Below are 144,179 nucleotides of genomic sequence, written 5' to 3'. Positions count from 1 at the left end.
GTGAAGCTATGGGTGCTGTGGGCTCAGCTGATAGCTTTCTGCAAAGCCTTGTGAAGTTCCCTTCTCTCAGTTGTACTTTCTGTCTCCTGTAGAAAGATGGCCCAATGTTTTGATTCAGACAACTAAAACAAATAGACAGTGACTAAGTTCCTTTGAGATTAATCAGCTGGAAACCTGGCAGCCTGCAGGGTTATTTATTATGTGCTAAATGCAAAATCTTCAGCCTACTTTGAAGCAAAGGCTGATGAGGCATACTACTAATTCCATGCATATTGCTAATTGCAGGAAAAAAATAAAGCAACTTTCCAGAGGATTTGGAAATGATGGAAAAATAATTCTTATAATCCACAAAGGGAAAAAAAATTAAAACCCTTCACAATTTATAGTGTTACTGATTTATTGATATACAGGGTATCCCCAAAGTCTTAGTACAGTTTTAAGCTACTAAAACTACTAAGACTGCAATAAAACTTTGGAGACACCCTGTATACATATGGATTGGTTGAGAGTGGAAGCTGGACAGAGGAATGGAAAATACAAACCTGTGATTTCCTCAGTGGGGAAATTCTGATTGTTGTATCAGATGTCGATGTTGATCAGCAACATATCTGTAATTTATATAGTCTTAGAGACTTACCTAAGGCACCAAAAGGTCAAATGAGCTTCCCACAGTCACACAGCTGATATATGTCAGAGGTAGGACTTAAATGCAGGTCTTTCTGACCTCAAAGCTAACCGCCATTCACTACACTAGGCACTGTGTGAGAGTGTGTGTGTGTGTGTATGGATATATATATTCATGCTATGAATGGGTTGTATGTGTAGATATATATATATAGATATATATATATATCTATATATATATATATCTACACATATATACATGTACATATATGTATTTATAATTTTAAATGAATTGAAAAGAATGAATGGTATAGTGTATACAGAGCTAGCCTCAGAGTCGTGAAGGTTTAAGTCCCATACCTTGCACAAAGTGGCTGTGTGACCCTGAGCAAATCATTTACTCTCCCCATTAAGTTGCAGAGTAGCTGCCAATCAGCATTAGTAGAAGGAATTTCCTTACTGGGAGTTTGTTATACCAGTAGAATCAGGTCTGGTTAACACACACACACACACACACACACACACACACACACACACACACACACACACTCTTACTTATATAATTCAAGAAAAAACTCTTATGTACAATTCAAGAATGACAATCTACCTAAGTAACTTTAGACCTCAGGAGAGAGATGTGGCCTAAATGTGTAGATTTGGGAATCCTCTACTTAGAAATAGTAGTTTAATCCATGGGATCTGATGAGATCAACAGTAGATATTTAGAATCTTTTCTTGATTTTTCTAACTTTAATGCTAGTATCATAAAATTACCTCCCATCTCCTTTTATATTTCTTACATCTTTCATTTATTTTTAACATCAATGGCTTATGGAAATGTTTCTTAATATGACTTCCATATAGAGGAATAATACAAGACTGAACATAAGCTTCAGTGATTCAATACATAAGAAACAAAGAGGTGGATATTTAGCATGTACTGTTATGAAGGCATGTCATCTTTCTAGGAATAAAACATTCAATTTGTCCTAATTTCATGGAGGGGCAGTATAGTGTAGTGGATAGAGTTGGATTTAACATCTGTAATTATCTCTTTTCTGCCATTCTTGGCTATGTGACCAAGTCAGAATGCCTCTGGGCATTTTAGTCTCCCTAAAACTCTCTAAGTTGCAGAGAAAGTGTTAACCTGCAGTCCCTTACCTGGCAGTCCCTAAAACAATGAAATCACAGTTCCAGTCCCTATCCCTTTCTAGCTTCATACTCTAGGATCTATGATTTTTATCAGTGGGGTGCATCCTTCATTGCCATCATGGTAGCTTCTCCATGACTTAGGAATTGCTTTCATGATTTGTTATGGCCAGAATAGACTTTACCTAGTGACAAATCTGGTGATTAGTCTCTCTCTGAGCTTGGCAAAACTGATAGTCCAGAGATTTAGTCCTTCAGACCTTTAGTCTCATGTGCAGTTTGCATCTAAAGCTTTTCCAGCTTGATGGGACCTGACAGAGCTCGTGGTCCCCTGGAATAGTCTTTGATAAATCAAGTTTACCTCCTTGCTATAATGAGCCATTGGAATAGAACTTTTATGAATGTCTTAGGTTCATAATTAAGTCAAAAGCTAGACTAGCTTCAGCATAAATAAACCAATTGTAATTCTTAATGACGTAACTTTTTACATGAGATATTTTATAAACAACTACCTAAGAATATAATTTCCATATTGCAGAAGCAAATAGGTGCAATGACTGAAAATAAAAGCAAGCAATGAAGATGATAATAACTTCAACAAGAATTTCATAAACAGTCGTTATGTGGTCAACACTGTGTTAGGTATGGTGAGGTCCCTAAAAGTAGAAAACATGTACCATGTCCTCAATAAGCTTACATTCTTATAATGGAAATAAGCCATACACATATAAAACATTTAGATCATAGTAAGTTCTCCACTCGAATCCTGCTCTGACTATTCTAGAGTGGGTACTCTGTGCCCCTCTAGGAACTTCTGGGGACTCAAAGGACATGGTGGTTCATTGCTTGGGATTTAGTACATGACAGACTTTCTGGATGCTTCCACCTATGGTGTGGCATAACACTGAAAGAACTTTATTTACATGACGTGGCAAGCCCCAAGTGGCCCCTCAGATTTTCCCTCAACCTATGATGGCAGCAGTGGAAAGGGGAGAACAGGGTGCTGCACCTATTAAAAGAAAGAGCAGCTGATGGCAACTAGATGGTGCGGTGAATAGTACACTGAGCCTGGAGTCAACAAGATCTGAGGTCAAATCTAGTTTCAGACTCCACCTGTGTGACCCTAACCAAGTCAATTCACAACTGTTTGTTTCAGTTGCCTCAACTGTAAAATAGAGATAATAATAGCACCTAACTACCAGAGTTGTTGTGAGGATCAAATGTACTAATATCACATTTGTAAATGTACTAAATAAATAACATAAGTTCTTAATACAGTGCCTACATGTAGTAGGTAATTAATGAGTGCTTATTCCCTTCCCTTCCTTCTTCTAGCTTAATTGTGCCATCCAAGTGGCAAAATAGGATTCCAGAAAAGGGATGGGAATGGAGAATGTCCTTCTCTACTTAAGTGTCATAGTATCCCACCCACATAGATGCTGAGATGGCAACTAGGAGAACTAAGGTGTTAGTCCCTCACAGCCTCTGCCTCTTCTGTGTGTCCTTAATAAATTACCATGTGAATATGAAAGTCTAAAAGTCCTAGAATGTCTGCAAGTGTGTCTCTGCAGTGGGAAAGTTTCTGCATCAGAGAGGATGGTCAATGACAAGAGAGTTGGCCCAAACCTGGCACATTTTACCAGAAAACAGTTGTGGTTGGACAGCATAGTTTTGTGATGAAGTGTGAAATGCTTAATTAGCAGTATTGCAAAGCTGCATTATGTGATGACAGGCTTAAATAGTAACCTCCCAACCAATTGTAGTTGTAGTATAAGTTATCGAATTCAATTCTCATCATTGTTACACTTAGCATTCCTTTTATGAGTAGGAATAAATTACCTGTCCCGTACCTAATTTATATTGAACACTGAATATCTTTCTTAGTCCTCCTTTTTGGGGACTAGTCACAGCTCAAACCATAAGCAATTCCTCCTGGGCATTGTAACAGGTATTCATTGTGGAGACTAATCCCCCTAAAAGAGGTCAGGAGTCTCCCAGGACTAAAAGCTGGGTACAGGACAGGGAGGGACAAGTGTCGTCAGCTCTGTGGGTCAGCCAAGAAGGCTCTTAATACCAGACAAGAGAAACACAGAATCTGGCAATATCTACCAATCTTGAATGGATTCAAGTGCAGGCTGTTCAGGAACATCCTTGCTAAATTTGGAGATGTTTGTCACCATAAAATTTGCCACCAAATGATGAGTTCTTTTCTTTTCTTTTCTCTTTTCTTTTCCTTTCTTTTCTTTTCTTTTCTTTTTCTTTCTTTCTTTCTTTCTTTCTTTCTTTCTTTCTTTTTTTCTTTCTTTCTTTCGTTCTTTCTTTTTTAAAGCTGTTAGAGCAACTCACTCTTCCCAAGGGAAACTCATTCTAATTTTTACCTTTTCTCCTAGGATTTTTGCAGGAACAGACTCTGATACAGACTTTGAGAATCTTGTATAAGCATAGATCATTGTTAATATAATTACTATCAAATTGAAAAAATAAATTATTGCTTTTTACCACATGGATGATCCTACAAAGTACCTGAATTCTTTACTCATGGCTTAGTTGTGTTTTTGCATAAATAACCATGTAATGACTTCTTTTTTTCCATTTGTGCCTGTAAATATGATCCAGTTTTATATCTGTAACCTAGCCATCCAGTTTTGTGAGAAAAATAAATGTAGTATTAGGAAAAAAAAGAAAGAGGAAAAATAAAAAGGTAAAGAAGAAGAGGGAAAGAGGAGAAGATTAGCCATGTATTGAGATCAAGAGATTCAGTCAAATTCCATACACATCATGCCAGGAACCAGTGATATAAAAACAGAAAAAAAAATTGACATTACATTGACGAGAAGATCCAATACAGAATTAAGCTACAGTGGAATTGCTACCTGTGTTCATAGAGGGAATGACTACAGAAATCATGACTCTCTGAAACATTGACACATAAAGATGATCTGATTGAAAATTAGCTGCTTCAGGAGTTCAGACAGGAGGACAATCAGGGAGGACTAGAAAAGTTAGAAAAGGTTTCTTGGAAGAGCTAGGCTATGAACTAGGCTTTGAAGGATAGTTAAGGACCAACAAGTAGAGAAGAGAAAAGGCATTTCAGGATGTGACTGTAATGCACGGCAAAGACAGAGAAGCAGAAATGATCATGTCTTTGGAAGCCAATGAAGAGATAAAACTGACTGGGTGAGAGCATCAATTTGGGAAGCAGTGATAGGGGTAATTAAAAAGATTATTTGGTGTTAGATTGTTAGGGGTTTGGGATGCAAACCTGATGCATGTAGACTATCCCATAACAGTGATTTTTCAGAGGGAGGGCTTTGGCACACTAGTGTGCTATGGAATTGTGGCTGTTATGCTTTTAAAGGCATAAGGACTGGACTAGTGATTTCAGTTTGTATGGGGCACTTCCAAGTGAAGGACACTCCTTCAACCAATGCAAATTAGCACCTGCTTTGCAACTTACAGGCCTAAAGAGTTCCTTAAAGCCCCTAGAAGTTAAGTGACTTGCCCAGGGTGACGGCTTGTAGGTGTCAGAGATTAGGCTTGAACCCAGGTCTTTTTGACTCTGAGGCCAGCTTTCTCTCCACTCCTCCATAATGTTTCTCACATTATTGCTGATAATAGGAAATTTAGAAATTATTTTGTTTAATGTAAAGTTTGTTTACCCAGCAAATATAGTAGGACAAATATAATATTTGCTAAATAAATATAGTAGATAAAACTTACCTATTACAAATACATAACAATATTAAACATGTCAGACTATGAACTCACAAAGAACACAACAAAAACGTCTCTTATTTTTGAAGGGAAACAGTCTTTTGACTGTCATGTAGTATTGTCAATTTAGAAGATCAGCAAGCCTTGATTCTTCATATGAAAGAATACTGTGTCATGATCAAAAACAGTTTGATAACCACTATCATATTATAGAGATTTGGGAGTGGAAAAATGAAGACCAAAGTGATATTTTAGAAAGAATTCTTCTAGCAACTTAAGGTAGGATATCCTGAGGGAGGAGAGACTGAGGGTAAAATTGAGGGTGGGATCATTATAGAGGCCAGTACAGTAATCCAGATATGAAAGGGCAAACACCTGCTTGGGGTAGTAGCAGTAGAAATAGGGAAAAGAGGAATGAGATGATAGAAGTATCTTAGGAATGATTAAATTCTGTTTCATGAGCCTGCAACATATTGAGTAGATCTAATATGGAGGGTTTATGGAAAGGCCTGGACAAGGATCACACAGGATGCATAGAAAAGATTTAATCTGTATCAATGAAAAGAGTTTCCAAACTGAAGAAATCATGGATCCATCAGTTTCCATTTTACTCAGATCACAGACATAGAACTAAAAGGAATATTAAAGGCTATCTATCAATCAAACATTTGTTAAGTGCCTACTATGTGCTGTCTAGTCCAGTGCTCTCATTTTACATATGGAGACTAGAAGTGAAATGGTTTTCCCAAGGTTACATAAATAGTAAATGGAAAGGCTGGACTTTGAACTTGGACCCTCTGACTCACAATCTCATGTTCTTTCCACTGTACCACACTGCCTTTCATGAGAGATGAAAGAGAATTGTAAAGGGATGCATGAACATTGAGTATGAAGGGCAGCTTTTGAGATCTCAGGCTGAACATTATTCTCTTTTGTGAGTTCACAGCATTCAGAGTTGAAGGAGAATTAATAACAGACAATTAGTGATTATGGTAACTTTTCATGCTGCTAGTGTTAGAAATAGCAGTTGAGGTGTTTTGGGGTTTTTTTTTGAGGGGGTAGACCCAGCTGTGTTAAAAATTAAGGATACAGTCTGGACTGTGTTATAAAAGCCTTGAAGAAAAATTTCTTTTAACGTAAGATTGACAGCTTTGAAAGTCAGTCCAGGAACACGAAGCTAAAATGTACTGGAAACCCCAAGATACTGCAGTCCAAGAGAATGGTTTTCATTTCTTTTAGCTAAATTACTTCAAAGACCATCTTTCTGGTGATTGTCTAATGAATCATGGAAGTCATTCATTTTTTAATGGTATGCTAATTTAAATTTCAAATGAATAGTTTACCCATTTGTTATTGTGAAATCAGTTTATGATTATTCAAAAACTCTATTCAAAATTATTTAAGAAGTTCTGCCTTGTATGACCTTACATTTGTAAATGGAAACTCTGTAAGAGAAATCAGTTTGTGAGTTCAAGTCTTTCTGGAAAGATATTAAGTAGAGTCAGTTGTTGGGTATTTAATATGTAACAACTATTCTTTGCATGTCCTATCAAATACCTGATGAAGGGGAATATAAGTAAGATCTACCAAAGAAATAAAAAGCAAATAAAATATAAACTCAGGTTATAGGGGTTCTCAACGATTTTTTCTGAAGCAAAACTCCAACATGACCTTTTTATGCTGCTGTAGCCTCATGGGGGAAAATAGGTCAGAGATCTTAGGGCACAAGAGTTCTTAAAAAAGAAAATTAACAGGTGTTTTCCAATTAATTAGGCCAGAGGATTCCTGTAGGATTGTTGATTCCAAATTCATATGAAGAAAAGTTTGTTCTGATTTTGGCTCCAGAGAGGTGTTTTGTTTGATCCCAAACATTTTGACACTGATGCAGAATAAAAGGAGTTAAACATTTTTCCCACCTTTATTTCAAGGGAAAAGAACAGGATTTCCTAAAATTAAAGAATATTGAGAAAGGTACTAGGTTATACTTAGTTATTTATTTTATAAAGCTTGTTCAATAGAATATTTGCTCAACTGTTTATTATTTATTATGTTTAGCTAAGTTAATAATACATTGTATTGAAAGATAGCATGGTACAATGAATAGAGTTGACCTTGCCATCAGGAAGACCTGGATTCAAGTCCTGTCTCTGGCATATATTGGCTGTGTGACCTTGGGCAAGTCATATAACCTCTAAGTAATTTAGGAAACTCTCAAAGACAATAACTGACAGAAAAGGTGCTTATCTGCCTTGGTAGGGGATGTTCCTCTCCAGGAATTCCTTATACTGATGAAATCACTGTTCTGGCTTTCTACATCTACATATGGATGCATGTATGCATACCTACAGATGAAATTATACATAACTATGTACATTGTGCATACATCCTAAAATCATGAATTTTATGCTAATGAAATATCCATATATTAGTAAAATAAAATCTATTATTTTAAAGTAGATTTAAGATATGCATAGTATGAGATGATGCCTTTTCCTGGGTAGCTCTTCCTATTAAAAACAGGTGGGGTCCCAAATATGAATCTGCTGAGTCTACTTTGGAGTCTGTTAGATCACAGAGCTTGATTCAGCTCTTTCCCTTTCCCAACTGCATCCTAATGCCTTCAGACACATTGACATCAGCATACTCTCCTTGGAACAAACAAGATGAGACCTGTCTTCCCTGGACCTATGTCCAAAGTGGTCACTGGGAAACATGTACAATTTTTCTGTCTCTCTGTCTGTCATTTTCTGTGTCTCTCTTGCTGTGTCTGTCTCTGCCTTGGTTTCTATCTTTCACTGTCTATCACTGCCTCTGTCTCCCTCTCTGGGTCTCTTTCTGTCTCTCTCTCTGTACTGTGAAAACAATGACAAAAAAATGAAACGGGAACTACCCTGCCTTCAAAGAATTGACATTCTATTTGAGTGGAAGGGGTTCAACATGTACCTAGATAAGTAAATATAAGATCTATGCACAGTAAATACAAAGTAATTTGGAGTTTTATTGCATATAGCAGGGAGAGGACCAGTAACTGTAAGAATCAGAGAAGGCCTCGTACAGGATGCTTGAGGTAAGCATTAAAGAGAACTGGGATCTGTGAAGAGTCACATTATTTCCCTTGCTTTCTCTTTTAAAAAAAAATTGCTATTATACCCTTTCTGCAATAGTTTCCAAACTGAGATTTTCATTAGACAGCAACTAGAGATTGTTTGAGGAACAAGATGATCCTAGTGTCAGGAAGTATTTCACACAATAACAAATGAGGCAATAAAAATGTGGTTTTGTTGGAGTTCACGTTGGGTACAGCCAGCACTTTGTCAGAGATGTGTTTTACCAGAGTGAGGTTTGGAGGGCTCTTTTTTCCATGTCCATGAAGGCAAAGGTAATTGAAGGTGGGAGGTGGTAAGGAGAACCTAGGCATTTCTGTTCACAGACCAGCAGGACCTCTGGTACTTCTGAGCATCTGTCATAATGTCCTTATCAAAACATGACCTAGCACAGACACAGAGAGATCAGTGACAAAACTATGGGTCACAGTTAAAGGAAGCACCATGGGCAGGGCAGGGGACTATATCATCAAAAAGATATATGATTATATTCTACAACCTGTTTAACTAATATAAAGTAGTCACCACAAAGAGGAGGCCAAAAAAGCCCAGAAACTCTATTAGCCAAAACATATTTGATCTGCTTTTAAAAGCAGAGCTATGGTAGTCAAGGGCAATAATCAATTTAAAATAGAAACTCATTTAAAAAATATCTTGGAGGTGAATGGTGAAGTGTTATGACTACTAATAACTCATGAAACATCAAAGAACAGTAGAAGGAAAAATGAATCTTAAGAAAGTTTGGCAAAAGACTCAAGTCAAATCGTTCCAAGAACATTTGAAGATAGCATTGGAAGAACATCCATCTCCAGAAAGAGAACTGATGAACTCTGAATGCAGATTGAAGCATATTTTTCCTACTTTACTTTCCTGTTTTTTTAATCTGTGTTTTCTTTTGCAAAGTAGCTAATATGGAAATATGTTTTGTATGATTTCAAATGTATAATCAATATAAAATTGCTTGCCTTCCCTAGTTGGGAGGAGGGGCAAGAAGGAGGAACAATTTGGAAATCAAAATTTTTTAAAGTAAATATTAAAATTTTTTACATTCATTTTAAAAAATGTGACGTGTGATTGGAAAACATTCATGTATGTGTGCATATGTATGTGCATTGAAAGCACAAAAGATAGAAAATGTAACAAGCTTGTCAGCATTTTAATAATAAATTACTTTCATTATAAGTAATAATAGAACCACCAAACTTGTTGTGTTTGCCCTTAGTACTCCAAGAGGACTATGATATCAAGGAGATGTTGACATGAATTTCAACTGACTTTGTTTTGAGTGAGGGAGAGCTGTGCAAGGCCACCAGCCTCACTTTCTATTCCAGAGCCATCTGGGTCCAGTGGCTCAGGATGCAGTGGGAGACCCTGGCCCTTGTAAACTAAGGTCTTTTCAGGTTCTTACTTTAAATGAGGCAACGCCCATTCAGTGAATAGGCCTCTTTAAGAAGGGAGCCAAGGGATGGCCCCTTTAGTCAAAAAAAAAAAAATCAAACTTGAAGGCAAGACCCTCCAGGTTGCTGGCCAAAAAAGAAACAGTTACTATTTACATTCACTCTGAGCCTGGAGGGCCCAAAAAATAATCATTAAGTGGTGCTTGGGCAGGGACCTATTGTTGTCGAATCTGTGGGCTCCCTAGTGAATTGAGTAAGGCTTGGTCTTTTAGAGAGAAATCTAGCACTTAAACCCCAAGTTAAGTAAACAGTTTACAGCCACCAAAATTTACCTTCCTTTGGACAGAACAAAATCAGGTAAGGGAAGAGGACAGGACAGGAGAAGGGGAGGGGAGGAGAGGAGAGGAGAGGAGCTGAGTCACCCAATTGGAAGTGGCCAGCTGGGTCCCCATTCAGGCAGCTAGGACTACTCACAGGTTGCGTTTGTCCTTCATTTTGGAAGAAGACCATGACATCAAGGAGATGATGACATGACTTGCAATTGACTTTTGTTTTGAGTGAGGGAGGGTTGTGCAAGGTCACTTTCTCCTCCAGAGCCATATGGGTCCATGTGCATTGGGACAACTGGAGATAGCTCAGGATGCAATGGGAGACCCTGGTCCTTTTAAGCTAAGGTCTTTTCAGGTTCTCACTTTAAACGAGGAAACACCCATTCAGTGAATAGGCCTCTTTAAGAAGGGAGCCAAGGGATGGCCCCTTTAGTCCAAAAAACAAAAAAATCAAACTGGGAGAGGAAGACCCTGAGGTCTACCAAACCATTACAACAACTAAATACCTGCTGTAATGTATTAAGTAGCAGACTCCCCAGTGTCTTCCACATGGAAAATTAAATTGTATTAGAGTCACTACATATGCTCATAAAGATAAGGCTCATTGGGCAGCCCCTTGTTGCATGTGGATAAGTCTTATAATGATTTTATAGAAATAAGAAAAATAGGCAGATGAATCATCAGTTATTGTTATTGTCTCGATCACCTTTCTTCAGTTACAGTGCCACAGCACTATTTTCCATTATTTTGGAGTCTTCTTCTCTTTCAGCTATTCTGAGAATCAATCCCTAAAGCTTTCAAAATTATATGCCTCCAACATGAAATTCTTCTTTGTACATTTGGTCTGGTCTATTCGCTTTTCATATTTTTGTCTTATTTTATTTAATTGCTCAGGGATGAACACATCTCTCTAAAACTATGAGCTTCAGAGAAAGTTCATCTGAGAGTTTCTTAAAATATTGAAATCGCAGATGCTATCCTCTTTCCTATCCATAGTATTAAATTTTTTTTAAATAATGAAGCATATTTAATCACACAGTGCTCACAAAACATCATTATTTAATAATATTTAGTGAAAGCAAAAGGATTTTCATACATTAATAAATATTTTTATAAAACATTTCACCTTTCTCATTCTTTTAAATTTCTATTTTATTTATATTTATAAAGTATATAATTATAGCTATACATGCATAATTTATAAATGAGTGAAAACACAAATTGGGGAGTATGCTCCAACACATTTTACTGGTAATTTAGAGACCTCTATTCTAAATTAGAATATGAAGACAGGTAAAGAGCCTATTGAATTAATCCATTAGTACAGATGTTTTGGACAGGTACTGAAAATGGGCTCAGAATGAGCCAAGCCCAGAAATGAATAGCAGAGAACAGATCAAATTTTACTTCAAAAATTGTGTTATACTTTCTAAAGTCTCTTTTTCCTGACCAAAAGTAAGAAGTCTCATAATTTTTAACATCAATATTCTTCCAATAATTCTTTATGACTTTATGACATTACAATCTCCAAAATGTCAAAATAGAAGGTGACCCAAAAGGAAATGGAATTGAATAATTGTGTCTGGAAAGGGCAGACCAAGTAATGATGAAAGACGTTTCACAAAACAGAAAAGAAAAAGAGAGGTCTTGCAGCTGCTATATAGGAAGAAACACTGACATTTGATTTGTTGTCACAAAATCCTTGTGAGTTAATAGTTGGCTTGGTTTGATGCATCCTGCTCAGATATGTCTGTCCTGATGAGCTTATCCAAATTGAGGTAATTGTTTCTTAACAGCCCTTTTAAGGGTGGTGGTAACTTACAAGAATTTGTAAATGCTATGGAAGAGAAGAGGATTCCCTATCAAATGAGATACTGTTTGTAAAACACTTATTATAGTGCCTGGCCAATAGTAGGCATTTAATAAATGTTTGTTTCCTCCCCTTGTTATTTGCCTTATTGCTAAGTAAGTGGTTATATTTAAGAGGTCTTTTTTTTTAAAAAAGTTTTGTTTAAGATATCATTCAAGAAATGTGTATTTGGAAAAGGAGGAGAGCTGTTCTTATAGCAAGAATAGGACAGCTAAATGGGGAGAGAAATAGAAAGGTGATATGTAATGTGTTGGGCCAGGGTAGGGTGAGAGCATAAGAGTAGGAGAGCCCTGATTAGATTTTAGAATAAAAAGACATCATTCTGAATATTGACTCTGATACTTGTTAGACATGTGATTGTCTTTTAGCCCAGTCATTTCATCACTCTGAGGCTCAGTTTCTTTTCTTTTTTTTTTAAATTATGTAATCCTTTTCTAATTTGTTATTTTTTTAACATTCTTTTTAAAAAAGAATTTTTTTTAGTTCTAAATTTCTTCCCTTCTTCTAGTCTCACCCATACCAACTGACAAGGCAAGCAGTGTAGCGATTATGCGTATGAAATTATACAAAGAATATTTCCATATTAATCATGTCACAAAAAAAGCAAGAAAAATAAAGAAAGTTTGAAAATTATACTTTAATTTGCACTCAGAGTCCATCAATTCTCTCTCTGGAGGTGAATAGCATTTCTTTCATCGTGAGTTTTATGAGGTTCTTTGGATCATTGTGTTGATCAGCTAAGTCTTTCACAGTTGATCATCGTTACAATATTGTGCACAATCATCTCCTTGTTCTACTAACTTCGCTTTGCATCAATTCATATAGATATTCCCAGGTTTTTCTGAAACTATCTCCCTGATCATTTCTTACAGTGGCTGTTTCTTAATCTAAAAATAAGAATGGTAAATCGTAAACCAACATAGGAATGTAGAGAAGATTATGATGGTGGTGATGATAATGATGTTAGAAATGGTGATGATTTTTAGGCCATTTCTTTCAGGCATGGGCTGAGTAACATTCCCAAAATCCTACTTTTCAAAGAAACTTCATAAGTGATCCTGCTTATAATTGTACTTCCAGTTCTTCTTTTGAAAAACTACTGGGGGCAGCTAGGTGGCGCAGTGAATAGAGCTCTGGCCATGGAGTCAGGAGGACCTGAGTTCAAATCCAGCCTCAGACACTTAACACTTACTAGCTGTGTGTGACCTTGGGCAAGTCACTTAACCCTGATTGCCTCACACACACCCCCACAAGAAAAAAGAAAAACAGTACTGATAAATAATTCTTTCTTACATGACTGTTCAAATCCAACCTGTCTATAGTGTATAATCTTTCTAATATATTGTTGTAGACTACTTGTTAATATTTATTGCAAAGTTTTACACCCATGTTCACTAGGGATAATGGTCTGTAGTTTTCTTTCCCTGCTTTGTGGCTCCCTGTTTTAAACCTAACGACTATATTTGTGTCATAGAAAATGAAGTAGTTTTGGGATTGTTTTCAGAATGTTCAACAAAATTCACTTGTAATCTATCTGGCCTAGAAGCTAATTTTATTTTTCACTTTGGGAGTTCATTTTATGGCTTGCTCAGTTTCTTCTTCTGCTATTGAAATTCTTTAAACACTCTGTTTCTTCTTTTGTTAATCTGGGTATTTTATATTTTTGTCAGTATTCAGTTGTTTCTTCTAAGTTGTCTGTTTTATTAGCATGTTATTGGACAGAATTATTTCTGATCATTTCCTTTTTTCCCTCTTAAATTGCTATGAATTTTTTCCCCCAGTTTTTGTATGATTTGGCTTTGCTTTCTCTTAAGAAAATCATATTAGCTGTTTATCTATCTTATTAGATTTAAAAAAAAACAGCTCTTAGTTTTACTTATAATTTTAGTGGGTTTTTTGCTTTCAATTTTGTTAATCTCTTTTTTTTAACTTTCATAATTTTTAATTGGTTATTTAGTTAGGGATTTTTTGTTTTCTATTCAAGTTTTTTTTTAATTGTATGCCTAAATCATAGACTTGTTCTTTCTCTTTTTGTTAATGAACATATTTAGATATATTAATTTCTCTTTTAGAACTTCTTTATTTATAAGATATAATATTGGGTATGTTATTTTATTATTGTTATTATGATGAAATTTTCTAGTATTTCCATAACTTATTCTTTTACTCATCAGTTCTTCAGAATTATGTTTAGTCTATAATAAATTTTAAATTAGTTAATCTTAATTATTATTAAATATATATATTTAATGTCACTAAGTAATAATTTGTCATTAAATTATCATTTTATTAAATATAATTTCATTGCATTATGATCAATAAATGATGCACTTATTTCTGTTTTTCTGCATTTTTGGTGAGATCTTTAGGCCCAATTCTTAATCAATTTTTTTTGCAAAGGAGCCATGTACAACTTAGAAGTATGTAAATTCCTTTCATTAATTGCTAGATATCTATCATCAATAATTTTTCCAAACTTCTAGACAGGTCCTTAACTTATTTCTTGATTACCTTTTGGTTAGATTTTTTTCTAGGTCTGAAGGATACTTTAAGTTCCCCCACTATTTTAGTTTTACAATCTATTTCTCTCTTTATTTTGAGTAACCTTTTCTTTAAGTATTTTGATGTCTTGCTAATAGGTATATAAGTATTAACTATTGATATTTATTTGTTATCTATCATGCCTTTAATTATAATATGTTTCCTTGCTTATCTCTTTTTATCTTGTTTATTTTTAATATAACTTTATCTGAAATCAGTATTTCTACTTGTGATTTTTTTAGATCAACTAAAATATAACAGATTTTGTTCTAGCCTCTCATTTTTTTTAAATTTTGACTGAATATTCGTGTTTCAAGTGTGTTCTTACTTTTTAAAAAGATTTATTGATGTTTTGGTTTTGAACATTATAAACATTTTGAACTTATCCTCATTCTAAGAGTTCTCTTATAGGGAATTAAAACAAGAAAAACTAAAAATTCAGTGACTTCATCTGAGATTACATGCAAAATTCTACATCTAGGACCACCCCCGGGTGTCCTTCCCTTTTGCTGCTATTACCACCCCAAGCTTCTCAAACTACTCAGGTAGGATTTTACTTACAGCTTTTTTTTCCAGAATGTCATCACTAGAGCAGTGGTGAATCACCTTCCCCACCTGTCCCAAAAACCTGAGGCTCCTTTCTCTGATTGGGTGCCTTTAACCACGGACTTCTTTAGAGAAGGTTGTCACTGGGCTCAGGTTGGGCTGGGTTCGACTGGACTCAGTCAGGGAGGGAATACCATGTTAGACCTATTTAGAATGCCCCAAAATTACTTTCCACAGCTGGATTCCTGCAGTCATGGCCTTGGAGAAGGCTCAAGCTGGCCTCAAGTACTGGCTTCTCCTGGCTCCCTCCAGGGACCTGCCCGCCGTATCTACTCTCAACCCACCATGGCTTGTCCATCTCGGGACCTCTGTAGGACTTCAGAGTCTCTATAGATTTCTGGGCTGGGTAGGGGAGTCTAGTGGCAATATTTTTAATCTCTCACAAGAATGAAATTTTTGTGGGGGATCTAGAATCCTCTGCATCTGAGCACACCACCATATTCCTCAACAATCTTTCACTGTACCATATTTCTTCTCAATGATAAAATCTTATATAGCATAAGATTAAGGTCAAATCTTTAGGGCACCTTATTGAAGACATTAACCCAAACTAATATCAATCTATTAATAACTACTTCTTGGTTCCAATCAGTCAAGTTTCAAATGCAGCTAAGTGAAACATCATCTAGTTCACAGTCCTCTATCTTGACCACAAGGAGAGGATAAAAGACATGCTAAGTACTGGTAGAAAGTGGAGAAAATGTATTAGGTATACAGAAAAGTTGCCAATATTGTTAAAGAGCTCAAAAATTAGGCATAATGTATAAAGAGCATGAGATGTAATTGGCTGGTCAGCCCAGTGAATTAGACCATCATCAATGCACATGCTTTGTATGAGAACTAAAAAAGAGCTAGGCTTAGAATTACATAGGAGATTAGACTTTTAAAAATTTTTACATTGAAGAAATTCTGCGGTACTTTCAGTGATCCCAAACTTCATGCTGCTACAAAAGCTCATATTTATAATACCATATTCTTCTAAGAAAAAATTATTGCTGCAAATCACAGAATATCTCAGAAGAATTAAAACTGCTTGTGCTCCAGAAGAAAGTTGCATGGAAGACACTGAGTGAATATAAGAAGCTTCCATTGTACCACCAGTGATGACTTCTGTTTGATAAGAGGCATGAAAGATGTGAGTAATATGTATGACTAGAAAAGAAGGTAGTGTAATAAGAGAGATAGATAGACTGCATGATATGCTAGTATCCATGAAATGTTAAATTAACCAGAGAACGGCTACTATTGCATAATCCTCTTTGAAGAAGCTATAGAAAGACATGGATGAGAATCACATGGGATGAAAAGTCATGGAGGGCTTATAGCCTCTACTAGTAGAGGAAGTACTCACATGGATGAGATCATGAATCCATCATTAACCATGGAAAGATTAATAGAATTAAAATTCTTCATCTTGGAGAAGATAAGACTGGGGAATGGTTTCATAATAGTTTTCAAGTACATCTTCTCTTTAAATACTTCCATTTTCCATTTTTGTTGAGTCTCTGGAAAGATTGGCCAGTGTGGCTGTGTTGAAGCTCTGGTATTAAGAAGCTTTTAGAATCACAGAGTTCTGGTACTTTAAAAGAACTTACATATCATTAGATCAAATCCAATCATTTTCTAGATAAGGAAACTGAGACCCTAAGAGATTTAGTGATTTGCCTGTGAAAGTACTAGAGCTAGGATGTGAGCTCAGGGTTTCTGACATCAAATAACAGACCAAGGTAGTGAAGTATGATGAGATTCAGTGGTAGACATTCTTAGTAATGAGACTGTCATGTGGCTTGTTTATGTGACATTACTGTGAGCACTTTGACTCAGAAATTCAATATAAAGAGCTAATTGTTTAATTTTTGCTGTTCAATCATTTTTTAGCTATGTCTAACTCTTCATGACCCCACTTGGAGTTTTCTTGGCAAAGATGTGTTTGCCGTTTCTTTCTCCAGCTCATTTTACAGATGAGAAACTGAGGCAAGCAGAGTTAAGTGACTTGCCCAGGGTCACACAGAGAATAAGTGTCTGAAGCCAGATTTGGACTTTGGAAGATGTCTTCCTAACTCAAGACCTAGCTCTCTATCCACTGAACCACTTAGAACTCAATGATAATGACTAAGGAAACAGGCCCAGTAGCAGATGAGGTGGGGGTGACCACTTTACCTAAGCTACCTGTCAGGAGTAGATCACCCTAAATCCCTGGTATATGTAAAACATTGTTATCCCCATTTTATTAAAGAAGAAACTAAAGCTCTCAGAGTACCGTGTACTCTGAGTACAAAGATTGTATGTACTCTGTACATAGATTGAGAAATGGAGAGATATGGAACCTTAGAGATCATCTAATCTAAACTCTGCTTTTCATATTACTAAACAAGCCAAGGTAAGTGATTTAACTCCTGGTTAGGTTAGTTAATTAGGTGTATGAGCACACTTAGAAGGTAAATTAGGTAACATCTGCATTGCTAAGACAAGACTTGAACTAAAAAGGGAAAGAAGATCCTGGTCCTTTAAATACAAGAGGGATGAAAAGTTAATATATATCTGAAAATATCCAATATATGGGGTAGCTAGGTTGCACAGTGCTTAGAATCATGAATCTGAAGTTAGGAAGACAATCTTCCTGAATTCAAATTCAGCCTCAGACACTTGCTAGTTGTGTGACCCTGGATGAGTCACTTAACCCTGTTTGCCTCAGTTCCTCATCTTTAAATGAGCTGGAGAAAGAAATGGCAAACCACCCCACATCTTTGCCAAGAAAACTCCAAGTGGGGTCATGAAGAGTTAGACATGAGTAAAAAATGATTGAACAGCAAAAATTAAACAATTTGCTCTTTATATTTAATTTGTTGGCAATATTGGCAACTTTTCTGTATACCCAATACATTTTCTCCACTTTCTACTAGTACTTAGCATGTCTTTTATCCTCTTCTTGTGGTCAAGATAGAGGACTGTGAACTAGATGATGTTTCACTTAGCTGCATTTGAACTTGACTGATTGGAACCAAGAAGTAGTTATTAATAGATTGATATTAGTTTGGGTTAATGTCTTCAATAAGGTGCCCCAAAGATCTGACCTTAATCTTATGCTATATAAGATTTTATCGTTGAGAAGAAATATGGTACAGTGAAAGATTGTTGAGGAATATGGTGGTGTGCTCAGAGAAGGAAATGGCAAACCACTCCAGTGTCTTTGCCAAGAAAACCCCAAATGGGGTCACAAAGAGTCAGACATGACTAAAAATGACTTACCAACAACTACAACAACAAATATATAGATAGAGTAGCTTCTCTCACTGGGCTTTGGCTTGGCCCATCAACATCTTCATATACTATTTAAATGGCCTTTTAATTAATGAGAATAAGAGAATAATTTACTAATTTCTTACTGTGTCTCATTGATCTTTGAAAACAAATGTCACTCTGCACATTTGCCTTATGCAGAGTGTTCTAAGAATTTCAGGGCAGTATTTTCTGGTGTATCATTTATAACAATAAATTAAATTAAAGAATATTTCATTGTTGGAAGAAACAAGAGCAAGATTTCTCTAGCTAGCAAGAAACAATGGTTTTTAGTGGTGGACCCGCAGAGAAAAAAAAATAAAAGATAAGCACAGGAAAATTATTTGTCTCTGTTTTCAAAATAATCCACATTTGCTTGCAAAATAATGGAGTGTTTCAATGGTATGGTTCTATTCCTTTTACTTGAATGCTAATCCTTCCAGTGTTTGTTTTTTTTTTAAACGTGAAATGGTTCAATTAAAGCACTATAGAAATATGGCCCATTATTCTGCATGCTTATGATCATTATTACTATCATAGATTTCCCCCCTAATTTGTTAGTTTATTAAAACCACCATAACATGTCATTTCCGCTTCATGTCTTTCTCCTCACACCTACACTAATAATGAAAAAAGATGTAATAAAAGCAAACAGCTATCACCCACATTCATATCAACCTCAGACTTTTCACAGAACTTGAGGGACTGTAAGGAAGCCGATTTCCTATAGCATTGCTTTCTTAAGTGTACTAAGGTAATTAGCCTCAACAGGAGATAATTTCGGTTCACAGGGGTTGCTGTTGTTTTAAGTCTTGCTGGGAAATTTGGATTTTCCATTGATAGCAGTTTTAACATGTCACACTGGAGCCAGGGTGAATTAAAGTGAAGAGCTGCACAGTCTAAACAAACAGTCCTCCCCATTATCAGAGGCCTGACAACATAATAGCATAAACTCTGCTCATGTGGCCATGTCTCACAAGCAATGCAGGAACAATTAAAAATCAAAGAAATGCTACATTTGCTAAACCCAGACTTGATGAGTTTGGGTGAGCTGACTCAAAATGATCACCTTTCTCCTTCTGGCCCCTCCTTCCCTCCCCATCTTGTGTACTATGTTTTAAGTCTTAAGAAGAGAAATAAATCAGTCCTGTGTCTTTGCATGGCCTCCCTGATTAAATCAATCTGCTCTGCTTTTATCCCATTCAACAAGCATTTGTTAAGCAATTCTTATATGCCAGGCACTGTGCTAGAAACTGAGAATACAAAAAGAGATAAAGATAAATAGGAATCCTACCCTCAAGGAGCTTACAGTCCACACTATTTTTGTAAACAACACAATGAAACCTTGATGCGATATTATTTGACACTCTCACTTGGGGAGTATAATAGTCAGATCCAATATTTCACCAAAAGTGGAACACTTCTTTCTGTTTTTTTCTTTTTTTTGTTTGTTTCTTTTTTTGCTAGGCAGTGGTGTTAAGTGACTTGCCCAGGGTCACACTGCTAGGAAGTGTTCAAGTTTCTGAAGCCACATTTGAACTCAGGTCCTCCTGACTTTAGGGCTAGTGCTCTATCCAACGTGCCACCTAGCTGCCTCTGGAACACTTCTTTCTAAAGAACAAAGAACTCCTTTTTAGATTCATTCATTCACTCATCATTCATCACATGAGAGAATATTTGTAAAATGTTTAACATAGTATTTGACACATAGTAGGTGCTATGTGCAATATAACACCTACTATGTGTCTATATACACATATATACATATATATTCCTTTGCCCCATTATTTATTTATTCATTCTATCTTTCCTTTTGTTCTTCCCTTTCTCCACTTCTGTCCATTATATACCCAACTGTTCTTGTGCTCTCAAATCTCTTCCTTCTTGAAGGAAGGCTCTTCTCTTAGTAAGTGTGGAACATCCCTGAGTTCTAGTAAATCCCACAAGTTCACTTTTTTCATGGGGAAGTTCAGAGAATACAGACTCATTGATACTGTCTTTTTTAACTATAACTAGGGTCATAGAGTTCCCATGCTGCTTCAGTTTAAATGAGCCTTATTTTATTTGCTATAAGTTTATTACCAATAATTTAAATTATTATTGAAAGAATAATACTTTTTACTTTTTTTTCTTCTCTACAAGAAATTCTGAGAAATAATGAGGTTTCATTTTATTAAGGCAGCTAGGTGATGCAATGGATAAAATACCAGGCATAGAGTCAGGAAGACGTGAATTCAAATCCAGCCTTAGATACTTGCTAACTGTGTGACCTCAGGCAAGTCATTTAACTTCTGTTTGCCTCAGTTTCCTCAACTGTAAAATGATTATAATAATAGCACCTATTTCCCAAGGTTGTTGTGAGGATCAAAGGGGATGATATTTGTAAAGCACTTTATAAAGCTTGGCATATGGTAGGCTCTATGTAAATTTTTTTTCCTTCCCTTTTCTTCCCTTTCCTTCGTGACTTTGAAATGTAAATACTTCATAAAGGAAGACCCAAGGAAGCCTGATAGCTTTTCTCCTGGTTTTTAGAGAAGCAGCATTCATAAAGTCTACACCAAGAATTACAAAAATCTATCAGATTACTTCTGAGTCCAAAAGCCTTCTATTTTGCCGTTAGCTGTAAAGACAGATATTTTTTAATTCCTTGGCCAAAAACCAGTATTGAGAAGGGTTATTTTCACTGATTTTTACATCAAGGATCTCCACAAATTCTGCTCATTGTCTTTTGAGGCCTTCTTGTGATGGCAGATGGTATTACCTGGGTGTGCTCTGGAGCATCGTCCAGAGGATTTATGACTTTGTGGTCCTCCTAGAGCAGCTCCTCCAAAGGGTAGCCTGGTAAACAATTCTTATTACCTTCTGCCTTATCTGGATTCTGTGTCTCCTCTCCACATCTGCTACACACATCTGATATAGGCAATCTGGGCCAAATTATGGATGGTAAGGAATAGAGAAATGGGGGAGGAGGAGTGGGGGGAATCCAGACATGCCAATGGAAAGGGCAAAAGGAATGAAATTTTATCTTGAAAATTGCCTTGAAAAGTGTAGACCACTCTGCCTATTTTAGCACATGAAAATTATAAGCCAAGTTTGAGATAATTAAATTTGAGAGGCAACATAGAGTAGTGGAATGAAGATGACCAAGAGTCAAAGGACTTGGGTTCAAGTCCCATTTTTGCCAATTACTAGCTGTGTGGCCTTGAGCAAATCATTTAACCTTCCTCAGAGCCTCAGTTTCCTTATCTGTAAAATACAAGCAATGATACTTATGCTATCTAGTTCATAGGGGGTTGTGAAGAAAACACTTTGGAAATTATAAATCTATATAAAAATGAATTATTATTCATTCTGATAACATTTGTGTACCCTCTTAACTACTTTATACATATGGTCACATCCTTTTGGAGATCACTCTTCAAGGGCTCCCTTCACCGGCAAAATTCAAAGCCTTCTTCCCTGACTAGTCCTAACCAGATGCAGTCACTTCATCCATTCCAATATTTGAGAACTTACTATGTAATTCTATACAGATGTGGATTTTCTTTTTGCAATGTGTTTATAGGGGTGCTTTGGTATGTGTTCTTCATGCCTTTTTCATGTGTTTACCTTGTTGCCTTTAGACTACGAAGTTTAGGGTTTTGTCTCTCCTTTTTCTTTGATATTTCTCCATATCAGTCAAGTCCAAGGCTTGGTCCCTGGCGTTGTTGAGGGAACAAGTGTCTGACAAAGTCCTTTGGAAACCTTAGCAAGGCACTCTTTACCACATGCTAACTGGATACTTAGCATCTTCTCTGATGCTAAGAATAAGCAGTTCGTTAATAAGCATTAATTAAGCACCTACTATGTCACAGAGACTGGATTGCCTTCTGCCTTATCTGGGTTCTGTGTCTCCTCTCCACGTCTGCAACACACATCTAATGGAAACCTCTCCTAGACTTCCCAGACTTCAGAGCTGCTGCAAATTGACTCCCAGACGTGGCTTTAGGACAGAGGGATCTTGAGGGCATGAGAACAGTTGGGTGTATAATGGACAGAGTGGGCATAATAATGAGGAAAAGGAGGGAAAGGGAAAGAAAGGTAAAAATGAATGAATGAATAAATGAATGAAAAACACTTTTAAGTGCTTAGTATGTTCCAGGTAAAAAGAATAAATATATGCAGAGAAGAATAAATGGCTGGATGAGATGAGTAATAATGTAGCCCTTTTTTCTCCCTCCCTGTAAGTGTCTATGCCTTTCTTTGTGGCCCTGGCTTTATTTTAGAATCCCAGCTTTTCCATTTTATTCATGTCATTTCCAAAAATCCATTTGTCTCTAAGTCAGATTGCACCCAAACTTCTCTTCATCTCAAACAATGATCTTTTCCTTCCAAGTGTAAGGCTTTATAATTGTTTAGAATATTTTACTTCAACTAAAATAACATTTAATTGTACAATTTCTAATAAAGTTAGGCAGGAAGCTCTCTATGGAAACATATGTCTGATGTATCTTTTGCACATTTAGTAGATCATAGGAAAAATAGCGATATTTCACAGCTTTAATGCCATTAGACAAATAGTTATAAAATGCCTTTGACAATGTCTCCAAGTTAAACTGGCTAGACTCGAGTATGGAAAAAGAGACTTTGGACTAGAAATCCTTATGAAAAAATAATAATTTGTTTCCTCCATGTATTTATCCACTCCTTTCTCTCCACCCTTTCTCCCGATAGGTAGCAGATGAAGGGGCCAGGAAGAACAGAGGGGAATTTTGGCAGTCATGACAAACGCAAAAACTTTTAAGTTCTTCCTGAAGAAAACTTTAGGACTGTGGCCTATACTAAAAGAATCCAGGTTTCAATCATACCATACTTCTAGTGTGCATGACCTCTGATTCAGAAAGAGTGATTCCAGTCCCTCTGCACAATTAAAAATCCGCCTGGAACAAGATATGGAAAAAAAATACTAAAGACGCAGTAGGGATTATGTCCTGGAAAAGATACCTTGCAACAAGAGGTGCCAGTGGAAAACTGGACATTAAGAATAGCATACAAAGTGTATTGGGTGTTGCAAGGCTTTAGCAAGGAGTATTTAGTTTCTAATAGCTGCTTCTGGAAAATGTAGCAACAAATTGACTAAGGATGCAACAGAACTGACTTTATCATAAATGGTACTTGAGATGTAGTGATTCCATCTTGTAGTGCAGAGTATAGAGGGCTAGACCTAGAGTCAGGAAGTCCTGAGTTCAAATCCAGCCTTAGACACTTAATAGCTGTGTCACTCAGGGTAGATCTCCCTTAGTTTCCTAATCTGTAAAATAGAGAGAATAATAACACCTCCCTCCCAGGGTTGTTGTGATAACCTCACATAAGCTATCAAATGAGATAATATTTATAAAGCCTGCTTATATAAATCTTAGCTATTATTACTATGTCTTCTTAAATGTAATATGTCTGAGAAGGACACTATTTAGTAATTTTGATTTAACAGAAGAATATCGATTGGTCCTAATTCACAGATTTGGTCATGCCATTCTTTTGACTATAAGCCTGTTGTGACTATTCAGTTGCTTATTATTCAGTTTTTATTGAATAAACTTGTATTTTCCCTCACTCAGTCATTCAAGGCCCTCTGCAATTTGGCTCCAACTTGCCATTCCATTCTTATCTCAAACTACTTTGTCTTGGACTCTATGTCCCAGCCAAATTGGACTACTCATTTTATTTCCTTAAACATCCTGTACTCTCTCATCCCATTACCTTTGTTTAACCTGCTCTTTCTCCTTGGAATACCCTCCTCCCCACATCTAGGCCTGTTGACACCATAGCCATTCCACAAAGTCCTCTTTAAATGCCAGCTCCTTCAGGAGAGGGGTTTACTTTTGTGCTCAGATAAATATAATACAAATTAGTAGAAAATAATGTGATGACAAAAGGCACATGGTACAGTTAGAGAAGCACCAGGCTGGAATCTGACCCAGATTCAAATTCAGTCTGTTGCTCTTTCACTTGTGTGACTTTGAGCAAATGAGCTGCTTCACTTCTTGGCTTCAGTTTCCTTATTAGTAAAATGAGGGTGATAGACCTGGTGACCACTGCATTCTCTTCCAGCTCTAAATCTATGGTCCTGTGAAGTGCATATGAGAAGTTAAAGTGCCAGGAAATCAGTTTAGGAAGTTTCGATTCTACCTGAAGAGTTATAAGAAGGTTTGATTATAAGCTTCTTCTTTTTTTGTTTTTTAAAGGCAATTGGGGTTAAGTGACTTGCCCGGGGTCACACAGCTAGTAGGTGTCCAGTGTTTGGTCTGAGGCTGGATTTGAACTCAGGTCCTCCTGACTTCAGGGCCAGTACTTTATCTACTGCACCACCTAGCTGCTCCTCGTTTATAAGCTTCTCAAAGGCAGGAATCATATCATCTGTTTTTACATTCTCCAGCATGTGGTATGCTTCATATTGTTAGTGTTCCTAAGTATTTGTTGAATTAGTAATAGTCCTTCACCTAATGTGACATAATTGAGAAGATCTCAGAGATCACGTATTCTAATCCATGTCTGACCAAGAATCTCCTCTAATATCCGCAATAGTAAAGTGAAAAGTTTCAATAAAATCCTGTACAATACAAAAAAAAAATCAGTCATGGCTTCTATAATCATTCAGCTTGTATTTATGCAATACCAACTAGGTCAGTAAGAAGGATAAAAATAGTCTCTGCCCTAAGGAGTTTATTCTTAAGTAGGGAGTCAAGACAGAGAGCCATTAAACAATTCTGAGCCATTAAGGTATTCTTGTAGTAAAATGGGCTGTCACCTTTCTAGTTTGGTCTGTTGGGTTTACTCCTTTGCTTCCTGCTTAATTAATTAAGCTTCCTGCTTAATCTGTTTGAGTCACTCTTCAGCAATAGGCAACAAAAATGACTGCACTGGCCTGTTCCTTGTGAGATAATCAGATTATTTTTAGATTTAAAGCTGAAAGGACACTAGGGGTCATCTAATTCAACACCCTTATTTTTTTACACCTCACACCTTGGACAGACACTGCGGATGCATTGATAACTTGAGCTCAGAATTGAAACAGGAGCAAGAAGAGTAGTTGAACTTCATTTGGGAAATTGTGCTATGCTTTTTAAGATCCCAAACTGTTCTCTGACACAAACCTCCATGTTTTAACAGTAATATTCTTCTGGTGGTGCTATTTGTCTGTACATCATGGAATACTATAATCTCTGAGGAATCCACATTGACCGAAGAGCAATGGAGAGGGGATGGATGTCAATAGGTGGTAGCACATTACTAACAATGACTAACAAACTAGAAGTGTGATAGAAGATATCGTTCAGGAAATATGTAAGCAGAAAAGGAGGTAGACTACTCATCTATCAGGTGACTAGTCTGTAAGTATTTATTCTGTACTTCCTATGAGCCTGGCTTTGTGCAATAATGAATACAAGGAATGAAACAACCCCTACCCTCAAGGAGTTTACATTCTTCCAGTAGAGATACCAAGTACATAGTGATGAGGATAAGAATGGAATTGTGAGTTCTGTAACACAAAGAAATGGACCAAGAAAACTCCCTCTATCAAAGCAGGTCCTCTGAAACTTATGGCTCTAGAGAGTCACCTCAAGCAATGACAGGTTCCCAGAAAATGTCTCAGTCAGGATTTGAAGCAGGGCTCTACCTAACTCCAAAGTCAGCTCTTACTCACCGTAGCATACTGCTTCTGGAATCACATATTAGAATAATAATAAAGAGAAAAAACACAAATAAATACAAGGGGGAAGTTCAATAGCAGTTGGAGGAATGAGGAAGGGCTTCATATAAACGCTAGCAATTGAGCTAAACCTTGAAGGAAACTAGTCTACGAAACAGATATATGAAGAAAGTGTTTTCAATGAATGGGGGACAGCCCTTGCAAAGACACAGAAACAGGAAATGAATGGAATACCATGTGTGAGGTAAAGAGAAAATGCCAGTTTGGCTGGATTATAGAGTGAGGAAAAGTAAGTAATGTGAATGAGACTGGAATGATTATGGTGTGGCCAGATTTTGTATCAGACATAAAAAGCTAAATAATGCAATTTATACTTTTTTACAAGAGGCAATAGGGAGCGACTAGAGTTTATTGAATACAGTGGAATAACCAGGTAGTCAGGATGTCATAATGGAAGGATAGCCCAAGTATCACAATTTACCTTTGTAATATTTTAAAACCTTACAGAAGATCTCTAGCACACTGGGTAGCTTCTCTATGGAAGAATTACAGGTCTTGCACAATGACAAAAAAAGGATTGCAATCCATACCTCTGAGTTGGGAATGACCATGTGGATGAAATTGCAGATTGATTGATGCATTCATCAAATATAAAGAAAGAGAGAATTTGAATGAAGAATGGATAGAAAAGAGAGAGGTATTATTATATTAAAAAAAACGCCTTGGTATGTAAAAAAAGTTTTTTTCGGTGTATGTAGAGTCAAGAGATTTTATTTCTAGTACTAAGCTGTTGGTAAACTTGGAAGAAAAGTATTTGATTCCTTTGTTCTTCAGTTTCCTCCATCTGTAAAGTATAAAGGAACCTGCTTCTCTCAACTTTACAGTGATGTAGGAATCTAAATGAGATGTTTAAAGCAGATGTCACACCTTAGGGGCATTGTGTATATTCTATCTTTCAGGTTAGCATTCATCTTCAATGAAGTGAGAAAAAGGCAAGGGACTTTAGAGCTAAACAATAATTTTTTAAAAATTACCCATGCTTGTTCTAAGCATCTAGCCAATGAGCAAAAGATTTTCAAATTGGGTTATCATTTTCAAATGTGCTGGCCAAAATGTTCATAGTAACACTCACTGCAGTGGCAAAAGAACTAAAAACAAAATGATCATCCATATGTCGGTGAATGGCAGAAATAGATATGGGATACAAATGTAATGGAAACTAGAAATGAAAACTCCAGTAGAAACAACAAATATGTGGAATTCGGAGATATGGAAAGACACATAAAGCAATGTAGAGTGAAGAAAGCAAAATGACTAGTAAATACATCTCAGAACTATAATAATGTAAATAACATTTAAAAAAAACAACTGAATTCTGATGAATTATCACGTACAATATCCATCATGAATAACAAGAAATACATTTTGCTCTCCTCAGTGGAGAGGTGGGAGTCATGAATGTGAAACGAGGCATATCCTATCAGTTGTAGTTGCTGTGTCTGTTGGCTACACTTAAATGCCTTTTTTTTTTAGCAGGGAAAGGTTCAATGGTATAGATGGAGTGGTACATATATAAACATGCTATATATATGCATATATGTATGTGTATACTCACACAAATTAAAAATTGGATTAGATTGTCAAAATAACAACTCACTAGACATAAAGGACATGACATTCTTCTCTAGGCTGTATTCCTGACTCATCTCTTCAAAATTTTCTCTACTATGCCATAGGAACCTCTAAGCCAGCAGAGTAAAACTCACAGAAACGAGAGCCACTGAACCATATAATAAGGATCCCTGCAGGCCACACACTGACTTAGAAAACCGTGTGTGTGTGTGTGTGTGTGTGTGTGTGTGTGTGTGTGTGTGTGTGTGTTAAATATAGTACTTTAAAATCAGATAGGATCTACATTTTAACACTCTAGAGTGTTGTGAGTATGTGGAGGGTGAAGGTTGCCGACACCTTTACTCTCCCCCTTTGAAGCTTACTCCACCCCTGAACTACTTCTCACATTGGAAGTACCCCCTGCCCCTGGCTTCTCCCTTTTGGCTGGTTCTTCAGAGAACCTCCATTTTAAGATGGAGTCCCAGGTCAACTACATCTTCATTCCTCTCCAGGATGCATTGCTGAGGCATCTCCACAACAGTGTTTCTCCCTTGCCCTGAACCCTGCCTCCTACCACTTTCCCACCCTACCTGCCCCATCTTTAGCTCCCTTTTATGTGTTTTTTTCCTCTATTATAATGTAAGTTGTATTAGGGCAAGGACTGTCTTTTTATGCTTTTCTGCATGTAGCACAGTGCCTAGGACATATTAAGCACTTAATAAATGCTTATTGACTTGACATAGTAGGTCTCTTCCCTGAGAGCCCAGTAAATGTTAAGCGATAATGAGTTTTGGCATTTCTAAAAGTGTGAAAAAACATTAAAAATAAATCCTTCTTTTCAGAGATGTATTCATCAATTCCACATAGGAAATACTTCATCAGAATCACCTCAGTATCATTTACTTTATATGGTCCTTTTCCTTTCCATATTATAGTTTCTAGGCCTAAAATTGTGGTGAATGTCCAAACTAAGCAGGTATAACAAAATGTTCACATAGTCAATCTGGAGTCAACACCTGGCATAGATTCTGAACTTCTTGAGGACTGGCATAAATTTTGAGCTTCAAGAGTTAAAATTGAGTTTAGCTAAGATATCTTTAGCCCCAGAAGGGTAGAAAGAGGAGCTGGCCTGAAACTGTAGCAGAGTTCTGTAAGGACTTCATGCAGTTTCTACAGCTGGCAGGTCAATGTGGAAGGGCAGATGTGGAAGATGATTCAGTCGGGGGAGGATTAAGATGAGCTGTTTGTCAAAGTGAGGTGATGGTATAGAAGGAAATTTCAAAGAGGAGAATAAGAGAAGAGAATGGGGAAAATGATGTCCCAGGATGGGAGAGGGAGAAAATAGGAATGTGGGATATGGAGAAAAGGAACACAGGGAACTACAAAATATGTAATGATGGCATTAGGCTTTGGATCAAATTTATTCTGAAATTTAAGGACTTTAATTACACTACTAAAAATCTCAATATTTTGCTTAAGAAAAAATGTGATTGGCAAGTTATCATCATTATTAATTGAATATGACTTTTCTCCAATTTAATATCTCTGTTGGGTTAGTTTCCCGGTAAAAGAATAAAATACAAGGAAACAATTACAAAAGCCTGTAGAAATTAAGTAAAAAATGGCTTCTTTATTTAAATTTTGATAAAATGCATGGGAAATTCCACATAGTCAAGTCTAATTACTCCAGCTTTCCTTCTTAAATTAGAAAGAAAAAAAGAACAAGAATTTCTCTACATGTTAATGATAGATGGCCCCATAAATAGGCTTTTTGTATGTAATTTATAAGAGTGATCAACTCAGGACAAAAACCAAGCCTCAAATAAAAAATGCCTGTGTTGGGAGTGATCAGGGCAGCAGCCCAGATTCTCCACTAAGCTAGATTCAGCAAACGACAATAGCCCTTTTTCCTAACTTGGCTCAATGCATGAGCCAAGTTAGGAAAACAGCACTGTTCTGACTTTAAAAATAAAATGAAAATTAGTTGCCCAAGAAATTTGGGCTCAAGCTTCTACTCAACTTTCTGGATCCCTATTCTTTTCCACTCAATACATAATAATAGAATCATATGTACATAGATCATCATTCAGAATCAAATCAGAATCTTTAATAGAGTCACTATCATTGGTAGCAGTTTATAAAATGTTCTTATTAGGCAAGAAAACAGACAAGGACCATGTTGGATTAGCAATTTCTCAAGCCAACAGTCACCATTAAGACAATGGAAAATATTCTATAAATACTCACTGTGAAGTAAGACTAGATGCTTTAAAAGAAATAGGACACATGGTCCCAAGCCCTCAAGGAGTTTACATGTGCCACTGTAAAGAAGTAGCTGAAATAAAATCTTGTCTCCCCTACTGGTTTTATGGATGAACCCAGGCATTCACAAATTCCCCTGTTTATCTGCAAAATCCTAGGCAGTCTTGAGGGTAATTGTAGTCCATTGCTCACACTAATTTGGCATGTAATAATCCAAGTAGAAACAAAACTGCTTTTGATTTCTTAGAAGTTTGGTTTTTTAATTTAAATCTTCTCTCAGAATTATTTTTATTTGGTTCATAAAGGTTTAAAGGTCAACCTTAGGTTCATTAAGTTTTATAGTGGTTGCCAAGATAAGTGTATTCAATGAAATTCCATTTGCTATATACATATAACAAATCCTTGGTTTTAAAGAGTCACTTCCTTAAATCGGAGCCGTGGTGGGACTAATTTTAAATTAGATGATAGAGGCAAATGTGCTTTGGAATTTAAAATTCTATGTAATATAAACTTATGGGGCTGCTTTAAGAGAAGGTGCCTGAATAAGCAAGCGTACTATTTGAACTTTGAATTTTTTTTAGAAACAATCACTAATCTGTGCCTATTTTTAAAAGATTAAGAACTTTCTTGTTCCTCATTCTCTTGAAAGAGTTTGAATGGTTTTGTGAATTCTATCCACAGTATTAGGGGGAAAAATATTAGTACTCCTGATGTTGAGCTTAACATCTCTTCATTTACAAAAGATGCTATGTTCTTGTGTGGTGTGCTGCAGAGCCATCGGATAGCTCTATCTCCCTCTGCTGGCTAAATAATAATTCCTATTGCCTTGTCTTGGGAACTTCATGGTTCCAGAAACTCAACGGTAAGCCAAACGGAGTCACATTGCTTAATGCCTTGTGGTTAATTTCATCTGCATCAGGCTGTCTCGGATAGGCTGGACCGAAACACTGGGGGCAAGAATTTTATTTTCATCTAAGTAATAAAGTATTTCCACAAAATAAAAATGTTTCATTTTATTATAGAAGAAAGTAAGATTTTTCTTAATTCAGGATGCTACATATTACCTGTAAAACCTGTGCTAGCTTGTTGAAAATTTCATTTATGATCACCCTCAGGATTAAAAATATAATGATAATTAAGTTATAAAAAAAATTTAAATCAACTTTTTTTTTAATTTTGGAGAATGAATGGATAAAAAATTCAAAAAAATCAAATGTTTATCTTATTGTTAAATAGCTCATTAGTGCACTACTACCCAGGAGTCAGTGACGTCAAAGCCCGATTTTTGGTATTTTAAATGTTGCCTTTAGGTTCATAGGGTTAAACAGGTAAATGCTTTCACATGTAGCTCCTTCCTAAAAATGAGGACAATAATGATGAGCTAGCCACTTTTCCAGAGGTGGAAAGAAACTAGTTAGAATACCTAATCTCTGGAGACATATCCCCTCCATTAAGTGGAACCTTCTGACTCTATCGAAGGCCCTGAAAGCCAGCAGCTGGATTCTGTCATCCCTGACTGGGGCGGGCTTGTTAGTGTAGTGTGACCTCTGGAACACTCACACAGATAATACTGGCACCTCTTTCTGCTCTAATCTACTACCAGTCTGAGCAATTCCGCAGGAGATAGGGGCATTAAGGCCAGAGTATTCCAAACAACATTTAGCCATGGTAGCAGAGGACTGTGACAGCCTAAGACTGATTCTACCAGGCAAATACTTTTCTTCCCAGGGGGAATAAAAGGGTTTTTTTTTTTCCTTTGGTACAGTGGAGACCCAATGTGCAACTTTCAAACCTTACCACAATGAAAAGCCCAACCCGCCCTCAGCTGAGCCTAAGAGAAATATCAGCTCTAGGTCAAGGATTCTTAAACAAATGTTTAATTTAATTTAATGAATTGTTTTCATGTACTCCTTTGGCAATCTGGTGAAATCTATGAACTCCTCAGAATATTATTTTTTAATTCAAAATTGAAAGGAAGGCTAAATTTCACTTAGATATTAGTGAAAATAAAGATGTAATTTTTCCCAGCCAAATTCACAGAGCACAGTTCATAACCAGTTCTTGAACTCCAGGTTAAGAGCCCCTCGTCTAGGTGAACCTTTGACAAAGCTCCTTAAGTTCTGACAAGCTACATTTAAACATCACACACACAAAGAAACCCAAAAACCAAAGATCTGATTCAAATATCTGGATAGTTTGATGACATCACACCAACTTCTGGATGTCAGGAAATATGCTGGTAACTGACTGCTTTCTCAGTGCATATGTAGATACCAATAGGATACAGACACAGCTACAATCAGGCTTCTGGAGATGGGAACACCTTATCGTAATTACACACTCCAGTTCATACTAGGACTGGATATAGTTTGTGACTCTCACATGAACTTAACTCATGCTTTTGGAAATCTCTGTGGGTTTAGCCAACACTGAGCATACAGCCATAAGGTAAGGCAAAAGAACTTTGATTTTTTATAGATATTTTTCTTAACTGTATCCTCTTTCGGGTCAGAGAACTTGGGTAAGTCACTTAATTTTCCTGAAATTCAGTTTCCTCCTCTGTCTACATGAGCACTAAGATGGTTGGACCACGTATGTGGCCTCTGAAATCTCTTTTTGCTTTAGAACTAGTGTCCCAAAGTAGATTTTTTTGTAAGTTGATATTTGTTTTTTTAGGTTTTGTGGGTGGCAAGAATTGTATAAGAATCACTTTCACACTTATATTGCTTGTTTGCTTAAGATTCATAAAAATAGGCTTTATCTAATAACTTGATTTAGATTTAAAGTTCTGCAAACAGGACTTCTTGGAAGAAAACTATCCATCCGGTAATCTACAACGTCTGGTACTCTAAAATAAAATCATACAATATTCAAAGGTCATTCTTTCCTGTGGAAAGGCATTTTGTTCTGGGAAAGACTGATTATCATTTTGGTTATGCTTGAACAAAAGCATGACTTAGTTTCTATTTTAAAATCATATTGGTGTTTAGGAGCAGAGTACTTATAAAGCAGAGCTGGTACACTCCAAAAACCTTTGAGATGCACAAAAAGTATTAATTGATTATAACTATTATGAAAATTGCTTTTGGAAATCATGCCCTTCATAGACACCATAAGATGGGTGTGGGGAGGGAGGAAGAAGCTGAGGAACAATGAATGCCATTTTTTTTTATAGCAGTGGTTTAAGCAACAGAAGACAAATTGTTTGCTAACAATAATAATAATGATGAATAAGTCATTCCTCCAACAGATCCAAAGGATCCAAACAAACAGCTCTCCAAAGAAGAATCGCAAAGTATTACCAGCCATGTGGAAGATTACTCTGTACCACTACTAATGAGAGAAGTAAAAATCAAAACAACAGTGTGGTTTCACCTTTCACTGTCATAGGTGAAAAAAAAAATATGGGAATAGTCAAGTGTTAGAGGCAGTGGAAAGACAAATACATTAATACACTGCAGTAGACTTTTACTCTGGAAAGCAATTTGGAATTATGCTTTTTAAAAAAGTGTCTAAAATGACCATATCCTTTGACTCAGCTATCCCACTGTAGACATCAATCTCCTCCTCCCCATTTTCCATCAGACACTGTGCTTGGTTTGGATTCCAGGAATATCATGCTTGACCCAGGATAGGGTGATCACTTGAAATCTCTTCACCATGCAAATTGACTCTGTTGTTAATACTCAGGACCTTCCTGCTCCCTCAGTTTTCTCTTCCATTTGACTGAAGAGTTGGAGAGTTGAGCAATAAACTCCTCCCAGAGACCTCCTTTATAGAGGGCTCAAAACTTTTTAGGTAACTCTGCATTTTCCTCCAAAGGCTTATGTCAAGTACCACCTGGTGGCCCTGACTCCTTGATTTTCAGCCTCCTTTTGCATGTGGTATATTTCCATATTAGACTGTAAGCTCATTGAGGGCAGGGACTATCTTTCTTTTTCCTATTGCATTCCCAGCACTCAACACAGTGCCTGACACATAGCAAGTGTTTAATAAATGTTTATTGAATTTGAATTGAATATACCCCTAATGAATTCAAAAACAGAAAGGTCCAATATACAGTAAAATATTTGAAATAGCTCTTTTTTCAGCAAGGAACTGGAAGAGGGGGCATTGGGAGTGAGAGGAAAGCAGTTATATATCAACTGGAAAATAACTCAAGATATTGCATTATGAAATTAATAGAATATTATTGTGACATAAGGTACAATGAATGTTAGGAATTCAGAAAAGCATAGGAAGATTTATATAAACTGGTATAGAGTGAATCAAATGACCAGAAAAACCATAGACACAACTCCATTCATGTACACAGCAAGAATTTTTTTAAAAAAGAGAGAGAGAGAGAAAAGGAACTCTGTATGATTATAATGACTAATCTTACCCTAAAGGAAAAAAAAAAGAAGATAATGTACCTCCTTTCTTGACAGAGAATGGAGTATAACATTGCATATGCTCTTAGACTCAGCTTCTGTATTGATTAGTTTTGATGTACTGCTTTTTTCTTCTTTTTAAAAAATTCTTTGTTGTGAGGGATGACTTTCTATGTAGAAGGAAGAAAGGATTTATTAGAAAATGAAGGTGATAAAAACCAAAAGATTTCAATATATATTATTAAAATAATAAAGATGATCAACAGTTCTTCTGGAGTGTGACATTAAATTGAATGTTTCTCTAGAGAAAATATATTTTCTACATCTCAATCAAAACACATTTTGTTTGTGACTTAGGAGAAAATTCCCTGTATTATTCCATCTAGCTTAGAAATTTGAAGATTCTGGGCTGTTATAATGGTGAGAAGGGGATAACAGCTGATAGCACTGTGTCAGAAAGATTTGGTTCATTCTGCCTCGAACTTTAGAACTAGAAATAATGGATAGAAGTTGCAAAGAGGCAGATTTCAACTTTATGTAAGGAAAAAACTTCCTTATAATTAGAGTTGTCTGTGGAAAGCTCATTAAATCCTTGGGACCCCTAGAGTCAAAAGTTATTATCTCACTGGAGCTGAGATAGTGATGGACTGGTAATCTGAGAGAACTGAGTTCGAATTCCACCTCTGATACTTAGTGTTTTTGTGACCCTGGACAAATGATAATCCTTCTGAGACTTCCTCATAGAATGCTGTATCAGCTTCTACTTTTACTAGTTAGTTTAACAAGAAGATAACTTTCCTTTAAAATTTTGGTCCAGAGAGGCTTGAATAAAACATGATATGAGCAGTTTAATTAACTGTTTGACAACTAGCCAATTTAGCTGTGCTCTTTCTATGTGTGATTTCATACTGTAAACAAAGGTTGTTATTTATGAACTCTCCTTCCCCACACATTTTGTGTCACCAGAGGGCTTAATGTAGGTGCTCAGTTATTTGTTGTTGTTTTTTCCCTTTAAAGTCAGGGGCAGTTGTTCTCAGAGGCTCTCTTTCATGCCTTTGCCTTGCTTTTTCATGGAGCTTGTTATGCTGAATATTCTTGGAATTCAGTAAGCTTAGAACACCCAGACTAGGCAAGAATTCTATCCCTTTCCCTAGTGACCTCGCCGCTAAGCAGAGAATGGCCTCTCTATAGATCTCTGAAAAAGCTCTGCTAACCACTGTTTCACCCTTCACTCCTCTACAGCAAATACTTACTCAGAACACAATAAAATTTAGCTTATCTCTTTAACTGGAGACAAAACCCATTATAAAAGTACTAACAGCAAATAAACAAGGTCTTAAAAGAGCAGGAAATTCTGAATGGGTAAGCCATGCCCATTCATCAGGCAGAAATGAAGCAGAGGGAAGAGGGTAGGAGTGGGTTAATAGAGAGAAGATAAATTCCTCGGGTCTCGGAAGAAACACAGGCCAAGCACATTCAGGTAAAGTTCTAACCAGGCAGATCACTCCTTAAGCAGATTAGCGACCCAGCAAGGCTCCAACTGCTTGCAATTATACTTAATCTAGTGCAGCAGTGTCTTTAACTTATGATCTGTTCCCATTACTGGGGTGCAACCTCTGTACCCCTCTCTTTGGAGTTCCTACATTCCCAGGCTCTTCTTCACAGCTCTCACTTTTCATGATACTTGTGTCTTTCTTTTCATCCTAGAAAACTATACCTCACAGAAGCTCCCACTCGTGATAAGGGGCAAATTTAATTTGTTGGCATCTCATTTTCACATTGAGGAGACCACAGTTCCATTGAAACACCAAAGTATTCATTATAAGTCAATTGGTAAAAACAACGAAGTAACAATACGGTTAAGATGTTGTGATATCAAACAGTACTAGCCCTCAGGAAAATTTCAAAGTAGATAAAAGTTTCTCAGGCTTGTTCTTGGTTAGAATTTTCTTTTCTTGAACAGAACTTTCACTTAGCAGAGATTAAGTGACTTGCCCAGGGTCACAGAAATAGTAAGTGTTAAATCTAGTCTCAGACACTTACTGGCTGTGTGACTTTTCCCTGTGCAAGTCATTTAACCTGTCTGCCTTCAGTTTCCTCGAATGTAAAAAGGGGATAATAATAACTCCCAACTCGATGAGATTCAAATAATACACATATGTAATATAAAATAATATTTGCCAAGTGCCTAGCACAGTACCTAGCAAATAGTTGTTCAGTCATTTCAATTGTGTCCAACTCTTCATGGCCTTATTTGTGCCTGACACAGGGAAATGAAAGTATTTTCATAGAAATGTCAGGACAAGGGCAATTTCTAGGTGAATCATGGGGGCATGGAACTGGATATGAAGGATAGAAACAGAAACTCAAGACATGGTGGCAATAGGGGAAGAGTCTCCTTGTCCATGGGTGTTGAGCACTAGACTTTGCAGCTTCCAGACTCTGAGAGGTTTTAGACAGCCACAGATGAGAAGCTGACTCCTGGCAGGGGCCATGGCATCAGACAGCAGGAATTAACTGTAAGTGAGAAATGAGATCTGAAGAAGGAGGTGAAGCTTTTCACTATCCCATTTTGTGAGAGTGAAAGGGAACTGCCATACCTGTTTGTAGTTGACTGTCTGTTAGACTCCTCCACTTCCTATGTATAGAGTAAGAAGTTTCATCAAATAAATAAGCTTCCTGGTTGTCTTTCTATCTCTCTCACATATCAGGAGACTGAAAAAAGGGGAAAATAAGCTTCAACTTGGGAAGAGTGTTGGACCACATGGCATTGGAGGTGGGAGGTGCCTAGCATATCAAATTTTATCAAACGGTGGCTAATAATGCCACTCATTTTCTTGATTGTACCATGTTTTTACTGAGCTCATTGAACTACTTCTTAACCATGATATGCATCTAGAAACAACTGGAACTAGAATAGGAGTTCTTAACTTTGGATCCTTGGACTGGTCCATGGATATATTTCAGGGAGTTAGTGAACTTGGATAGGAAAAAAAAATTGCAACTCTATTTTCACTAACTTCTAACTGGAATTTAGTATTTGCTTCCATTATTAATGTAGGCAATAAAACATTATTCTAAGAAAAGATACTCAGCTTCACCAGGTTAAAAACCTCTGACCTTAAAAGGAATGTAAGAGGCTATTGGAAAGTGTGGAACCATAGATGGCATGTCATGATTGACACATACTCCTAGATAAGTAGCCCAGGATGTGATAATAAGTAGATGTGCACCTTCACCCCAAATGACTCAACTGTTAGAGTTCAATTTTGGGGGTAAGCATTACTTATCTCCCTTTCATGTACCCCACAGTGCAGCAAACAAGGCTATTCACTGTTTCCCAATCAACAAGCATTTATTTAGCACCTACTGTGTGTCAAGCATTTTATTAGGTGCTAATTGATGGGGCTGGTGGAGCAATAGGACCCCTAAAAAAGGGTCCTTGGACTTTCCCACAAATTTCAGCAGCCTAGATCCCTGGCATTCTCCTGAGCTATCCGACCCATCCCAGTATAATCCTTTCCCTACTCCTTAATCCCATCCAGATCTTCCCACAGTCTTTTTCTGTATAAAAATATCAGTCCCATCCTCAGCAAAGGCACAGATTCTTAAAATCTGGACCACTTGTATTGGTGTCATAAATACCTGGTGACACAATAAACCTCAGTACTTGGACTGAAAGGTTTGAGTGGTTGAATTCTTTTGAGGCAGACTCCTGCCCTGTACCCTTGCATTTCAGGGTTCCAAGCACCATGGTCTAGAGATCTTAGGAACTCCAAAATGCAAGGGTACAGGGCGGGAGTCTGCCTTGAAAGAATTTGACCATTCAAGACTTCTTTCAGTCCAAGTAGCGAGTTTATTATGGCACCAGTTGGGTGGGTGAGATTCCTAGTGAGTCTGTGCATTTGATAAGGGTAAGACTGATAGGGAAAAGACTGTGGAAAGATCTGGATGCAGTCTAGGAGTGGCAAGTAGCCTGGGGTGGTCCAGAGCTAACAGAGAATAAAGGGCTGGGCTGGGTCAGGGGGTGGGGGGTGGGGGCATGGGATGGGGGGGGCCACAATAAAAGGGCAATTGAAAGGATTATATTGTGATGGGCTGGATGCCTCAGGAGAACGCCTGGGAATTGGGCTGCTGAAATTTATGGGAAAGTTCAAGGACCTTTTTTTTAGGGATCTCAGTGCTCCATCAGCCCCATCATTAATGATCCAAATACAAAGAATAAAATAATTTTTACTCTCAAAGAAAAGGCTCACACTATTCATTCTGCCCTAAACACCCTCCTTCACATCTTTTAAAAGTTCTGCCCATCCTTAAGGCTCACTTCAAATACCATCTCCTCCATAAAGCCTTTCATGATGTTCATAGCTGAATGTGAGTTCTCCCTCCTCTGAGCTCACATACCACTTTATACCTCCACTGCATTTTCACATGTTCAGTCACATTTATTCATTTTTTAGTCATGTCTGACTCTTTGTGACCCCTTGTGGAGTTTTTTTGGCAAAAATACTAGAGTAGTTTGTCATTTCCTTCTCCGCTCACTTTACAAATGAGGCAACTGAGGCAAACAGGGTTAAGGACTTGCCCAGGGTCACCGAGCTAGTAAGTGTCTGAGGCCAGATTTGGATTCATGGAGATGAGTCTTCCTGACCCCAGGCCCTAGCTCCCCTTGTGCATATTCACAATCTACTTTTTATTCCAATTACTTAACTACCTCTTAAAGTTGCTATGAATATCAAATAACATAACAGATATAAAGTATTTTGTAAGCCATAAAGCATAATGCAAATCTAAGTTGTTATTATTATTTGATTTTTTAAAAACAAACCTGTGATTTTATCAATCAGGAGGAACTCTGTCTTCCAATGCAGATCATCACCTTCTTTGCAATTTATAGTCTTAGAGAGTTGGACAGGGGACTGAGAGGTTATGTCTTGCTTTGGGTAACACAGCCAGTATGTAGCAGAGATAGAACTTGAACCCAGATCTTTTAGTCTCTGAGGGCTTTTCTCTGTCCACTATGCAAGTGATTGCTTCCATTGTGAATGTAGGCAATAAAACTTTGATTACTGTCATTATTAATATTAATTCCTTAGCTTTTTTATTACTACTACTACAAGGGGCCATCTCCAGTCATCTTGATCTATATCTTGCCACTGGACCAAGATGGCTCCAGAAGAGAAAATGAGGCTTGTGACTTTGCACAGCCCTCCATCACTTAAATCCAATTTACATGCAAGTCATGGCATCACCTCCCCAATGTCATTGTCCTCTTGGAGAATGAAGGACAAGCATAATACTACTACTACTACTGACAACAACAACAGCAACTGTATTTATATAATGCTTTAAATTTTGCAAAGCATTTTGTATGCATTAGCCCATTTGAGCCCTTTAACAAATTACATCAAGCATTTCTTTGTTAAGAGCTAGCTATGTGCTAGGCTGTATGCTAAGCTCAGGAAATACAAATAAAAGCAGAAAGAAAGACACTGCCTGGACTCAAGAACCTTACATTCTAATGAGGAAAGACAATATATAAAAGGGAGGTAGAACGGGGTTGGGGAAGATGAAGGTACCTGGCAAGGGGCCATTGTAAAGAAAGTCTTGGAGATAAATCACGAGTACAGCCTGGAAAGGAAGACAGACATAACCTAGGCAGAACCTGGAGGTTCTAGGAGCAACCAGCCAATTCAGAACCACTCGGTCTTACCAGAGTGAGCAACCACAGGGAAGGAAATACTTCCACTGTATAAAACCCAGAGCTGGAGTGAGTGTGCAGAGTAGAGAGTCTCTGGAAATGTAGATCCAATTCAACACAATTGCATTGTAGATAAGATCAAAGCAGAGTCAAGAGTGCATCCTCAAGAAGGAAGACTCTAAGACTCCATCAGGCTTTTTCCCCCTTCATTCCTATTATCCTCCCCTTTTATATGCTCATGGAGCATGTGTGCTCAGTTCTTCTGGTTCTACTTTGCTTACTTTGCCTTATTTCAATAAATCTAGCCACATTTCTTTGTAGTCATCTTATACTATTTTAAATGCTTTTTTTTACATTATTGTATTATTTATTATATTACATTAATTTTCAATACATTAAGGACTTGTGATTTTGTCAGTTGTGTCAACGTCCCCCTGACATGTCAATCACAATGGTCTGTAATTTATAGACTTAGAGAGTTGCACAAGGTTTAATCATAGAGATTAAATGACTTGTCCATGGTCACACAGATAATTTATAGAGACAAGACTAAAGTGCTCTATACACTACACCAGGTAGCCTCTCCTGCATTAATATGCCATGATTTATTCTTCCATTTCCCTATAATTAGATATTTTAGTTATATCCAACATTTTATATTCAATAATGCTGCTATTTTTAAAAAATCTTCAGATAGTTTATTTGTTGCCTTTGTTAACATACTCAAGTATTTTTTCACATTTCTTTAAAATTTCTTTAAAATTTTTAACATAAAATTTATTCTTTAAAATTTTATTATGCTTTAAAATGTATTTTATTCCTGTGAGACTAGCACAGGGTCGTATATATAAAAGAAATCCAATTAACTTTTATTGAATGAATGAATGAATGAATGAATGAATGAATGAATGAAAACTGAACAAATGTTAAAGTGACAAAATTTTGTAATACCTAATCTTCAGCAAGGAATCTACTCCAAATTAAACTATGTATAAAATTATTTTATTACATGATTATGACAACAGACAAAGGCTTCAGAGCAATAATTCTGTACTGAACCTATTAAATCACCTTTAATTTTTTCCTATTATTTGCATATTTAAGTGATAAGGTGGCTAATATTAAAGTAACTGATTTTTATTTCCATTTTTTAACTTTTGTTTTTATGAAACATAGCTAGCTATACTAATCCTGATAGAGTTATGTGGGTTTTATCCTCTTATAAAATTTGTTAATTTCAGATACTTCTTTGCCCCCCCCCAAATGAATGAAGGAATCATTTAGCCCATAACTACAAAGGCATATGTTTGAATATTAGAATTGTCAACAGTCACCATTTTCTACTATAATGGACAACTTTCAGTTATGAGATTCACCACCAATTAACTGCACAAACCAGATGTAGTTTCTTTATATAGTTTGCCTTTTCATTAGGACCTCCAGTTCTGTAGCCTGTGAAATCTCCAGCTTGTTCATATGACATGGTTTCCAATGAAATGCCTGAAAATCCCCCTACTCTTAATGAATCATAATCTTGCCTCAAAAGAGTTATTAGTGAACAGGGTAACTTGGAGGAAGGTAGATACTGTCATAGAAAGCCAATTATGAGTATTTACATTCAGCTTATCAATTCAGTCAATTCTGAGCAACTGCTGGCAGTTGTGCTTAATAAGTTAGGGAACGCTCTCTATTAAACACCTTCAGTTTTCTTCTGCTTTGGACTCTGAATTCTGCTTTTTTTTTCATAGGAAAAGCCAGAGAAATCCAAAAGAGCCTACTGCATTTATCCCACACATTCCTGAGCTACCAAGTCTGTGGACTCTGTATCTTGGCACTGTTAGGAGTCAGGATATGTGCCCAGGAATGAGCTTTCACAGACCCCCCCTCATGTCTGAGAAGATCAGAAGTCTAAAGAGGGAATTTGAAGCACTAGATTCAGAAATCCTTAACTATGGTCCTCATCAGTGCATGGAAGAGGTGGATCTTAACTGGCAAGACTTCAAAGGCTATATAAATGTCAGGTTACAAAGTATTTCAGTCATTATATATGTGTTTGCATCTGTGTGCTGGTGAGTGTATTTGCCTGTTATTATAGCTGTGAATATCACTGAGTATAGCTCCTTGAAAGGGCTGGGTATAGTTACTGGAAAACTCTACCTGGTTATACAATATACTTAACCTATTCATTAGAATGGAAAGAAAATACCAGCTCAAAGCAAAAATACTAGTGTAGGACTAAGGGTATGCTGGGGACTAGAGCCAGTTGTTAAATTTTTAGCAAACATTTACATCTCAGAAATTGGCATATGCTACAAATCAGATCTTAATTTGTTGTTTTCCTGATTGTCTAGACTTAAGAAAGTGATGGAGAAAATGTTAAAAATACTGCTCAAACTTAAAAGTTTGTGAAGAGTACATTTTTTTTCTCTCAAAGAGCCAGTTGTTAAATATTTACCAGCACACTACTGGAGAGGACAATAACAATTTTTTTTTTACTGAATCTGAATAAGACAATTTATACTGATATTTGGAAAACACAGCTAACATAACTAGGTTTTCACAAGTCAAAATTGCTGCCAATTTGGGGGTGGGGGTGGGGATGGGAAGTTTCCTTACCTTTAGGGAGAGAAAGATGAGCTAACTTGAATAAATTAAGAAGTGTGATACCAACTTGGAAATGTTAAGATGCTTAGTGGTAAGTCTTATGACTTATTATATTAAATATTTTATTTTTCCCCAATTACATGATAAAACAATTTTTTAAACATTTTTAAAAAGTTTTGAGTTCCAAATTCTATTCCTTCCCCCTCTCTGAGATGGTAAACAATCTGATATAATTTACACATGTGCAATCATGTAAAACATTTCCTTATTAGTAATTTTGTACAAGAAGATTTGAATAAAAAAGAAAGTGAAAAATAATATGCTTCCATCTGTATTCAGGCAGTGTCAGTTCTTTCTCTGGAGGTGGATAGAATGCTTCATCATGAGTCCTTTGGGATTGTGTTGGATCATTCTATTGCTGCGAACACCTAAGTCATCCACAGTTCTTCACCGTACAACGTGGCTGTTACTGTGTACAACGTTCTCCTGGTTCTGCTCACTTCACTTTGCATCAGTTCATATAAGTAAGTCTTTCCAGGTTTTTCTGAGATCATCCTGCTCATCATTTTTTTTCTTTTTTTGGTTAGGCAATGGGGTTAAGTGACTTGCCCAAGGTCACATAGCTAGTAAGTGTTATGTGTCTGAGGCCTGATTTGAACTCAGGTCCTCCTGAATCCAGGGCCAGTGCTCTATCCACTGTACCACCTACCTGCCCCATGCAGCACAATACTATTCCATCCCAACCATATACCACAATTTGTTTAGCCATTCCCCAATTGATGGGCATCCTCTCAATTTCCAATTCTTAGCCACCACAAAAAGAGCTATATATATATATATTTTTGTACATATAGGTCCTTTATAAGACTTAACCATTTTAAAAGGTTTTCTTAATTATCTGGCCTTTTTCTTCAGTCCATTTAGTCTTTGTTCTAGTGAGAGTTAAATGAAGAAAGTTAAATGCAAAGAACAATTTTCTTCTTATTCCTAATATGGCTAAAGCTGAGAAAACTTGGAAATCTGGTCTGAATCTTTTCTGTAACATTCCAAATTCTCAGCCAAAAGGGCCTAAATTATTTTCAAATAAGTAAGTGATCTTTTGCACGCTTTTCTGACCCTCCCAATATTTCCTCCTTCCCTATATAATCAATTCTCACCCTTAAATGACTAAATGACTTCATAGGTTTGAACCTGGAGTAGCCAAGAAAGCTAGTCTTTGGCAAGAAAATGAAAACTCCCTTTTGATAAAGAATAAATAACATTTTAAAATTTGTTTATTTTTTCAATTAAGACTGTATACCTTGATTGGCTTTCTGATTTATAAGTAAGAAGGGTAACAGCTGACAGATAGATAGAATATGGGCTTAAGTACCTGTTTACATTGCTTATTTCATAGATTGGGTAAGGGTCTACCTCCTACATATTAAGAAAAAAATGACCATATGGCATGTCAACATAGTGGGAAATGTACCAACAAAATCTGGGGACCTAGAATCTTTTGACCCTAGTAAGGTTTATGGCCTAATTCCAGTTTTGTCATGTGGAGCTGTATTATAAAACCTGGCATATGCTTTCAAGTTGGCCAGCGATTGCTTATTTCTCTTCAAGTGACTCCTAGGTGTCAATAAATTGGAATATTAAAGCACAGCTTTTAGAGTGTGAAGCTATAAACTAGAACCACTAAAATTTTCTCTATAACTCACTCCAGCACAAATTAGTGTTGATTATGAATATATTTCAGTAACTGTCCCCAAGATGCCAATGCTGGAATAGGCTATGGAATGGGGCCATGGAACATTCCTTCTTGGCTATGTTTACAATTAGTATCAATGTTTATAGCATCCTATATTTACAACTAGAAGGGACCTTAGAGGTCATATTGTCCAAACACTTGATTTTACAGAGGAGAAACTGAGGCCTAGAGAGAGAGTATAACTTGCCCCCGACCACACAGCAGAGCCAGAACTAAAACCCAGGTGCTCTGAGTCCTAATCCAGGTCATTTTACATTGTACCATGTTGCCTCTCCGCACACAAAAGATACTTAGATGCATCCTAATATTGGAGAATAAGCTTGGGAAATGTGATTTAGCAGTCTGTAGTTTAGACAGATGAATATAAGTAAGCATCCATAAACCAGACAGTCAGTTATTATTTGCATTATAATTTAGTTTTCTGAGCCCAATTTTCTCTAATGCCATTAACCATACCATAGCGATTCAAGAGATCTTTTCCTATCCCCTCCTCACAGTACTGAGGTGATCTTTGGTTCTCAAAGGCAGTGCCAGTAAGGTACACGTCATTCTTAGATATGAAATCTGCAAAGGTTGAATCTCTGGGTCAAAGGGGAATGGACATTTTAGACATTTAAAAAAATATATAATTTAAATTGTTTTCCAAAAGGATTAAGGATCATTCATAGCTTTACCAACAATGCAGTAGACCACTTATCTTCCTTTAATCTCTCCAATGTTGACTATTCATATGTGTTGTTATCTTTGCCAATTTGCACGGTATGAAGCGAAACCTTAGATTTTTTAAAATTTCAATTTGCAACTTTCATATTATTGGCAACTTGGTACATTCATATGATTATTAATAGTTGGCAGTTTTTCTTTTGAGAACTGCTTGTTCATACCCTTTGACAGCTTATCTACAGGAGAATGTTTTCTGATTACATAGTATATATGTGGGTGTACATATGTTAGTTGTCTACATATCTTGGACATCAGATCCTCATCTGAGAAAATTGATTAAAAGATATTTTGTCATACAATCACTTCTCTTCTTAACCTTGAGGATTAATTATGTTTGTGCAGAAGCTTTTCATTTTCATATAAACAAAGCTCTGTCTCTTGTGTGGTTAATATTTCACATCCCACCCATGGATGTGAAAGACACATGATCTGTTTTTCTTATAATTTTTATGGTATGAATTCATGCCAATTTAGAATGTGTTGTGAAATATGGCATAAAGTGTCGGTCTAAGCCTAATTTTTGCCAGACTACTTTCAAGTTTTCCCAGAGCTTTTTTTTATCATCTAGAGAATTCTTTCCAAAGAAATTTGTTTTCTGATCTATTGAACACTAATTTATTGAATTCCATTGTTTCTGATTCTGACTTGTCCACTATTTACCTCAGTTTTGTAATCTTAAAATGGAGATAATAATAGCAACTACCTCCCATGGTTGTTGTGAAGATGAAATGAAATATTTTTTGTAAAGCACTAAGCAAAATGCCTGCTGGCATATAGTAGGTACTATATAAATGTTAATTGTTGTTTTTATCATTATTGTCTAGACTATTCAATTGGTCTATTTATCTGTTTTTAATCACACCAAATGATTTTGTACTGCTACTTCATAATATAGTTTAAGATCTGGAAGTTCTATTTCCCCATCATCCCTACCTCTTTTTATTATTTCCCTTGATCTTCTAGAAGTTTTGTTTCTCCAAATGATTTTTGTTCTTATTATATTGTTTTATGCAAAGTATTAATTTGATAGTTTGTTATAATATTAAAACTATAAAACTTTTGCTAGATTTTGCTTTACTAGTATTATCATTTTTATTATATTGGCATGTCCTAGCATGGGCACAGCTTCCTTCAGCTATTTAAGTTTTTCTTTATTTCTTTAGGGACCAAACTATAATTGAATTTATATAAGTATTTTGTGTGGTTTGGTATACTGATGGCTAAGTATTTTGTGCATTTTGTAGGTATTTTGAATGGCATTTTCCTTTCTGTTGTTGACTCTAGGTTTTGTTATTATAAAGAAATGGTATTCATTGGAGTGGACTATTTTGTAGCCTACGACTTTGCTGAAGCTATTAATTGTATTAATTAGCATTTTTGCTGATTTCCTGAGATTTTCTAAACCATTGTCAAAAGCAGAGATAGTTTTATCTACTTTACCTATCTTTATGCCTTTATTTTCTTTCTTTTTTCTGTTTACCATACATTTCTAGAACTATATCAAATAAAAATGGGATGAGCGGACATCCTCTACTTATTTGGTGCATGTCATACCTGCTTTTGGTTTTAGACAGATACTTTTATGATATTAAAATAGTCCTTCTGTGCCTATACTTTTTTAGTTGTTTTTTTTTTAAGTAAAAGTAAGTTTGTGTTTTGTCCACGGCTTTTCCCACATATTTCACAATAACCATGTTGTTTAGATGTTTTTGTGTTTAATATGATTGTGTTGATTGATTATTTTGTCAATGTTGAACTACGCAAGTATCCCTGATGCAAATTCAATTTAATAATAATAATAGATGATTTCATAAACAAATTACAGTAGTCTATTTCATAGGACTTTATTTGTACTTTTGGAAAGAAATTTCTTAACGATTCTTCTGTTACTATTTTGATGTTTGTTGTTGTTATAAGTTTCTTTTAACCCTGTAGGTATATTTCTCTTTCTAGTTTATTTTTCCTCTTTTTTCCTAGGGTAATTTATTTCATTACTTTAACTTTTCTTGATTGCTGAATTTATTTACCTTTAAATGTATTTCTATTGTTTAGTGTTGTGTAAAACAAATAATTTGCTCACTTCTGGTTTTCTTTCTACGAATCATTAAGATGCTTCTCTCTTTTTTTTTTAATTCCATCTTTTTCATTGTTGGATAAGCTCAGGTTTGTAGGGTATATTACTTTGGTTACATCCCATACTCTTTTGCTTTTTTGGAATACAATATTCCATTCCTTTCTGTAGGTAATGGTTGATATAGAATAATCTTGTGTTATTTGAATTATCCTTCAGTGCTCTTAGTTCATCAGTCTGTTACCTTGTTAGGGTTCTTAGTGTCTTAAACCCTGGTGTAAAGACATATGCAATCACTTTTTTTTTCTTTCATATAATTCTTATTTTGGAAAGATTTGAGAAGTCATGAGGATTAGAGAAAATGTCTCATTTTCGATCTTGTTGGTCACATGACCTAAAATTTTCCAAGTCTCTTGACTTTTCAAGATATATCTCATAGACTTTCTCAGCTAAGGGAAGCCACTTCCATGATGCAGTTACAGGAGTTTAAAAGAAAAAAATACTTATACCAGAGAGACAAAATATGCATTTGCTTTACCAGTGCTGGGGTGAGCTAAGTGACAGAGATTCTTGCTAGTAGCTATCAGTGTCTCACACAGAAGAAGTGAGGCATTACCTCATCCTGTTCTGTATAATACATTTGTTTCCTGGGATAGAGCAACAGAATCCGAAGAGGAAGAATTCCTGTGATGTGATGAAGTTTTTCTAGGACCACATCACCATGAGGCTCTAAAAATTACCCCCAATCAAGGTCATGTGATCATACTTTGGCATTGAAAGGCATTGAGAGGTTATCACATCCACCCCTCTCATTTTACAGATGAAGAAACTGAGGCCCAGAGTGGTTAAGTGACTTGCCCAAGATCACAGCTAGTAATTGGTAGTTTTATGAGGCATGATTGAAATCCAGGGATTCCTGACTCTATGTCCAGTGCGCTGTCCACTATACTGGAGGAAAAAGATGAGGATGGTAACTTTGCACAGCCCTCCCTTACTTAAATCCAATTCACTTGTATGTCATGGCATCACCTTCTTGATGTCATGGTCCTCTTCTAGAATGAAGGACAAACAACAACGAAAATCCAGAATACCACACTGCTGCTTAGCTTTATCTCAAAGATTCACAGCCTATCTCTGGTCTTAGACCATTATCTCCTCTAACCAAACACCCAAAATGGTTCAAAGTAAGGCCTTCCTGAGTATAAAAGGCAGAGTATTACCACTCACCTATCTTTTGTTAATGCCAATTCCCATTAGGCAAAAGAACAGACATTAAGCAGAACCAGGAGGGTTATGCTTCCAAGATACAGACAAAAAGAGTAAGCCCTGAATAATGGAGAGTCGTTGTTGGCACCTTAATTGGGCTTTGTAGCTTTATGGAACAGATGGGGTTTCTGAGAGATCTATTTAAGGATAACTGAAGTGTGGCATACAGTGTCTTAACTGATACATTCCAAATTGAGGGAGAGACCTAAGAAAAATAACTAAGTCAAGAGGAGGTAAAAAAAATGTGTTTATTGTTAGCTATTATTTATGGTCCTCTCTAGATAGCTGTCACTTCATTTGGCTACTTCTGTGCAAATCAATTTAAATTAACTTAACTAGAAAAAAAAGCATATCATTGTAATCAAGATGTAGGGTTTCTACTCTATTCATCTGTTAACCATATTGTCAAATGTTGGGCTAATTTCCTTAAAGCACATTCTTAGCCCTTTCTGCTTTGGCTGGTAGATCTATTACTAGAAGTGCACTCCCTAAACCAAATGATGGCTCTATTTGTCTCAGCTTTCCAATCATCTTTATTTTTAAAGAAAACAAAACTAATGAATGGTTTGTTATAAATAAAGATAAAGCATTCACCTTACCCAGTCTCTAAGAACAGAAGACAAAAGTTTATTCGATATGCAGAAAATATTTTTTAGTTTCATATTATGACTCATTAGGGAAGAAGAAAATAGGTATAGGAGGAGAGAACCTTGGATAAATGAAGAAAGGCAAGAGAGAGAGATAGACAAACTCAGTAGGTTCTGAGGTTAGTGTTAGTGAGAGATAGATCAGTCACTGGCAGGCACTATGGTCATCAGATCAATGAACATGAACCCTGGCTTAATTTGCCAGCAATGTCAGTTCTCAACTTGCTTTTAAAATGTTTGCTAGTATGAATGGAATGAGAAGTAATATGGTATAGTGAAGAGAGAGAGCTGCCTTCAAAGCCTGGGATACTCATGAAAAAAGTGAGATATGCACTTCTGACACATATGATCTCTGTTCTCCTGGGCAAGTTACCGAACTTAACTTCTCTTTCCTCTAGGATTAAATTAGAAGTATCAAACTTGCTGGCAGATTAAAATGTCATTGGGAAATGTTTAGTAAAAATAAGTAAAAATACAATACAACATAGACAATGTTAATAGGTGGTTTTCTGAGGTGCTGTCAGCTTAACATGTCATTGGGAAATGTTTAGCAAAAATAATCAAAATACAGTATAATATAAATAATGTTTAATGTGTGATTTTCTAAGTCATTATTTTGCTCGCAGGGATCCTGACATAAGATTGAATGGCCCTATTTCTATTTGAGTTTTATTCCTTTCCTTGTTACTATGAATGGTATTCCATGACAGAAGAGCCATTACTCTATATAGCAAGGTTGTTGCTACAACAATATCAGCCTTAGAAAACCAATCTACGTAGAGACGTTTAAAGCAAGTCCAAGGGCAGAACCATACATTCCCCACCTGTGCTCCTCATGCTTCAATTGAAGTCATTGCTAAAGGTTATCACAACACTGTCTTGCAGTAATTATTTCATCTCAGAATAAAGTTCAATGCACTTTCTTTTTTTGGAAGAAACTGGATGGGAAAAAAATTAAATATATATATGCATATATATATGTGTGTGTGTGTGTGTGTGTGTGTGTGTGTGTGTGTGTGTGTGTATATATATATATTTCTCAAAGGCATGGGAAAAGCAAACCCCAAGTTTGACCTACTTTAGAGTCATTCTCCCACATTTTATCACTCCAGTCTCTGAAAACTGTCCCTGTTCACAAAGGGCAGAACCGAGTATAAGTTACATAAAAACCTCTCCTTCCCTATCCCGAACATTTAGAGATGTGCAAAAGAAGAAAAGGCTGTTGTAAAATGTGATTTTCCCATCACTGGAGGCCTTAAAGGAGAGACTGAAGGATTACTTGCAATAGAAGAGGGAGAGAGGATTCCTGTCCAGGTATAGGTGGGATTAGATGACTTCTGAGGTCTCTTACATTTCTGAAATCTTGTAATTCTATGATTAGGGCCCATATCATCTACTGGATAAACGTTTTGTTACAATAAATTCTATACATTAAGTTGGGGAGTGTATTTTTTTTTTCAAGCAACAGTCTTCAATTATACTGAATCATCCCCATACTCTCTGTTCTGGTCTTGTCTTATAATCAGTGGCTATAATTTCTGAAGAGGCACATGAATTAGACAATCAAAGGTTTCATTCTTGATAAGGGAAGAAAGACTGCCTGTTTCAATAACTCTAAGGCAAAACAGATATCTCCAGGAAGAATTATAGGTCTTTGGAGCAACAGAGTGAGAACTCATACCAAACTCTGTGAGTTTAGGGCCCAAATAAAGAAAAAAAAGCAAAAGAATAGGCTATCATGCTACAAAAAGTCCCATCAAAACCCCACACTTCTGCAGACAGTGTGAATATTTGAAGGCACTTTACATATGTAAAATATAGGCTTGTACAGGACATGTGGGTGCATACACGTACACATATACACAAACATATACAATGTTAAGTATGAGAAAGAAGCAAAGGATTCCTTTACTGAATTCAGGGATTTATCCCACTGTAGGAGATAAGAAAAACTTCTGACACCACACCTCCAAGAGAAGAAAATCACATACACCCCACATGCAGCCTCCTGCCCTCAATCCGTATGTGCCTGGAAGGTTATAAATCATAGGACATTGGCCAGAGCAAGAAAAAAAAAAGAGTGTTCAAAATCCATTATGATTTTCAGGTATATGTTTGGCAGGTTTTCAAAAAGAATAAAAATGTACAAATATAGAAGGGCCATGAGAGTTGTTTCTCATCTACTGGATAAACTTTGGAGAAAAATGGCTCCATATTTTTGTAGTGGCCAGTTTTCTTATCTTGCCCCTCTTCCTCCTAAAATAAAATTATTTTTCTCTAATTTGTTGAAGCCAGGATGAATTATAGCATTACGGTATAGTTGTGACTGTTTGTCCTTTATTTTTGAAGACTGACAACCTCACAACGTTGGAGTCAGGGTGTGGTGTGTGTGGTTGTGGCTGATGAAACCAAGAAAAGCGCAGAAGGCACGACCACAGGTTGGGCACAAGTGGCCTGTTAGAACATTTCGAGTGGGAGTGGCTCTAGAGTTGTGCCCCTCACATTTCCTTCATGCTTCTACAATTCTACTCTGCTCATGGAGTGTAGCACCTTTTTTGTTGTGGTCCCACCATGCTGGCTGGTCCTGTGTTAGTGTTTCCTATGTCTCACAGTTGGTACTAAAGTTCTTCAAAGATACTTTAAGAGTGTCCTTTTACCGCTTCTTCTGACACCACGTGTGTGTTCACCATAAAATAGTCTTTTGGGTAAGCATGCATTTGGAATTTGAATTGTATGATTTAAACCTGTAACAATATTGGATGTCCCAATAGTCCTAGTGCACTAGGACTTTTGGGACACCGTGTGTATCTTTATCTCATAAAGAACAAAATGAATATAGGCAAGCATGCAATATGGGATGGGTGTTCACATCATTATAGGTAAGCTCCTTGAAGGGAGGGACCTTGTTTTCTTTATCCTCAGAAATTTGGAATGAAATGAATCATATAACTTTGATGACTGGGAAAGGACGTGGATCAGAAAGAAAGGAATAACCCAGTGAACAAGTCATGTTCTCCAAGGGCATCTGCATAATATCAGGCGATCTAGAGAAAAGCTTCCCAGAATGTTGGGTGATGCCTGCAAAGGTAAATCCTGTGCAGGATTTATGGGAAGACTTGTACTGGAGTTGGACAGGACAAAGAGGTGTGTATGTATTGTGATCTACACTGTTGAAGGAAATACAAATATCAGTGAGAGCACAGATCCATCAAAGGATCAAAGAAGGTATGTAGCTACTTCTAATGATAATAATATTTTAAAGTGTATATTAAAACACATTAGAACATAATAGCTAGCATTTACAGAATGCATTAAAGTTTACAAAGCACTTTACAAACATTATCTCATTTGATTCTCTCAACAACCCCAGGAGGTAGGTGTTATAATTATTCCCATTTGACAGATGAGGATATTGAGGCAGACCAGAAGTTAAAGTGACTTGCCCAGGGTCACATAGCTAATAAGTGTCTGAGAAAGGATTTGAGTTTATGACTTCCTGACTCCAGGTCCACACCATGCCACCTACCTGCCCTTATAATGTTATTTAACATGATAGTAACAAAATTTCTTTGTCCTTTCTGAAAATCCTTTGCTCTTATTGTGTATGTATTGTAATTGTTCCATTGGTGCTCTTTTTTTCCTGTTTTATGTTACTATTACAACCTACCAACCTCCCCACCCTCCCACTTGTGAAGCCTTCCTTTGTAACAAATAAGTCAAGCAAAAATCCACAGCTTGCCATATCTGAAAATTTATGTCTCCCTCTGAACCTTTAATCCATAATCTTTTTGCCAAGACGTGGGAAGTATGCTTAATAATCAGTCTTAGGCATGATCACTCATTCAGATTAGAGTTTACAATGTTTCAAAGCCATTTTCCTTTACAAAGCTTTTTACTGGTTCCGCTCATTTCAGTCTATATAAGTTCATACAAATAAGCTTTCTCTGAATCTGTCCCTTTCATCATTTTGTATGACACAGCAATATTCCATTACTTTCACATAACATAATCTGTTCCGTCATTCTCCAATCGACAGACACCTGTTTTATTATCTAGTCATTTATTACAACAAAAAAAAAGTGATGCTAAAATATTTTGTGTACATTTTGGTTTTTTTACTTTGGCAAACATCTTTGGAGTATTTGTCTTTCTTTTATTAGTGATTTGGAGAGTTTTTCAAATGGTTAATAGTTTGCATTCATACTTTCGTTTCCACTTTTGGACTTTGATGAAATTAATAGAAATTTAAAAAAAAACCACCTAAGGTTACAAACAGAATGCTAGGGGAAAAAAACAACTAGATATAGTAGACATTTGGCACATCTTGAATTGTAAATTGAAGGAGTATACATATTTTTCAACATTGTAAATCAATCATGGTCGTAAACAAATGGAAAAGAGAGAAATGTTGAATACATTCCTTATAGACCATAAGGCAATAAAAATTGTAATCATTAAGGAAAATGTAAAAGAGTTGGTTAAAGAACAAATTATAGACATGATAAATAATTGTGTCTTAAAATCATAGCAATGAAACAAAATGTACAAATTAGGGAATGCAATTCCTATTAACAAAAGCAATATTGAGGAGATCAATGGATTAAGCAAGCAACTGAAATAAGAGACTGGAAAACCAGGAAGTGAATCTCAAATCAAGCAATCAACAACATCTGTTAGGTACTTGTTACGTGCTCAGTGTTGGCAACACAAATGTAATCAAAGGAATGATTTGTAAAAATTGATAGCAAAAAAGAGATCAAAGACGTATGGGGGGGAAGCTAGTTTGTGGTGGGTTTTTTTTTTTTATGACAAATCAATTCCCAGAGGGCAGAAAAAAAGTTCTTTGGTTCCAGTGGACTTAAAAACAAATTCTATCCAACATTTGGAAAAAAGTCATCTTCCAAAGTCCTTCTATGGGTCAAATATGGCCATTATGCCAAAATCAATTAAAGACCAGAGAGGCATAATAATCAGAGACATAAAACTATAAATCAATATTTTTGATGAACATGATGCAAAAATAGCAAAGAGGCTGCATTAAAATACATTAAAAATTATTCATTATAAAGAGATTGGACTTATACTAGAAATAAAAGAATGGGTCAAGGTCAGTAGTAAGGAAAATATAAACAGAATCATATTAATAACAATAATAATAATAAAATAGCTAGCATTTCTCTAGTGCTTAAAAGTTTGCAAAGTGTTTTACATGTATTAACTCATTTGAGCTTCATAATAGCCCTGTAGGTGCTGTTATTATCCCCATTTTAAAATGGAAAACTGATTCTCAGAGAGGTTAAGTGATTGCCCTGGGTCATTTAGCTAAGTGTCTAAGATAGCATTCAAACTCAGGTCTTCCTGACTTGAAACTCAACACTCTGTCCACTGTGCCTGTCATAGTCAGATGTAAGAAAAAGCTTTTGGAGAAATACAGCCCCCCATTTGTTAAAAGAACATTTTTTTTAAAGGACCTTTCCTTAAAATTTAAGTTATCTATCTAAAACTAAAACTTGGCATAATTCTGATGGAGAAATACTGTAGGATTTCCTAATAAGATAGGATGATGGCCTTTGTCTCCACTATTATTTGCACGGTGCTAAAAGTGTTAGAACAATACAGCAGTTGTTACATGTGTAAACTTTTAAAGCCTTTGCAACAAGATTCAGCAGGTAATATACAGAATAGAAAAATATTTGCATTCAGAGTTTCTGATAAAAGTCTTTAGGGAAATAAATGAAATTTATACGCGATAAGATGGGAAATTTTATAGTGGGACTGGTGGATTCACAGCTGGTGGGTTTGTTCTAAAAAAAAAACCAGTTTAGAATTATGCAAAAAGTATTACTGAATTGCTCATATCTTGAACCAAAAACCTAATACCAGGACCTCATTTGGTTATTGAAATCAAGAAAAGATGTTTACAGCAGCGTTGTTCTTGATCACAGAAAGCCAGTGCCAGAATTATGACTGAACAAATTTTGGTATCTGAAAGTAATGGAATATCACTATTCTAGAAATAGTTATTAATGTAAAGAATACAAGGAAATATAGGAGGACTTGTATGAAATGATACGGTGAGGAAAACAAGGCCAAAATGGAATTAGAGACGATTACTCTAGCAATTTAAACAGAGTCAACACTGAGTCACAACAAAATTCTTGTTGAAGAAAACATAGATCATAGATCATTATCAAGATAATAATTAGCATAGCCCTTTTAAGATGTGCAAAGTCATTTGATCCTCGCAACAACCCTAGAAGACTGATGTTATTATCCTGATTTTACAAATGAGGAAACTGAAACTGAAAAGGGTTAAATGATTTAGTCAAGGTCACACAGCTAATAAATGTCTGAGGCAAGATTTGAACTCAGGTCTTCCAGGATCCAAGACCAGCATTCTAGCCACATAATTGACTGACCACAAATTTTAGAGCTGGAAAAGTCTTAGAGGTCACTGAGTCCAACCTCTTCATTTTACAGATGAAGAAACCGAAGCACAGAGAGGTTAAGTGACTTGCTCAGGGACACACAGCTAAGTTGATATCAGTAGTATACTATCAAAGTTAAAAGATAGTTCTCTTCATTCTAATTAGTAACAAACTGTCCATTAATAGAATGTAATTTGTAAATGGGCATATTAGGGAGTATTTTTTTTGTATCAAAATAAAAATATATAAATAATTTTTCTCATCAAAAACAATTCATCAAATATTTATTAAACACCTATGATGCTTAAAGCACTAGGGACACAAAAATGGTCCCTGCCCCCAAGGAACTTGCATTTCACTGACATGCTACAATATCATTTTGTTTATATCCTTTGATATATTCATCTCATTACTAGGACAAAACCCAAGAACATTAGTGACAGGAACAAATAGTGGTGTATGAATCTAATTAAATATTATTACATTAGAATTGACAGATGTGAAGAACATAAAGAAATATGGGAAGGCTTATCTGAAGTGGAAGTAAGGAAGGAGAACAGAATGGAAGAACCAGAATAAATATACAATGTAATTATGTAAGTTTGCATAAAATATGCATTTTAAAAACTAACAAAAATTTACCATTTTATGGACAGTGAATTTTAGAGTATATTTTTTATGTTGGGAGATTGTTTATTGTTGCTAAGTTTATAATAAGGTAAAAAATGTGAAAGAAATAAAATTCGGAGAAGGCTGCACTCCTAAGAAACTTAGACAGTCCTACTGAACCCACATTCATGCACGTGAAAATAAATAGATTGTACTATGGACTTCTTCAAAATTGGGACCTGTCTTTGTGACATTACTTCCTGTGCATCTTTAAGACAAATCAAAACAAACAAATCCCAAATATTCTCACAGTGTCATTTGGTGTGTTAGGCCACAGCCTATGCTAATCTACCTTGAACGATAAAATAAGGAATAATACTAGTAAAACTTGAAAACTTCTTAACAAAACTAATAAAAGAAAACTAGTGATGTTTAATAGACCTAGCAGGAACTAGCAAAAGTTAACTCAAATATTTCAGTACTAGAGCAGGAGCAGCCAAACCACTACTTTTTTTTTTTTTTTGCCAGCCTTGATTCTGGCCCCAAATTTGAAATTAAATTTAATAATCTTTTAAAAGAAATAGAAGTTTGGCAGAAGTTTATTTCTTGTTTGACATATTTATGTAGGTTACCAGATGAAATGTTTCTTCTCTATGCCAACCCTGAAATGTGAGAAATGGGGTTCTATATGATACAATTTTTATCCAAAATCTTTATGCTAGGTTTGTATTCTCTTAAATTCCTATTTGGAGAGTCTTGAACTATTCTATGTGAATAATCAGAATGCTGATCTATAGGGTTTCATTTCTGAAAAATTGGTACAGCATATTTAGTCTATAAAACTTTTTGACAGTTTCAGCATCAGTTAAATGAAAGATAATATTTTCATGGGATTTTCCTGATTTTTATATTGCTTTTTAATAGTTTTCTAAAAGTGAGCTTTCTGAGAGGGAGATAAAAAGGAGGAGGGTATTAAACAGGGGAATACTTTAGGCATATAATTTCATAATGGGAAAAGACCCCCTTTATTAAACTTGCCATCATGTAAATATATATTTATACCATTTATACTGGTTTATTGTAAATATAAGCATATATATTATATATAAATATTAATAGTACCATACTGTATCTGAAGCCATTTCCTTCTTCAATACTAGTTTTTCTGTTATGAGAAAATAAATAAAAGATAACATGTTGTCTCTGGTGTCCCAAACCTTAGTCAAGACAGAATCACAGAGTCCTAGAATTACAAAGATGATAATTAAACGTGAGGTATGTGACAGATATCTGAGACATATGCTCCAACCACTTGCTAGTGGACATGCATGACATAGCAACTTCCGAATGGTCACTTAATCTCTTTGACTAGAGGCCAGAATACACACTCCACAGAAAGGGACCATTTCTCATATCCATCTCCACAAAGCCAGAGCATGTACCCATTTCCAGGTGACCCCTGTCCCAACAGAATTACAGAATTTCAGAGTCAGAAGGAACCTCAGAGGCCATGTAGATCCTCTATAACTGAAGAAGAATCCTTTCTATAATAGATTCTATAAGTGGTCATCCACTATTTGCATGAAAGCTCACTTCCTATCGAAAGAGTCAGTCGAATTTTGGATAGCTCCACTTGTCAGGCAGTTCTTTCTGACATCAAGATTAAATTTGTTACTTTGCAACTCCATATGTTGTTCCTAATTCTGCCTTCTAGGGCCAAGTAGAAAAAGCTTAATCCCTCTAGAGCCCTTACGAGACCTTCAAATATTTGAAGACAACTCTTCTCTTCCTCCTGAATCTTTTCTTTTCTAGGTTAAACATTTATAGTTTCTTCAATTAGTCCTCATGAAGCAAAAGATAAAAGGGAACTCACTTATGATGGTCCTCAAATAAAATAACCAATTTTCATATGCAATATTAGATTTTGGCTTGAAATGTCTGGCCATAGTTTTCTTACATAACCTTGAAATTCTTTCAGATGCAGGCTCCCTCCCTTCCAACCTCCCCAATCTCTTTTGACTACTGTTCTCTTAGGTCATTCTCATTCTGCTCCCTGCCCACAATCCAGGGTCCCCATTGTTTCAGAGCTGTAGTTTACTTTTCCAGTGCATCCACAATCTGGTCCTGTCCCAGGCACCATGGCGTCCACCTTCAGGATTTCTCAGGGATTTTCTCAGTAAGCCTCCCAGAATTCCTCCCCTAACTTCACATTTAGCAATCTTAGCCATTATATAAAATCAAAGTTACACAAGAAATGGTCCCTACCTTTAAGGACATCTGTATGGGAGCTATGATATATAGATAGCTATAATAAAGTAATAAAGGCAGTCTGTAATAAGTGTTATATGAGTCATAGGGCTCTTTTCAGGGGGTAGAGAGCAAAAGGGTTGTACAGGACAGTTAGGTGAGACTGTGGAGGGCCTTGAATGCCAGGCTAAATATGCTTGGCATTTTCTAAACAAAATATCAAATGATTGCATGTTTCCATTTGCATCCAGATGTTTGCATCATGTCAGCCTGTGACTAGGAGTTTTACGATAAAAATCACAAAAAGGTTAAACCTATGCTAAAGGTCAAGAAGCATCTGAATTGGATTTTGGAGCAGTCTTTCAAGGGGGGGAGGGAGGGAGCATTTTCAGCACTATCCCTTGAGACTTACTACTGAAAGAGAGCAGGACTAAAAACGTAAATTTTAAAGGATTGTCAAGACAACCCCAACTAGTCCAAAAGATATGATGAGTCTTTCCTAGATCTGATTTTTGTAATTTTATGAGTATTGGTGTTTTTAATTATTTTTTGACAAGATTGCATAGTCCTTCACCTTCTCATATCTAAATCATGCCATCTTGGCATTGGTTATTTCTGGGTGAAGGTTTTAAAGTGAAGCAGGAATGGCAAATTGTAGGCCACTGGAGATAGTTTGAGGTCCAAGAAACTTTATTTATTAATGCATGAGCTTAAAACTATAAGCTGGGAAGCCCTGTGTTCAATCGTAAATTAGGTAGTCATGAATTTGTAGGAAGTCTCGAGTTCAATCATAAATTTGGGCGTCATGAACTTGGCATTGATTTCAATCTTGCCAAAATGCATCCTCCTCAATCTCATCATGACATCACTGTGGCCTCCGGACTGTAATCCTTACATAGGCTAGACTCCAACTGCAAATACAAGGAGTCTTTCAGTTTCTACACTGTACTACCAATGGAGCTAATAATTTGGCAGGATTAATTTGGAAAGGAAAGGGAAGGGACGAGAAGGGGAGGGGAGAGGAGGGGAGGGAAGGGAAGGGGAAAAAATGGGGAAGGAACCGAAAGGAAGAGAAAAGAAAAGAATGGAAAGGAAGGGAAGGGAATAGAAGGAAATGGAAGGGAAGGGAAAACATTTATTAAACTAAGATTTTAAAGCCATTTAAACATGAAAAGGTCCCAGCCCACGCTTAAGTGAAATCTTTTTTCTTTGTCTCCAATAAAGCATGAGTCACAGTCTGTCTGTCACCATAACTCTGAATTACCAGGTTTGGGTAGGCTTTTTGCAAGCCTTAATGCTCTTTAAATCCAGTTTCTCTTGTCTTTTGTAAAATGGACTAATCTCCACATCATCATGGAAATAAGTCATATAAATGAAAAAACATAAATTACACGAGTACTCACTAACTCATTTGGTTTATTTGGAAACAAATGCCTGGGGCTTCAAAGAAAAGTCTTTACTATAACTCCCATTCATCAGTCAATATCCATTGGTTAATTTCACTTGCCAGGGAAATGACAAATGAGTTAACAAAGTGAAAAGGGCCAATGTGATTTTCAGCTACATCTGTAAAGGGCTTGAAGCAAGGAGTTCGTGTTCTAGAGCAGTGATTTCCAACTCTGGTTCTGCAACACTCCCAGAGTATTCTCTGATGTTATTGAAAGGACTAAGATAATGTTTTCAAAAAGTTAATTTTAACTTATTTTGATTTAAAGTATATGTGGTATAAAATAAACAAACAAAAAGTCATAATCCCAGAGAGGTACGGTCTCGTTAATACAAACAACACGGTAGAATAGAAAAACTGGCTTTGAAGTCGGGAGTCCTCGACTGTGGTCCCAGCCCTCCCACTGACTTGATGTTTGACCTTGGGCTAGTCAGCTAATATCTCAGAGCTTCAGCTTTCTCATCTCTAACAAACTATTAGCCAGGATGAGTACAGCTCTTTTTTTAAGTTGTGACTTTCCTAAAAGTGCTTGACAGTCTATACAGGGTAAATGAAAATAAACTAAATACAATTCTCTTCTACTTCCAACATCCTCCAAGTGTGAGTCACAATCCCTTTGGACTTTGGATTCCATATATGTCCAAAGAGGGGTTTGCATTAGAGCAAGATTTCTTAGCATTTTTGTGCCATAGACCCCTTCTCAGAATAATGTTTTGAATACACAAAATATATAGGATTATGAAGAAATCCAATTATGTTGACATACAATTATCAAAATAGCTTCAAAAACAAGTCTACATACTTTAGGTTAAGTGCTCCATTGATAACAGATGTCTAAGATACCTTTTTGTTTGAAAATATATAGGGATAGAGACTGGAACTGTAATTTCATTGGTATGGGGAATTCTTAGATATAAAAATTCTTTCTACCACTGCAGGTATACCAGCTCTCACTCTAGTAAGCTACCTCTATGCCATACTCAAATATGTAACTATAAAAAAAATCAAAGTTTTCCTTTAGTGTCAGAGTCATCATTATTAGAAATAAATAAACTATAATGTCTCCAAAAGGATAACAAGAAGAAACTTGTCCAATAAATGACCAAAGCTTGACAAAATGGGATGTTTTGAGAACTGCCTTAATATGTCACATTTGAAAGAGTGTGAACAATAAGCATGTCTATGTGTCAAGATCCCAATGGTATAATGAATGATAGAATAATATGCAGAAAAATAATTTTAGCTAGCAAAGTAAAATTCTGACTGTATTCATTGGTTAGCCTTCTGGTGAAGAACTAAATTAATGGATGTTTTCACCTCTCAGATCCCTGAATTGTTATAGAGTTGGTGTTTCCCATTACCTTTCTATCACTTAATGCCATTGAGCCACTTTTGGAAAGAATTAAAAAATCTGCCTATTGATGTTGAAGCTGCCTCACAGAGAAGCTTGCTATTTTTTTCTACACTGCTTTCTCCTTTCTAAAGTGATGCGTTTTGAAACATGGTACACCTTATTATACAAGAATGGAACAAAACCATTTTTCTTTTTTTTTAAAGCAACAAAGTATTGTGACCAATTGGCTAACCCTGGGACTGAAACCTGGGTAAAATTTTCAACTGTTTTCAATCATTGCATTTTGGATGTACCAGTGACAAGTGAGTGTAGACACACCCTAAGGGATAATCTGGATAGCGAATTCTGAATCCTTGTTGATGTACAGGAAGTAGAATAGAAATGTCACATCAAAATATAAAACAGAACAGAATACAATATTACAGCAGACCACGCAAGTGGCTCAGCCGAAAATGGCCTGTCTGGGAATTTTCTGTTATCCAGATGGGTCAATTTGATACATGCATTTATATACATCTCACCAGAGTCCATGAAAGTCTCTGATAACTGGAATGTATCACAAGCTGACAGCTTAGAAAAAGGCAAAGCACCGAAAAGCAAGTACAATGTGAAGAAAATTGGAATGTGTATAAAAAACAATTTGAATAGGCATTATTTGGATCCAAATTAGATATATGATCACAGGTAGAGATTATTATGGAGTCAGTATAGACAGAGCATGAGACTCGAAGTTAAGATTTGAATTCAAATCCCATTTCAAGCACTTTTTAGCCTTGTAACTCTGAGCAAGTTATTTAGCCTCTCTTAGCCCTAGTTTCGTCGTTTACAAAATGAGGACATCTGAGAAATGTTCAGGGGCAAAATGAAAGTTAATTGAATTTTCTACTGTGTTAAGAAATGGATAGAGAATAATACTGCTTAGTATTATATGCTATGGTGGATAGAGAACTTGTCTCCCTATTAGAAAGGCCTGACTTCAAGTCCCTATTCAGATGCATCCTGGTTATATGATCCTGGGGAAGTTACATTTTCTGTGTCCTCTACCTGTTCTAGGAGTAGGAAGGACTGTGAGTTACAACAGATTACTACCTGTATTGGGAGTAGGAGTTTCCTTAAGGGATGTTCATTATACCAGTGAATTTAGAGATTCTATACAAAAATTAAACTGCCAGAGATTAGATTTTTGTGTAAAGATGTATATGACAAAATTCCCCAAAAGAAAACCTTTTTTTAAAAATGTACGGGAAATTCATGTTGCAAAATGTGTTTTTTATATAAGCAAACATAGCTAGGGACTTTGGAAAGAAAATACTACGTAATGAAAATAAAAAGAGTTATAATATAGAGAAGCCCTATTTTCCCTTTTAAGAAAAGCCCCCCCCGGGCAGTTAGGTTGCACAGTGGATAAAGCACCAGCCCTGGATTTAGGAGGACCTGAGTTCAAATCCAGCCTCAGACACATAGCACTTACTAGCTGTGTGACCCTGGGCAACTCACTTTAACCCCATTGCCTAGCAAAAAAGAAGAGGGGGGGAAAAGCCCCCAATAAATTTTAATACTTGCTGTAGTGAAATTAGAGAAATAATTTTTTGAATGTGTAATGGTTTTGGAATTGATAGCTATGCATAAATAGGGCTTGCCTTAATAACATAGGCAAAGGCAGTTATAAAAATCTGTGCTTGCAATCAGTTAGCTCAGATAAAACTATTAAGCTTATCTTTCTGCTAAGGCAAGAGAGATCACTTTAGGAATCGAGAAAGTGTACTTACTTTGTCCCAAGTCTTACACCACTGAATGTATTATGAAGGAAGCCATCATTTTCCTCTGTCCTCACTCTCCTGTCATCTCCACCAGAGAATGGAACAGCTGAGACAACAAGCCATAAGTACCTGGAATCTATTGTCTTAAATACAGTTATCCCTTCCACATCATGACATTCCCCATCATGGTTTGGATATATCTTGGGTCAGCATAAGAAATTAAATGGGAATTTGGGGGGAGTTTTGCAGCACCCAGGCAACACACAAAGGCCAGCAGAAGACAAAAAAAAATTTAGAAACTTTGAAATGTATAAAATATATGTATAGTATTGTATAGTATCAATATATTTTATCTTTTAATGTCATAATAATTTAGATTTCTTCTCTGGCACAAAGGGAGGGTCAAAAATTTTTATGCAGATTTTACAGATTGCTAGGGTACCTTGTTCCTAACCCCTCCAGTGTTTAAGGGAAAACTGTATTTCTTTGTTTGGGGAATACCAGATTCATACCCTGACTAGAAATACTAGATACAATCCATTTTATTCATTTCCCTCAAATGTAGGGGTCCTAAGTGGATTACTTTCTACAGACCTACTGGACCTTTATTTCAGTTCTAAAGCCATATGACACCTGGACTTTGTGAGTGTAACCTGCTGTGACAAATAAAAATAAATAAGAAAGTTTCCCATAGTTGGTGACCCAGGTGGAAGTTTTACTACAATTTCCATTAGCCACTGGGACCAGCTTCAACCAAAATGAACTTTATTTAAACACACTTTTCCTCCCATGCGGAGCCACCAAAAGCAGAAAAATCCTAGATGCACCTAAGGCGTGGGTGAATTTTCTGTCTCCTCTCCCAGCACACATCTTTTGGCAAACATTTTTTCTATCTTACTTAGCCTAAACTTTGAAGAAATTGCATTTTCTGTAATTCAGCACTAGAGTGTTCCATAACCTGGATCATTTGATAAAAATACAAAATATCTTTGTTAGACTTTCAAAGATGATAGACTGAAGCAGGAAGGGACTCAGAGACCATCTAGTTCATCCTCTTCATTTTAAAGATGAGGCATCTAGGGCTTAGACTAAGTGATTTGTCCAAGGTCACACAGGCAGTAAAGGGGAGAGACAGCATTCAAAAGCAGGTCATTTTTGTCTGAATGCAGAGCTCCTTCTCTTGTACCAATCTGTCTTTGAAACAATGTCTGCAAAGCCTTGGTCCTTCTCCGAAATAGCCTGGAGAATGAGATGAAGATTGCAATCCTTGAGACTTTTCATAAAGGCATTACAAAGTTCTTAGAGACAACAATGGCAAAAGGGAGAAGAGTACTTAATTGTAAGTCAAAAGACCAGGGCTCATATCCTGTCTATAGTCAGTCAACAATCATTTATTCCATGTGTAATGTGTGCCAAGCACTGTGCTAAATGATGGGCATGTGAAGAAAGACAAAAGGCAGTCTGTTTTCTCTCAAGGAACTCATAGTGTAATGGGGCAAACAAGATATGTACAGGATAAATTAGAGACAATCTACAGGTGTACGTTTTGAGCAGGACCTGTGTTGACTCTATCTCTGAGCCTTGTTTGTTATTGTTGTTCAGTTGTTTTAGTTGGGTCTGACTCTCCATTACCCCATTGGGTGTTTTGTTGGCAAAAATGCTGGAGTGGTTTACTATTTCCTTCTCCAGCTCATTTTTACAGATGAGGAAACTGAGGAAAACAGATTTAAGTGACTTGCCCAGAATCACACGGCTGCTATCTAAGGCCAGATTTGAACTCAGTAAGCTGAATCTTCCTGACTCTAGGTCAGGCACTCTATCCGCTGTGCCACTTGGTTACCCCTTGAGCCTTATTAGGAGAAGCTTAATAAAGGTTTGCTGAACCATTATTTTAGAAGACCAGTGAGGAAATGTATTACCCACCCTCAGACAACAAGATCACTAACTCAGGATATAGTATAAGATTTGGCCATTGTGATTTGTTTTCCTTGTCTATGCATATTTGATAGAAGGGTTTAGGTGTTACTGCTGTTTTTCTTTCAGTTTGAGGAAAGGATTGGGGAGGGGTTGAAGAAAAAGGAGAGCTGGTAATAGGGTAACCAAAAATGCAAAAAAAAAAAAAGAAAAAAGGAGTAAGAAAACAGAATAATTAAAGTTGTTTTGTTTTGTTTTGTTTTGTCTTAATGAACAGAAGAGAGCAGAAGGAAGAGGTCAATAGGAAACAGAAAAGCAGAATGGATGGGGGGGGGAAATGCTGAATTTGTTAAATACTTAAGAGAAGCAGGCTATCTGTGGTGTAGATTTCAATTGCATATGCAACCCTCCCTTTCTGTCCTACTTTGCATAGGGATATGCTTATCTTTTTGTTGTTAGATTCAGAATAAAGCAATTAAAGATGTTTAACATGTTTGTTAAATTATCCTAGTTTGGGCTTCACCAATTATATGAACTTATAAGACACTTTTCCCCCTTCCATGTTTTAATGCTCTGTTGGGGCATCAGACCAACTTTTTCAAAAATATTTCAGATCTAAATTATCATAGGACCTTAACTTGGAGCGGACCTCTGAAAATACCTAGTCTATTTTATAACGCAACTGAAGTCTAGAGAACTGTAAGGGACTTCCACAGCACAGCAAGATCTTGCATTTCAAACCCATGTACTTTGACTCTGAATCCTGGGCTTTTTCCACTTTGCCACACAGATGTATGTGTAAGCTTCTTAAAGCAAAAGCGAGATATTTATTCCCCATGTTGCTAATTCCAATTCTTCCAAAGATCTGTGATTTCATTGATGTGGATTCCCTTTCCACTAATGCAAATTGTAGCTCCTTTACCCTTTGTTGGTGTTCATGAGTTGCCATGGCCAAGATAGCTCCTATGAGTTTGGGGAAAATGCTAAATTTTAGGTAGGAATGGAGAGAAATTTCTATTCATGGCCATAATCAAATAAAATTGCTGCATCTCAGGTATCAGAAGACATGGAGGAAAGAATAACTCATTTCGCTGTAGCAGCCTTCCTAATAGTCTGTAGCAAATAGCAAAAAGGCCACTACAGCAACTGCAGGCAAGGGGATGAACCCTAGATTTTAAAGGAGAGGTCCTGCCCTGGAGTCCTAGTTTCGCCCCTTTGGTGTCACTGTTGTCGTTCTTATTCAGTCATGTCTGACTCTTTGTGAACCCATTTGGAGTGATTTGCCGTTTCCTTCTCCAACTCATTCTACAGATAAGGAAACTGAGGCAAACAGGGTTAAATGATTTGTCAAGGGCCACATAGGTAAGTAGGTATCTGAGGCCAGATTTGAACTCACGAAGATGAGTCTTCCTGACTCCAGTGTCACCTAGTCACCCCCAGAGATCTGCCCCTTATTGATTCCTATGTGATCCTGGTTAAGTCAATCAAACTCTTTGGGCTTTCATTTCTTTATCTTGAAATGAGGATAATGATAACAATTGCACTGCCTATCTCATGGGCTTGTTGTGGGGAATGCATTTCTTAAACCTTAAAGACATGTAAAAGTGAGTTATTAACATTATGAGACTCAGTCTTTTTTGTTCTCAGAAAGAGGAAGAAAAAAGATGCTATTTCTCTACTTCCTTATAGGATTACAGAATTTAGAGGTGGAAAAGACCCTGGAGATCACTGGCTCGCCTCACTTTTACAAATGAGGAAACTGAGCCCTTATTTCTTTACCAGACAAAAACAAATCCAATTTTGGCTATACAAAAAGGGTTGAGAATGAGGGTTAGAAGGAGAACTTTCCCACCTTAAATTACTCCATTTCTCCAGGATTCCTTGTAAAACTCTAGCTCTCCTCCTCTGTCTACTTTTTTCAGCTATCTCTCTCTAGTCTTTTAACACCTAAAGTTGGCAAAAGTGCTGCCCCTGAAAGTGTTGAAGTTGTTTCTAGTGTGAGCAGACAGTTGTTAAACTAGAACCAAGGATAGATATGAGAGTGAGTGAAGGACCTTGCCTCTAGCATCTTTATCTCCCATTTGGAGTTGCTTCCCTCCAAAGCTTTACACAAGTTTGGTTCTCTAAATTATATGTTAAAAATTGGGTGCAGCATGACAATTTGTACATATTTTTACCCCCTAGTTAAATTTTAGAATGGAAACTTGCTGAGGGCAGGGAATACAGGCATACCTCACACATACCATGGGTTTGATTCTGAACTACTTCAATAAAGCAAATATTGCAATAAAGTGAGTCATGTGAATTTTTTCCTCACTAAGCTTAATTGTTTCTAGCTTTTGATTTAAAAGTGAGAGACTGTGATTCTACCTTTCGCTTGGACAATTGGAGGCCATTATAGGGTTATTAATTGGCTTAATTTCGATATCAGTGTGTCTCAGGGATAGAGAGGTTCAAGGAGAAACAAGGGATTGGCAAGTTGGTAGAGCAGTCAGAGCATACACATTTATCAGTTAAGTTTGCCATCTTATGTGGATGAAGTTCCTGGTGCCTGAAAACAATTACAATGCTGACGTCAAAGATCATGGATCACAGATCACCCGTAACAGATATAATTACAATGCGAAAGTTTGAAATATTGAGAAAATTACCAAAATGTGACACAGAGACTTGACGTGAGTACTTGCTGTTGGAAAAATGGCACTGATGGACTTGCTTGATGCTGTCTACAAACCTTCAATTTGTAAAAAAAAAAAAAATGCAATATCTGTGAAGTACAATAAAATGAAGTACTATAAAATGAGGCAAGCATGTCTACCTTTTCAAATCTCATTTGTTTAAATGTGCATCACTGCTCTTATCTTCAAAGGTGCTACTTCTGCCAAGTGTCATTGTGGATGCGATGGATGGTTATCTTTGCCATCTAGCTAATACTTTGCTGAGCTGGACAGGGTTTTGTTATAGAAGCTTCCTATTGGGATATCTTATGTCTTTGCTTTATGTGGTTGGTTTTGCTTTTGCTTTTTAATAACTCTAATATGATCATTGCTAGAAAATACCATGTGGCTAAAAAAAACCCCTAAACTTGCTATTTATTATAAGTACTATGCTCTCTTCTTACAGGTGCTTAATCAATATGATTGATAATCATGATGAAAAGATTCCCCAGCATTATCCCTATTACCATGGCTATTGAGAATGACACTAAAATAGTAACTTGAATTTTTACCTTGCTTCAAGATTTATAGCTTGCTTCACAAAAGCCTTGAGAGGCTCATATGCAAAATGTGACTGTACCCATTTTACAGATGTAGGGGGAAAATGCAGGGAGGCTAAATGATGTGTACAGGAAGAGTCAAACATAGCTAAAAATGACTGAACAACAACTTCTGATTGCAAGACCAGTATGATTTTCCCTACAGCGTGCTAAAAATGATCAGCAGTCATTGAATTAATTTATTTACCATACTTCGAAACTCACTGCCCTTGTCTTTAATAGCATTCAGGGCTCAAAAGGAGCTTGTGTACTCAGAGTATCAGTAATAAGTTTTACTTCGCCCCTCATATTGGATGTTCTGCTTATCATTGACCAACCAGAAGTGAGCACCCATGATGGAAGTCTGAAAGAGTGGAGGTTCAACCTCCCTGGTGCTGGAACACTAGAGGAATATCCACTTCTAAAGAGAAAGGAATAGAATCAGTAAGAATTGTAAAGGTTTGGTCTGCTTTCAGCACCATCCTTTACATTACTCTACAGGTGCTGTTTGGACTGGCCAAACTATTCTTCTTGCTATATTCCTCACATACAACGTTCCATCTCTTATTTCTGGGTTGTTTCACTCTGTCTTCACGTCCACCTCTTTAAATCCCTACAAATTAATTTCCTACAAATCTCAGTCCAAACCCTGAGCCTACGGGAGGGTTTTCCTGGTGCCTCCATTTGTTAGTGTTTCCTCCCTGAAAATTGCGTTGCATTATTCTTCCTATGGGGGCAACTAGGTGGCACAGTGGATATGGCACTGGGGCTGGAGTCAGGAAAACACAAATTCAAATCTGGCCTCAGGCACTTACCAGCTATGTGACCCTGGGGAAGTCACTTAACCCTATTTGCCTTCATTTCCTCATCTGTGAAATGGGCTAGAGAAGTAAATGGCAAACCACTCCAGTATCTTTTCTAAGAAAACATCAAAAGAGGTGGAAGAATTGGGCCCGACTGAAATGACTGAACAACAAAAACAACCTATACATATTGTAAATTATTATTTGTGCACCTATTGTCTACCCGACAGAATGGGAAGCTCAACAGTAAGACTATTTCACGTCTGTCTTTGTATTCCCAATAGCTAGCACAGTGCCTGGCACACTGTAGACACTAAATAAATGCTTGTTGATTAAGTAATTCATCAGTCCTTCCAAAGATCTCAGATTTCATCTGAGTCTGTTTAACATGTAACTGCATTGATGTTTGTAGGTGCAATGTTAAGAACCAGCCTGCTCAGCCGTCTTTGGCAAAATTGCAGGTTAACCACTGATTCCTGGTTCCAGCTTAACTGTTTAGAAAGGGAGGCGTGATAAATTTACCTTTCCCTCAAAGCTATGCTTGGGGCAATAAGGAGTCAGGGTATGGATCTTGGGGCATACTAACCAGGAATGGAAATACTTCCTGGGACAATGCTAGGAATCTATGTTGCTATAAGATAGACCAGTCCTGGAGTTGCAGGGGGCAGGATTGCTCAGGGCTGTAACTTCTGGAGGGAGAAAGTATACTCCAGAATAAGCTGTTGTCCCTGAGAATGGGTTTGGGCGGGGAAGCTTTCACTTGGTGTGTGGCTCTAGGGGGAGTGGGGAAGAGAAAGAACAATCCATGACGTTATCGTACCTAATGTTTTGGTGTCCTAGAGAAAAGCTTTCCTTAAATTGTAAAGAGAGTACACCTAGATCCTAGCATGGGACCTTACTTTTAACAGAAGTAGTGGCCAGACTTGAAGACCCAGGTATTCTGAGGAAAGCATACCTTTGCCCTTACTTGGCACTGCCTGGCAGACGAAAGGGGCTTCTTAGCTCTGCTTTCCATTTCCTCTTTCTGAGGAAATGAAACAGTGAGGAGCAGCTTGGCTTCTCACCATCTCTTTAGAAAGTTATGGACAGGAAGCTACCCTTCAAAGGGGGCGTAGTACAATGGAAAGCATGCTGGATTTGGTGGCAGAGAACCTGGGTTTGAATCCTAACTCTTCTACCTTCCTCCTGTGTGACCCTGAGCAAGGCCCTCAGTTCTCCATCTATAAAATCAGGGGATTCCACTAAATTGCCTCTAAGATCTCTTCTCATTCTAAATCTATGCTCTTATGGGTTCTATAATCTGACAACTGTTCTGATGGGAAGAAGGGTAATTAGCGCTCTCTCTCTCTCTCTCTTTCTCTCTCTCTCTCTCTCTCTCTCTCTCTCTCTCTCTCTCTCTCTCTCTCTCTCTCTCTCTCTCTCTCTCTCTCTCTCTCTCTCTCTCTCTCTCCCCTGTTCTGCCCCCTAGCAAAGTGAGTGCACATGAATTTATGTTAACATAGGCTTAAACAGGCCAAGGAATAGTAATGCATTGAAATCTTTCTATCAGAAATAATTGTCTCATAGCTTTAAGACAATATATTACTAAGAATTCTATTTTCATCATATAATGAGACAGAGTGAGTTTCAATGCCACCTCAAATCATTTAAATTCTCTGAGCCTCAGTTTCTTCATCATAAAATGGGGATAATAATAGTATTTATCTCACGGGATTGCTATGAATACCAAAGGAAATAATGTACGTAAAGTACTCTTCAAACTTCTGTAGAAATGTCAGTTATTTTCATCATCATCATCATCATCATGAATTTCCCTGGCTAGTCTATTTGTTTAATAAGCCTCTGTTAAATCTCCTTCTCACTCTAGATAAATTGCCTGGTTCTTTTATGGAATTCAGCCTTTTGGGTTCTCAGTTGGCCATTACTGAGGAGGGCCCTAACTATAAAAAGTACTAGCCCTTAACACATGCAGGATGTTGAAGTCTCATTAGCAGGATTTAGGCATTGGAATTATGAATAATGTCTCCTCCTCTTCCCATCCTGTAGCAGGTTCTTGGTGGAAGAGTGAGAATAGTGATTCTCTAAAAGTCCTTGGGCTCTAGTGCTCATAACATAAGTGGTAGAGAAAACAGGGCACTCTCATTAACATCAAGCTCACCCACATATGCAAATTTAGGCAACTCACTTTGTTCACCTGCCCCTTAAGTTCACAATATACCAAATGGGTACCATGCCACTTCTGCTCATGTGTTTCTCTTTTTTTTTTAATGCTTTATTTATGTCTTTTTGTATTTTTATATCACAGTCATTTCCTGATGACTCCCTAATTAAACCAGGGTTATATCTGAATCAGCTCAAACAGGCTTATGAAAGCTGGTTGTTAAATTTTCAATGTGAGCATTTATACCACATTTGAAACTCAGAAATCATACTTGCTACAAACCTGGTCTTGATTTATTGTTTTGTGTTTGTCTAGACTTAAGAAAATATTAATAATGCAGATTAAACTTAAAAGCATATACATACATTTTTTTCCCCTGGAGAGCTGGTTGTTAAACATTTATCAGCACACTTTTGTATTGCTCTATAAACATTATTTGAGCTAAGAAAGAGTACAGTGGAGGGCTCGGGTGATTAAATCACCACCAGATTGGAAACCTGGTAACTATGGGCTAACAACAACAGCAGCAGCAATAATCATAACTGGGATTTATTTGGAGCTTTAAAGTTTACAGAATGATTTATATCCTTTATCTCATTTGGCCTGAATGGAAAGAACATATGCCGTTTTCCACATCTATAGTCTCTCACTTCAACAAATAAGGGATGGAGTTTCATTTTTAATTCTCTTCTTCAGGGTCATTTCATTATAATTATTTTAATACTTTTAATTTTTAATTATTCTATATTTGAAAACACTAATTAATATAACCATTTCCATATGTTAGGAATAAAAAGCATATTACAATATAAAACCATGATTTTCTAGTATAAGCAGCTTGCATTTTTAAAATAGCATGTAATAAATTTAATATTAGTTTTAAAGCTGACCTGCTTGTTTGTGTCTTCCTCAAAATCTCCTCCTTCTGTTCTCTTCTGTGTTTTTTAAAAATACTCTAATGATCCCATTTTCTCTCTTTTCTTTTTTTTTTGACATCACCGTCAATTGCTCCCTTTTCCCTCCAAATCCCCTTCAACTGAAAGAAAAAAAAAACAAATATCTCCCTTATGACATATAAGTACAATGAAGCCAAAAAAATTAAGACATTGACCATATTTAAAAATATAGATCTCATTCTGCAACTCTTATCTATCCCCTCTTTGTCAGGATGTGAATAACATGCTTCATCTTAGGACCTCTCTGGAAACACGATTGTTTCCAGCTTCATCTGAGTTCTTAAGTCTGTCGAAGATATTCTCTTTACAATATTGTAGTCATTATATAATTGTTGTCCTAGTTCTGCTCATTTGGCTCTACACCACCTCATATAAGTCTTCCTATGTTTCTCTGAATCTCTCTCTTTTATCATTCCTCCTAGAGCAATAATATACCACAATTTGCTCAGCTCCAATTGTTGGACACCCATCAACTTATTTCACAATTCTCCATTATTTTCCATTTCTACATTAAAACAAAAAGTGTTACAATAAATATATTTTTGTACATATAGGTTCTTTGCCTTTGTCTTTAATCTCTTTGGTATATACACCTAGTATAGATATCTCTGGGTCAAAGACCATGATTGACCATTATAATTCCACAGGATATAGTCTTTCAGGAGGTTTTTATTTGTTTGGGTTTTTTTTTTATTTTGTTATTTACATTGGTTTACTCATTGTGTAGATTGTTTTCCTGTTTCTATTTACCATCTAATTTTTTCCCCCAGGATATATGTTTGTCTGCATGTGTAAATATAGGATGTTTCAAAAGTCTTTGTGCAGTTTTGAGCTATTAAAGCTGCATGAAGATTTTTGGAACACCTTGTAGCTATACATAAAGATGATATATATATATGGATAAGGACATAAGTGATATAGAAATATAGATGTAAACTTGGTATTACAATGATGTAGGGAACTCCTAGACCAGAAAACTTCTTCCACCCGTGCAATTTGGCACCTCTGCAACTTATAGTTTTGATCAAATGAGATAGTAATTGTAAAGGATTTAGCACAGAACCTAACACATAGTAAGTCCTGTATAAATATTAGTTGTTGTTGTGGACATGCCTAGAACACTGAGAGACTTAGTGCTTTGCTCAGGGTCACACAGCCTGTTTATGTCAGAGATAGGGCTTGAACCCAAGTCTTCCTGGCTCTGGGACTAGTTCTCTATCCATTCACCACCCAGCTTTCTAAAATATTTTGAAACTATATGAGCTAATATATGGCAAAACTATCTATTTATGGGGGGGGGAACACTACATATGGTCAAGGTATTGTTACTTACTAAACTATTATATGCCTTAAATATGAAATATCATCATCATCCTTTTGATACTTCCACAGAGCTGTGATTTCAGCCCTGGGGGTAGGCCCTCCTCTGGTGGTGATCACAACCCTTCAACACCTTCACAGAGGAATTTTGTGAGTTATGATCAGCAATGCAAAGCTCATTACCAGTGGCCAATCTTTTAGAAATGAACCTCTGAACTTAACTAGGTTGGAATTCAAACAGCACTCAGGCACGTACTCAGTATCTGCAAGTTTAATAGGATCTGCTGGAGCTTATAGTCATGATTTTGAGTTATCAAAGATATCGTGTCCAGATTCCTCATTTTATAGATGAGGAAAGTGAGGCACAGAGAGTTTAAGTGAGTTGTCCAGAATCACCCAGCTATTAAATATCTTAAAGCAGGGTTTGAACCCCGGTCTTTCTGACTTTTAGTCCAATACTCTATCCACTATGCTAAGCTGTCTCTCCTGGGCATAACTTTAGAGAAAACAGGGCCAGTCATGAGGACTTATCCATGAAAGTCATCTAGCAGATAACTATATTCTCTTCAACAAAAATAATGTTTTGAATTAATTTTATTTCCCATTTGTAAATGGCTCTGATACTTGTGTCCCTCATTATAAAGTTTAAAAAAAAAAGAGAAAAATGAAATGTTCTTGTCTATAAAAATGGTCATGGAAAATGCCTTGTATTTATGTCTTTATTGTTTGGCTTCACATGAGACAATCTTATAATGGCCCCATTTCAGGATTTCAGTGGTGTCAAGTGAGAAAACAATTCAACACACCCTGCTTTCCCCAAAGGCTGAGAGGCCAGTGAGTGGGAAACTAGGCCAGTGAGTAGGAAAAGGGTATTTTTTTTTCATTTTCATTTTTTTTTTAACTGTCTACCACTCCTTTTGAACAGCATGGGTGGTACCTAGGAGTCTCTGGCCCTGTTCCCAGAGCTCTTTGCCCTTACCAAGTTGAATCTACACCTTGAGAAATGTGGCTTGCCTGCCCAATGAGATGGCATTCACTTTTGTAAGTTGGCCTTCTGGGAAAGTTATAACACTTCCAGCCTGGTAATGGAGAAGACACAAGGAAGAAAAGGCATTTTGTCTGGTACTAGTAGGTAGCAGATAATCTGATTCCCATATCATTCCATCTGTTTAATCTCCCTTTCATTTTGAAGACTTACATTCCCTGGACCCAGAACTTAAAAAAAAAAAATCACAGTATGAAAACAATGAAGTTTGTCGGGTTTCTTTCCCCCATCCCCCTGTGCATAGTATTATAAAAAGGTTTGTCTTCCTAGCCAACAGCAGCAAATGTACAAAGCTTTCTTCGTTAGAGGGTTGCCTTTTTTTTTTTTTTGGCTATTTAAACCATCAGCAGCATTCAATGAGGACACCACACATATGCACGCCAGATGCTGGGAAGCAGTACCTCAGGAGGACCCGACTCAAGTTAGCAATAATCTGAGGACAGCGGGTGTGAACCTGAGCTGGGCCAACACCTCATCAGGCCGAATAGCTAATTGATTTCAAAATTAGACTTGGTATTTCTGAACAATAATCTTAAAAGGCAGCAATAAAATCCATCAGGATCCTTTGAGCTGGCCAAGCTTTCATCCAAAGGGCTTATTACAAAGAGCTGGCACACCTGAACTTTGGCACAGACAAATAAATCCAAAAACAGCAAATGGAAACCACATTTGGCACTGGGGGTTTGTCCAGAAGAGTTTGGCTTCATGAGGAAACAAGATTTTCAATTTCATTTTTTTTTTTGCTTCTAGTGGCAGGAAACAATTCATTTAGAGTGGTTTACTATGACATTTGTGATTTATACAACAAAATATGCATAACCACTATGTGAGGGATTTCAAGTGTCCTATAAGCCTTTAGGCCTCAGAAACTACCAGAGCACAGCAAGGGTTAGCTAAGCCCCTTTAGTGATAACTTAATCACGTGAGAAGGCTGCCCCCTTTGAACTCTGGAGAACAACTCTGGGCCATCAGAGTCCAGAGGGGTTTAAATTTGATTTTTCTGTAGTGACAATAAATTACATCCAACTATCTGAGAAATGTGGAGAATCTTATCTTGACTCCATAATGAGATAAATGAAGATTACTGCCACTGGGTTAAGAGATGGCATAAATTCTGAGCACAAACTTCACCTAGGGTTTACAGAAGGGCAAAGACATATGTCATTTTGTTTATCTGTCAAACTTATAGAAATAAACATCTATGTGTAAGATTATAAGGCAAAATTTTTAAAAAGGAAAAATAGACCCTTGTAGACTATGTCCACATATGTATTGTAAACTGAAGAGTTGAACCCCATACTTGAATAATTCATGTACCTCAGTGTGACTTCTACTTCTGCTTTCTGGATATTTCAGACAAGGGTGTTAAATTAAAGGTATTATCTTTGAGTGGGTGGTAGGGTGAGGTATTATTAATTTAGAAAAATCAGGCTATAGGCTCATAGATCCAGAACTGGAATTTGAACAGAGGTCCTGATTGTGTGTCCAGTGTGGTACAATGGAAAGGTCACCAGATTTGGAGTCAGGTTTAAGTCTTGACTTCTAATAGTGTGGCCTGGGAAAAGTCATCAGCCTCTCTGGGACTCAATTTCCTCATCTGTAATTTAAGGGGGTGGGAGTGGGGGTTGGTTAAATGGCCCCTAAGGTTCCTTTCAGTTCCATATCTGTAATCCTATAATCTTACATGCATAGCCCTTCGACACTTGGCCCCAGACTATGATTCCAGCCTAATTCTATGTTGCATCTTTCCTCACTCTTTACCATCCAGCCAAACTGGCCTTTTTGCAATTCCTTGCCTCCAACTCCTTGCCCAGGCTAGCTCCCATGCCTGAATGCCCTCCCTCTTTACCACCACTGCTCTGACTTTCTAGCTTCTTTCAAAGTTCTACTTAAACATCATTTCATTCATGAATTCCTAGTAACCAGTCCCCAGCCAACAACGCCCAGCTTCACCAGCTCCATTATATTTTTTTCACATATATTTTGTATTTTAAGGATATACGTAGATTTCATCTCCTCAATAGAACATTAATTCCCTGAGGGCAAAGACTGTTTCCTTTTTGTCTTTATATCTGTGTCACCCAGAAAACCTGTCAGATAGTGGGATCTTTAATAACTGCTTGTTAATTAATTGATTGATAGTGTATTTGTACTCTGACTCCTTATATAAGCTATATATAGCTAAAGAAAACACGCATGGCAAAGAACATTCATCCAGTTGATAAATTTGCCTTGCAATTGAAGAAAATGAATTTAATTGAAAAGGATATCTATAGAGAGATGTATATGTATATACATGTGCATATACCTGCACATATACATATATTATGTCATATATAAATTTATTAGTATATATTCTTTAATTAAAATATATAAATGCATGTATACATATGTGTAGATATAGATACACACATATCTCCAAAAATGTTAAATAATTCATTCTCTGAGGAACATATATATGAGAAATATATGATATATTAATATGTATGTATATATATTATATATATACATACACACATATCTTCATAATGTCGAAGTCATTTAAAATATTCTCAAACAATGTTAGCATCTGAGATATTTGGCATCATTTCTACTAATGCTCATAAAATAGAAATCTGATACATATAAAGAAAAACAGAACAGCTTAAAAAAGAATTGGCTTCTATTTGAGTATAAATTGTCTGGTTATCATATATAAAAGAGAAATAATCATTCAAATAAGAGAAATCAGTGGCTAAAGTAATCTTTCTAACGTACATATCTTGTCATATCCTGCCCCATTTTAGTGGCCACTGCCTACATGGTCAAAAACAAGCTTCTTAGCTTGGCATCCAGGGCTCTGTACAAACCCATCCTTCAGGCTTTATTGTAAATGATTTTCCTTCATGCACACTACCCTGTCATAGTAACTTGTCATTATTCCCTAATTTTATTCTCTCCTCTGTACATTTGTTCAAGCTGTCCACCAAGCCTAGGATAGACTCTTCCGTATCTCTACCATTTGAATCTTTCCCTTCCTTTAAGGCATAAATTAAGTGCTACTAACTCTATGAAGTCTTCCCTAGCTAGGGTAGTCTTCCATAGCTAGGTGGTGGAGTAGATAGAGCTCCAGGCCATGGTCAGGAAGATTTGAGTTCAAGTTCAGTTTAGACGCTTACTAGCTGTGTGACCCTGGGCAAGTCAATTAACCTCTGTCTGCCTGTTTCCTCAACTGTAAAATGGGCATAATAATAGCATCTCACTGGGAGACACACACACACATACACACATATATATACACACACACACACATATATATATATATACACACACATATATGTACATATATGTGTGTATATTTATATCTATCTATATACTTTTATAATATATATATATTGCTTAATGAATGTTTTCTGAATCAATCAAAGATGAAAAATTCTGTCTCCTTGCTTATATCTATTCCACCAAGTAGGAGATTGTGGTAAAAATTCTCCAGAGTATAATTAGTTTCTGAGGTTTTATCCCCATGGCCACATTCTGCATTCATAAATACTAATAATTTCCTGAATGCTTTTTGAAGGGTCCAGGGTTCAGTATCAAGTATCATGGAGTTTCCAATCCAAATACATTCTTATGAATCAATAGGCTATTATCATGTGTGTGCCTAAATCTAGGTTAATACAAACACACACACACACACACACACACACACACACACACACACACACACGTATGTATGAAGGTGTTTTCCCAACACTGAAGGATGCTTTTCATCTCAATTAACTTCTTTCCCCATGCTTCTAAGGAGCATACAGCATTGTACTTTATATAATTAAAATATATATAGCTTATTTAAATGTTTCCAATATTTTAAAAAATTATAATTAGGATAAACTGAGGCTTTTGTCATTCCAAAATCAGATAAAATACAACCTTTCCCCAATAATTAATGAAAATAGATTTATTTCTTTTCAGGAGTGGGGGGGGTGTCATTTTTTTTTGAGCAAGGATTTGGTTAGCACAATAAATACTCTTACATCAATACTTTGCCCTTGAGTGTCTATCTTTCTCTTCTCCTATGGATGCAATCAGCCTGGCCTTAAGAACTAATCTTTTTTTTTAGGTGCATCTAGATGGTACAGTGGATAGAGCACTGACCCTTGAGTCAGGAGGGCCTGAGTTCAAATTCAGCCTCTGACATATGCTACTTACTACCTGCATGACCCTAGGCAAGTCACTTAACCCCAATTGCCTCACCCCCCCCCCGTAAAAAAAAGAACTAATCTTTTTAATTCAAGTCCTATTAGGTAACTGTCTCAAGATTTCAGAGGCAGCTTAAGATCATAGTGACTTCTAACTTTTACCTTGCCATAGAAGTTCTTCTCATCTTCAATATATTTTCCATTGCTTCAGTGATTTCAAAGCCACAAATAACAAGTTCAACCTAAATATCCTCACATATAGGTGCTAACTTCTCACAATACTTAATTTCTTAAACTTGTGTGTCAGTGACTGTGTGTGTGTGTGTTTTGAGATGGGTCCCATCAGAAGTCTAGTGAATCCTACAGACCCCTTCTCAAAATAATGGGTTTTTTTGTTTTGCATATGCTTTTTAAAAATTTATCTATTTTTAGTTTTCAACATTCACTTCCACAAGATTTTGAGTTCCAAATTTTCTCAAAATAATGTTTTTAAATGCATAAAATAAAATACCTAGGGTGATATAGTTGTCAAAATATTATTTAAAAGAAATTCACGGTCTCTACCTTAAGAACTCCTGTATCTAATGTGAGTCTTTAAGAAATATCAAAATGATTCTTTTCTCTCAAATTAATTGTCATCTTTGAGTCTCAATTTAGCCCATCCTAGGGTAATCAGATTTTCCCTGGGTGTTTTATAGTTCACATCTTATGTACGTCTCAGCAGCGGCAGTGAATAGTCCTAATCTAAATTCAGCTCCAATCTCTCTTATTCTTTATTAGGATTCCCTTTCAGTTTCCTTCCAGTGTTTCACAGGTCTTCTCTGTGCACACAGCATGCAGAGATGCACCAAATTTAACTCTGCTGGTCCCCAGAGTGCACTGCATCTCTCTAGAGAATTGTGTTCCAGCTGGTACTCTGACATGTTTTCTATTAGAGGCCAGGGTTTCCTCAGAAGAGACCACCACAGAAGTGTGAAGGCTCCAGGACACTCTGAATGCTACCCTTCAGTGGGTAACAGCAACACCTGCAACAAGTTAATTTATTCTCATCCATTATGAAAACACACAGGGTTTCATACCCTTCCTTATCTGCCATGGGGTGGTCCTCGGACTGAACTGCTGTGTAGAACTTTCAAAAACACAGTGACCAAGGTCTAGAAAGGGATCTTTTAGGGGCATTATTTAAAATTTGTCTCCTTCCTTATTCTTGTATTCCAAGGCATTTTGACTTTTCCAGGAACTTTACCACCACTAGGTTATTAGTACAGACTATATTGTGTTAACACAGACATCACTGTTACTTTATTATAAAGAAAATGGAAAAGGGTCAAGAGATTTACTCCAGGTGGAGCCAAGATGGTTAAGGCAGGGACTCACCTGAGCTCTCCCCCAAACTCCTCCAAATACCTTTAAAAAATGACCCTTCACAAATTCTAGAGCAGCAGAATCCACAAAAAGATGGAGTGAAACAAATTATTTCCAGCCCAAGATAACTTTGAAGGTCGGCAGGAAAGAGAGGATTTGGCCTCAGCAAAGCCAAAGCCGGTCTCTGGGCAACTGAATGACTCATAGCAGTGGAGGTTTCTAGACCTTTCAGCCCACAGACTCCAAAGACAACTTAGAGGGTCATTAGGTAAGATCTGTCGTACCTGGGTGAGAATGAAGCACAGTCCAATGCAAACTGTGCCAGCACAGCCCCACCCCAGCAAACAAGAGCAGGCCTTGGGAGTGACTGAATCAGCAGTGGCTGCCTCTGGAGTTCTCAGCCCACAGACGTTAAGGGGGTCAAACAACTTGTCGGAAGGAGATTACAGGGGTCTTTTTGCTAGCAGTGGGGCAAGACTCTGTTGCTTTGCCCATACTCGGATCTGGGTCCTGGGTGGCAGTCCCAGGGTGAGGAGGAGCATTAGCATGGCAGAGCTTGCAACTACAGCAGAGGGGGGACTCTCCTCACAGTTCCTGGGCAGAAAAGAGTGCTAGTGGTACTCACAGACCAGAGAACAATCCAGGAGAGTAGTAAACACCTCTCCTTAAATCATACCACCTTGGAAGAACTGAAAACTTACAGGTCCCTGGAAGTATCTCTGAAAACAGCTACACAAACCCCCTGAAACTTGGGACAGTGTGCCCTCCACCCTGGAAGCAGAACCTTACTTTAACAAAGACTTAAAGACAACTAATAAGCTGGGGAAATGAGCAAACAATGTAAAAAAAAAAACCTCTGACTATTGAAAGTTACTATGGTGACAAGAAATATCAAAACACATACTCAGAAGAAGACAATAAAGTCAAAGCTCCTACATCTGAAGCCTCCAAGAAAAATATGAATCAGTCCCAGGTCATGGAAGAGCTCAAAAAGGATTTTGAAAATGAAGAGAGATAGAGGAAACGTTGGGAAGAGAAATGAGAGTGCTGCAAGAAAATCATGAAAAAAAGAGTCAACAGTTTAGTAAAGGAGACACACACACACACACACACACACACACACACACACGCACACACACACATGCGCACATTAAAAACTGAAGAAAATAACCCCTTAAAAAACAGACTAGGCCAAATGGTAAAAAGGGGTTCAAAAAGCCAATGAGGAGAAGAATGCCTTAAAATGCAGAACTGGCCAAATGGGAAATGAAACCCAAAAGTTCACTAAAGAAAATAATTCCTTAAAAATGAGAATGGAGTGAATGGAAGCTAATGACTTTATGAGAAATCAAGAAACTATCAAACAAAACCAAAAGAATGAAAAAATAGAAGACAATGTAAAATATCTCATTGGAAAAACAACTGACCTGGGAAATAGATCCAGGAGAGATAATTTAAAACTTATTGGACTACCTAAAAGCCATGATCAAAAAAGAGCCTACCCTTCATCTTTCAAGAAATTATCAAGGAAAATTGCCTTGATAATCTAGAACCAGAGGGTAAAATAAAAATTGAAAGACTCCACAGATCACCTCCTAAAAGAGATCCCAAAATGAAAACTGCCAAGAATATTATAGCCAAATTCCAGTCTCCAGATCAAGGAGAAAATATTGCAAGCAGCCAGAAAGAAACAATTCAAGTATCATGGAGCCACAGTCAAGATAACACGAGGAGGGATTGGAATATAATATTCTGGAGGGCAAAGTAAATAGAATTACAACCAAGAATCACCTGTGAAGCAAAACTGAGTATAATCCTTCAGGGATAAAAATCTATATTCAGTGAGATAGAGGACTTTCAAGCATTCCTGATGAAAAGACCAGAGCTGAATAGAAAAATTGACTTTCAAATACAAGTCAAGAGAAGCATAAAAAGGTAAACAGGAAAAGGAACTCATAAGAGCCTTAATAAGTTTAAACTATTTAGAAAAAATAATAGGATTCATTTGGAAGAACAAAAGGTCCAGAATATCAAGGGAACTAATGAAAAGAAATGAAGGAGAAGGTGGCCTAGCCATTCCAGATCTTAAATTGTATTATAAAGCAGCAATCGTCAAAATTGCTTGTTACTGACTAAGAAATAGAGTGGATCAGTGGAATAGGGTAAATATGCAAGACAGTGGTCAATGACTAAAGTAATCTATTATTTGATAAACACAAAGACCCTAGCTTCTGGGATAAGAACCCATTCTTTGAAAAAACTGCTGGGAAAACTGGAAAAGAGTATGGCAGAAACTAGGCATAGACCCAAATCTCACACCATATACCAAAATAAAATCAAAATGGGTTCATGATTTAGATATAAAGGTTGATATTATAAGCAAACTGGGAGAGCAAGGAATAGTTTACCTATCAGATCTATGGAGAACAGAAGAATCCATGACAAAACAGGGGATAGAGAACATTACAAAAAGCAAAATGAATAACTTTGATTGCATTAAATTGAAAAGTTTTTGCACAAACAAAGCCAATGCAACTAAGATTAGAAGGAAGGTAGAAAATTGGAAAAGAATTTTTACAACCAGTCTCTCTGATAAAGGCCTCATTTCTAAAATATGTAAAGAATTAAGTCCAATTTATAAGAATAGAAGTCATTCCCTGATTGATAAATGGTCAAAGGATATGAACAGGTAGTTCTCAGATGAAGAAATTAAAGCCATCTATAGTCATGTGAAAAAATGCTCTAAATCACTATTGATTAGAGAAATGCAAATCAAAACAACTCTGAGGTACCACTTCATACCTATCATATTAGCCAACGTGACAAAACAGGAAGGTGATAAAATGTTGGAGAAGATGTGGGAAAATTGAAACACAATGCATTGTTAGTAGAGTTGCGAAATGATCATTTTGGAGAGCAATTTGTAACTATGCCCAAAGGGCTATAAAAATGTGCATACCTTTTGACCCAGCAATAGGACTTCTAGGGCTGTATCCCAAAGAAATCATACAAATGGGAAAAGGACCCACATGCACAAAAATATTCATAGCAGCTCTTTTTGTGGGGGGCAAAGAATTGGAAATTGAGAGGATGCCCATCAATTGGGGAATGGCTGAGGAAGTTGTGGTATATGAATGTAATGGAATACTATTGTGCTATAAGAAATGATGAACAGGCTGACTTCAGAAAAACCTGGAAAGACTTATATGGTCTGATGCTGAGTCAAGTGAGTAGAAGAACCAAGAGAACATTGTATACACAACAACAGCCACATTTTGCGATGACTAATATTGATAAACTTAACCCTTCCCAGCAATATAAGGATCTAAGACATCTCCAAAGGCCTCATGATTGAAAATGCTATCCACATCCAAAGAAAGAACTATAGAATTTGAATGCAGATTGAAGCATACTATTTGCTATTTTTTTCTCTTCTGTTGAGTTTTGTTTCTTCTTTCTGGTGGCTCCTTCTATTGGTTCTAATTTTTATTTACACATCACTAATCTGAAAATATGTTTAATAAGAATGTATGTATATATATTATATATATATGTGTGTGTGTGTGTGTGTGTGTGTGTGTGTATAGTCTATATCAGATTGTGCACCATCTTGGGGAGGGTAGTGGGGAGGAAGGAGGAGAAAAATTTTAAACTCAAAAAACACATGGAAATGATTGTTGATAAATCAAAATAGGGGACAAAAAAGAAAAAAAAAGAAATGATGAGCAAACGGACTTCAGAAAAACCTGGAGAAGACTTGTATGGACTGATGCTGAGTGAAGTGAGCAGAATCTGGAGAACGTTGTACACAGTAACAGCCATGCTGTATGAGGACTAACTTTGATAGAATTAGTTCGCCTCAGTAATGCAAGGGTCTAAGACATCTCCAAAGGTCTCATGATGGAAAATGCTATCCACATCCAGAGAAAGGAGTATGGAGTTTGAATGCAGATCAAAGCATACTATTTGCTCTTTTTTTTCTTCTCTTTTGGTTTGTTTCTTCTTTCTGGTAGTTCCTCCTATTGATTCTAATTCTTCTTTACGACATGATTAATGTGAAAATATGTTTAATAGGAATGTATATGTAGAGCCTAAGTCATATTGCACACTGTCTTGGGGAGGGAGGGGGAGAAGATTTAAAAATCAAAAGCTTATGGAGTGACTGTTGAAAAGTAAAAATAAATTAATTTTTAAAAAAAGAAAAAAATAAGTTTAAACTGTTTACATTGCTACATGAAAAGATGATATTTGTAACTTATAAGACCTTTCTCATTGTTAGGGTAGTTAAAAGGAGCATATATAGACAGAGGGCACAGGTGTGAGTTGAATATGAAAGGATGATATCTAAAAAATAAAATTAATAGGTGAGAAAAGAATGTACTGGGAGAAAGAGAAAGGGAGGTGGAATGGAGTAATTTATCTCTCATAAAAGAAGCAAGAAAAAACTTTTGTAGTAGAGAGGAAGAGGAGGGAGGTGAGGGAGAGTGAGTGAACCTTACCCTCATCAGAATTGGTTCAAAGAGGGAATAACATACACACCCAACTGGGTATAGAAATCTTGCTTACACTACATGAAAGCAGGAGGGGAGGTGATAGAAGGGAGGGCAGACTGGGGAGGGGGTAGTCAGAAGCAAAATACTTTTGAAGAGGGACAGAGTGAAAGGAGAGAGAATAGAATAAGTGGGTGGGGGGAATAAGATGGAGGGAAATACAGTTAGCAAAAATAAAAAATTTTGTAAAAAAATGTAAAAAAAATTTTTGAAGCTAGGTTCTCTGATAGAGGCCTCATTTCTCAAATGTATTTCTCAAAAACTGAGTCAAATTTATAAAAATAAGAGCCATTCCCCAATTAATCAATGATCAAAAGATATGAACAGTTTTCACATGAAGTAATCAAAGCTATCTATAGCCATATAAAAAAATCTCACTATTAATTAGAGAAATGCAAATTAAAACAATTCTGATGTATTACCTCATACCTATTAGATTGGCTAATAGGACAGAAAAGATGAATACCAAATGTTGGAGGGAACCTGAGAAAAATGAGACTTTAATGCATTGTTGGTGGAGTTGTGAATTGATTCAGCCATTCTGTAGAGCAATTTGGAATCATGCCCAAAGGGCTATAAAACCATGCATACCCTTTGACCTAGCAATACCACTATTATATCTGCACCCCAAAAGAAGATAAAAACAAAAAGGAAAATGACCTATATATACACATAAATATTTATAGCAGCTCTTTTCTAGGGGTAAAGAATTAGAAGTTGAGGGGATGCCCATCAGTTGGGGAATGGCTGAACAAGTTGTGGTATGTGATTATGATAGAATACTATTGTACTATAAGAAATGATGAGCAGGATGCTCTCAGAAAAACCTGGAAAGACTTACATGAGCTGATGCGAAGTGAAAGGTACTGTGTATAAAGTAACAGCAATATTTTAAATTTCTTAGCTATTCTCAGCAATACAATGATCCAAGACAACTCTGAAGGACTTATGATGAAAAATGTTATCCATCCCCAGAGAAAGAACTATTGGTATCCGAATAAATTGAAGCATACTTTTAAAAAAAAGTTTACCCAAGGATACACAGTGAATGAGGAATGAGGAATTGAGTGACAATTAGAATTGGGAGCTTCTGGCTCGTAGCTCTTTCCTCTGACCTGCAAGGGCACAGAATTTATTCTGGTTGTCACTCCTTCCTCACCTTCTCGTTAAACTTCTAGGAATTGTTTCACTGTTTGTTTTTGTATCCCCAATACCTAACAAAGTGTCTGGGACATAGTAGGCCCTAATAAATGTTGATTCATTAATTCTTCCTAACATCCTGATGTGGATTCTTATTAAATGCTTCTTTTTGGCTATAGAGAAATACCTTTCTTCAAAGTACTAGGCCAGTATGAATTGATTAACAATGGAAATATAAAAGTGACATAGCTAGTAAGGAAGAACCATTTTCTTACTTCGTGTCCTCTGATTTTTCCTTTAAACCAAGGTTGCCTAGCTGTGTGACCCTGGGCAAGTCACTTAACCCCATTGCCTAGCAACACAAAAACAAAAACAAAAACCAAAGAAAACCACTATTGCCTATCCTGACAACCTATCTCTTGATTCTCCTCTCTTTTGAACCCTCTTTGTGGAAATCCTTTACTAGTTTCTCTTCCCTGGTTACCTCCTGTTATCTCTTTCCTGTACTAGTCTTTTTATTTCAGGACCAGTTCTGTCGATCCTATAATCTTAGCTACCATCCATATATAGCAGACTTGACTTCTACATCTGACCCTATTCACTCAAGTTGTTGAGAATCACTTGTGGTGCACAGATTCCCAACTGTTCCAAGCACAGTGTTCAGTCCCATTAAATCATAGGCCATAACACCATTTAAATTTCACGATCATCAAACCCAGATGTCATTATAGTGCTCTTTATTGCCAGATTCCCTGCTGTTGTCAATAGCGTTACCATCTTGCCTGTTAATCCTTTTTGGTGTTATCTTTTTCATTATTCTTTTATTTTTATTTTCAGTTCCAAATGCTCTCTCTCCCTTCATCCATGTCCCATTCTCACATCTACCCATTGAGTATGCAGGCAATACCCCTTTTACATTGTGAAGTCATACAAAATATTTCCACATTTGCCATCTTGCAAAAAAAATCAAGAAAAATACATTTTTTTTTAAAAAATGTGCTTCAATTTACACTTAGAATTTGTCATTTCTCTCTCTAGAAGTGGATAGCATTTTTTCATCATGGGTCCTTTGGAATTGCCATGATCGTTTTATTGATCAGAGTAGCTAAACCTTTCATAGTTGATTGTCACTACAATATTACTATTACTGTATACAATGTTTTCCTGGTTCCACTCATTTTACTCTGTATCAGTTCATATAAGTCTTACCGGGTTTTTCTGAAACCATCCTCTCTGTCATTTCTTACAGAAAATAGTATTCTGTCATAATTATATACCACAACTTACTTAGCCATTCCCTCACTAATGGGTGTCCCCTCAGCTTCCACCTCCTCAATGGCCACTACAGAAAGTTGCTATACATATTTTTGTACATGTGGGTCCTTTTCCTTTTCCCTTCATCTCTGTAGGATACAGACCTAGTAGTAACATTGCTGAGTCAAAGGGTATGTAAAATTTGATAGCTTTTTTAGCATAGTCCCAAATTGCTCTCAAGAATTGTTGGAACAGTTCACAGTTCCACCAAAAGTGCATTAGTGTTTCAGTTTTTCCACATCCCCTTCACCATTTGTCATTTTCTTTTTCTGTCATGTTAGTCAAATTGATAGATATGAGGTGTTACCTCAGGTTGTTTTAATGTACATTTCTCTAATTGTTAGTGATTTAGAGCATTTTTCATATAATTATTGATAGCTTTGATTTCTACTCTTGAAAACTGTCTATTCATTGACTGTCCTTTGACTTGCCATCACATTCTTTGACTTTTTATCAATTGGAGAATGGCTCCTATTTTTTTTTTTATTAATTTGACTTGGACCTTTATCAGAGAAACACTGTAAATTCCCCCCACACACACCCCCAGTGTCCAGCTTTCCTTCTAATTTTGGCTGCATTGGCTTTGTTTGTGTGAAAATCTTTTTAATTTGATATAATCAAAATTCTCAATTTTACTTCCCATGATCCTCTTTATCTCTTATTTAATCATAAACTCTTCCTTTACCTATAGATCTGGCAAGTATTTTTTTCATGTTCCCTTAATTTGCTTATAATACAATCCTTTATGTCTAAACCATGTATCCATTTTGACCTTATCTTGGCATACAGTGTGATATGTTGGTCTATACCTAGTTTCTCCCAACCTGATTTACTGGCATTATATTTCAATTAAATCAATTACAAAACATTTATTAAGTGTGTCTACTGTGTGCTGGGCACTGTGTTAGTTGCTGGGGCTACAAAGACAGGAAGGAAGGAAGGAAAGAAGGAATCAATCTCTAAATCTTACCTTCCAAGAGCTTATATTCTATTGGAAAAGGAAACATGCACATATTTAAATATATTAGTATACTAGTATATACTACATATACTACTAGTACATACTACATATGTATTAAAACATATATGTAGTATATACTAGTATATTATATGCTGTATATTACTAGTATATTAGATACCATATATTACCGTTATTTTACAGATGAGGAATAATTGTAGACAGAATAAATACAAAATAAAAACAACATAGTGAAACACAAACTGGTTAGGGAAGGAGTATGCTAGTAGTTGGATGAATCACAGAAGGCTTCTGATGGAAAAAAAAAAAGTTCTGTGAGGTAGAAGTCAGAAGAGAGTATATTCCTGTATGGGATGACGAAGCTATGACAAAGGTGCAGAGATGGGAGATAGCGTGCTGTCTGTGAAGAGAGGACAGTTTGGGTGAACTGACGAATATGGAGCAGGGAGTAATGAGGCTAGAAAGATAAACAGGATCCAGGTTGTAAAAAGCTTTAAAAGCCAAATAGAGGAGGCTATATTTTATTTTAGAGGCAATAGGCAGTCATTGAAGATAGTAGAGTAGGGGAGTGAGCGATCGTATCTGCACTTAAGTAAAATCAGTTTGACAGATATGTGGAGGACACACTAGAACATGGAGAGACTTGAAGGAGGAATACAATTGTGTCATAGAAACCAAGCTATACAGAAAGATCCCTGTGGGCTGCACACTGACTTAGTTTTAAAATGTAATGTTATCTTTGTTTTATTGTATTTTTTTTAATTTTGCTAAATGTTTCCCAATTATATTGTAATCTAGTTTAGGCTACACTTGGGAGTGCTGCAGACTGGATGTGTTTAACATCTCTGAATTAGGAAGCTTTTGCAATAGTCTAGGTAAGAGGTGACAGGAGCCTGAACCAATGTGGTGACTGGGAATAGAGAAAAAGGTTTCTAACTCTGGAAACATGGTGGAGGTGAGAATGACAAAGTGTTACCTTTAAAACCACATATTTTTTATGTTCTACAAGATAGCACATGTATAATCTATATCAAATTGCCTACCATTTTTGGAAGAGGGGAAGGGAGGGAGAAAAATTTGAAATTCAAAATCTTGTAAAAATGAGTGCTGAAAATTGTCTTGACATGTAATTGGGAAAAAATAAAATATTATTTTTTTAAAACCCCTATTTTTGATGACCTTATACTTCAATTTTTCAATGAATCCATGATCTCGCTAAGCTTCACATAATCGTACTGTTAGGGGGTCTACCATAACTACCACATAGCAAATGCTTACTCATCTTATACAATTCTTGCCCATGTCTTTGAGTAATTCCTCCATAAAAGCATCTACCCAATGTCCAGGAGGCCTTTCCCTCAAATCTTCAATATTCTCTTTTTGCATGTTTTTGTATGTTGTGTCTCCCATTTGACTATGAACTATCTTTCGCCTTTCTTTGTGCTTCATACAGTTCCTGGCATATGATGGGTACTTAATAAATGCTGGATGACTGACTGTCTTGGTACCAAGATATAGTGTTACCAAGATAGCACACAGGCTGTCTGTTATCTCTCACTCTTATTCCATTACTGGCCTGCCTCCTTTTTCAGGTTACATTTCTGGTTCCATTTCCTGAGTGGTATTCCATTCTTTAAATGCAAACTGTCATTAGTAATATGCAGCACCCTATTTGAGTCCACCGTAGGTCTCCCTGTTGACCTTTGGATCACCTACAATTTGAACTACTTGTGGTCTATAACTCCATGATTCATAGCCACGTAGCATCACTGCAAGAAGATTGGCATTAAAACACATTTTTGTGTTCCTTTTTTTTTTTTCAGATGAAAAGGAGTAACTTGGGATCACTGAAAGAACTTCACATTTTCCCAAATACAAAATAGCAATAGTTAGCATTTACATAGTGCTTTAAGGTTTACAAAATGCTTTACAAATATTATATCATTTATTCTCAGGAAAACCCTGGTAGTTATTAGGTACTATTATTATCCCCCTTTTACAGATGAAGAAACTGAAGCAAATAGAGGAGTTTTTTAAAGTGACTTGCTCTGGGTCACACAGCCAATAAGCATCAGAAGCTGGATTTGAACTTTCTAGGTCCAATTCGCTAAGCACTGTCCCCTAGATGATTATAATTCCTGGAAATGATCTTTTTAAAGTCCCTTCACTCAGTCTTCATCGTCCATCTCAGGAGTCATAATATGCATATTCTCAGTCACATTGTCTTATGATATCAGTGACCCTATATACCTTGGTGCACTCTTTTCCCAAAACAGACTGAGAAAGCTCAGGAAACTTCAGATAAGTGGAATGAGACCACATCTTATCAACAACCTTCTCGTCGCAGCTCTTCCGTAATGATACGTACACTGCTGTGGTCTCAACTCGGAGTTAGGGCTGACTGGCTCTATATCGGCATGGCATTCAGTCTCTCTTTAGACCAGACCACTCCTTGGAGGTTTTTCTTTAAACCCATTCTTTCAAAGCTCTCTCAATCAGGGCCCCACTGTACACATCAGGTCATTCACATTCCTGCTCTCTCGCTCCGTGCTCTGATTCAGTCACTCTGACTGTGAAACAACAGGCCACGTTCCTTCTTCCTTTCACCAGAGGCAGGTCTGTTTCTGACAAGCAACATCATCTAAAGGCAACTTCCTGACACTCCTAAACAGGTCTGGGGAAAGGTCCAGGGAATAACTGGCATCTGTGTGTCCACCAAAGCTGCTGGTGCTTAGCCATCCTCCTTTCCCGCCATCTGAAAACATTGACTTCAGCTTGACAGCCTCTGAGTATACTGCAGTTTCTTCTCTGCACTTACTCGTTATTACTTACTACCAATAATAAAAAAATAGCTTATATTCTCTTGGTGTTTTAGGATGTATAAAGCGTTTTTCTCATTTGATCCTGACAACCCTATGAGGCAAATAGCACACCCATTATTTTCCCCCAGGATATAATAGCCTCTCTCATCACATTCCATATGCTTTGACATTTTTCTCTTTTAATCTTAACTCACCCCATATCCATAAAGGGGCCTTTCCTTATTAAAATCCCCCTCCCAGTATCTCTTCCATCTACCACCTGTTTATCTCTGCTGAACACAGATACATATTTTTATATACATTCTTTCCACAATTGATCAGCTGTCTAGGGTCATGTTTTGTACATAATCTATGTTCCTAGTCTGATGACATACAGACAGAACTTCCAACTTTTCAGCAACTTTCTTAAAAAAAAGTATTCAAAAAAGAGTATTGGGGTATCTTAATACTTTTAGGTTATTAATAACTAGTTTTAATCTATTTTATCTGTGCAATATATTAGAGTATAAAAAAACAGCCCACTAATTTAGTAATAATATGCAATATACACCATATGTGATGAGCTAGGTTCTATCCCTTGTCTGTCACTTCCTGACAAAAAGTTAAGTCCTTGCAAAGCATTCTAACTTTGGCAGGAGATTGGGTTTGGGGTTAGAGAGAAGGAGAGGCAGGAGAGGCAGGGATTAAGGTATGATTTAGTACCTGCCACTGGGAAATCTTATCCTTTAAGCCATTCAAAAAATTTTTAGAATAATTTTCATTGCTCTAAAATTTCCTATATATATAATCTATATCTTCAGTACTGAATGAATGTAGATGGGTATTGTATTTCATCTCAGCCTTCAGAGATTGTTTTTTTTAAATGTCTTGGTAATATTAATTAATCATACTTTATTACACATATTAATCAGCCATACATAATGTATTTGTGTGTGTGTGTGTGTGTGTGTGTGTGTGTGTGTGTGTGTGTACTGGCACACATCCTAACTTGAATTTTTTAGCCTTTTGAGATCAGAGCAGTCTACCTGCCTGATGTTAAATTGACTTACTCCAAATAATCACAAATTCCATCTCCTATCAGTATTCATCTGGTAAAGCTATGGATCAATGAGTTATAGGGCTGCTGTTGTTTGTCCTTTAATTTTGAAGAGTACCATAACATCAGGAAGGTGATGCCATGACTTGCAAATTAATTGGATTTAAGTGAAGGAAGGCTGTGCAAAGTCACTAGCCTCACATTCTCCTCCAAAGCCATCTGGGTCCAGTGGCAAGATATAGATCAGGATGACTGGAGATGGCCCCAGATGCAGTGGGAGACCTTGGCCTTTTTAAAGCTTCAGTCTTTCCCAGGTCTCAGTTTGACTGAGGCAACACCCATTCAGTGATTAATGCTAGGTAAGAAATGAGGCAAAGAATGTCCTCTTTTACCTAGTTTAAAAAAAAAATCAGTCTGGGAGGGTTTCTGGCCAGAACAGAAACAATTGCTATTTGAGCAATCAGGGCCCAAACAATGACCAAGGATGGGGGAAGCGGGGGGGGGGGGGGGGGGGGTTTGGACCTATTGTTGGCCAATCAAGAGAAGGGAAGGGTAGGCACCACAGTCTCCAAAGAATTAGTTATAGGTCACCCAAAGGGTGATGGAGAGAAGTATGATTGACAGATTAGCTCTGGTTTACGTAGTCCTGGATATGGAGCAAGAAATCTCTGGTTTAAATCCTGCCTCTGATACTTATTAGCAGTACGTCCCTGGGAAAGTCATCTTACCTTTCTAAGCCTCAGTTTCCTCATCTGGAAAATGGGGGAGTTGGACTTCATGGCTTCTAAGGTCCTTTCTAGTTTTAATCTATGATCGTATTTGATGAGTTGAGCAGAAGAAACATCATAAAGATTATCATCAGAAGAGAGGATTTGAAGTCAAGAAGATCTGAGTTCAAATTTATTTGATGCTTACTAGCTATGTGAACCTGGACACATCAATGAAACCCTCAGCTTGAGTTTCCTCATATAATTTGTAAAATAATAGCATCTACCTTACAGCACTTGTTATGAAGACTGAATGAGATAATATATGTGAAGTTCTTTGTCTATCTTAAAGCTACTGAGATGATGGTAATGAAGATAATGACAATGACAGCAAAGGAAGTGGACTTGTTAGGTAGTGAGAGTGAGCAATAGTTAATGCACAACCTGAATACACAGGCAATGGCAAGACATTGGTGGACTCCTTCTGAGGACTTATGGTAAATAGACAAGAATTAAATAGGATGAGAAGGCACAATTAAAGAGAGATCTGTACAGTTGGAAAGAGCAGTCACTCATTCATGAGCTTGCAGACCCTCCAAAGTATCAAATTGTCCATGTTAGTGGGGCCCATACCCCACACTGTATTATAAATTACAAATAAAATTAACTTTATGATATGTATCTGGTATGGGCAGCTACGTTACCAAGTGGGTAGAATGCTGGCCCTGGATTCAGAAGGACCTGAGTTGAAATCCAGTCTTAGGCACTTACTAGCTGTGTAACCCTGGATAAGTCCCTTAACCTGTTTGCCTCAATTCCTCATCTGGAAAATGAGCTGGAATAGGAAATGGCAAACCACTCCAGGATCTTTGCCACAAAAACCCCAAATGGGGCCACGGAGAGTGGGACATGACTGAGATGACTAAATAACAGCAACAGTAAATCTGGTAGACTTGGCTTTTATTCATGCCAGAGGTTTTTAAAACAAATACAAGCACATGAAAAATGATCCTTAGAGTGTCCAAAATGCCTATAAAGAAAAGGTTTTGCCATCTCCTAGCGAGAATTGTAATAAATGTTACATGTGGCTTAATTAATAAATCAATCCACAAGCATTTGTTAAATGCTTGCCCTGAACCAGGAATTGTGCACTGGAAGTGAAAAGACAAAAATGGCACTGTTGCTGCTTTCAAGGAGAGAATAACATGTTCATAAATAAGTAACTACAGGGTCTAAGTATGTGAGCACACATAGTGATAGTGGGAGTGAGGGGCGAGACACTTGCTATGCGGAGAATAAAGATTCTGGCCCTTTGGGACTCAGCCGAGATGCATCAGGGTACACTGAGAGGCCTACAGCCAGTGTCTCTGATAAGGGTCTTGTTTCCAAGATATATAGAGAACTGAGTCAAATTTTATGAGAATACAAGTCATTCCCCAATTGATAATTTTGTTTTGATATGAACACCAGTTTTCAGAGGAAGAAATTAAAACTATCTCTAGTCATATGAAAAAATGCTCTGAATCACTATTGATTAGAGAAATGCAAATCAAAACCACATCATGATTTTGATGGCTAACATGATGAAATAGGAAAATGATAAATGTTGGAGAAGATGTGGGAAAATTGAAACACTAATGCATTGTTGGTAGAGTTGTGAAATGATCCAAACATTCTGGAGAGCAATTTGGAATGATGCCCAAAGGGCTATAAAAATATGCATACCCTTTGATCCAGCAAGATCACTTCTAGGTCTATATCCCAAAGAGCTCATAAAAACAGGAAAAGGACCCACATGTACAAAAATATTTATAGCAGCTCTTTCTGTGGTGGCAAATAATTGGAAATTGAGGGAATGCCCATCAAATGGGAAATGGCAGAACAAGTTGTGGTAAATGAATGTAATGGAATACTATTATGCTATAGGAAATGATGAGCAGGTGGACTTCAGAAAAAACCTGGAAAGACTTATGTGAACTGATGCTGAATGAAACGAACAGAAGCAGGAGAACATTGTATGCAGTAACAGCCACATTGTACAATGACTGAATTTGATAGACTTAGCTCTTCTCAGCAATGCAGAAATCTACAACTCCAAAACATTTGCAATGGAAAATGCTATCCACATCCACATCCAGAGAAAGAACTATGGAGTCTGAATACAGATGGAATCATACTGTTTGGTCTCCTTTTCTTTTATTGTTTTGTTTTGTTTCTTCTTTCTCGTGGTTCCTCCCGTTAGTTCTAATTCTTCTTTACATCATGACTAATGTGAAAATATGCTTAATCTGAATGTATAAGTAGAACCTATAATCTGCCTTTGTCAGATTGCACACCCTCTTGGGAGAGGGAGGGGAGAAAATTTAAAACTCAAAATCTTATGGAAGTGAATGTTGAAAACTAAAAATAAATAAATTAATAATAATAAAAAAGAGAGGCCAAGGCAGAAACAGACAGTAGCTTACCAAGCCAACAGCTCAGGCCATTTATTAATGATATGCTTCTTATGAGGCCTACCTAAAATAAACAAATAAAAATGAGTCCAGGAAATTCCATTATGCTATCAAATTTTAATCAACAATTATTCTATGAAGGGATGCTTTGACACTTTTGTTTAAAATACACATGATATCTCATGATCACTCCTAGTTCTATCAAGAAAAATTATCTTTTGAGGCCTATGTGAATTTGGGGGGCATTTTCCAAATGGCCTCCACTTTGACTTAGGAAGGGCCAAGTTTTATAATTGCTGAATTTCAGAAGCAAAAAAGTTAAAATCAGGGAGACTAATTTTGATTCTTTTAAACTGATTCATTCCACAACCAAAGAGGACTTATTTTTTTCCTTGAAGAATAGGAAAAGTTATTTGAGTTGTGGCTTAGCCTGTTTTTTTCTTGCTCTAGAAACTTCTCTCTTCTCCTATGAAGGAAGAGGCTGTTCAGATTGATAAAGGAAGAGCTTTATCCCCAAGCCCCAAGCCATTCCACCTGCAGTAACCTCAGTTAAATGGTGCTTCCTAGGGAACCAAAGCAGCCTCAACACAGAGCTTTTAAAGAGATTGGAGCTGTACAGGTGTGCTAAAAATTATACTAATGAGTAGCATATGCTTTTAGTTATATTCTAATTTAAAGAATTATCAGAGTCCAAGAAACTCAGAAGTACATACATATAGTGCAGTTGAGTTGGAAAAAAGTTGGTGGGGTGGGCTCTTTTAAAAGCAATGATTCTGGGAACTATGACTAAAACTTCTTTGGATTATTGTAGTAAAATCCATTTATAGCAAACTCTTCTGCAGTGAAAAATCCATTGGCAAAGAATGTTTTAAATTCTGTTGGAAAGTTTCTAAAACTCAATGTATAGTCTATATTAACAAAGCCACTGGTGCCCTGTTTTGTCAGTCTGGGCCTACCTAAAGCAAAGGCGGTTTCTAGATCCAAAATAGACTTTGCCAGACATATTGCTTCATTTATACATGTCCCATTAAGCACTGACCTCATAGGCTTTTCATCAGTACTTACAACAAAGAGCCAAAATTGTTAAAATAATCTCAATTCTTGACTTTCCTTGGCCTGAGGAGGTCTGTCCATCATCTACTAAATACCCAGATCATACATTCCATTTTCATCTCAGCTACTAGTCTTTGTTCATCTCATACTTCCAATTGAATCTTACCTGTCTTTTCAAGGTACATCTTCCATCTCACCTCCCCCATGAAGCCTTCATTAACTATTCCAGTCCACCTCGATTTCTCTCCTTTCTAGTTTTCTTAAGCACTTATGTAAAGTCAGCCTTAAATCTGCTCCCTGTATTCTCCATGATAGTCAAGGCAACCATAAAGAGGAATTCCTATAGGGGAAGCTGAGGGGGATTTAATTTAGCAAAATTTTACTTTCCTAGACTCACAGAGTCTTAGATATTATTTAGTCTAGTATGAACCTGAGCAGGAATCTTCTTGATAACATCTCTAACATAATAACCTAGCTTCTGCCTAAAGACATCTAGTAGTAGGGAACTCATTTCCTCCCTGCAGGCCACTAATTTCATGTTAGAACTCTTATGCTAGGAAGTTTTGTGTTATATTGAGCTGAAATCTACTTCCATTAAAATGGATCAAATTGACCTTTAACTTTATGTGAATATACAATTGAATGTACACACACACACACACACACACACACACACACACACATATATATATATATATATATATATGAATGAATGAATGAGTGAATGAATGAATGGAAAAACATTTACTGTGTGCCAAGCACCATGCCACTACAGGTACCAAATGCCACATACCTAGAGACAAATACAAATACCAAAAAGCAAGACAGACAGAAGGAGACAGAAGCAGAGAGAGACAAAGGCAGAGAAAAATACACAGAGAGTTAGAGTTGGCCCCGAAAGAGATTATTTTCTAATGGAAGAGACAACATACAGAGAGGAATTGTGGCCTAGGAAGTGTGTTCCAGTCTGGGGAGTTGCAGTGATGATGAGTAGAATAGGGAAATAAAAAAGACACACCCTTATAATAGAGTTAGTTTGATTATGGTTTTCATAGGAAGAAGTGAAGTAGCGGCAAGAGGAATAGGACTGCTACTATGGCAGGTCAGTGGCCAGGGTAAAAGAAGGAACTTGATTGGGTCTAGACCAACATGACATAGCAAGGTCTCACCAATTGGGGCAGCCTAGTCCCAGGACTGGAATCCAAGGTTCCTTCAGAGCCTAGCCTAGAAATCTAGTATATAAACATGCGTCATTTTGCACACATGTGTACACACAGCCATTTACATTGACGAACAATTTTAATATGCAGATTTAGGTTTAGGGCTCACATGCAAGTGTACAAATATGTCTTGTCTGATCTAAGACATCTCCAAAGGCCTTGGGATAGAAAATGCTATCCACATCCAAAGAAAGAACGATGGAGTTTGAACTCAGATTGAAGCATATTATTTACTATTTTTTTTTCTTCTGTTGAGTTTTGTTTCCTCTTTCTGGTGGTTCCTCCTGTTGGTTCTAATTCTTCCTTACAACATCATTAATGTGAATATATGTCTTCATAGGAATGTATGTATAAAGCCTATATCAGATTGTGTGCCATCTTGGGGAGGGTGGTGGGGAGGAAGGGGGAGAAAAATTTTAAACTCAAAAGCATATGGAAGTGATCGTTGATAAATCAAAATGAATTAATTTTAAAAAAAAAAACCAAATATGCCTTGTCAGGTAGCAAAATTGAAACTTTCCTAATTGTTTTATTCTGTGTGGGGAAAGAGAGAGAGTAAAGGGCAAGGAAAGCTCTAAATTACCAGACTTTTTGTTGGTGTTATTGTTCAGTCATTTCAGACGCCGGGTTACCCCATTTGGGGTTTTCTTGGCAAAGATACTGTAATTATTTGCTATTTCCTTCCCCAACTCATTTTACAGATAAGGAAATTGAGGCAAACAGGGCTAAGTGACTTGCCCAGGGTCACACAGCAAGTAAGTGTCTGAGGCCAGATTTGAAACTCAGGAAAATGAGTGAGTCTTCCTGACTTTAGGCCTGGTGCCATCTAGATGCCCTAAAAATGGCAGTGAAACAATTGAAAGTTTACCTAGTGGAACAGTTTGGCAAGCCCAGATGGAAAGAAGGAATGCAGAAGATGTTCTCTCGGTCCTCTTTTCCCTTCCTTCCTTTTTGATTCTGTGGCATGTTTCACGGAGCCAGCATACCCAGAGACCTCTGGCAAGTCTTTGTGTCTATTACAGACAGGCACTGAGATTCATTATGTACACATGCATGCAATAAATAACAGAGTTGTATAAACCATGTGGTTCTCTGCCAAGACCAGAGAACAGTTCTTGTCCCCTCTCTTTGCTCCTCCCTTTGGAAACTGGTGACCCCCATCATCTTCTTACACCGGGGGAATCCATAATCAGAAATCCATCTGTGGAGGTCACATGAATTTAATGATATAATTAGTGGCATTCAGCTTCAGTTTCAATTACTCATTGATCCAAACCTGTTAACATGACACCTGGAGGCAGTCAATTGCAAAATAGTAGGAGCAGGTGGTTAGGCCCTACAGGCATGCTAGGTCATAAGTACTAGCTAATTAGGTTTTTTAAAAATTCTGAAAATCTCTGGGGCAAGTAGGCAGTGTGCTGGCCTGCTGGGTCCAACAGAAACTACATCCATCCAACCAAATTCCCTATTTCTGTCAATGGCACTATCATTCTCTCATGCTTCAAACCTCAGTTATAGATTGATTCTTTGTTATACCTGATGTTTGATCTGTAACCAAGTTCTGTCAAAGTTTTCCTTTATAATATCCCTCAAATTTGTCCCTTCCTCTCCATTTCTACTATTATCATAAAATCCAAAATCTCATCATCTCAGAATTGTATTCATCACATCTCTCAAAAGTAGATTTGTCTATACTCTAATGGGAAGTACAAAAGAAAACATGAAAAAGAAACCTAAAATTTTGACTCTTGCTGTATCTGTCTCTTGCTATCTCTCTTCCCATTTTCCAATCAACTACTCAATAAGTACTTATGAAACACCTATTATGTGCCAGGCACTGTGCTAGGTGCCAGCCATATAAGTATAAAAAATTAAACATTTCTCATCCCCAACGAATTTACACTGTAATGAGGAAGATAAAAATCACCTATTCTTCTCATTGTTAAATAAAAAACAAATCAATACCTCTACTTATAGCTCCATGATTTTGCTTCCAAAAAAGATAGGGCCATTCTCCTGATCTCACTATTACCCATAACTTTTCACTTTCATGAATGAGTGAATGAAAAGCATTTATCAGATGCTTACTATGTGCTAAGCACTCAGGATAAAACCGCAAAAGTGAAACAGCCTCTGCCCTCAAGGAGCTTGCATTTCAATGGGGAAGACACCATATATAGGGGAGTGATGGCCAGGGAAGGGAGCTACAGACTGGGAAGTGACAAAGTGAATAGAATAATAGGAAGTCAAGTGACACACACATTCTAGAAGCAATGGTAGGGTTGATTTTATTCCTTTTATTTAGCATTTTATTTTTATGGTATTCATTTTTTTTTAAATTTTGAGTTCCAAATTCTTTCCCTCCTTCCCTTCCCCACCTCATTGAGAAGGCAAGCAATTTGATATAGGTTATATAGATGCAGTTATGAAAAACATATTTCCACATTGGTCACATGAGGGAAAAACACACACAGAGACCAAAAAAGAAAGAAATTTTTTAAAAGCATGCTTCAGTCGACATTCAGATTCCATCAGTTATTTCTCTGGAAATAGGTAGCATTTTTTATCATAAGTCCTTTGGAATTGTCTTGGGTCATTGTATGGCTGAGAATAGCTAAGCCATTCACATCATACAATATTGCTGTTACTGTGTACAATGTTCTCCTGGTTCTGCTCATTTCAATTTGCATCAGTTCATATAAGTCTTTCTAGGTTTTTCTGAGAGCATCCTGCTCATCATTTCTTATAGCACAATAGCACATAGTAGTCATGCCACAATTTGTTCAGCCATTCCTAGGATTGATTTTATTACAGTTTTCAGAGCAAGAGGTGGAAAGTGCGCATGGCAGGAGGGTAGGTGGTATACTGTGGCAATAGAGTAGAAAATGAATCAGAGGAAGATGTGGCTGCATGGTCCCATGGAATGCAGAGCCCAGTGGCTTTGCCTCTCACAAGAATGGCCTCTGGTAATCCAAACTGGAGAATGGAGTAGCAGCAGCAGCAGAGGCAAGTTGAAAAGTGACTAGGGTGAGAATAAGGACTGTAGTCCCTGGAGATTATAGAGGCCAGTGATTTAGTTCTTCCAGGTAGGGATTCTATTAGTCTAGTTCAGAGAGTGGAGCAGCAGCTGCAGTAGCAGCAAATTCACAAAGAAGAAACTAGTCTGAGACAATTGAGCCATTTCTCTCTGTTCACAATCTCCTTTTCTTCTATCTCTCCTTCTACCTTATTCTTCCTACACCTAGCCTGATTCTTTATTATGTCCTCTAGTCCCTTTCTACTCCTCCATTTCATCAGGCCTATCCCAGCTTCACTTTCTTCCTTTTTCTTTTTTATTCTTTTTTACAATGACAGGGAAGATCAAGACACAAACTCAGAGGAAGACAATAACATAAAAACAACTATGAGCAAAATCTCAAAGAAAAATACTAATTGGACACAAGCTCAACAAGAATTCCTGGAATAGCTAAAGAAAGATAAGAGTAGGAGAGGAAAATTTGGGGAAAGAAATGAGAGTGACACAAGAAAATTATTAAAAGAGAATTAACAACTTGATAAAGGAGAGAGCAGACCCTATACAGACCCTGTAATTTTTCTGACCAGTTGCCCAACTCTCTTACCATCTCTGGGCTGAGAGTTCCCCAAGCTGCTGCTGTGGCTACTATTGTTACCTGCTGCATTGTGGGCTCCAGACAGGCCTCCACTCCAGTGTCACAAACTTCTCCTTCTGACCTCCTAAGTTTTCTTAGGCCAGAAAAAATGTCTCACCCTGACTTTTTGTTGGCTCTGACTCTCCAAAACTTGATTTTGAGGCATTAACTTAAAGTTGTTTGGAGGGGAATGTCGAGAGAGTTCAGCGGGATTGCTACTAGCACTTGTGGCTGTAGAGGAACAGGGGCCCTTCCTGGGTAAAGACCATAGCTTACTCTCTGGTTCTAGAATATCAGGGCACTTTTCCTTGATAATTTTTTAAATATAATGTTTAGGCTCTTTCTCGATCATGGCTGAATCATCGGCATCTTTATATGTTACCAACAAAGTCAAGCAGAAAGAGAGAGAAAGAGAAATTCTATTTAAAATAACTGCAGACAACGTGAAATACTTGGGAGTCTACCTGCCAAGACAAACCCAGAAACTATATGAACACAATTACAAAACATTTTTGACACAAATAAAGACAGAGTTAAACAACTGGAGAAATATTAATTGCTCATGAGTAAGCCAAGCCAGTATAATAAAAACAATGATTCTACTGAAATTAATTTACTTGAGTGCATGCCAATCTATCAAATAATTTTATACAAATAGAAAAAATAATAACAAAATTCACCTGGAAGAACAAAAGGCCAAGAATGTCAAGGGAATCAATTAAAAATATAAAGGAAAGCAGCCTAGCAGTATCACATTTCAAAGTATATTATAGAACAGTAATCATCAAAACAATCTGGTACTGGCTAAGAAACAGAGTAGTAGATTATTGGAATAGATTAGGTATACAATGCACAGTAGTAAATGACCATAGTAAACTATTGTTTAATAAACCCAAAGATCTAAGCTTTTGGATCAAGAACTCACCTTTTGACACAAATTGCTGGGAAAATTAGAAAAAAATTAATAGAAACTAGGGAGACCAATATCTCACGCCATGTACTAAGATAAGATCAAAATGGGTACATGATTTAGACATAAAGGTGATAACATGAACAAATTAGGGGATCATGGAAAACTTTGCCTCTCAGATACATGAATAAGGGAAGAATTTGTGACTAAACAAGAGATATAGGATCATAGGAAATAAAATGGATAATTTTGATTACATGAAATTAAAAGGCTTTTGCACAAAGAAAACTAAGGTGAAATTTCTACAGCAAGTTTCTCTGATAAAGGCCCATTTTTTTCAGATATATAGGGAACTGGATCAAATTTATACAAATAAGAACCATTCCCCAGCGGATAAATGGTGATCGGGTAATTTTCAGAAGAAGAAATTCAGTTTATGTATAGTCATATGAAAAAATGTTCTAAATATCTATTGATTTGAGAAATGCAAATTAGAACAACTCTTGGGTACCACATCACACCTATCAGATTCGTTAACATGATAGAAAAGGAAAATGACAAATGCTGGAAAGCATGTGGAAAAATTGGTACGCTAATGCACTATTGGCGGAATTGTAAACTGCTCCAACCGTTCTGGAAAACAATTTGGACCTTTGTCCAAGGGACTATCAAACTGTGCATCCCCTTTGACCCAGCAATACCACTACTAGTCTGTAACCCAAAGAGATCAAAGAAAAAGGAAAAAGACACACACACACACACACACACACACACACACACACACATATATACATATATATATATATATCTACAAAAAAATTTATAGTAGCTCTTTTTGTGGTGGCAAAGAATTAGAAATTGAGAGGATGTTCATCTATTGGAAATAGCTGAACAATCTGTGGTATATGATTGTGATGGAATGCTGTTGTGCTATAAGAAATGATAAGCAGAATGGTTTCAGTAAAACCTGGGAAGACTTAAATTAAGTGATGCAAAGTGATTCAAAGTGAAGTGAGCAGAAACAGAACATTCTACACAATAACAGCAATAGCGTAATGATGATCAAATGTGAAAGACTTCTTAGCTGCTCTGTTCAATATAATGATCTAAGATGATTCTGAAGAACTCATGTTGAAAAGTGCTATCTATCTCCAGAGAGAAAAATGATGGAGCCTGAATCAAAATATAATTGTTTTACTTTATTTTTCTTGCTTTTTTTGCAACATGACTAATAATGGAAATATGCTTTGCATGACTGTGTATAATCGATATCATTTTGCTTGCCTTTTTAATGGGTAGGGGAGGAAGATGAGAGAGGGAAGGGTTCAAAACAATTTTTTTTAAAAAAAGAATGTTAAAAATAAATAATTTTTTTTAAAAAAGAAAGCTATCCGTCCATATTCTTTGAGCATTTATATATTGGGGAACTGGCTTTTAGTCTTAGCATATTAAATCAGTCCTTTATATATTTTGAAAATGAGACCTTTCTCAGGGAAATTTACAGCAAAAATTATTTCCTACTTACTACTGCTTCTTTTATAATTTAGACTTGTTTCTGCAAAAACTTTATTCACACACACACATATTTAAATTGTCCACTTTATCCTGTGTGAGCTGCTCTATCAGTTGATTATTTCTGAATTCTTTCCTTACATGAGGATCCAAAAATTAATTTCTTCCTTGCTCCTCTGATTTGTTTATGATGTGACTTTATATATCTATAAATTCCTGTATCCATTAGAAGTTTATCTTGGTATATGGTGTGAAGTGTTTGTCTATACCTAATTTATTCCAGACTGCTACATATGAACATTTTTTTAAAGTAATTGAAGATGTTTGGTTTAGAAAGGAGAATGCTACAGAGTGAAGGATATAATAGTTGTCTTCAATTACTTAAAAGACTATTTTGTAGACAAGAGACTAGCTTTGTTCTATTTAGCCCCAGAGGGAAAAACTTGGGGCAATAAGTGGAACTTTTGAAGAGCCATATCTAACTTTGATGGCAGAAAAATTCTTAATGATGAAAGTTATCCAAATGTGGAATGGGCTTCCTTGGGAGGCAGTGGGTTCCCCCTCACTGGAAGTCTTTAAGCAATGGCCATATTGTGTGACTTTGTGAAGATACTGCGGAAGGATCTCCTGTTCAGCAATTGACTGGACTAAGTTATCTATGAGATCCCTTCTGATTGTGGAATTTTTCAGATTTGTGTTTTTGCAGACCAGCCCCTAGGCAATGAATTAATCAGCCATGACAACTCATTACTGTGTCTGCAATGGAAGAGGCAGTAGGAAGGGGAGCAAACAGTGCTAAGAATCACAGTTTGGGTTATCTAGGTGGTACAGAAGATGGAGTGCCACGCCTAGAATCGAGAAGACTTATCTTCCTGAGTTCAAATCTGACCTCAGATACTTATTAGCTTTGTGACCCTGAGCAAGTCACTTAACCCTGTTTACCTCAGTTTCTTCATCTGTAAAATGAATTGGAGAAAGAAATGGCAAACCACTTTAGTATCTTTTCCAAGAAAAACCCCAAATGTGGTCACAAAAAGTCAGACATAACTAAATAACAAAAACAAACCATCACTTTAACTGTTGATACTCTGAATGTGAGGTCCTTGTCCAATGACAAGTCAAGAAAGTGCTGAAGGAATGGAAACATATCAATATTGATATTGTCCTTATAAACTAAAGAAAAGGTATAAGGAAGGAAAACTTCCAAAATGGAGGAAAAATCCAATTTTGGGCTGAGGATACTGATATGGTATGCACAGGGAATTCACAAATCAACTGAGATTTTTTTCTTTTTCTTTTTTGGCTAGGCAATGGGATTAAATGACTTGCCCTGGATCAACACCAATAGTAAGTGTTATGTGTCCAAGGCCAGATTTGAACTCAGGTCCTCCTGAATCTAGGGCCAGCGCTCAACTGAGATTTTTAAAAAGAAAATGTATAGAATATGGAAGCAAGGTCGTATAACAGAGGATGAGTATAAGACCATGATAAAGTCCTATAAAAATAGTATTGAAAATGCTACAGAGACCGATAAGTTGAGGCTTACAAGAGAAAATAAGCACAACGAGGAGGGTTATTTTTTTTTGTTTGTTTAACAATTGGAAGAAAAATTAGGTTCAAAGATGAGATAGGGTAATGCTTGGGCTAAATGGGACAGTGATCACTAACAACAGAGAGAAGCTGTTCAAATCTTATTTTGTTTCTTTCTTCTCTGCAAAGGAGAAGGACTTTTATAATAGAAGAGGATGAATCAAAATAACTAGATACCTAAGATGAGTAAGAAGATCATAAAACAGCACCAAGTTGCCCTCAAGTAACTTAGCCAAGATATGCCACATTACTGAAAGAAACTATAGGACAATGAGTTTGACTTTGATTTCCAGAAAATTTATTTAAAAATAAAAACATTCAGATACAGTTAACAAACACCTAGAAAAAGAAGCAGTGGTCATAAAGAGCCAGTATGGCTTCATTCAGAACAGATATGCCAGACTAACTTCATCTATATAGTAACCAAAATAGTTGTCTAAGAAGGATGGTGTGGATATAGTTTACCTAGATTTGATTTTTTTCTTTAAAATGTTTTATTGACGTGTTTATTTTTTTACATCATTGTCCCTTCCCAGTGATTTTCCTATCTGCTATGGAACTCATCCTTGTTACAAATAAATGTGGCAAAATAAATCAACCCATTGACTATGTCTGAAATATGTACCTCATACCACATCTATAGTTCATCACATCTCTGCCAAAAGAGGAAGCCATACTTTACCACAAATCCTTTGAAATCCTTTTGGATAGTGATTATAATATTTTTGGAGTTGTTCTAAGATTTCATTTTCAAGTTAAATTTTATTTTTCCACGTGAACTCACCAGGCATTTATTAAATGCTTATTATGGGCCAGACACAGTGATAAGCACTTGGCAATACTAATACAAGAGAAAAATCTGTCCTCAAGGAAGTGGGGGAAGATAATATGTGAAAAGGAGCTGGAAAAGCAAGGGAATGGGGGAGAGGTTAAGGTACCCAGTGTGGACATTATAGAGAATGTCCAAAGAAAAATTTGGAGAAGATTGGAGACAAATGGTAAAATGGCTAGCTTGTACCTCTTCCTTAAAATTAAGAATCTTGAAGAAACAGCCAATTACAGGGAAAGGATTTCCAATCAATGATAGTCGGTCTTCTCTCTCTCCCATTTTTGCATGCCCCACCCCCATCATAAGAAATAAAAGAAAATAAAAATAAATTATTCCCCTTCCCTCGGTTAGATTGCATTCTCTCAACAAGGTTCAATCCAGAAATCCACATGGGGAAAGAAAAAGATGGATAAAGAATGCCTATTGTGGGCCAGCACGGTACAATGAGAAAAGTACACCCACTCAACTTAAAGTGCTGAACTTAAAGGCATGGGACTTGAGTTCAAGTCTCAGCTCTACCACCTACTACTTACGCGGCATTAGGTCGATTACTTAAACTCTCCTGGATTTGGTTTTCTCATATGTAAAATTAGTGGGTTGGATTAGATGACCTCTGAGGCCCCTTTTAGATCTATGGTCCTATAAGTTATAATATACAGTTGCATGGATAGTTCACTGGGTTGTTGCATCAGTAACAATCTCCAGAAAATCAAGACTATGAATCACTCAAAAAAGCAATGGAAAGAGTTATGGTGGTTTTAATTAAGCTGTTATATTTTAACCAAAGATGAATTATACACAGGAAATCACATAAAGATTTTCATCAAAGATATGTGTGAATGGAAAAGGAATAGATGAATCTTATAATAAAGGTAAAGAGTAACAACAAATGGACAGACCTTGTTTTTATCTACAGGACCTGGTACAGAGATGAGCATACAGCATGTGCTTAATAAATGTTTACTGAACTGAACTGAAGCCACAAAGCACATTAAATAGAGCACCTGGAAAGTTAGCTTGGGATTTGAGGATGTTTGAGTACTTTGTGCACACACATTAGTTGGAAGACATTGGGAATGAGATATTCTATAATGTCTGACTTTTGGGTCAGCAGCAATGCTGGAAATAGTTTGCTCTTTTCTCTCCTGGCCTTTCTGCCACAGTTTCTGGGAGGCCTAATTGGCTAGCATTCCACCTTTTTCAGTGAAATGTTGGACATTGTCTACATATTTGAGCAAATATTGTTAACTCCAAACTCTTGCCTTTCCAGGTGGAGCAAATTTTGAAAAAGGGATCCCAAAACTCCTTTGTGCCTTAAAGGAGGTTACACAAAGGTCTCAACTCACATCCTGGTGTAGCCTTTAATCTTTTTCTCCCTTGACACTGACTCTGGGGCATTGAAGTAGGATCCCTAAGAAACAGAACCACAAAGTAAGCTTGAGTTTAAAGTAAGAAATATCCTTCCTGCCCAAGGACATGTATACTTAGCACTTTTAGGCACAGGAGATAGTTTTGTGATTGAACGGATGTTACTGACAACCAGCAATGCACTGGACCTTGACAGAAGAGAGGTAAAGTTAGGCTTTGTACCTATGAAGAAAAAAGTCTTATGATCTAATCAGAAAAAACTCAGGCAAGGATGGAAAATATACTCAGGTGAAGAATTAACAAAATCTATCACAATGTTAAGAATAAAAAAAACCAAAAAAATGATTTAGAGCATTTGGAGGGGGCAGCTAGGTAGCGCAGTGAATAGAGTCAGGAGGCCTGAGTTCAAATCCAGCGTCAGACACTTAACACTTACTAGCTGTGTGACCCTGGGAAAGTCACTTAACCACTATCACCTCACCAAAAAAGAAAAAAAAAAAAGTTAAGATACCAGTGTACAGAGGACTCTAAGGATTCTGCCATATTAAATCCTTCCCTTTCTATCTGCAGGAAGTGGAGAAAGCACCAAAAGGCATAATATTTGGGGAAGAATTAATAGGAAACACAATTGGCTTTGGGGTATGTCACAGTGGAAGAGATAGGAGCCATAAATATGTTTTTATGCTGGTTTGTATGGTTCTGGTCACCTACAATGTGATTCAGGTAGGGAACTCCCATTCTGAGAATTTTCTCCACTCACACAGATTGTCAATAACTCTGCAACTTAAGAGGTATTATCTTAAGAGGTATATATCTTTAAGAGGTATCTAGGGCAGAGAAGGGTAAAATGGTCACTCAGCCAGCAGTGTGATCATTGATAAATCATAGATTCAGGGGGAGAAGGGACCTTAAAGACCATCTGGCAAGGTCTCCCACTTAACAGGTGAGCAGAATGAGGCCCAGGAAGGTTACACAGGAAGTGAGAGAGGTAAAATAGAACGGAGCCTTCTATCCACTACCTGTCAAAGAGTATATTGTTGTTTGATCTTTTCAGTTGTGTTTTGCCCTTCATAACTCTATTTGGGGTTTTCTTGGCAGAGACAGTAGAGTGGTTTGCCATTTCCTTCTCCAGCTCATTTTACAGATGAAGAAACTGAGGCAAATAGGGTTAAGTGACTTGCCTAGGGTCACACATCTAGGGAGTGTCTAAGGCCGGATTTGAACTCAAGTCTTTCAGAGAGACTCTATCCATTAATCCACCAGCTGCCTATTCAAATATACATTGCAGAATAAAGACATATTTGGTAAATGAAAATAAATTAGAATAGAAATGTCACCTTTATCCATTTAGCATTAAAGTATACATTGAATAAAAATACAGTAGATTATTTTAAACTATAATCATCCAAACATAATGGTAGAAAATATCAGGTTAGACACCCCTCTCCCCCACCCATCCAGCATGTAGGCAGCAATAATAGGATTAAATGATGTGCTGACTAATCTCACTTATCCTAAACATATTATTTTCAGATTTGACCTAAATGGTCAAGTTACTACTTTATCTCTTGCCATCCAAATCAATTGACTCCCTGCCTTTCCTTATAGCCTCTCATTTCTACTTTGTTCACTATTATCAAGCCAAGTCCCAAACCCAATTAAGCAGCCCTGATTCCAAAATCTCTGCTCCTGGAGAAATGCGTCATGCAGCCCATCAAGGTAAATGAATTAAAAAAGCATCTGAGCAGGTATCTGGTGAATGTCACAGTTCATCCTTCCCTAATAAACTATGTTCTCTTGCTCATTCATTTGTCAGTCACAATAACTAAGGATTATTATTTGCTGCCTGTACGTGACACCAGCAATTTGCAAAGTCTGTTGGCCAGAAAATCAAGTTAGAATGACAGAGTGAGAAATTAAGCAGAAGTCTGATGTAATTAGCTACAACAATCAGTGCTCTAATTTCTGATTTATTGTTTCCTGTTTTCCTGCTGTGCTCCACTCCATGCATACTGTATGGGCTTCATATAGGTCAAACAATTGCCTTATCAGTCCTGGCCTAGCAAGAGGTCAGAGTTAACAATATTTATTTAAACATCCAGGATGCTTCCCACTGCAATTAGGAAATAACTATTACTAATAGGTTCTTGGCACTATTTCCTCATTTATACAATTTTGTGGAAACAAAAGGAGAAGAAATGGGATGGAACTCAGTTAGATTGGGGATTTTCTTCATGCATAGACATGGATATTGCTTTGCTTTTCCCCCTCAGAGGATTTTTCTTGTCAAAAGAACTGTAATTCTGTAATGAGCTGGACAAAGCATCATTGCTAGGACTGCTATCAACTCAGAAATATGGGATACATATGCTTCCTGGTGGGTGGTGAGATTTTATTTTCAAAGCTCTGGCTCTCTTTAATTGGTAGACACACTAGCAATGGGAAGTCCCTCTTGGGCCCATTTAGATTTTACTTGTTTGTTATCTTGGGCACCCAACCCATTAAAAGTGAAACAGACTTTTTTTTTAATTTCTGATTCTGAAGTCCCATTCCTAAGAAATTCTTAAAAGTTATAATTTCAAAGGAAAATTCTAAGTTTTCTACATTCATACCGCTAAAGACATGGAATTTAAGTATAGGAGCACCCTTTTCCATCTTTTTGGGAGGGGTATAGTCAGGACCTCTTATTTCATTGGTATATAGGAAATAACTGGAATGGAAATTTATGTTACTGTTGTGGTTCTGGCACTTGTAACAAGTCTTCAAAAACTGTTTGGGGCATTAAGGTTAAGTGGTTTGCCGGTGATACACAGCAAATGTCAGAGGCAGGATTTGAACCCAGCTTTCTTGATCTTTTAAGGCTGACCATCCATCTATTCCACCATGATGCAGCCTATTTTATTTTGCAGTCTATATGATGAAAATACAGGTGTAGTACACATTATGTAATACATGGAACGTGGAAATGGATTTGGGGCAGCCCAAATTATATCTTAAATGTAATATGGGTGCTGGCTACCCAAGGGAAGAGTAGTTGATATTAACATAGAACTTTAGGGTTTACAGTGATTTACAGGATACCACATGACTCTCACAACAGTTTAGAGTTGGTAAGAAATTATGTATGTGTGACATCACATGACTCTGATAACAGTCCTATAAAGCAGAAGCTAGAGGTATTATGACTCTTATTTTATAGAGGAGGAAACTGAGGTTGAAAGAGTCAAAACTGTGTCATAATGACACATCTGAAAATGAGAGGAAGGATTTAAATCTGTTTCTTTGTTGTCTCCAAATCCAGGGCTCTTTCTACTTTTCCCTTTTAGCTTTCATAAAGATAGCTACAATATGTCTTTTGGATAAATCCTAGGATACATCTGTAATGCAAATATTAATACCTTCTTTTTTTTCTAAGTTTAGATTTTTGAAAAAATATTGGTCTTTATTTGGGCAAACTACACATAGTGTGGCATATTGCCAGATATGCAGTTAGGAGAGACTTGGGCTTGAATTCTGCCTCTAAGATTCATTAACTGCTTGACTGTAGGCAAGTCCCTTCACTTTCTGAGCCTAAATTTGCTCCTTTATAAGATAGATATAATAATAATACTTCTAATACCTCCCTCGTAGAGCTGCTCTGAAGATGCAATGAAGTCATGTAGGAAAGTCATTTGCAAACCTTAAAGCACAATAAAAATGTCAGCTTTTATAATTAAATCTCTGCTACTCCACTTTTAGCTGCTTTGTAGTTCAAGTAATGCCACATGCCAAACATGCTTTACCCATACAGTAGTATACATGTGTGTGAATATACACACACACACACACACACACACACACACACACACGTTTGGAGGGGGAGAGAGAGAGAGAGAGAGAGAGAGAGAGAGAGAGAGAGAGAGAGAGAGAGAGAGAGAGAGAGTCTTGTATCCAAACTTCAAAAAAAGCCCTGGAGGCCAAATTGTAGAAACCCTAAAAGACAGCCCGAAGAGTGTAAACTTAATGTGGTAGAAAATAGGGAGTCACTGAAGGTTTGGTATAATTAGAAGAATTATTCAATCAAAGCAGATTAGGAAGAAAACAAATGTAGCAGAAGTATCTACAGTGGAATGGAATAGGGTGAGACTAGATGTGTAGGAAAGTCTGCTGGAAAATGAGTAGTCTTAGAATATTTTTTTTCTAAAATGGACATCTTTGAAAGGCTTGCCTTTGATTGAAGCAATGACCAGCTGCTCTATCAGAGGACCAGGGATGAAGTATGTTGCCCACCTCCTGACAGAGAGGTAAGAGACAGAATGAGACACATTTTTGAACATGGTTAGTGTGGGGATTTGTTTTGCTTGACTATACATGTTTGATTTGTTTTGTTTTGTTTTTCTTTTTTCAGGGATAGGGGAAGGTGTTAGGGAGAAGAAAATAAGTGCTTGTTAATTGGAAAGAACAAAATTTAATTAAAAAAAAATGAAAGTGTAGTCCATGGATAAACGGATACAGAATGAAATGAGCAGGATCAGGAGAATGATTTACATAATTACCACAGAAATGTAGAGAAAAACAGCATTGAAAGGCCAGTGCAGCTAATGGTATGGGGGCAGAGCATTGGACCTGATGTCAAGAAGACCTGAGTTCAAATCCAGACACTTACTATCTGTGTGACATAGGGAAATCATTAACTTCTGTTTACCTCTGTTTTCTCATCTGTAAAATGTGGGTAAGGACAGTATCTACCTCCCAGGGTTGTCTTGCGGACCAAATGAGGTAATGTTTGTATAGCACTAAGCACAGTGCCTGGCACATAGTAGGGGCTGTGTAAATGCCTAATTCCTTCCCTCCTCAATACAATCACCAGTCATGACTTTAGAAAATTGGAGATGAAGTATATCACCCAGCTCTTCACAGAGAATTGATAGACTAGAGGTACAGAAGGAGATACACACCTTCATACATTTGACATGTTGATATTTGTTGTTGATTAAGTTCATAATATCTCTTTTTTTTTTTGCTTTTTGATGAGGCGATATCTGAGTTAAGTGACGTGCCCAAGGTCACACAGCTAGTAAGTGTTAAGTGTCTGAGGTTGGATTTGAACTCAGGTCCTCCTGACTCCAAGGCCAGAGCTCTATTCACTGTGCCACCTAACTGCCCCTATAATATCTTTTTAAAGTAAGAAAAAGAATAAAACATGAGCAGTGCAGTTTGGCAGATGCAACAACTTCATCTAAAGGAGTATTAGAAATAAAATTAGAACCACATGTACAGGCCTTTAATGAAAATCTAAGTATTTAGTGTATACTTTAATAGATGATGAGGAGCCCTTTAAGGTTCTTGAGATATAGAGATATAGAGCTGTATTTTAGAATAATTCCTGAAGCTGGTGTGTATATTGGATTGGAGGAGGGAGGTAAGCCTGGAAATAGAGAGAGAACTCTGTGAAGAACAGAGAGAATTAATGAAGGTCCAAATAATGGGAATGGAAGTGGCATTGGGAAAGAAAGGATAAATGAAAAAGACATGGTAGAAAGAGATTCTAGAAGACTTGAGAACAAACTAGATGTGGGGGGAAGCAAAAGAAAAGAACAAGTCAAAGATGACTCAGAGGTTTCTAATCTGGATACCTTGGGAAAGTCCTGGTGTCACCGACAGAAATAGGGAAATCAGGAGTCGTCAATTTGAGAGCAGGAGGTAAGAAGTCTGGTTTTGTACATGCTGAGAATATGCCCTGTTTCTACAATTGGATGAGGTAGGCAGACATTCTTTGCATACCTAAAATGATAGTAATAATGATTATTTTGGCAGATTCTGAACCTGTAAGAATCTTTTATGGGAAAAAAATTCCAGAATCATTTAGTGAAGATACCTTCCCAATACGCTACAGAAATCTACAAATTGATACTAAGAAAATGGGCATACTTCCAGGACATCAACGATAGCAAACTGTGAACCTTCACGGGACAATTATATTCACTCTCATTTCCTCACTCATTGCTGTCAATTTCCTATTCTTTTCTCACCTTGGAGCTATTTTATTTTACTTGAAATGTTTCTTCCAGTCACCCCTTAATTTTCAATCCTCCTTGCCATCTCTCTAATCAATCAGCCAGTTAATCAACAAACATTTATTGATTTATTGAGTGCTTTTTATGTCTCAGGCACTATGCTAAGCCCTGAGGATACAAAGAAAGACAAAAATGTTGTCCTTACTTTCAAGCAGCTCACATTATAGCAGGGGACACAAATGGAAATAACTATGTACATTTTATATAATATGTATATGTTTATATGTGTACAGTATTATGCATATGTATCTTCCATGTACATTATGTTATATATATAATATTATATATGTATATACATACATTATATATAAAATGCACATATATATAAATTGTGTATATATACACACAATATTGTGTGTGTACATATATGGCGGGGACACTTGCAGTGGGTGGTTGGGGAGGTGGGAGGGAGTACTGGAAAAGCCCCCGTATTCTAGTTCAAGGGCTTATTACTGCAGGCCCATTTTTAAAAATACTACTCTCTAATATCCCCCCACCTTGATCCAATATGCTTTGTTCTAATCTTCTTAAAACACAACTTTGATCTTGCAACCCTCTTCTCAAAAATCCTGGCATTCAAAGACCTCTACAATATGGCCACAGACTTCCTTTCCAACCATATATCTAAGTACTAACCTTTCTAAAACTTTTATTCCAGTCAAATTATCTGTCTTATAAATATGTCTTATGTTTCCTTTCCCTCACTATTCTTTTGTTCATGCATTTTCCTTTCCCAATAAGGCTTTCCATTTCTTTTCTGCCCAACAAAATTTTGTGTCAATTCAATTCAACAAATACTTGTTATAGGGCGTATTATGTGCATACTAGTGAGAGAGTAATGGTGTCAAACTCAATGAGAAATAGGGGCCACTCAACTGTGCATAAGGATCCCTGTAAGGCCACACATTGACTTAGAAAACCATACATTAACATTATTGTTTTTGTGTGTATAAAATCATTTATCATATTTTTAACTTATTTTGTTAAATATTTCCAAGTTACCTTTTAATCTGCTTTGGGCAACACTTAGACACTGTGTAAACTCCTCAAGAAAAGGTTGTTACTGATTGTTAGGCTTTGTGAAGGAGAAAGGATATAAGTTAGCTTTTAAAAGATGGGTAGGAATGCTGTAGTTTGATGGAGGTTGGAGAATGTTCCAATGGAGCAATGGAAAAATGGTTTTGGTATTGGAGAGAGTAACCCAGTTTAGGCAGATCATAGAGTGAATGGAGTGGAATAATGTGAATGAAGGCTAGAAATATTAGTTGTTATTTAGGTTGAATGAAGTGAATGAAGGCTGGAAATATTAGGTAGTGCCAGAAGGTGGAGGGACTTGAATGCTAAGCTAAGGAGTTAGAACTTTATTCAGTGGGCTGAATAAATAAGTAACATAAATATAAATAACATAAATAAAATAAATAAGAAATAATAAGGAGCTAAAGAATTATTGTAGTAGGAGAGGACAAAATCAAATTTTTTCCCTAAAGGAAGATTATTCTGGGAGCAGTAATAAAGGATGGATTGGAGGGGAAATGGTAGAGGCAGAGACCTATTAGGAGACTGTTTCTCAAATTATTTTTTCTGTATTAATGCCTACTTTGCCCAACTAAATTGTAAGGTTTCCTAGGCAGAGACCACGTCTCAAAGTTCTCTGTACCTCCGACAGTCCATAGTACATAATAGGCATTCATTAAATATTCATTGATTTGAAATAACCCTTCATTTCATTAAGATGGCAAAACATAAAGTGACTGAACTAGATAACCTCTTTAAGTTCTTGCCAGATCACTACTTCTAGGATTCTATAATCAGTCTCCTAGATGTCTGAGACTAAGCACATAAGTGCCTCAGTTCAAAGGAACCCATTATTTGGCAGAGATGTATAATCTAAAGTTTCTGGGAAGAATCTTACAACATGGTTTTGCCTGGCTTGGTTTCTGAATATTTCAAATGTCATGTTTAAGTACCTGTCCTGGTAAATCGAACAAGTCACACACTCTTACATACATTTCTGTGGGTGACTATTTTGATATAAAGGCAAAGAAGAAATCATATTGGTGAGTTAATAGATTAATTCAATATAGCAGATCTTATGTGTTATAATTCTGTAAATACTTGAATGATCTGTTACATTTTAATTTAAAATGAAAGATGATGGATAAGGATGAATCCAAGAAAAGCTTTTACAGAGACCAGACTATCTGAATGCCTGGTTTTTAAGAATGAGCCTAGTTAATACTAACAAAGTTACAGTGAATAAAAAAGCTTGGCTGCATCTAGACTGTATAGCAAATAACAAGGTTACTTCCATGCTTATCATTTGTTTGGTGCTTTTAAGGTTCGCAAAATGTTTTTCATACATTATCTCATTTGAACCCCACTACAATTCAGTATGATAGTGGAAAGAGCACTTGCTTGAGAGCCAGAGCATCTGAATTCAAACCCTACCTCTGATGCCTGTTACCTAAAGTCAAGTCACTTTGCTTTCCTAGGCCTCAATTTTCTCATCTGTAAAATGAGTAGGTTAGAATGGATAGCATCTGAAGTCCCTTACAACTCCAGAGCTACAATTCATTTTTCAGAAAAGGAAACTGAGGCTCCAATGGGCCTAAGTAACTAACCTATGGTCACACATCCAGGCAAGTGTTAGAGGTTAGATTTGAACCCAGTTATTTTTTATTTAATACTTTTTTCCAATTACATGTAAAAACAATTTTTAACATTCTTTTTTTTTTAAATTTTGAGCTCCAAAGACTCTTCCTCTCTCCTTCTTACGCTCCCTCCCTAAGATGGCAGGCAACATGATATAGATTATTCATACACAGTCATGCAAAATAGTTTCATATTCGTTATGTTGTGCAAGAAAACACAGACCAAAAAAAAACCAAGAAAACTAAAGAAAGTTTTTTTAAAGAGTATGTTTTAGTCTGCATTCAGACTCATTAGTCTTAGGAGATGTATAACATTTTTCATCATAAGTGCTTTGGAATTGTCTTAGGTCATTATATTGCTGAGAACAGCTAACTCATTTATATTGATTGCTATTGTAATAGCGTTGTTACTGTGTACAATGTTCTCCTGGTTCTGTTCACTTTATTTTGCATCAATTCATGTAAGTTTTTCCAGGCTTTTCTGAAAATATCCTCTCATCATTTCTTATAGAACAAAAGTGCTCCATCACAATCATATATGTATATATATGTATGTGTATATATATATATTTGTGTCTATATATATATATATTTGTGTGTATATGTGTATATGTGTATATATGTATATGTGTATATATATATTTGTGTACATATACATATGTGTATATAAATATATATGTGTGTGTGTATATATATATGTACGTATGTATATACTATAACTTGTTCAGTCATTCCCCACTTGATGGGTATCCCCTCAATTTCCAATTCTTTTTCACCACAGAAAGAGTTGCTATAAATATTTTTGTACATGTGGATCCTTTTCCTTTTTTTAATATAATATATCTTTGGGATGCAGACCTAATAGTAATAGCGCTGGGTCAAAGAGTATGCACAGTTTTTTAGCCCTTTGGGCATAGTTCCAAATTTCTCTCCAGAATGTTGAACCCAGTTCTTGATGTCATGTCTAGTGCTTTCCCCACTATACCACCCTGGCTCGCTCTCATTAATGTCTTAAGCATAGTTCAGTTAATGTCAAGCTCTAACTTCTGTCATAAAACACTCTTTTTTTTCCCCCACATACCACTCCCCACTCCCACCACCAGAGTCGAAGTAGGAGTCCCCAGTTTTTGCTTTCTGGATCATCCCAAGCATTAAAGATAAAATGGGCTCATGCTAAAATTTCCAGCAGTGGCTAAAGCTTGCAGGGTCCCTGTGAAGTGTTATAACTTATCATCTGCCAGTGCAAAAATAAAATAAATAAAACACCAGAATTTCAACCTGGCTTTTGATTTTATAATTTAATACCAATATTACTGCCCTTATTAGTTTTACTGGCAAATCAGGAGCTCATGGCCAGAGTCCAGCTGTGACCCCAGGGCAAGAACTTTTTGCCTCCTGTCACCTTCTGACAGTTTAGGCCATTAATTACCTCAATCAGCTCGAACACAAGCCCCTCTCTGTCTGCCAGCTGGCAGTCCCCAGCTTCAGCAACTGGCAGCTAGCAAAGATTTAAAACCAGTAAAAAGGGCTGCTATGTAAACAGTTTATTGTATCAGATGCAATGGCCACGGTAGACACACATCAGTAATCAAAGGTAGGCTGCACTCTCGAGGGCCTTGATAAGTTAGCTGAGATGGAAGCCAACGTCATTTTTGTGTTGTTTATCTATACTTTATCCGGGCAAATGAAACCAGCCCACAGCCAGCCTTGGATCTCCCTTCTAGAGGTCTTATGTCGGTTCAGAGGGGGAACAGCAACAGCTCAGTCTTAAAGAAAAGCAACTTGTATCCAGCCCAAAGGAAAGAGCCTTTGGCCATGATGTTTATGTTTCAGAAATCACAAAATAGAAGGGGAGGCTTACAGCTCATTAGTACTCATGGATGCCTCATGGGCATTCCCTGTGCCACTGAGTTGGGACTGATTCCTGAAAGGGAAGCAACTCTCTTGCCAGGCTCATTTGTAAAACACTTGAAGTGCTGCAGGCTGGGAAACATTAAGCTTGTCCTCTAGTTCCAGCTGAAATATTGTCTTAACCTCTCCGTGGCTCTTTTGAAAAGTATTTGCCAATATGGCCCCCAAACTTCCAAGATGATCCCTGATACTCTAGCCATTGCCTAACCATCATTTCTGAATACCTAAGAGCTTATTTAATAATTTGATCATATGGATAGTCAAAAGATAAGACAAAATCAACTCAGTCTGCCATATGGCGACCATTCATAGAGTTCAGACCTGAGGGTATCTGGCAGTTAATAGGAGTGAAGCAGAAGGGGAATTTTATTTGGATTCAGAGGGTACAGGTTTGAATTCTGGTGCTGTTACTTAACTGGTTCTATGGCCTTGGGCAAATGACCTCACCTCTCTCAGTTTCTTTGTGTCTAAAGAAAGAATAAGGTAAAGGCAAGTTATATGACTTCTAAGGACTCTTCAAGATCTAAATCTATGATCTGATGATGTTTAATGACTTAAGAAGTGAGTTCAAATTCTGGTGGAGGCCTAAAAGAACCAAAAGCAAGTCTAATAATGCCTCAGGCCAATGTCCAAACTCTTCTTATTCAGAACAAGGAGACTAAATGACAGGCTGGACATTTTTACTCATAAAACCAATTATTGCCTTCATGCTTTTTTTTTCTTAGGTTCTCTCCTGGCATATCATCGTTGCTCAATACTTCATCATTCATTCATTCAACATGTAAACAGATCAATATAAGCTGAAGAGGGAAAAGAATTAAAAACTAGGAGAATCGGGAAAGGCTTCAAGTAAGAGATGATGCCTGAGCTGACCCTTAATGGAAGCTAACGGTTCAAAGGGACAGAGGTTATGAGGGAAGGCATGCCTGGGGTGCGTGAGAGCCTTTACAAAACCATGGAAGCAAAAGATTAAATGCCAAATTCAGTGAACAACAAACGAACTACTTCGTCTAGAAAATGCAGAGGTGTGAAGTGGAATATGAAATGTCTGGAGAGGAAGAAAAGGATGAAATCTTTCTGGAAAGGATGGTTAAGCAGATTTTTTTGCCCAGAGATAACATAAAAATATTCATTACTCCATTCCTGGACAATAAAAAATTCATGGAGATTTGGTACATTTGGCCCATCTTGTGGAGAAGGAAAAATATTGTTTCACTGAACCTAGAACAGGTTGTGTTATATATGTAGAAGTGAAGTCCAGTATCTATGTTGCTCTCTAATCAGTCACCGAAACCTATCAGTTCTTCTTGTGTATCTCCTTTGAATGTAGCCTTTTGACTCAGTGCTCTCAACCTTGGCATTTGATTTTTTTTTAGGCCCTCAAAGTTAAGTGACTTGCCTAGGGTCACACAGCTAGTAAGTATCTGAGGTCAGATTGGAACTTAGGTCCTCTCGACTCCAGATCCCTATCCATTGTGCCACTTAGCTGCCCTCATTATTTGATTCTTAACAAAGGTCATGTGTTTTTGTTCCTCTGGTTTAGGCCAAGGGGGATGGTGGCTTTCATTCTATTCAACAAATATTAAGTATCTACTAAATGCAGAACATTGTTATTAAGTATCTTGGGAGATGTAAAGATAATTTAAGATATAGTCCTTATGTTCTCTGGTTTTACAATTAGCATCTAGAGCTAATCCCAAGAACCCAATACCTCAGGGCTTTTTTTCCTCCTGTCTTTCTTTTGCTGAATTACCATGCTTTTAGCATGGAGAAATAATGGAATTAGATACTGTTTCTAGCTGGAATCAAATGTACTACCTCTTAAGGGTAGTGAACCCCCTCTCGACCCATTAATTCAAGCACAGGCTAGATGAGCACTTGTTGGAGGGGAAGAGAGAATTCATGTTTCTGGTAGTTTTTGGATTAGATTCCTTGGAGAATCCTTCAAATTCTAATATTCTATGGATATATTCCTTCCTTTACAGCATCACTACCTTAATTGAGACTCATATTACTTTACCTTTGGCTCTTTTCAATAACATCTATGATTTTAATTTATCACCAATCTATTCTAGACACTGATGCCAAACCAGTATACTTTTTAAAATAGCATATTAATCATTATTCCTCTGCTCAAATCTTCCAGTGTCCTCTTTCATCCCCTGGACAAAACCTTTTAATGGCTTCTAAGTACCTACATAATAAAGTCCATACTCATGCTTGTATAGTATTCAAGATCACCTTCTGGCTGTTCTTAAGTTGTCTTTCCAATCTTTTCTTAATATACTATCCTATGGAAAGCCCTCTACTCCATTCAGATTTTTCTGCATGATTTGCATGTTCTTACTTTCATGCCTTTAACCATGCTAGTATCCCTATCTGGAATGCCTTTTCCTCTGAACCCTACTCATCCTCTAAGCTCCAGTCCTCCATTTTCCAGGAAAGCCGTTGCAGCTCATGGTCTTCTTTCCTTCTGAAGAATTCCTATGAAAGTGATTATCTATCCTATTCTTTTGGCACTTATCATTCATACATTGCCTTATAGCATAAGTCTTTTTAAATGTATTTATATTGTAATGCCAAGTGGAATAGATTACTGCAAGACAGGTAATGTGTCTTGTATGTCATCATATTCCTTTAATAAAATACCCAACACATAGTATAACAAATAAATAAATGATAAATGATTGTGAATACAAATATATGAAAGAAAAATACGAAAGAAAGATGGGAAGATGGAAAGAAAAATATGAAAGAAAAATTAAAATTATGTGAATAGAGAGCTGAAGATGATTACTTTGGTAATCAATGCAAGGACATATGAACCCCTCCAGTAGATCCTTTTCCCAGTTGGTACAGATTACAACCCCTTAAAATGTAATAGACAAAGGGCAGCTAGTGGATAGAGCACCAGCCCTGAAGTCAGGAGGACTTGAGTTCAAATCCAGCCTCAGACCAAACACTTGTCACTTACTAGCTGTGTGACCCTGGGCAAGTCACCTGACCCTAATTGCCTAAAAAAATGTAATAGACAAATAGATGAAACAATTATTACATGCTTACTATGTGCCAGGCACTTGGCTAAGCTCTGGGAATATGAATACAAACAAAAAAGTTCCTACCCTCAAGGGGCTTATATTTTAATGGAGAAAAGACAAAAAACAACATATAAAAGAGCAGTAGAAAGAAGTTGGGAAGGAGGCTGAAGAGAAAGAAAGTGTATTGAGGCGTGAGTGAAATAATCTTCAAGAATTGCTATGGCCAAAAAATTCTTCACTTTGCAGGCAATTCAATAATGAGCCTCACTAAGCTTATCTAGGCTAATCATTAGATAATAATGTAATACAAATGAATAAGTAAATAAATAATTACTGCAAGCAATTATATTGTGCTTCAGGATTTCAATGCATTTTACATGTGTTATCTCATTTGATAACAATAACCTCACAATAACCATGTGAGGTAGATACTTCCATCATCTCCATTTTCCAAATGAGTTCACAGAGGCTGAGAAAGGTTAAGTGACTTGCTCAAGGCCATACAACAAGGAATCATCCGAGGCAGGATTTGAACTCCAGTGTTCTTCTCAAACACTCTAACCACTGGACCATCTAGCTCAATTCTCAGAGTATATATTCATTGTATGCTCAGCCTTCCCACCTTAGTAATAACTTCTAGCCTTAGACTCCATTGGTATAGCTTTCAAGAACTCAGGTTCACTTCTCTTCTGTGAGGATGCATCAGAGAAGTACTTTACTGGCGTAAGACTAACATAGCGAATCATATTTTTCCTACAGAGGTGAACTATTTATATGTCCTCTATGCCTATCAATAAAAAGTAAGTCTGGACCCCCAAAAAAGAAAAATCTGGCTAGGAACAACAAAAAAAGATCTTATGAGAACAAACCCCATACATTCCAGTTCTTACTGTAGAAAAACTGATCCACTGGTAGTTAGTTTTGCTTCCACAAATCAAATTGAATCCTCTTTGTTGTACTGCTTCTAAACAGACAAGTTCAAAGAGTGTTATTAAAAGTGAAAGACTTGATTTTGAATCTCCACTCTCCTGTGTGACCCTGGATTAAATCTTCTTGGCACAGCCACTTAACCCATTCAGTGAGGACAGTCATGTCTACCCCTCTCATAACGGGTCATTGAAATTAGAGGCATCATTTCATTGGTGTGAGCACTTCTTCCACCAAGGTATGTTGCAATGCATCTTATACCCTTTTGTCTTGTCTATTTCTTTTCTATATCTTCCCATAAGCTTTTCATAAAAGATCTTCCAAAAATATTTTAGGGTTTCCTCTAGCTTAGAATCTTAGAGTTGGAAGAGACCTCTGAGGCTATCACTTAGACCTGTACCTGAATGAGAAATATTCTCTATAGCATCTCCATTAAATAAATGCCCAGTCTTTGCTTAGAAATCTTCAGTGAAGAGGATGAGCCCAGTACCTAGCTCCTTCAAATGATCCTCACACGGTATAAACTTGAGGCCCTTTACCATTCTGGTTGTTCTCCAACTCATCAATGGCCTTCCTAAAATGTGGCTCCCAAAACTGTACACAGTGCTTCAAGTTTGGCTTGACCAGGAAAGAGTGTAGAGGGACTGTTAACCTCACTAATCCTGGACACAATTCTTCTAAGTGTAAAACTTTATCCATATTGAATTTTATCTTATCCTATTTGACCCAATGTTCAAATCTGTGGAGATATTATTTTTTCTTATAAATTTAGTTATTTTCAGTTTTCAACATTCACTTCCATAAGATTTTGAGTTCCAAATTTTCTTCCAATCTCTCCCCTTCCCCCATTCCAAGATGGCGTGTAATATGATATAGGCTCTACATATGCATTCATATTAAACCTATTTTCATATTAGTAATAATGTAAAGAAGAATTAGAACCAATGGGAGAAGCCATGAGAAAGAAGAAAAAAAAGAGAGAGAGCAAATAATGTGCTTTGATCTGCATTCAGACAGCATTTTCTATCATGAATCTTTTGGAGTTGTCTTACATGCTCGCATTGCTAAGAAAAGATAAGCCTACCAAAGTTAGTCATCACACAGTGTGGCTGTTACCATGTACAGTGTTCTCCTGGTTCTTCTCACTTCACTCAGCATCAGTTCATACAAGTTTTTCCAGGTTTTTCTGAAGTCTGCCTACTCATCATTTCTTATAGCACAATAGTATTCCATTACAGTCATATACCACAACTTGTTCAGCCATTCCCCAATTGATGGGTATCCCCTCAATTTCCATTTCTTGGCTACCACAAAAAGAGCTGCTGTAAATATTTTTGTATACCTGGGTCCATTTCCCATTTGTATAATCTCTTTGGGATACAGCCCTAAAGTGATATTGCTGAGTCAAAGGGCACACACATTTTTATAGCCCTTTGGGCATAGTTACAAATGGCTCTCCAGAATGGTTGGATTAGTTCACAACTCCACCAACAATGGATTACTGTTCCAATTTTTCCACATCTTCTCCAGCATTTTATCACCTTCCTGTTTTGTCATGTTAGCCAATCTGATAGGTATGATGTATCTGAGAGTTGTTTTGATTTGCATTTCTCTAATCAATAATGATTTAACTCATTTTTTCATATAATTATAGATAGCTTTAATTTCTCCATTTCAAAACTGCCTGTTCATATCTTAACCATTTATCAATTGAGGAATGACTTGTATTCTTATAAATTCAACTCAGTTCTCTACATATTTGAGAAATGAGGCCTTTATCAGAGACACTGGTTGTAAAATTTCTTTCCCAGTTTTCTGCTTCCCTCCTAATCTTGGTAGCATTGACTTTGTGTAAAATCTTTTCAATTTAATATAATCATTTTATATTTACATTTACAAAATATATTCATTTTTCATTTTATAATGTTCTCTATCTCTTGTTTGGGCATAAATTCTTCCCTTCTCCATAAATCTGACAGGTAAACTATTCCTTGCTTTCCTAGTTTGCTTATAGTATCGGACTTTATATCTAAATCCTATACCCATTTTGACTTTATTTTGGTATACAGTGTAAGATATAGGTCTATGCCTAGTTTCTGCTATACTCTTTTCCAATTTTCCCAGCAGTTTTTGTCAAATAGTGAGTTCTTATCCCAGAAGCTAGAGTATTTGGATTTATCAAACAGTAGATTACTATAGTCATTGATTACTGTGTCTTGTGTACCTAACCTATTCCACTGATTCACCACTTTATTTCTTAGCCAGTACCAAGTAGTTTTGATGATTGCTGCTTTATAATATAATTTAAGATATGGTGCAGGTAGGCCACCTTTCCCTGCATTTCTTTTTATTAATTCCCTTGATATTCTGGACCTTTTGTTCTTCCAGATAAATTTTGTTATTATTTTTTCTAGCTCTATAAAATACTTTTTTGGTAGTTTGATTGGTAGGGCATGTGGAGACTTTCTTGAATAGAGAGGAGGTTTTCTAATGTACTGCCTATCCCTCTTAGCTTTGGGTCACCTGAAAATCTGATAAATATGCCAACACTCAGCTGTTTACCCATTAGGTCATCAATATTTTCTTCATAAAGATTCATGAAACAGATTAAAAATACAAAATGCCCTTTTTCTACTTCTAGAGAAATATTAGCTGAGTGGAAGAGAAGGGGGCTAGGTTCTAAGAATCACACAGTTTTTAGGCCATATGCAAAAAACATTTGTTTAATTGCTAATAATATAAATAGGATACCTGTGCCCAGTGACCAAAAAGCTGATAACTATGAGTAGAACTGAATCACATTTACGTTGACATTCTTTTGCTAAATGGAGGGAAAAAAATAATGAAGTTGTAGCTAGCTCATAGATTTCTCTGAGTGAGAAAAATGAAGGGATTGACAGAGTTGATTTCATCATGTGTCCATAAACAAGGAAGGAGCCACCATGAAAACAATTTGGGCTTATATACCAACATACATATTACAGCAAATGGAGTAGAGAAATTCTACAAAGAACTTGCCAAAGATTGAGGAGAAGATAAGCTCCCTAAGGACACAGACTATGTTTTTCATTTTTAGTCTTAAGTGCCTTGCATAGTTTTCTTTTTAAACTATATCTGTTAATTTCATGGTTTTGGGAAGCTCTCAAAAGGAAAATTCCCTCTGCCAATACAAATCATCACCTCCTCTGAAACTTAAAGCCTTGAAGTATTTATTTCCTGGGGCATTGGGAGGTTCTTTGTGACTTGCCCCAACTGATGTAGCCAGTCTATTTTAGGGGCAGGACCTGAACTTTGGCCTCTCAGGCCTTTCTATCTCTTATATAAGCCATGCTCCCTCTCTTTGAATGCAGTAGGTGCTTGATAAATATTTGTGGAACTTAACTGAACTCTCTAAGCCATAAAATCATAGGATTGGAGAGGGCCTTAGACAGCACCTCACTAAACCCTTTCATCTTATAGATAATTAAACAAAGAAACCAAAGGAGGTAAATGACTTTCCCAAGGTCACATAGCAAGTTAGTGAAATATACCTGAACTGAATAGTCACTATATGTAAAGAAGAGAATGGAGGAGGGCAGTGAAAAATGTGTAAGAGAATTGTTTGGGACTAAAAAAATGAAGGAGGCAAATGACTTATATATTACTCAGATATCTTACAGCCCTTTTTGAAAAATAATATATAATAAGAAAGTTAGAAGAGGCTGGCCATTGTTAGCGCTACGTAACATTTTTTAAATGAAATTGAAATTTCAGATTTTAAAATGAAAATGAAATCGAAACTTAACACACAGGAGGCATGTCAAATCAACTGTGTGTCTTTGGAACAATGAGTGTTTAAAGTTCAAAATCATTACTAAATTTAAAAAAAGATAAAGGAGAAAAGAAATTATATACAAAATATAGCAATTCTAATTTGGCCTACTAATAAGAGAAAAGCTTTTGCCTCTGGGGCAGCTAGGTGGCACAGTGGTTAAAGTTCTTAGACTTAAATTTAGAAAACCTCAGTGCAAATCCTGCCTCAGAAACTTATTTTCTGTGTGACCCTGGGCAGGTCACTTAACCTCTCTCTGGCTTAGTTCCCTCATCTGTCAAATGGAGATAATAAAAACACTTACCTCACAGGGTTATTGTGAGGATCAAATGATATAATTTATGTAAAGCACTTCCAAAAACTTAAAGCAGTATAAAAATGCTAGCTATTTTTAATTATTTTATTACTTTTTATTTTTTATTCACTCTAAAATAATCACCAAAATAAAAGGGCCAAAAGGTCTCAGAAATTTTCTCAGCCAGGAATCATTTGGTCTCATTGCAAAATGGGAGAGACATAGGAGTCAACGGCAATACCAGTTTAGTATATGAGCTCATTTGAAAACGTATGAGAAATAGTTAACTAAAAAATGGTTCTATTTTAATAATATCCACCAGCAGCTTGGTATAGTAGAGAGATCACTGAATTTGAAATCAGAGGACCAAAGTTCAAAACCCAAACTTACTTCTTACTACCTGTTTGAACTGGGCCAAAACTCTTAACTCCTCTGAACCCTCATTTCTTCATTAAATTAAAGAAGGGGATGGGTGATCTCTTAGGTCCCATCCAATTGTAAGTCTTTGAAACTGCTACGAATGTTAAGTAGGCAACTGTTATGAAGATGGCTTTAATGTGTGGTACAAGAAATATGAGAACTTGTTAGAATAATATGGATAACCTTAGAGTGTTGGTTTAGCCTCCATATATGCCCTCTGCCCTAGATATGGCTTTCAATCCACGGAGAATGCTTGGTTGGATCACCTGACCATCATGGGACCTACCACCGTTCTAAAGAAGTCACAAAGGGCTAGTTTCATACACAGGGAAATAAAGGCCAAGCTGATGTCTTTATGCAAAAGGTCTTTTAGCTAGCATCTTTCTAGAAAGATCTGTAAAGAAACAAGTTATATGACTTCTAAAAGATGAAGAATCTGGCTTCTTTTATCTTACTGTCAAACTCCTGAAATGTGTTATACAAAATGGTCTCTGGAATAGACTCATTTCTATTCCAATTCATACCTTCAAACCTGCCAAGCCCTAGACAATGTAATTTCTTGATAAGAAAAGAAAAAAATACTTTATGGAGGAATGATTCAAGGTGCAATAAAACATGTTTTCCTAAACCAAAATATTAATATTGTTTTATAACTTGTACTACTATAAAAGAAAAACACATTTCAAATGCAGTGCTTCTCTCCTGTTAATAAGAAATATCTCCTAGGAGTACAATCATGTCTTGAAGTTTACGATGGCAACTCTCTTTTATCTCTCTAGTTCTATTTAGCCTATTTAACCTATTGTAGCCTCCTAGAAGTCTCATCCTGGAAGTATATCCTTTAATGATAACAATATTTACTATTTAATTTCCTAATTACTTTCCTTTTAAGACCAACAGAAAGATTAAGAATTGGCAGTTTTATTCTTCCTGAGACATTAATCAGGCTAATGCCCATTTTGTAGAAAAGGCCCAAACCAGTTACCTAACATACATACTTCAATCCATAAATTGAGTCAAGTCAACAAGCATTGATTAAGCACCTACTGTGTTCTTGGCACTGTGCTGTCACCAGTGAAAGAATTTGGAAGCATAAAAAACAAAACAAGATGAAAAGTATTCATTAATAGAGTTCCATTGTCCAATAACTAAGTGTATTTTATCATATCCCAAAGAAAAGGCTAAATAAAAGTCTCTATAAATGGCCACACAGAGTAGCCTATTTGCAAGAATTCTCAGGATAGTGTTCATATGCATACATACCCACCCACACCCATATATGACTTCATGGAAATGATGAAAAAACACCTTATACCCAGTTGCAATGGAAATTCTCTCATTGCCATCTGGACAAAAGATCATTGAAACTGGAAGGAGCCAAAATCTCTTTTAACCAGACAGGCACCTCTTGCCAGCCATCCTGGATGGTGCCATAGCTCCCAATTATTTCCTAAAGAGCTTAAAGTTGTAGTACTCATGAATCCTGAGCAAATTAGAAACATTATCAAATATATTTAATAAAATGAAAAATGTTGAATATAAAATGACTTGATTCTAACATAATCTCCATAATGGGTTGTCTTTTTAAAATAGAAGTCACTGAACAAACTAAGGAAAAACAAGCATTTATTACTGTGTGTAAAGGAGTGCTGACATTGGAGTCAGAGAACCTGTGTTCAAATTCTATTGACTATGTGAACTTTGGAAAGTCTCAGTTTTCCTATCTGTAAATTGAAGGGGTCGAATTAGATGTCTTCTAAGGTCCCTTCTAGCTATAAATCCATAATCCCATGAACAACTGAACAATAAGCATTTTCCACCCATTTGTTTTTCTTTTGCAAATTGTTAATCCATTCTCTTTTGAATGCCGTTCTGGGTACAATGTCATCTGCAACTGTAATTGGTAAATGGCTAAAGGACATGAACTAGTAATTTTTCAAAAGAAGCAATTCTTTTGAAATAGCCATGTGAAGCAATAGCCATGTGAAAAACTCTCTAAATCACTAATAATTTAGAAAAATGCAAATTAAAACCACTCTGAGGTTCTACATCATACCCATCAGTTTGGTAAAGATGAGAAAAAAAGGAAAATGACAAATGTTGGAGGGCCTGTGGAAACAGGCATACTAATGCACCATTGGCAGAAAAGAAAATTGCTCTAATTCTGGAAAGCAATTTGAAACTATGCCCTAAAAGTTACTAAAATTTGCATACACTTTGGACCAGCATTACCACTACAAAGACTAGACCCAAAGAGATTTGTTTTGTTTTGTTTTGTATTAGGAGTAAAAAGACCTATACATACAAAAAAAATTGTAACATCTCTCTTTGTAGTGGCAAAGAACTGGAAATAAAGGGGATGCCCATCAAGTGGGGAATGGCTGAAAAAATGATTGTCTATAAATGTAACAGAATGCTATTGGCTTATAAGAAATGACAAGAGGGATGGTTGCAGAGAAATCTGAGAAGACTTATCTGAACTGTACGTGTATGAAGAATGATTTATACAATAACAACAACATTGTAAGGACAATCAACTTTGAAAGACTTAAAAACTCTGATCAGCACAATCACAAGCTATTATTTCAGAGGACAAATGATTAAAGATAGAGAGGTGAGGGACTTGGAATGCAGAAGACAAATATTTTTTGGATGGGGCCAATGCAGAAATTTGTTTTGCTTTAATATTCTTATTTGTTTCAGAGTCTTTGTTTTTCTTTTTTTGTGTTCCACAGTGGGTATTGCTTAGGTGGGAGAAGAAAAAATAGAGTTTTTGTTACATGAAAATTTTTAAATGTCATCTGCAAACAGAAACATCTAAATAACTTATATGTGAGGACACCCTCTTCTTTCATACTGTTTTTTGGCTAGGCAATGGGGTTAAGTGACTTGCCCAAGGTCACACAGCTAGTAAGTGTCGAGTGTTTTGTCTGAGGTCGGATTTGAACTCAGGTCCTCCTGAATGCCACCTAGCTGCCCCCTTCATTCAGACTTTTCACAGGACATCCTCTATAATGGGTAGTACATTGAGTTACTCCTTTATCACGTATATCTTTGACAGGCATTGTATATGAGTAACAAACTGGACCAAGAATCAAAGGAGAAATGAGTAGATTAGATTGCGTGGAGAAAAATGCAAAGAACGTTTAATGATTCCAAGCTGACTCCTGACTTTAAAAAATCTTTTTAAGCACAAATTTCATATTGGTGACACAGTATGTATGCAAAATGTAGAATAATCCAATCTCATAAGAATCATTTTTGTAGGTGAATCACAAAGCAATGGAGGAAGATACATAGTAGGAAAAAATAGATTGCATGCAGCATGTTATGAATGTAACTTGTATACAAGAAATGGCATGAGGGATATTGTCTTGGAGATATATGGTCAGAAAAAGAGATGGACTGGTCATGTAACTAACTGTGGCAAGGGGGTAACAGGAGACAGCTTAAGTGATACACCAGTGCCTACAGATATTAAAGTCCCAGAGGAAGACCTCCACATATTGGTGAGAATTTAAAGTTGTGGACAAGTACAAAAAATATGAGATGACAATGTATTATTTGTAGTGGTGAAGGAAGGGTATGACCACATTGATGGGATCATGGATCCCTTGATCTCATGTGGACAGAGCACGACGCTAATCACTGCGGGGAGGCAAAGTTAGATAGAATAAGCATAAGACCAAGTCATAAGCCTGAGGTTATGCTTGGTTTCAATGATAGCACGGTGGTCTTAGAGTAGGAAGACCTGAGTTCCAGTCCCATCTCAAACATTGACTAGCAGTTTGACCCTGGACAAGTCACTTAACCTTTTGTTCAGCTTCAGTCTCTTCATCTGTACAATGAGGATAGCAGTAGCACCTGCCCCACAGAGCTGTTGTGAGGATCAAAAAATGCAATATATGCAAAGCACTTTGTAAGCCTTGTAACACTATATAAATGCTAACTAATACTGCTATTATTTTTATTGGTTTCTAGTCTAAGCTCTGGTACTTATTAACTGTGTGACCTCAGGCAAATTATTTAAACTCTATTACAGTTGCTTCCACTGAAGCATGAAGTTGTGAGGGGATGAGGACTAGGCAACATATTATATCCCTGTTTGGAAGTCTCCTCCAGTACTTAGCACAGAGCCTGGCACATAGCACATCCTTAGTAAGTACTTACTGGCTTGACTTAACTATATGCCTTTCTTATAGCTCTCCATCATCTCTAGTAGAATTTTTCTTGTCCTTGCTTCTTGGGGCAACAGTTGGAGAGAAGAAAAGGAGAAAAGAAAAATGATTGAGTAAAATGAGACTGAGACGCAAAAATACCCCCCCCCAACAATTTGTTTCTCTTCATGTAAGGCCTATAGCCACTAACAGTGAGCAACAAAAATTTTCTGAGGCCGTAGACCTTGGAGTATGACCTATTTTGAAATACTCCATATGTTTGGAAATTGAATGATCATGTCCAGAAAAAAAAAATTTCCAAGTTGTCCATTAATCTCCAGAAAGCTTTTTTTAAATACCACATATTGTCACCAGCTTTATTACAGATTCTACCAGTAGTTTTTGTCAGGCTTGCATTCCTCTTACTAAACTAGATGAGTACTTTAACAGCAATGGCAAAGGTAAGCAAAATCACAGTAAAGACAGAGAATCCCTTTTGTCTCGTGAATAAATCAAAGGATTGAAATAAACCAACCACATGACTGCTGTTCAAAATCCACCAGGGGCTCCAGCTCTTCCCATTTTATTGTTGTTCTGTAAATCTACAGGCTGGGCCAGGTATAATGATGGGATTTACCAAGAGGGAATGAGAGAGTTTGGCTGGGTGAAGTTTCACTTCATCTTTGAATATAAAACTTAGTAAATAAGAGCTCAGTTTGGCAAATACTCTGGAAAGTCAAAATCAACTTGCTAAAGTAATAAACATCTCACAACAACTGGCAATGCTGACTTCCTTTGAAATATAATGTGTGTCTATGCATACCACACAAAAGACCAGTAGGAGGGTTTACATTTTTACCGACTTAAAAGGATTTTCTGCATTTTTTCCCCCTTTGTAGCACAACAGATGACAGAGATCAGGGAGGGGGAGGAGGCAGGAATGACACTCATCAGCCTGTTCTCCTTTAAATTTTTCTCAACAAAATTTATCAGTAGTCTAAAATACTCCATTATATAAGCAACCCATGGTTTTACTCAAGCCGCTAAAATGTAAAGCACCAGATTTGGAATGTCAGCATTTGCTTGGACTCCATAACTTATTTATGTGATCTTGAACCCCCTAAAAGATTATAAAAATCTGTTTTGACTCAGTTTCTCCATATGTAAAATAACAATTCCCTTTGCCTCCCCAGAGTACAGTAGAGCTAGTCTATTGTTGTTCAGTCATTTTTCACTCATGTCCAATTCTTCATGACCCTATTTGGGGCTTTGCTGGCACAGATACTGGAGTGGTTTGCCATTTCCTTCTCCAGCTCATTTTACAGATGAGAAAACTGAGGTGATGAGGGTTAAGTGACTTGCCCAGGATCATACAGCTAGTAAGTATCTGAGACCAGATTTGAAGTCAGGAAGATGATAGATAGATAGATAGATAGATAGATAGATAGATAGATAGATAGATAGTTAGATAGATAGATAGATATAGATATAGATATAGATATAGATATAGATATAGATATAGATATAGATATAGATATAGATATAGATATAGATATAGATATAGATATAGATATAGATATAGATAGATATAGATAGATATAGATATAGATAGATATAGATATAGATATAGATACAGATATAGATATAGATATAGATATATGCTATAAGTTCATAAATCTAGATGTGGACGGGATCCCAAAGGCCATCTAGCCACAACTCTCATTTTACAGATGAGAAAACTGAGGCCCAGAGAAGTTAAATGACTTGTCCAAAATCATATAGGCAGTAGGTATCAGAAGTGGAATTTGAACTAAGGTCAGATTGGAGACCTTTCCACTATACCATGCTGCCTCCTAGGAGAAAGAAAAGTATACAAATCCTGGTGGTACTCCCAGGTGCCAACCCAGGCTGCCTCTGTTCAAAAGCAAAGTAACCAGACAATGTATTCTTAGACATCAATAATTCTCTATAGAGGGCTATAGAACAAATCACTCTTGCCGTTAATGAGCTCCATTAATATAGATGCCTGAAATATTATGTTACTTTGTCACACAAGGTACTGTGTAGGTACCATGCCTGGCACCTGAATACAGAAAACATGGAGCAGGAAACAGAGAAGAGAAAGTGCTACCTGACTTCTCCCTCTCCAGTTTGAGACATTGAAGGCTGACCTTTCTCTTTACTCCATGGACTTTTGATATCGAGGTAGAAGTCATGTCCAGATGTTAATTTTGACTCCATACCTAGCCTGGGACCGGACGCCACCATACTCTTTCAGTCTTTGGACTGGCCTCACTCCATCCTCAAAGAAAGCAGCAGCTGCCATATCTTGATCTTTCAGCAGTGCATGAGATGAACACCAATGGAGACCCAGAAACAAAGATTCAGCATCTGCTGAGGTCATCTGCAAAAACAAATGGTTATTCCAACATTCCCAGCTTTCGTAAAGTGTACCATGGTGCGAGGGCTATTGGTGGCATGACCATGCTGGATGCATAAGCTCCTATCTCTGAAGGGGTGGGAGGAGTTGAGGTGATTTGCCCTCATATATAGTACATACTTGATTGGAGTGTTTAACATTAATATGTATTCCTTGATATCACAATGCTTTCTAGTTTTGATTGTTCTTATTCTGACTATAATATGAGGTCATGTGATGAATCTTAACTAAACTGTAAGTGGAAAATTGAATGAGTAGTTCATGAAGTTCATGAGTACTGTCATGAATAGTTTTTAACCCCAGAGTAGCCATTTGGGGCACAGTTATATCTCTATGACTTCATAATCTCATTGATGGGGATACTCCCTACATTCAATCTAAAATCTCATCTACACTTTCTTATCTTATGTGACTCTTAAAGCTAACCTATAACATCATAGATGTACAGTTGGAATCAACCTTAGGAGTCATCTAGTTTAGCCCCCTTAATTTATGGATGAGGAAACTGAGGCCCAAGGAGGTTGAATAATTTGTCCAAAGTCACACAGGCATTATGTGTCAGAAGTGGAATTTGAACTCAGGTCCCCAGACTTCTGAGCTAGTGTTTGTCCATGTCTCCCCACAGGTCTTCCACCCAATCTAAAAGCTTTTCTTACAGATATTTTGCATGTATTGTCAGTACTGGTTGTCCAAATGTGTTGTCATCCAAATACAAAATAATTGTGTCCAAATGCAATGTGAAAAAGGCCCTGAGATAGCTTTCCATCTGACTACCATTGCACCTAAAATTCCACCATTAAAGCTACCCCTTTAAGCTGGGACACTAGGATGAACTCACAGTTATATGACTTGAAAATTTTACTTATAACCTCTATTAGAGAAAAATCCCACATTAAGATTCTGTCCCATTGTTTACTATATAATAGTCTAAAACATAAGAAGAGAAATTGTAGGTTGGTCATAAAAGAGCTATGTGTATCTAAAGAGTCTTTATTTGAATAGCATTGGGTCAAGGTATTTTGTCACCAAAAATCCCAATTAAAAAAATCTTTATACATATATGTGTGTGTGTATGTGTGTGTGTGTGTGTGTGTGTGTGTGTGTGTGTGCATGTGTGCATAAAAGCAATTTAAAATTATGGCCTAGAAATAAATAAACTATCCATGCCCTTTGATCCGAAAAGATTCCATTAGTAGGCATATATCCCTGACAGCTAAAAGACAGAACAACTCATATGTACAAAAATACTCATAAAAGCCCTTTTAGTTATAGTAAAAAACAACCAAACACACTGAAAACTAAGGGTTCCATCAGTTTGGGAATGGCTGAACAGATTATGGTAGATACATGTAAGTATTATTACAGCATAAGAAAAGATGAAAAGATAAATTTTTTAAAAACCTTACAGGACTTTATGTATTAATGCAGACTGAAATAGGCAGAACAGTCTGTATAATTACTACAACACTGTAAAGAAAAACAAATTTGAAGAGGTTAAGATTCTGGTTCAGTGCAGTGACCAACCGTGACTCCTGGGGACTGATGAATGATGGGAAGAGTGATGTACTAAAGGGGGAAAATATATTTTCAGACATGAACAATATGTGGATTTATTTGGTTCAAATATGCTTATTGATCACAAGGGAAGGACTTTCTGGGGATGACTTGAATTAATGATAATCATATAAAATGATTAAATCAAATAAACATTTTTAACTATAAAGAATAGGAGATTGTTACAGAGGAAAACACAAGTTTTGCAATTAATGTGTTTGATGTATTATAACTTCAAAAAACAAAAAAACTGAGATGTATTTAATATAATTCCATAATGAAAACATAGTATCATGTACAATCCTCTTCAGCTGCAGCTAAAAGGTGACAAGAAAAAGAAGACAGCTTGCCATTCATTTGGGGCATTTTGGCATGGGAGTGTATTAGTGTGGTCACCATAGGTCTAGGGCCTGATTCTTAGCTTGACAGGTTCAGGAGCTGTATTTTATCTAAGGATCATCAAGCTATGAGAAACCAATCCACACAAACCAAACTCATATGGAACTGATTGACAAACCAAAATGTAAATTTATTAATATACAAGAAGAAAGAAAACTGCCAAGGGAAACAAGATACTCATATCTGCCAATCAGTAGTATGGTTTCCAGTAAGAAAATTTACATTTTTATATGTGTATATGTAGGACTGTGATTTCTTCAGCTTAACGAACTTAACGAGTGGAAATGCCGTCTGTTGCAGCAGATGGATAGTTCCTCTTGCAATTTATAGTCTTAGGGAATTACCTAGGGCATGACATGGTTAAATGACTTCCCCAAGGTTATATACCTAGTATATTTCAGAGGCAATGCTTGAACCCAGATCTTCCTGGCTACAAAACTGGCTCTCTTGCCATAATGTCATGCTGCTTCTCTGTGTAGAAAATCAAATTAACAATAAAAGGCTTGTGGGGTTTTTTTAAACAGAGATTCAGAGTAAAAAAGGAGGAAGGAAGGAAGGAGGGAAGGAAGGAAGGAAGGAAGGAGGGAAGGAAAGAAGGAAGGAAGGAAGGAAGGAAGGAAGGAAGGAAGGAAGGAAGGAAGGAAGGAAGGAAGGAAGGAAGGAAGGAAGGAAGGAAGGAAGGAAGGAAAGGAGACTGAGGAGTGGTCACATAGGTGGAAGGGAAGCCAAGGGAGTGGCAAGTGTACAGGAGGGAAGGAATGTTCGATAGGATCCAAAGAAGAAGAAAAATCAAGGTCATCAACACTCCAGATGAGGAATCTTAGGCAAAGAAGAATGATTTGACTCACCAGAGATTCACCTAAGCAGTTAATGAAAAAGCCAGCATTAGACCCCATGTCGCCGGAGTGCTTTTCTGCTAAACCAAACAGTGACAAACCATCTGTCTTCAGATGTTTATTTCAGCAGGTGGATAATCTCATCATTTTATATTTCTTCACTTTTTATTTCAGAAATGTTTCTGACCTTACATCCAAATTCTGAAAGTACACCTTTTAAGGAACTTCTTTATCTCCATACATTGACTTAAGTATCATCTGCGGAAGATGAAAAACAACCAATACTGATTTTTTTTTAAAAAAAGGAAAATATCCCACCTTTGAAAATGACTTTTGTCATTACTGTGAATACCTGAGCCCCTGGGGGCCTCACCAGACATTTGCATCAGAATCTAAAAATATAGTTCCATTGACTATGCAAATGGATTTTTCCAACAAAAAGAAAATAAATCACAAAGGATAAATTTGACTTTTTTTCAAGAAAACTTCCATTTTAATCTGAAATGCACTATAAAGTCGTCTTTGTTTTCTAGAACTGGTGACTAACCTTTTTAGTCATAAACCAGTTATCCAAAACCACCCATTTCCTTTAGCCACGTACTACCTTCCCTCCCTCATTCAACAAAATCAATTCATTACTATATGTGAGTCCCTTCCTATCCTCATTCCTACGTCTCCTCCCATCCCTTCTCTATGCTATCATGATTCAGAAATCTCTGGCTATAGCCATGGCCCAGTTCTAAATGCTGGCTCCTCAGGGGCTGAATCTTTTCAACTACGTTGTCAAAAGGCAAGCTACCGCTTTGGACACTACCTAGAATGACATAGCAGAAAAAAATACACTGAATTTGGAGTCAGAAAATCTCAGTTCAAAGTCTGGGTCTGTTAGTAACTAGGTTTTCCTCAAGAAAAAGTAAAGGGGTAGGACTAAATATTACTATGGCCCCTTTCAGGTTGAACTATTCCACTATCCTAGAATGAAGGCATCAGCTCTTGCTGGCGGTATACAGAAGAAGGGAGAATAGAATTTTTTTTCCTTTGTCTAAGTGGGAAACGAGAAAAGCAACAATTGTGATTTGTACCCAGATTGAAAGGCAAAGAACTAGTACAGACATAGAGGTCATCCATCACCTAACTGACGTTCAACTCCCTAGTATGTTAGACATATCCATAGCAGGCAAAGAAAGAACGGACTTTTATGAAGACTGGACTGTATTAGTGCAGAGCTATTCTGCACAAAATTCTACTTTAGAATGACAGTGCAACCTTCAACTATAGTAACACATACTATACCATACCAAACTATATTATTTTGTTATGGTGGTTCAGTCTTTTCAGTCATGTCCGACTCTTCATGACCCCATCGGAGGTTTTCTTGACAAAGATACTGGTTTGCCATTTCCTTCTCCAGCTCATTTTACAGATGAGGAAACTGAGGCATATAGTTAAATGACTTGCCCAAGGTCACACAGCTAGTAAGTACCTGAGGCCAGATTTGAACTCAGGAAGATGAGTCTTCCTGACTCCAGGCCTGGCGCCATCTAGCTGCCCTATATACTATACTATGCTATGCAATGCAATGCTATGCTATACTGTACTGTACCATACTATAATATTCTATACTATGCCGTACCACAAAACACCAAGGAATTTAGAGGAAAGAGTAGCACTATGACAAGTGCCCCCCAGCTCACATCCATGAAAATACCACAAATGGAAGGTGAGGACACCATACCTGTATAATTATTCTCTATGCCTGGGTAAAGAAGAAGGGCTCTGAAGTATATGTAAAGTCGTCCTTTTAAAATGTCGAATACTTCTGACATGAAGCAATCAAATCATTATAAACCAGGTCGCTGGCATGAATTTTTTACTTTGCAGTTTTATTTTTCTTCCCACTGGCACCCCTGGGGAAGTATAAAATCCTATAATTCAGCCCTTTTCATTGTATTTTTTCCAGGATCCTAATTCTCTTATGAGGCAGCTATAGCTTTCATTCAAAATGGTGGGGAGGAATAAAAGCCTTGCTTATTTATTCCCCAACATTGGGCTTAAAAAATATATTGTGTAGATAGGTAAAAACTCAGAATTTTTAAAATGGGTGTCATTTGCACAGCTCAGTGTTTGATATCAGGATATATTTGTAACAGCTCAAAAGAGTCTGCCCTGATTTTTTTGGACACATTTTATGGTACCTAGCTTCAGTTAACAGAAGTTGTAAATTATGTCTAAGTGGAATTTATAAACAAAAAGTTAAAGTTGTGCCTGCAAGAGAATGCTGAGAAGCTCACATAATGCTGTCAACATGTACTGTGCCAATGTTCATCCTTTCCTTTATTATTAACTGGGTTTTTTTTTCTCCCTACATAGATATATGTCCAGCTAAGTATGTGTGTACAGATTTATGTTTTCAAATGAAACAAAGCTGTGCAGTTATTATTCCAGAGGTCAGCAAGTCTCTGAAAGCATGTCCTTCCTTGGTCCTATTAAAGTACAGTACCTCCATTCCTTCGTTGTCATTTTGTAAGTGTAATCCAGACTGAGCTTTTGTTTCTGGGGGCAGTGCCTGGAGAATAGCAATTTAATTTAGAACCAGTGCAAGTCAAGTGTTTCCTAGGTTCTGACAGCGTTGCATCAGGCGATCAGATATAGTTTTTAAAAAATACATCCCTGCAAAGAAAAGGAATTGCTGGGAATTTCACTGAAAAGGTTAAATTAAATATATTATTCCTGCAAGCGAATTGCCTTTAAGCATCATTTAAATTTATACCATGTGTCAGATTTCTGTGTTTTATTACATTACAGGATTCAGATGCTAGTTTCCTGCTTTCAAACTATTTTAGTCAGGGGCATTGGCTCTTTGTCGAATTGTAAGTGTTGCTGGTTGATTGCACCCTGTTGGGCTAACTTCCAAACAGTGTTTGTGCAGTAAAGGTAAAATTTGCTAGTGTTATTCATGCTCCTTTGAATATTTACAAAGTCCGATAAGAAATATGCTTTTGAAGTTAGTTCTGCAAATACTGTACTCCTTATCCCCTCTCCAAAAAAAAAAAATTACTTTCTTATATGTTTTGCATTCACCTGTCTGCGTATATGTTGCCTGCTCTGATAGAATGTAAGCTTAAGGACAGAAACTGATCTCTGCCTCACCAGCACATTGCCTAGAACATAATAGGTGTTCAGTGAATGCTCGTTGACTGATTAATGTGAACAGTATTTTTGCATTTTTAAAAGGTATGCCTCTTTCATAAAATCAGACAAAAATAAAGTAATTTTAATATTATCTCTCTGATGTTGTGAGAGGGAATAAGAAATTCATTTTTCATTCTTTCCACCCTCTAGCTCTCAGTTTTCTGAACTTAGCTGAAGCAGACAAGATAGTATTATCTTTGAAAAGTCCTGATGACTAGCAGAGAAGATCATACCAGAGCTAGGTGAAAAATTGACTGGAAGCATAAGGACCCAACTTATTTCTAGGGAAAGGGAAACTTTTTATTTTATTTACTATTCCAAAAATGAAAGCATTGAATAGCGAAGGAGTTAAGTTGGTGTTCCTTTCTGCCAGTACCTTTCTGGGGAGAGGGAAAAAGAAAAAAAGGTGCCTTGATTCAAAGGTTAGGACTGTTTCTAGACTTATCAACTTGCATCCCTTCCTGCCCTTTAAAAAATTATTATTGAATCCATACTTTGTATTTCAGTGGCCCATTAAATTCTTTCTGCTTATTAGAGTTTCTTTTTAAGTATCTGAGGCAAACTGTAGGAGCATGACTGAATCTGAAAAACCCTGCAATTCTCTTGCATTCCCTAAACAACAGCACTGATTTCTTTGTTTTTTGTTTTGTTTAGGTTTGGTTTTAAGTGGGGGGGGGGGAGTGGGGTAGGTAGAACATTAGCCCATGACAGCAGTGAGATTCCACAGATCGATTTTTGAGCTCTTTTATCTAGTAAACATCCTAATGATCAACTTCAAAGGATGAAGAAAGAAGCTGTTCTGTTCTCTGTGCCAGAATGAGGGAGACTAGGCTTTTTTTTTTTTTTACATCTCATATGGGAGATATGAGGAGCCTTTGAATGGGTCATTGCCTTTTATGAGTAGTAATGAGGTGAGAAGTATTCTAGTGTGTGGCACAGGCCTTCATTAAAAAGCGTGAAACAGAATGGCTTACGGTTAAAAGGGGTAATTTGTTCTAACATACTTGCTAAATTGTGTGGTAACCAGGCCAGGGAGCTGGACGACATTTTCCATAGGATTCCCAAATGCATTTGTGTGCAATTATTCCGCCTGTACAAAGTTCAGGGATTTTTCCAAGAGCTTGTGCTAACTAGTTGACAACACTTATTCCTCCCATGGAAAGTACACTAAGCCCCACATTCAAAGAGGTGTGGAAGCATCCAGAGATGTTCTCATTCTGCTTTGGGAGCCAAAGTGTTCTCATAAAAATAAAAAATTCATGGAACCAAAATTGAGTGAATATCATTAGGTGAACAGGTAATTTCAGAAATAATTGGAAGTTTCTCCATGGATGAAAAATCACACAGAAGTAAAGTAGCCAGTGCACCAAGGGCAGTGACATGATCAGTCCTACCAGTACCATAAATCAAGTCTTGTGGGTTTATGCCCTCTATTAAAAAAAAGAAGAAGAAGAAGAAGGAAAGTGTGTAGTGAGCAGCGAGCGACAACTTTGCTATCTCTGGGGAGAGAGAGAGAGAGAGAGAGAGAGAGAGAGAGAGAGAGAGAGAGAGAGAGAACTGGAGCTTTCCCTGTTTTGATAGGAATACATGGGTTAACAAAATGGTAAGAGGCAGCATGGCGAAGTGGATAGAGAGCCACCCTCAAAGGCAAGAAAACCTGATTTCAAGTTGTAGCTCTGATACATGTGGGGTGTAAGTCACTTAACATTAGACTGTAAGCTTCCTTGAGAGTAAGAACTGCCTTTTGCCTGTCTTTGTATTACCTTAGTATGAAGCCTGACCCATAGTAGGCACTTCATAAATGCTGGTTGACTGGTTGACTGACAGTGTAATAAAAGTTGCAGAGATGGTGCTGAATTGTGATGGTAGAGATGGTCTCCTCATCTGAGAATTCTCTGTAGCAAAGAATTGACTGATCTAAACTCTGTTCCTACTAGACTGGTAGATCAAGGGAATGCTGAAGACATAGGCAATTTGGAGTTCAGAAAAACACTTGATAAATCATCTCAAGCTCTCTTTGTAGACAAGATGGAGACAAGTAGGAGAGACAACAGTACAATTAGGTGGTTTTGGAGCTGGGTAAATAACTGCCCCCCCCAAAAAAAAGTACTCATTACTAGATCAGTATCACCTGAAAGGGAGATCTCCCAAGAGAGCCCCTAGAGATCTAGTCTTGATCCTTCACTCCTCAGCACCTGCTAACTGTGTGGCCCTGGGCAAGTACTTGACCTCTGTCTCAGTTTCTCTCAATTATAAAAGGGCGATAAATAATAGCATCTACTTCACAGGATTGTTTCATGGATCATCAAATAAGACGTTTATGAAGCACTTAGCACAATGCTTGGCATATAGCAGGTGCTTAATAAATGTCTATTTCTTCCCCTTTATAAATTATTTGGATGCAGTCATAGATGACATGCTTGTGAATGAATGAATGAATGAATGAATGAATGAATGAATGAATGATTTCTTACTCATCTGCTATAAGCAAAGCTCTATGCCAAGTGCTGGGGTTAAAAACAGAAAAGTTTAAGAGTCCCTGCCCACAAGGAGCTCCTATTCTAATGGAGATGGCAACACTTAGGAAAATACCTGCCTTGTTGGATTTGAATCTAGATCTGCCCCACCCACCCAAAAAAGGCTAAAATGATTATCTAAATCTCGTAAGAAGAAATTCCAAAGGGATAAATGTAAAGTCCTACATCTTAGTTTAAAAAAAAAACCTATGCAAATACAGGATCAGAGAGGCATAGCTAGACAATAATTCGTGTGAATAAGATTTAGGGGATTTGATGAACTACAAGCTCAAAATTACTTAGGTATGGCATGAGGAGCAAAATGTCATTCCTCAGTATTAAGAAAAAGTGTTTCTATATCTCTAGTCCATCCCCTCTGTGATGGGGGGGGGCAATAATTCATTAGTTATGGAGTTGTGGTTGGTCTTTGCATTGATCAATATTCCTAAGTCTTTCAAACTTGCTTTCCTTTACAATGCTATAGTTCTTGTATAAATTATTCTCCTGTTTTAGCTCACATTATTCTATATCAGTTCATACAAATCTTCCCAGGTTTCTTTAAATCTGTACACCATAGATTTTTGTGTTGTCCTTTGGGCTGTCTGTAATTTTGATTTTCCCAAGATCATGATGTCTCATAATCTGTATCCTTTTTCCATCAATTAGCAATTTACCAAATGCAATTCAATCTTAAAACCTTTTCCTTCTTAATTCTAGGACCAGTTCATTGTTTATCTGAAGTCCCTTTCTAGATAGGCTGATGGATAAAAAGGTAGATAAATGAGAGAGAGAGAGAGAGAGAGAGAGAGGAGAGAGAGAGAGAGAGATTTGATAGATGGCTGTGTAGCCAGACAAAGAAAGTAACTCAGAAGTGCCATTCCTGTATATCATACATATTATCTTCAAGCAGAAAGTAAGAAGGCATTGGAGACAACAGGTACTAAGTAACATCATTAAAACATTAAAACAGAATTGACTGTATCTTAGATAAGAAATGACTGGCTATGGATGTAATAGGCATTTCAGAAACCTCTGTATAAGATCAGATTATGGGAAAATTAAAGCAAAGTAAAAGTGAATACAAAATTCTAAGAAAGGATAAAGATGAGAAGGTGCTGTATGTGCTAATAATAGCTCCAATTTGACCTTTATAAACAATATATTGACTCCAAATAGGGGGAAAGAGACAAGAAAATAAATATATTCACTAAACTTTAACAATTTTTTAAAAAATTTAACTAATACAAAACCATCATCAAAACAAAAAGATCAAAAGAGCCTACAAACTACTTCATGCAACATTTAATCTTCCAGCCAAGTAGACAGAGATGGTACTCAAAGCCAGCAATTATTTAGATTATGAAGGCAACAGCAGTGGAGCCTTGTTTCTTCCTACCCTTGATGTGAATTACTCTGTTAATTGAGGAGGCTTGCCCACTCCCCTACTCTGAGGTTTTATCCGTTGCCTCAGTTTCTTGCTATGATTTACTTAATGTGTTATCATCATCAGTGAACTCACAGGGACAAATAAGGTGGTAAAAGTTTGTAAACCCATGTATGAGAACAACGTATTATACCTTTATCTCTTCCAGTATGATCAAAGTGGAGAATCCTTCCTGCTCACCATCTTCCTGTCCAGAATGAGATGATTTCAGCATGGACACTCATTCAGGGTGGTCTTACCCATCTTCTGACATGATTCCAGTTGAGTGAGAGACCTAGGATGTTTATTGATGGCTTTGCTGGCCCTAGTGTTAGTGAAAAAGATGAAGGAAGGGGCAAGTGGAACAAATGAAAAGGGCAATCCAACCATATCCTTCAATTAAAAAGATTTGGTTGTAACTTTTTCCTAGTGTAGTTGTAACAGTAGCATGGGACATGCTCATATTCACTCTTCTTGTTGGGTTATACCGAGCATGAGCAGATATTCTTTGCCCACTTCTAGTCCACTACAAGGAAATTTTACCTTTGGCTGTTAGTAGGGAGAGGGTGTGTGACATTGAAGAGCTCCCTATTTGGCTGCTGGGACAGAAGAATTATTGACACAAGTAAACTATTGCTCTCTTTGGAACCCTATGCTGTTCTTTCTGGTTGTGAAATATGTGATTTTTTTTGAGATGGCTCCAAGAGTCAGATGAGGGAGGGGATAGCTGTTCTGTCTCCCACTGTGCTTCTGTGCAGTCCATAAGCACAGACCCCCTCTGTCACTTTATGTTTATTCTTTATTGAACGTAGGGGGTAATATGTCCCATGTGTCCAAGACCAGAAGCCACCTTGTAAGATCTGGATTCAAAAATCGTACTACCATCTGCTTCAATGACAATGTTTGACAGGAGGGGGAGGTTCTAAGAGAACAGAGACACACCAAGGACAGATGGATGTAGAAAAACATTTACCTGAAGAAGGGAGAAACTTCAGGCAATATGAGGGGAGAAGAAGAAGAAGAAACAACAACAACCACCACCAAGAACAGGAAGAGGAAGAGGAGGAGGAGGGAGGGGAAGGGAGGAGCTAAAAGAAAGAAGAGTCAGTTTGGGTATTTGATCAGACAGTGCTCATTGTCAAAGTGAAATGTTAAATGTATAATTATTAGTACTGCACCATTGCTTTATATGCTAATGAGGCTTAGCGCGTTAGTCTCCAAACTTACTGTAACCCTGTTTATCAGCAGCTGAATGACATT

At 36.8% G+C, this 144,179-nt stretch overlaps 1 long non-coding RNA gene across 1 annotated transcript; it reads left to right on the top strand.

Annotated features, from left to right (window-relative positions):
• Window positions 1-32,475: 32,475 nt before the first annotated feature.
• Window positions 32,476-118,735, top strand: LOC144455316 (uncharacterized). The gene is made up of 2 exons (XR_013484040.1): window positions 32,476-32,624; window positions 118,637-118,735. It is a non-coding gene; the product is annotated as an uncharacterized LOC144455316 (long non-coding RNA).
• Window positions 118,736-144,179: the final 25,444 nt, after the last annotated feature.

The sequence above is a fragment of the Phascolarctos cinereus genome, unplaced genomic scaffold (assembly GCF_003287225.1).
Source record: "Phascolarctos cinereus isolate Bilbo 61053 unplaced genomic scaffold, phaCin_HiC Scaffold_9;HRSCAF=440, whole genome shotgun sequence".
Classification (NCBI taxonomy): domain Eukaryota; kingdom Metazoa; phylum Chordata; class Mammalia; order Diprotodontia; family Phascolarctidae; genus Phascolarctos; species Phascolarctos cinereus.
This window is presented reverse-complemented; position numbering and strand designations above follow the sequence as displayed.